A 144179-nucleotide genomic window follows, 5' to 3' on the forward strand; every position below is an offset into this window, starting at 1 on the left:
GACATGGATGCACTATTGGTGACTGAGCATTAATCACTAATTGTTTAATCCATGAAGCACCTGGCACATAGTTGGTGTTCAATTAATACTTGTTAATACAGTTACTGTTATTTTGAGGGGCAGAGCAGCATTCTATAGTAAAGAAGAAGCTGGGCAGAAGCATGCCTTTAATCCCAGCACTCCAGGGCTGTTATACAGAGAAACCTCAAAAAAAAAAACAAACCAAACCAAAAACAAAACAACAACCACAAAAAACAAAAACAAAAAACTGAGGCACTGAACCCAGGTTTTATTTGTGGTTCAAAACTTAGCTGTGAAATATTCTCCCTGAATCGAAGTTTCCCCAGTTGTAACACTGTGAACTTATATAAATATGTATTTATTATATATAACATATATGTTAAGCTTGTGGTGAAGTAAAATGACATGTCTAAATTATTGTTATGAGCCGTATGCATAACACTAAGTGTGTAAAAGTTTAGCAGAGTGCAGTGTGCAGTAAGTGCTCATTGTTAGATAAATACATGGATTGATTTACGGTTAGAGTTGGTTTTGATGCGCCTGTGATCAACTAAATGATGCAAACAATTTACAGTTTACTCTGGAGTTCCCACTAGGTGTTGTGAGCAGGTAACTCCATTTGAAGGAGAAATTTTCGGTTTCTCTCTCAGGCTACCATAACAAAAAACTATAAACTGTGTAGTGTAAGCAAGAGAAATTTACTTCTTCTGGTTTGTAGGTCAAGAAATACAAAATCGAGGTGCTGGCCTATGCAAGGTTCCTGGTTCCATTTCCTGGCTTACAGACACCCACTTCTCCCAACTTCCTTTATCCTCCTTTACCTGGTACAGGATGAGGGAAGGAAGGGCTCTCTTCCCTTTTCATGAAGCCATTAATGTTGCCATATGTTTTAATATAATAGTAATTATCCTCCCGGAGGTCCTATCTCCAAATATCAGGATACTTGAGCTTATAATTCCAACTCATTTTGAAGGGACACAAAAATTCAGCCCATAAACTTACTTTAATGTCAGAAAGTAACGCTGGAGAATACATCTAAGTCTTAACTTTATACATTGTACTCAAATTATCTTAAAATTGCAATTTAGTAAGGGTTAATAAGTAAATTTTCAGTTGAGGAAATCTTGCAGTTTTGTTTGCAAAACAAATCATCTTTTGCAGGCAGAATCGTCATTCCATTCTTCTGTTTGTATACTTAATTTTTCCCAACTGCGTCTAGAATTGCTGCCATGCTTTCTGTATAAGGCGTGGAAAGTCAGAATATACAAATTTTAAGCCTTGCTAATTTATAGAAACATATTTAAAACGACCTTTTATTTACATTGTATTTCAGTCGGAGCCTCACTAATATACTTAGTGGTTTTTATCTAGTCAACGTTTCTCCTAGGGGTAACAGCAGAGAGGAAAAAGTGAGGACACACGAGGAGCAGCCCCTGGAGGCGACCGGAGCCCCTTTAAGGCCAATGAGCCACAGGAAGAGTCCGTGGTTCAGCAGCTAAGCAGTCGAACATTTCCAGAAAACACTGCCCTTGGAGAGCCAGGAGACGACAGCTCCCTCCAAATGAGTCTTAGAAATAATCATCCCGTATCCAAAGGAAATCTGGGATTAAACACTAAAGACAAGACGGCAGAGTTGCTGCTGGATGGACCCGGAAGACACAGAACTTCCGTCAGCAGAGGAGAAGCAGCATCCAATCGGCCCCTGTTTCTTAGTGGCCAATCAGATCTCGCCTTACAACGGCGCGCTCGCTCGGCACGGCAAGGTTGGGCTACTCTGTAAGTGGTGCGGTTGTCACCTGCAGGATCCCGCTTCAGTTAGCGGCGCGCAGTGAGTGCCCTGTTTCTTTGTGCTTGCTGCGTTTCTTCCTCTGCTCATGTAATGCACTCCCTGAACCAAGAAATCAAAGCATTCTCCCGGAACAATCTTAGGAAGCAGTGCACCAGGGTGACCACGCTGACTGGAAAGAAAATGATAGAAACGTGGAAAGATGCCACAGTTCATGTTGTGGAAGCAGAGCCCAGCGGTGGGGGTGGTTGTGGCTATGTGCAGGACCTTAGCTTGGACCTGCAAGTTGGCGTTATTAAGCCCTGGTTGCTTCTGGGTGAGTAGAGTGACTTGCAACTGCGTTGTGGAGTCCCTTTAACTGGATTCCTTTGCCGTCAGCCTCCTCTATGCAAAATAATCCCCCTGTGCACAATAGTATTATCAACTATCTGATGAAAAGTTGAAATGTTTACGTTTTTAGGTTAGGAATAAAATAGGGACGTTTCTTCCACCACAGCATTTATCATTTTGACACCTGCTTATTGAATTTTAGAAGAAATGTTCTCCCTATTTTTCTAAGTTTCTCTCGAGGATAGTGGGATGCTGTGTTTTCTTGTATTATAAAAAGACGTATCCTTTAAAAATGCAAAAAAAAAAAAAAAAAAAGCAACTGATTCCTTGGCTGGTGAAAGGACGTTGAAAGCGTGCTTCCCAGAGCATCTGCTCATGGTGTCTGTCTTTGGTGTGTTGAGAGCAAAGCTTCAGTTTTACAGCTATGACTCTGATGATGGCCTCATATCTTGTGATATGGAAACACTGAATTTTTATACAAGCATGGCCCACAAATAGCAAAAGAAGAAAGCGTATAAAAAAAAACTCACTTGTTATCTTGTTGATCTGGTATGGTGTTCTTTAGTTTCCAGCCTTTCCCAAGGGTCTGCATTATTTTGCATATATGAATGAGAAATTAACACTTGGACACAGAACCAGGAGTTAGACATGCCCACAATATGAAGCTTACACAGCATATGATTCTTTTAAAGATCTCCAAGTAGGGATTATCTTCATGTTACAAGTGGGGACTGGGCTTTAGGATCCGGTAAGTAATTTGCATAGGTAACAGACTGAGTAAATATCAGAGTTGGGTATCAAGTCTGACTGACTCTTACCCTCTATCACTATACTATGTTATTTTCAGTTAGACTTACATTAGGTGGTGCAATTCATTTATTCTCTCTAGACCTCCAAAAGCTATCTGCTTAAAATATTTTTTAGTTTATTTATTTTATGTACATGTGTTGCATGCATGTGTACATGTCCACCATGTGCATGTGCATGCATGGTAATCTCAGAGATCAGAAGAGGTCAGCAGAGTCCCTCGAACTGGAGTTAAGAATGGTTGTGAACCACAGTGTGGGTGCTGAGAACTGAACCTTGGTCCTCTGCAAGAGCAACAAGTGCTCTCAACCACTGATCCATCTCTCTAGCCCCCACACCATCTTGGTTCAGATCTTGTTCACTGTACCCAAGAATGATAATATGTATATGAGTACTTTTCAGTTCTTTGACCTCCTAAAGCTTTTTCTGACCTCCACAGTCACTCACACACTCTATCTTTGTCTGTCCTTTGTCTCTGTTTCTTTCTCTCCCCTTCTCGCCCCCCCAATCTGTTTCTCTTACACACGTACAGTAGATAGAAAACATAAAAAGTAAATGAATAAATAAGTAAATACATTAAAAACAGAATCCTAATTAGCTGCAATGGTAGCTGTTCCAGAAGCCGAGGCAGGATAATAACTAGTTCAAGGCCTGCTTGGGCTACAGAGTGGGGGCAGCTTGAGCAGCAGAGTGAGACTCGGCAATCCAATATTTGCCTCAACACCACAAACACACAGAATGTTTATGTCAATGTTGTTATAATTTGGAAGTCACTTAGAACAGACACCAACCAACTCTGAAATAGAATCAACCTGACCTGCCTGTTTCAGGTTTAGAAGAGAGAGAGGAGAGAGAGAGAGGAGCCGCGGGGAGATTACCAAGGCAGTCACAGTGTGGGGTGAAAAGGGGAAGAATTTCATTTAAGCTATGTTGCAGTTTTTACTATTTTAAAATACAAACAGATCAGAATAATTAGTTAAAAGATGGTATGTTCACTAAACTATTAAAATAAAATTAATTTATCTGAACCTGTTCCCCAACCCCAACATGGTTATGACTTCCTATATTTGAAAACTGAGAATTACCTTTTAGTCAAGAAGTATTTCAAACTGGCAGAAAGTTACAGAAAGAGGAGAGAACAGACAATTTCTATACCCACCATCTATACTTACTAAATGTCCATATTTTGGAAGTTCAACTTCCAAGTAGAAAGAAGCAGAAGGTGTGGTTAGTAAGGAACCTCTCGGCTTGGACCCACTGTGTACTTGTGGCCCCTCAGTCACCAGAAATCATATAAGGGAAGCTGGCTGATTCCTCAGATATGGAAGGGGAGGAGGAGAGCTTTGATAATGGAAATAGAACCACAGGAAAGTAATATTCTTGGACTCCTTCATTGTAAATGTCCTATTTGATCATTTCTGAAGCATGCTCTATGTTAACTAGTCATTCTCAGATAAGAATTTGCTTATAAACATCTCCAAATGTGGGGTAGTACAGAGATGTCTTCAACAGAAAGAGACTGTGAAAGGCACAGCACTAGTGGTGTACATTGTGGGTGGGAGCCTGTGGACCTCAAAGCTACTGAGTGTTCCCTCACCAGCTGTACTGAAGTTACTCTGTGGGTGTCTGACTTTCTTAATACCTTTTTTTTTCTTTTATAAAAGAAAGAGGTGTTTATTGTAAACAATAAAATTCATATAAGAAAAAAATCACCTATAACCCTACATTTAATGTTCTGTTCCATGTACTTTTTATTTTTAAGCCTATACATATTTTTGTTTTTTATTGTATATTTCACACCATGCCTGGATTCCATGTGGGTATTAGAGATCTAACTCAGGTCCTGTGTTAGCAAGTACTCCACCCATTTATCCATCTTCCAAGCCCCTGTAGCGTATTTTTATTTCCTGACACACTGAGAATAGGTGTTCCATGCCTTACCTATTTTAATTTTTATTTCTAGTGGTACATATTGCTGTACAGATTTCACTATGTAATTGTACCATCTTTTTTTTTTATCTCAGCACCTATATTGGACTTGGAGTTTTTTGCTTGCTGGTTTTGTTTTTATTTGTTGTATGTTGAACATTCTCAGAAGTAATCACCTCAACATCTATAATTTTAGTATAGATTATTCAAAATGGGAAAGTCCATAGATATATAAAAGATAAATTTTCATGGTGAATATTACCAAATTTCCCTTCCAAAAATTGAACTGATGTCCTCCCACATTGAATTTTTCCCCCTTCTGTTTGGTTTTAAAGAGAATCCTTACACAAAATTCACATGAAAATTCAGAATGATTGTATTTGTATTCAAGATAGTATGATTTATTTCCTCAGGGTCACAGGATGCTGCTCATGATCTGGAGCTACTGAGAAAGCACAAGGTAAATGAAGTAAATGTACGTTTCAGGTCTAGCACCACATACAGCAATGTCCATTCTCCCATTACATGGGAAAAACTGTATTGCTCCAACCTTTGCATCATTCAGTTTAATCTGTATCATTTGGGCTATCATTTTAATAGCATTGCCAAAATCATTGTACCTGCTTTAAATATACAGCTCTGTACCCCAACTTTCTAGTTTCACGTCCTTCTCAGATTCCTTCACACAACCTCCTGAACTTACCCTGGAAGTGTTGCTGGAATGTTAAATGGTCTTATTATAAAAAAAAAAAAAACAAAAACAAAAAACCTGGAGCCTGATATTGGGGTGAATGCTGAAACATCAGAGAGATAAAGGAATGAACCACCTCTTACCTCTAGGATTCCTCAGCCTGAACAGTTTTGCTCAACTGAAAGACTTTAGTTCCTGTCTCCTCATGCCTTGTATACCTTTCTCCGCCCACCCATATAATTTCCTGTCTCAACTTTCCTAGTACTGGGATTAAAGGCATGTGACTCCCAAGTATTGGGATTAAAGGTATGTGCCACCACTGCTTGGCTCTGTTTCTCTCCTAGACTGAGTCAATCTCAAGTAGTCTAGGGTGACTTTGAACTCACAGAGATCCAGATGGATCGCTGCCTCCCAAGTGCTAGGATTAAATGTGTGTGCCACCACTGCCTGGCTTCTATGTTTTATCTGGTAGCTTGTTCTGTTCTCTGATCTTCAGGCAAATTTATTAGGGTACACAATATATCACGACATTTCCCCTTTTTTGTCTAAAATAATAGTTTATAACTAATATAAGAAAAAGTATATAAAATAAGTACAATAAGTATATACAATATATACAGTCAAGAATTACATTAACAATGTTTAGTCCATAAACATTTGACAAATACAGAGAGAATACTCCACGATCTATCCTATTTTGGTGAGTTCAAAATGTTGTATCTAATTCACTTCCTTTCCTAATTTATATTAACAACTGAATACTATCTTTTGATGTCTTTCAAATTTATACACTCTTTAGTGAGTTTCTTTTCTGAATTTGTTAACAAGGAAAACTATAACTATCTAGTCTTAAACTCCCTCAGAGACCCAAGAAAGAAATAATATTACCTAAGTAAGCAGGAAGTGCAAACAAGCGACTTCCAAAAAATGTGAGAAATGATAGAAACAACTGGCTACCTGAACAGTCACCCAAGGTTCCTCTGCAATGTTGGGACATCCATCTTTGGCCTACAAGCCTAGCATATCTGACAGATTCATCTGTGAAGCAGGATTTTCTAAAGGGCTTTCTTACCTTGTCTTGGCAAGGTTCAGCAGTCCTTTCTTTTGTGTCCTACTTGTCCATTTGGACAACATAATGTCAGCAGTTGATGCGAGGGCACTTTCTTACCCAGTGACTAACTTTTGCCACAAAGAAAGTAAACTCCATATGGAGTTTCTTTGATGCCCATCATCTTCTCTGAAGTAGATTGGTGCTGCCAGGAGCAGACATGTCTCATTGTCATTAAAAAAAAAAAAAAGAATCTATGTTATTAAAACATCTGAAATACCATATTCCATAGATCTCTGAAGTGTTTGAAGACGACCTGTCTATCATATATATATATATATTTGACCTTGAAAACATACCTAATCTGACTACAAGTTCAATTGTAATAACTAACTACTAACTTTCATTTCTTTATATCCAAATTAGTTGGTAATAACTTTTAAGGACTAGAAATTTGCATTACATTGTTAAATGAGCTATATAGGTACAATGCCTTGAACAAGATTAGAAATGTATGTATAGTATGTTGTAACAAAAATAATCTCAAATTTGTATCCATTTACAAAATTTGTATACAATATACAAAAATCCAATCCAATGCAAAATATTTAAAACTAATAGTTGCTTTTTAAACATAGATTCAATAATCTACCTTTATCTTATCATATCCACATTCTCCTTTTTTTCTTTTCAGAGTAGATTCAATAATCTACCCTTTTATCTTATCATTTCTATTTTTTTAGAGTAGATTCAATAATCTACCTCTACCTCTTATCTATATCTTCTTTTTTTTTTTTTTTAGAAAGAGACTAACTATGACCAATAACAATTTTTAACCAACCCCTAAACAAAGACAAACATCCATAATCCATTTATTTGGGAATGTGGGTGTAGTTTTCTTGGCTAGTTCCTGATGATTGGATGTGCTGGTAGTCTTATGGGGACACAAAGAAAATTTAAGATTATGGTCAAGTCCTGACTGGAGTAGTCTGTGAGGCTGTATCATCTCAGCTAGCCATCTCTATATTGTCTTAAGCAGTTTGTAGTCCAAAACCTGTCTTTTGATGGTAGTTGTTAGCTTGATGGCATTATCATAGTCCATGTGGAATCGTCATTGTGGGGTCCCATCATCTTTTTGGAGACTTCAAAAGTCGCTGTTAGGCATAGTCGAGGTTCACTGCAGAAAATCTTTTTCATGGAGCATTTTTTTTTCTGTATGATTTGTCCTTTTTCTTTGGATTTCTCATTTGTTCAGTGTTTTTCAGATTCCTTAGCTGGATCCCTTCATTTTCCAAGTTATATCTGGTCAAATGAAAAGCATGTGTTAGTGGTATAAGTTAGTTTAAATTGAGTGGTCATTCTGGTTGATGAACTATCACCTCTTCTAGTTAAGAGGACTCGCTTGTTCAAATTGAACCTTTATCAATTTCTTGCCTCTGCTTAAGCAGTTCTATAGGGGACAGACTTTCCCTCACCTCTGCTTGTCAAAGATCCACCCATTCTTGAGTCCTAGTTCATATACCAGTCTTCCCTAATACTGTTTCTTACCAACTACTTTCATACAACTGATAGGATTTGTTACTTGTTTTCAGTGTTTTCTCAAAGTAATTGTTAGCTGTTTGCTATCATATCAAGCACGGTTTCAGCTCATGTTGAGTGGTTTGAGGAGCATCAAGATTCCTGTTCACTTGAAGCTTATGCTCTGAGTGTGCCCAAAGATACTGAAAAACTATAGAATGGTGTATTGTATGGTTCAGTAGGAAAGTATAGAATGATGATACCCTTAACCCTGTTTGTTTGGTTTGAGACTGGGGGAACTAAGGACAAGCTTCTTGGTAGAGGTAATACTCAAATTTTGCTCCATGAGAGGATTCAGATAGAAGAGATGGTGTGTGTACAGATCCCAAAGCCAGAGGAAAGGAAGGTTGATGCTTTCAGGGACAGAAATGGAGTTCAGAAAATAGTGTGAGAACAAAGGGTGCCAAGCTACGAGCAAGAGAGGTAAGCATGAAACAGAGTGTGAAAGGCCATGTAAACCAGAGTAAACCATGTAAATCAGTTGTTTAGACATGATCCAAAACATAGTGGGAGCCAAGGACAGGTTTTGCCTAGTGAAATAACAGGACTAAATGTGTAGTTTTAAAAGATTTCTCATTAGAAGCAGTGTGGGAAATAGATCGGAGGATTGTTTGCGCTAGAGATGGGGAGACCAACTATGAAGTTTGGTACTCTGAGAGAAGTTGATAGTGGCTTAGTCTAGATTTCAGAGGGATAAAGAGAAGTGGCAAATCTGAGGTATTCTGAGAGCCCCAAATTCGCACAATTGGTTGCTTAGTTATAGGGAGAAGGGAGTTCCTAGTTGGTGGACTGTGTAGGAAGGATTAGGAGGTGTGGCCTTATGGGAGGAGGTGTCTCACTAGGGGTGGACTTTGAGGTTTCAAAAGCCCATGCCAGGCACAGTCTCACTCCTTCTTTCTTCCTGCAACTTGTGGATCAGATTGTGAGCTCTCAGCTACTGCTCCAGTGCCATGTCTGGCTGGCTGCTGCCATGCTTCCTGCCATGATGATCATGGACTAACCTTCTGAAACTGCAAGCAAGCCTCCAACTAAATGGTTTCTAAGAGGTGCTTTAGTCATGGTGTCTCTTCACAGCCATGGAACAGCAAGTAAGAGAAATTGATAAGCCAGATTTCAGAAGACTGAGAAGTAGAGGGAATGTGCTGGCAGGAGAGGAGGTAATGGGTGGGGCTTAGGAAGTGTTGAGAATGTTTTAAGGCTCATGTTAGAGGGGCAAATAGAAGATTGAGGAAAGTCACTAGAGAAATGTTTGGAAGTCATAGAGTGGTTCCAGGTGCACATACTGGGAAGGGCCCTCTAAAGGGTGTAGGAATGTATCATTTATTGAAATAGGGCAGAAAGAAAGGGCAGGTGCTGGTGTAGGTAAGATGGTGAGAGCTGATGGGGAGATGTGCAGGTTGCTATGTGAAGATTTCATATAAGATTATCTTCTCTGAATCAAACAAGGCAGCGAGAGGATTGGTAGGGCACCCTGGGTGGATTGGTAAGGCACCCTGGGTGAGCTGATTTCTCTGAGAGTGCAACACGTCACTGAAACCTCATGGCAACTAAGACTGGCACAGATGGGGTAGAGCATAGAGGCCAAGAGATTAGCTCTGTGTATGGCCACCCCCACACACGAGGTTGGGGAGTGGGGTCGAGGCAGGTGGTGCATTGAGTAATCTCTTCCTCCCGTTAGGGTCCACTTCATTATCCTCTTAGCTCTCACCACTTATATTATTACCACAAGGACTTTGAGAAGATAAAGACTTTATTCTTTTCTGTTTGTCATCCATCGCTCTGAGAAAAAAAATTGATTGAGTCAAGGATAAAAATGTTACGTGGTAAATACTTACAGTTATTTCCCAAAGGAAAATAACAAATAATGAATTCCTTAGCTAGTCTGACAGGGTTGCTTGTTAATTTACTGACCTGTGTTTAATCTGGCGTCTGTTTAATCCCGGATCTCATACCAGGAGCCCTCACACATCAACAGTTAACAAAGCTATTGAAAGTTCCAGTCTCATTTCCACTAACAAATTAGTGCTATTCAGGGTAATATGGCAAATGAAAAGCCTTTGCATAGGCAAGTGGTTTTTTGTTTTTGTTTTTGTTTTTTGTTTGTTTTTTTTTAATATCACCTCTCTTAATGGCACCCTTGTCCTCTTTCAGCTTCACTGTTTGGGGGATGAAACAAGGGCATCTCTATCAGATCCTGCTTCCTCTCTGCAGAGTCACCCTCTTAATAATGCGTAGGGGAGTGAAGCCAAAGCGAGTTGTGTGATGGAGAGTTTCTAGAAAAATATAAGGATGCTGTGAACCACATGATTAGTTTAAGTGGGTGGCATTTTCAAAGCCTTGCCTTAGAACTTTGGTCAAGTGTTGTAATTGGTGGAAATTCTCTTGTGGAGGACCATAAGGAAATTTCTGTATGGATTTAATTCTAATAAGTAAAACGTGTAATAGTGGTTGTATTATTAGTAAGATAGTCATTGAGTGCTAGATCAATAAATAAAATATTTTCATAAGGAAGCCCCAAAAGAATATGAAAGAAAAGCAGCAAACGTGATTGCTGAAGAGTAGAACAAATTTTCATCTTCCCTTTTTACAATGTTTTGATTTCAGAGCCAGTTAGAAAAAAAATTTGATTTGCAAGGGAAATAATAATGCCTAAGTAAGAGGCCTGAGACAACCTACGTGCCTGGTAAATATGAAGTCCTCAGTGAAGGTATTCTTAACTATTCCTATTACAAACGGCATCTCATCCCAAGGCCAGCATTGATAAACAGTTCCCTCACTGAGTGGTAGAGGTCAGCTTTTTAGAAAAAAAGCCTTCTTGGCTGTGTCCCTTATCAGCTCCACCACCTGTGGTTCATTGCAATTAAAAAAAACCAAACCAATCAAACAAACAAAAACCACTCTTTTGTCACTGAAATTTTTATATGGATATTCACTGAGTTGTTTTTTTTTTTTCCAGTAGATATTTTAAGTACTTTCTGCTAAGGTCATTTTTACTAAGTTCTTATGATAGTTAAGTTCAACCTGGTCTGTATTTTCATAGTGTTTCTAGTGCAGGGAGGGAGGCGATCTCCAAGGAGTAGAACAAGAGGGCCATGCATGCATTATAAAAGAGCATTGTTGTGGGATGAGGCAGAGAAGATGTATCATTCAGTGAGTCGTTACATTTTCATTATTCTCATTCCAGAAGTTAACATTACAGCCTGCTTTTAGATCATCTAACTCATAGAACTTAAAAATCATCCTTTTCTTTTCTTTCCTTTAAGGTGACTCATATTCTCAATGTTGCATATGGAGTTGAAAATGCTTTTCTCAGTGAATTTACATATAAGACCATTTCTATATTGGATGTCCCTGAAACCAATATCCTGTCTTATTTTCCAGAATGTTTTGAGTTTATTGAGCAAGCAAAACTGAAGGTGAGTTTTATTTTTATACAGTTCTTCAGGAGTAGAAATTCAAAAATGGGACCACCACCCAGTCTTTGTACATTTTAATGAATTTGTGAAGAGCCATTATGAAAATTTCCATCCAGTAATACTAATTAAATTCTTCAGGTTTTTGGTTCTCTAATTGTTTTTTTTTTCTTAATGAGAAGTTTACTTCTCATATTCATTTAGTTTTGTTTCTTCTGAGTTCTTACCAAGAAACACTGGGAGATAAACTCCCTCGATTACTGAGCTTTCCTGCGCAAATATGTAGTTAAATTCCTTCTGGGACTGTATTAGCACCTACATCCTGACTGATTTGTCAGAAACCAGATGGACCAAAGGGTACAGTCTGATCTCATCTTGTCAGTGCATTTGTGATGATGAATATTCATTCATTTCAATGACTAAGGCACAGAGATTGTGTAGCTGTGCATGTAAAAAAATATTTATTTATTATTTATGGAGGCAGGGTCTCATAGAGCCTAGGCGAAGCCTCAGACTTGCCGTGTAGCCAAGGATGATCCTGAACTTTTGATCTTCCGGCCTCTACCACCCTCCTACTGGATTTACAGGTGTGCATTACCATGCCTGTTTTTAATGTTTACTGGGGATGGAACCTGGGGCCTTGTTCATATCAGGCACGTACTCAACCAGCGGAGCTGTAGCTCTGGTCACTGTGCATTTTGAACCATAGAATTTTAAGGCAGAATGCATATTGCTGTCCTCAGATTATATAAAATCCTGATCAGAAACTATCTGCTGGTTTTGTGACTTGAGAGGACCAACACATGATATTATTTCAATATTAACTTTGACCTGTGTCAACATTCTGATAGGCAGGACTTCTAGGATGGCTATTACCTAAAGTTGTATCTTGAAATTATTTTTGTCAATAAGTAATTCTGTTTTACATTTTAATGGTAATTAAGTTTATAGTTTTCTAATTAATTCCTTTAGTTATTATATATAATGGAATGTATATACATTTTTGATAAAGAACAGTATCAGAGAATTCACACTCATAGACTTGTTTATAGTAGCGATATCAGATCCCCAGGCAGGATGGTGGGTGCAGCTTATATAATAATCTCTTCCCCCAAGAACTAATCGGGAGTCCCATGGAAACTCTTCAACTAGGAGTACATCCCTTCCAGGAGTATATCTCTGAGTCCCGCCATCTCCTAATCTTACAACATGATCCCAAGCTTCAAAACCATGAGCCTTTAGGGGACATGCTCAAAACGTATTCAAAGCACAGCACCATGACTGATCAGCCATGAGTGCTACCTAAGTGACCTGTGCTGCTGGAAGCTTGCTATGAGACCTCAGCATCATAAGGAAGTTACACCAGAATCTCACTTCACTGATTGTCAGAGGCTGACTACCAAAAAAATTGGAAGTATTTCATTATTTGATTTGATTTTTAATATATTTAAATTTTTTCTTTAAGAATTTTACACATGGATACAGTGTATTTTAGTCATACACCAATCCCCTTCTACGCTTTCCCTCCAACTCCTCCAAGATCCTCCCGCATCCCCCTCTCAGTTAGTTTAATTAATGCTGCCCATATACACGTAGACATGGACCACCCACTGGAGCATGGTCAACCTACCAGAGACCACACCTAGAAAGAAAACTGACTCCTCCCTACCCTAGCACCTGTTGACTGTCAGTAGCTCCTCAAGTAGGGTTAAGACTTCATGAGTCACTCCCCCACTCCATGTTGGAATGTTATGGGACTTAGCCATTAAGAGTACTTGTTCCGGGGCTGGAGAGATGGCTCAGAGGTTAAGAGCACTGACTGTTCTTCCAGAGGTCCTGAGTTCAATTCCCAGCAACCACATGGTGGCTCACAACCATCTGTAACAAGATCTGGTGCCCTCTTCTGGCCTGTAGTCATACATGCAGACAAAACACTGTATACATAATAAATAAATCTTTAAAAAAAAACAAAAACAAAAAAACAACAAAAAAAAAAAGAGTACTTGTTCCTGCAGAGGGCCCAGATTCGTTTCCTAGCACCCACATGGCAGCTCATAACCATCTGTCACTCCAGTTCCAGGGAATCTGTTTCTATTGCTGTGACAAAACACCATGACCAAAAAAAAAAAAAAGCAAATTGGGGAGGAAGGGTTTATTTGGCTTACACTTCCATATCTGTTCATCATCAAAGGAAGTCAGGACAGCAACTCAAACAGGATAGGAATATAGAGGCAGGAGCTGATGCAGGGGCCATGGAGGGGTGCTGCTTACTAGCTTGCTCATCATGGCTTGCTCAGCCTGCTTCTTATAGGATCCAGGACCACCAGCCCAGGGATAGCACAATCCACAATGGGCTGGGCTTCCCCCATCAATCATTAATTAAGAAAGTGACTTACAGCCAGATCTTATGGAGGCATTTTCTCAATTGAGGTTCCCTCCTTTCACATAACTCCAGCTTGTACCAAGTTGACATAAGACCAACCAACACAGAATCTAACATCTTCTTTTGCCCTCCGAGGGCACCCCATAGACAGGGTACACATACATACGCATAAAATAAGTAAATCTATAAAAAAAGAAAAGTAGTTATATACAATAGTGAAAGAAAATATTAACATTGTAAATCAGGTAAAACAGATTTGTTTTGAACTAAGTAATATATATTAATAATTTTCAAGTTGTTATAAAATTTTTAAACATTTTAAGTCATAAAAAATTAACTGTTAGGTGGTGAGTCATGTCTCTAATTCCAACACTTAGAGACAGAGGCAGATGGCTGTCTATGAGTTTGAGGTCAGCCTGGTCTACAGAGCAAGTTCCAGGACAGCCAAGGCTACACAGAGAAACCCTGTCTCTAAAAACAAAACAAGCTGTTGGTACAAAGTAGAAAAAAAAATAGGTTGAGGCAGGGAGACTGAGAAGTACCAGGTGAGTTTAGAACCATCCTGGGTTACTTAATGAGAACCTGTCTTAAAATTAAAAGTAAAAAAAAGACTGGAGATAGAGTGCTTGCCTAGTGTGTGTAGAGCTATAGATTTAATTATTAGTACTGCAAAATGCAGGGGAAAACCCTCAAAGAACAAAATGAGAGGGGCTGGAGAGATGGCCCAGCATTTAAGAGCACTTATTCCTGGAGGACCAAAATTTGTTCCCAGTATCCAGGCAGCTCACATCTGTAACTCCAGCTCCAGGGGAGCTGGCCTCCATGAGCACTCTACCCACGTGTGCATAAACCCACACATGCATCCCTCCCCATATATATAATTTTTAAAAATAAAAATAATTTTTTAAAGTAGGAAAAGTTCATGATGTATAGATGTATTGTAGCTAGAGTTTTCCTGCCTGGCCCACAGTCAGGACAAATCTCTGACACCCGCCAGTCCCACAGCCACTCAGACCCAACCAAATAAACAGAGACTTATATTGGTTACAAACTGTATGGCAGTGGCAGGCTTCTTGCTAACTGTTCTTACAGCTTAAATTAATCCATTTCTATAAATCTATACCTTGCCACGTGGCTTGTGGCTTACCGGTACTTTACATCTTCCTTGTCCTGATGGCGGCTGGCAGTGTCTCCCTGACTCAGCTTCCTGTTCTCTCAATTCTCCTCTCTGTTAGTCCTGCCTATACTTCCTGCCTGGCCACTGGCCAATCAGTGATTTATTTATTGACCAATCAGCAACACATTTGACATACAGACCATCCCACAGCAATGTATATAGTGAATATTATTTTACTTTCCTTGTGCAGAAACAAAGCTCAAAAATGAATCATAGACACCTGTAAGAAAACACTTGAAGCAGACTTGTTGATGTGAGAAATTTCAAAATATTAAAGTTGTTGCTAATCACTCTTGAAAAGAGATAAACTTGCAGATTGGATACGGTGGCTAAAGAAAGTAATTTTATCACAGATACACAGATGTGAGGAAGCTGCCTTGCCAACCTAAAATAGTCCAATGGCCCATAACAACAGTAGTGTAATGGGTGTGCCTGGGGGCTAGGGTTTCTAGTAATATGGTCCCCTCCTGTCCCTTTCCTGTGTTGTACCCGATGAAGATGGAGAAATGAAGTTACTGAAATGTTTAATTCTGTGGTGTGTGCTCCATTCACTACAGATCATTAACTTTTTAAAAGCCTGCAATAGGCCAGGCTGTATCACTGTTGATCTCTTGGATCTATGGCATTCATTATTAATGCAATATTGCCCAAACCAGCATCCATCCTCCATTGTGTCCATTTCACTGGTAAAGTATCATTTACGAGTTACCTGAGAAGTTTTTCATTTATTGATCTCACTGCTGGTATATAATTACCTTTTCCATTTCATGATGTTATAAGTTGTTCATGCCATCATTTACTAACCGATCAGTTCAGAATGTTTGTAATTTACTTCCTTACAGAATAATAGTCGCAACAGCATCATTTGTTTCCTTGCCAGTGATTTTGTACTTAGATTTCCAAGCCAGGGACACCAATTGTTTATATACATGTACTGGTAAGTTGCTAGGTTTTTCTGTGTACTTGGCTGGATCATTTGAGTCCTGTTAAAGATGCCGTTTGCGAACTCCAACCACATTTTCAGAGCATTTCAGTCCTGGGGAAGAGCAGGTATTGGATGATTGAGTTTCCTCAGTTTATGTGGTGAAATTTATTCTGTGAAATAATTAGACAAGATGAACTTTTTTCTTTATAGTTTTGAGTCTGCTAAGAATGTGTAATTGATTTAATAACCTTTCTCAGGAGAGTAACGTGGATTTTGTTTGATGTCATTTCAGGATGGCGTGGTTCTTGTTCACTGTAACGCAGGGGTTTCCAGGGCTGCTGCTATTGTCATAGGCTTCCTGATGAGTTCTGAAGAAATCGAATTCACCAGTGCTTACTCGTTGGTGAAAGATGCAAGGCCATCCGTATGTCCAAATCCCGGCTTCATAGAACAGCTTCGCACCTTCCAAGTGGGCAAAGAGAGCAATGGCAGTGACCACGTGCCCTCAGTGGACAGGGGCCGTGGCCCATGATCTGTACTCTAGCGGTGACCACGTGCCCTCAGTGACAGGGCCATGGCCCGTGATCTGTTCTTTAGCGGTGACCAAGTACCCTCAGTGGACAGGGGCCGTGGCCCGTGATCTGTACTCTAGCAGAGACAGACAAGCAACTTCTGCATCTGCCTCTGTTTTGGAGAGGAAACTTGTAAAACTTATCTTTCCTGTTGTCTTTTACCCATGAAAATGGGGGTTACTTTTATTGTCCTGAATTAATATATTAATACATTTTTAAGTTTTACCTTCTCTTTTTTATTGCATTATCTGGTTAAACATTTCTTTAACTTCCTAAGAGAAAATAGTGGATTATCAAATTGCTAAATCACTGATAAGTGTAGAAGAAATTTTAAACCTAAAAATCTTTGTTAGAGATAGGAAAGCAAACCAATGAAGCCTTTTAATTTATTCTTCTTTCACATACACTTTCATGAACAAAAACCTTTTGAAGTGATAGACCTAATAAGTGAAGATTTACCATTTCAAAGGGAAGTAAAGTTTTTGTAAGAATATTTTTAAAATTAAAAAATAATACCTTCAGCCTCCCCAAAAGAGTACCAGAATCAAAGGCTTATATAAACATCTATCTAATGGTTATAAATGCATGTGATTTTTAAATCCTATTATGAGAACCAAATTTCCATTTTGACTTTTAAATTCGGTCCTATTACAAGCATTTTTCTTTTATTCTTTAAGTAATTGCATAGATGCTCTATGCTTTAATTTTATGATTTTTTTTAATTAGCTGTTGCCACACTTTGCTCTTTTTAACTTGGGTGCTAAGTGTTTAGTTTATGGGTCACCTATCACATTTTTTTTCTCTTGGGATCCCTAAAAACTACCTTATAGTGAGAGATGATTTTTTAAGATGTAATCTTAAGATTGATCTCTTTTATATTTTAGTATTCTGCAGGAAAACGTATTTTTTAGAAAAGAAAATTTAATGAATCTATAAAAAATTTTAAATATTGTTAGGATGCTTAATATTACACATATTTTTTTCTTGGAAGAACACTTTGAACAGTTTTTTTTCTTTAATGCTTCCATGTTAACAAAACTGAATTATGTATATTATAAATTTGCTTTATGGCTTTGAGTTGGGGCAGGGGATTGCACATCAAGCAGTAGAGTCTATGTTCAGTTTGCAAAAAGACCCTGACTTCCATCACCAGCAACACACACACAAATAAAAATCTTTAAAATTTAATGTGAATACATACTGTAAATTTTAACTTTGTCTAGTTATGAGAGAATTCTTTTATGCCTTTTGAATGACATTTGTGATAGGTTCTAAAACATAAGTGGGAGTTGATTGAAGGTGAGTGGGTTGTAGCATTTTTTTCAGAATTGAGTCAGGAATATATGTAAAAGCCAAAGTCTGAGGAGGAGCATGAAATGTTGGAGTTCTGGAAGGAAGTGCTGAGATGTGGGAACGCTGAGGTGGAGGGCATAAGATGCTGTCTGTGAATGTGAACTGTGGGCCAGATCAAGTGAGACCTGGTAGAGAGCTTTGAGATGTTAGTCTTTCAGAGTAGTGAAGAGATTAAGAGGTGGTAATGAGATCTGCTTAGAATGCTTTGTTGTATTTTCATTTTTATTTTATGTGTACAGGTATTTTGCTTGCATGTTTATCTGTGTACCATGTGCATATGATGTCCATGGAGGCTGGAATAGGGCACTGGATCCCATGGGACTGGAATTTCAAACAACTGAACTGCCCCATGGGGGTGTTGAGAATTGAACCCAGGTCCTCTGCCATAGCAGCCAGGGCTTTTGACCACTGAACCATTTCTCCAGCCTCAAGAATGATCGTTCATTTATTTGAGACAGGGTCTCATATTTAGCAGGTGGCCTCCAACTTGCCATCGAACTGAGGATGGCCTTTAACTTCTGGTCCCCTTTCCATCAGCTCCCAAGTGCTGCAGTGACAAGCCGCCAGCCACCAAAGCTGGTTTATGTGGTTGGTGCTGGCTTTCGTGCATGCGAGGCAGGCATTCCAACAACGGAGCTAGATCCCTAATCTTCACAATGTCATTTTAAAGCGTCAGTCTGCTTGTATAGCAGAGAGTGAGTTGGGAGGAAAAGCAAGGCAAGTCAGAAGGTGAGGTCCAGGTTTCAGGTGGTGAAACTAGATGTAGTTGATGCAGTCAAGAGGGAAAGAAGTGGAAGCTAGAGAGATGGCTCAGTGGTTAAGGGCACTTACTGTTGTGTCAGAGGACCAGAGTTTGGTTCCCAGCACAAACATCAGGTAACTCACAAGAGTCTGTAACTGCAGCTCCAGCTCCAGGATATATGATACCTTTGGCTGCTGTAGATGCCTGCACCCACGCACATACCCACATGCAAACACATATACCTACACGTAATTAAAATAATAAAATGAATCTTATAAAAAGGAAACAGGTGGGTACTTTTTGAAAAATATTTAGAGACTAGGTCTTATAAACTTTGGCATTGAATTTTTTTGAAAAGAGTTTTCAAAAAAAGAAAAAAAGAAAAGAAAAGGAGTTATCAAAATCATTCCAAGGCTTCCAGCTTTAATAATTAGAGAGCTGGTGGTACCATTCTTTGTAATAAATATTCACTTCTAAGTTGGCCTTTTTTATTTGATTTGAGGTGTCCTTGAGATATCCAAGTCAATGGGTATGTCAGGAGGGGAACTTGATGGGGCATCTGGTTATTGGTATGAATCTGCAGGAGAAATGGATAGCACCACACAAAGAGCTTAGAGTAAAACTAAGGGTATAAAATTGGGTTTTAGAGAACAACCACATATAAAGGCTGGGTGGAGGGTGAGCCAAGAAACGAGATATGGCTAAAGAGAGAAGAGAGCAACCAGAGCACACTGTCAAAGGAACTAAGGAAAGCTTCAAAGTGCATGATAAATAAGATGCAGCAAATGATGCTGAGAAAATACATACAATAAACATGTACCTAAGGCATCTGGGCTTAGCATCATGGAGGTTATTGTTAACCTTGGAAAGATCAGTTTGGTAGACTAAGTGATGGGAGAAGCCAGATTTGTTTATTAAATGCTATATGATATGCCAAATTACTGATAAGGCAATAACATGTATCTACTTTGGGGTGAATAAACCAGTGTATAACATACAAGGCTGATGCTAAACTTTCTACAATTCAGATGAATCAACTAAATTCTAGAGTTACCAGTGCCCCATAATTATTAAGTATTCAAAGTCAAGAGCATTGCACCAGTCCTCAACAAAATTCTTGTTCATTAAATAAAAATAGTCATCAGACAAAGAATAATGGCTTCATTGATTTTTCACTAGTAGTTTTCACGTAAGTGGAGACCAAAACGTATGACTTTTGAATATCTTAGTATTTGGGCTTGTTTATCTTTGTTTGTTTGGTTGGTTGGCTGGTTTTTTGAGAGAAGGTTTCTCTGTGTAACATCCTTGGCTGTCCTGGAACTTGCTGTGTAGACCAGGCTGGCCTCGAACTCATATATACCCATCTGCCTGCCTCTGCCTCCCAAGTGCCGAGATGAAAGGGACCGCTGCCCAGCTAGGCTTGTTTGTTTGTTTCTTTCTTTCTTTCTTTTTCAAAGATTTATTTATTTACTATGTACAGTGTTCTGTCTGCATGTGTGCCTGCAGGCCAGAAGAGATTGCCATATCTCATTACAGATGGCTGTGAGCCACCATGTGGTTGCTGGGAATTGAACTCAGGACCTCTGGAAGAGCAGCCAGTACTTCTAACCTCTGAGCCATCTCTCCAGCCCCTAGGCTTGTTTCTGTTTAAAAAAAAAATGATTTAGAGAAAATCTCAAACAGAGTTATAGAAAACAGCATCCTTCTCAGCAACAGTCTTGTTTACTGTCAGTTCTCTCAATTCCCCCCTGAACATGTCATCTCAAGGTAAATTCCAGACATCATTCTTTCAGGAATCAAGACCAGCCCCCACCCCCGGAAGCTGTCTCTTCTGACGGCTGTAACTTCCCTGAACCTTTATAATATCTGATTAAACCTAACTGGTATTTGAGTACAGGACCAGGAAACAGATTTTCACATGAAAGTTGCTTAAGTTTGGAAATTACTGGATACATTTAGTTGGTTAAAAACGAACAGGCAAATTGGCCTAGTTCATGTTTCATTCGATGTCTGGCTGTGCCCTCTCTGTCAGCTGTTCCCTGTAATGAGTTCATCAGCAAACCCTCATGTTTCTGTGTATTATTATTTAAAGACATTTAGAGATACAGTTGCTGTTAGTGTTTATAGGGCTCAAAAAACACAGTACCAACTGTAGGTGTGTATTTTTGTTGAGAGGATACACTTTAAATCATGAAGCTGTTTTGGAGATCATTTGGCCTGGCCTGCTGTGAAGTCATGTGGATACTTTATGTGACATCACAGTCTAAATGAATGACAGCCTGGGATATATCATCTCAGCCAAAAGTCAGAGATGATAACACAGGCATGATGTTTCCTCCCTTGGCTCTCTGTCCAAAGAAGACAAATTCCATCTGTTTTCCAAAGTCTTACAAAAGGTGGATATCTTTTCTCTTCACTTTGATTTTTAATTTAAAAATTATTTTTAATTCTATGTATGTGCATGTCTGTGTGTGGGTAAGTGTGTGTGACTGCAAGTGCCTCTGGTCTCTGATTCCCCTGGAGCTGGAGTTATAGGTGGCTATGAGCTGGGTGTGGTATGGGTGCTGGGAATTGAACTCTGGTCCTTTGGAAGAGCAGTACATGTTCTTAACCACTAAACCATCTCTCTAGCCCCTCCTTGATTTTTAAAAACTACATTTTTACAGAATAGGCAAAGTTATCTTAAGAGCACAAGATTGATTTTATATTTGTATGTAACTGTGTTAATAGCGATTTAATTAAACCGATAAATTATTAGTATATATGATAGATACACAAAAGTTTGACTGTGGCTGTGTCAATTCATTAAAGGTAAATGAATTCCGAGGTGTATTTCTGAATTTTCACAATTTATTTTAGTTTAGAAGAAAGTTCAAATATGTCCAGCCTTGAATTAATTTTCAGGTTGAATTCTTCATAGATCAAAGTTCTGACCTGTGTTTCCTGTACTGTTAAGTGACAGGCAAGTGGGCCAGAGCCTTGGATTGGTCTAGCTTGAACTTTTTCCGTATTTTTCCATACCTAGATCAGGATTCTTGTGTTGCTCAGACATGTGCACCGTGCTTTAAAGAAAGAAGAGTTCTCCATCTAAGCTTGAAAAATCAACAGAATACAAAGCAGCACATTGATGAGATCTGAGTCCTGGGTAAATTAGAAATTCAGAATAAACATGGGGGAAGCCCACGTGACATTTTATTCAAAAGGTTCAGAGGAGAAAATAGAAAGACAGGCCTCCTGATTAAGATGCTAATGTAATAAACACAGGCTTGTGGCAAATACAAAACACCTCCAAAGAGTGACAAGAAGCATAAAATGAGCAAGTGTTTCTCACAGAAGATAATCCAAGTTTTGAAACTCATTATACAACAAAAGCAATAAACAGAACTAAAAACAAGTCTTTGTTTATGATAATAAGCACTTCCAATAGAACTAAGGTTCTTATGATTATGATTGAGAAAATCTTCAAACATGCAAAATTGCATCAAATAAGTTATGTCAGATAATTATTTTTGGTTCAATATTTATTTTAATTTGTAATTAATTTGTTCATCTATTTACTGATAAAATGAAAATAAGAAAGAAAAGACAATGGCCCTTGTTCTCAAGAAAATCCATGTTGTGACACTAAAAATAAAACCTTCAAAACAAGCATCTTCTGGCACATGAGTTGTAGTCCTCATGCACATTGGACGTTCTGAAATAGGGTGATCCATGCTGGAATGTTGGAGGTCTCAGATGAAGGCTTAGCTGAATGAAGGGCAGGATCACTGTAGATTGGGATAGAAAGTGAAGGTATGTTAGGCAGGCAGACTGTTGCAAGCAAGGCTCATAATGTGAAGACCTGTTCAGAAGAGGATGAAGGTGTGTAGACCATTGAAGAATATATTGGAAGCTGGGAGGTGGTGACACACGCCTTTAATCCCAGCACTCGAGGAAACAGGCAGGCAGATCTCTGTGAGTTCAAGGCCAGCTTGGTCTACAAAGACAGCCAGGACTGCTACACAGAGAAACTCTGCCTCGAGAAAAGAAAAAATTGGAAATTATGGCGAGAAGGTGAAGGATTTGTTTTTGAAGCTGGTATTTTTAACCTACTTAATCTCCAGGCTGAGCTTTTTGTTGTCCACCCAGGTATGCAGTAAATAGTGAACTTTGAGTTCATGATTTTGGGGCAGTAAGTTTGTGTGAGTATAGGTGTACATGCCATGGCACACATGTGGAGGTAAGAGAATAGTCTTGTGTCTTGGTTTCCACCTTATTTGAGATAAGAATCTCATATTTGTGGCTGCACATATAAGGTTAGCTGACCCAAGAACTTCTGGAGATTTTCCCATCTCACTGTAAGAGTGCTGGGGTTAAAGACACGTGCTACTATGTGCCAGGATTTATCTGGGTCTGAGGATCCAAACTCAGGTCCTCTGGCTTGCATGTCAGGTGCTTAACCCACAGAGACCATTCCCTATTCCCAGTTAAGTGCTTCCAAGGGTGCCTACTGAAATCTCTAAATTAAAGATGTGCTTCTATTCTCCCACTCTGAGATATTAAAAATTTCCTTCCCTTGCTACCCAGATGAGAATGTATACACAAAACAAAGGATATTGGGATATTCTTAGTTGTAATGTATGTTGCACGTATGTGGGGGTGTCTGTGGGAGGACCAGCCTGGACCTTTCAAAGGGTTCTTGGGTGGAGGAGAGAGGAATGAGAAAATATCAGAAAGATAGACCTAGACAATGAGGAGAAAGACGGGGACACAGGATAGCTTTGGGAGGGCCTTGGGTCAATACTCAGTCCCCTTCATTTATTCAAAATGGCTTTTTATAACAATGACAAGGGGAGAGGCAAAAGACCTCCCCCTTGCAAGATCAAAGCACATTGTACAGCCAAGTGTAGACCCTTCCAAATACCTGGTAACCATGCCCATGATCAATTCATCCCATTTTTGCAGCCCTGCTGGATAAAGGAAGCTCAGATTCTGACCTTGAGGAAGGCCTTAATCAAGAGCCTCTATGAGTCCCCACACACATGGGAACCAAAGCTGAAGCAAAGGAGGTTCCTATTAGTAAAGGAAGCCAGTGAGCTTTTATTTTCCTTGGGTGTTAGAGATGAAACCCAGACTTAACTACATTCCTATCCCCCAGAGAAGGTTTTTGAACACCCAGATAGTATGTATAAAGAGGGGAACTTTGGCTAGTGGTTTGCTGGCCTCAGTGGAAAAGACAGAAAGCGAAGGGGTAGAAAGACTTGGGTGCAATTGTCTAGAAGCTGAGGCAGAATGAAGAGGACTTGCTATCTTAACACATGATGGCAGAAAAGGTAGAAATCAACGGAAGCAAAGATGACCGGGCATGCATTAAGCATCATGGTATTGTTTCTATTTTACTAAAAATGAAATCTAGATATTAAATACAAATCCAATTTCCAAGGACTTTAAGTAGAAACACTGGGGCTGATGTACAGGTTGTCAAGCAAGCATCTGAAAAGTGGCACTTGCCTTTGTGGACAATGGGCACACATAGTACTGGAAATTATTTACGGAGTATGAAAACTGATAAAGACTTCAAGGGATATGACTGAGAGTTTGAAGGAGAGGAAAAAAGGCTTGACCAGGGAGCCTTTGTTGCTATTTCCAGACTATAATTGAATGGGATCAGCTACTGAAAAGAAAGGCAAAGGAGGCTGGGCGGTGGTGGCGCACGCCTTTAATCCCAGCACTCGGGAAGCAGAGCCAGGCGGATCTCTGTGAGTTCGAGGCCAGCCTGGGCTACCAAGTGAGTTCCAGGAAAAGGCGCAAAGCTACACAGAGAAACCCTGTCTCGAAAAACCAAAAAAAAAAAAGGCAAAGGATAGAAAGTTCTGAGACCTGGGAAATGTGGCATTAAAAGAACAAAAGGTTGTTGGAGACAGGCAGATAGAAGACCTGTTAAAGCAGGGAGACTTCTGATATGAGGAGAGATGAGGGTGCAGGGGCTGGAAGTAGCATCAGTTGAGAGACTTTTGAGACGAGGTACACCAGATCTTTATGTCTTGATCAGAAAAGAGCCAGTTGGAAGGGTAAAGATTAAAATCCAAGGAAAACAGGTTTAAAATGTAATGAAAACAGCAATTAAAATCTGTTACCAACATAAAAGTTATATGAACTATAATCTATAAGCCCTTCTTTTTTTTTGTTTTTGCTTTTGCTTTTGTTTTTGTTTTCGAGACATGGTTTCTTTGTGTAACAGCTCTGGCTGTCTTGGAACTTCCTCTGTAGAACAGGCTGGCCTTGACCTCACAGAGATCCGCCTGCCTCTGCCTTCTGCGTGCTAGGATTAAAGGTGTGCACCACCACCACCCCGCTTATAAACCCTTCTTAAATCCTTCAGTTTCCAACTCTCCTACTTTCTGCTGCTAAATTTTTTGAAAATCTTTGCCAGCTTTTGCCTTTAAGCCTCTCTCCTCTCCCCACCCTCTTTTTGTACATACAAAACAATGTCCAAGTGGATCAAAGACCTCAACATAAATCCGGTTACACTGAACTTGATAGAAGAGAAAGTGGGAAGTACTCTTGAATGCATTGGCACAGGAGATCACTTCCTAAATATAACACCAGTAGCACAGACACTGAGAACAACAATTAGTAAATGGGACCTCTTGAAACTGAGAAGCTTTTGTAGGGCAAAAGACACGATCAATAAGACAAAAAGACAGCATACAGAATGGGAAAAGACCTTCACCAACCCCACATCTGACAGAAGACTGATCTCCAAAGTATATAAAAAACTCAAGAAACTAGACATCAAAATACTGAGCAATCCAATTAAAAAATGGGCTAAAGAGCTAAACAGAGAATTCTCAAAAGAAGAATCTCAAATGGCTAAAAGACATTTAAAGAAATGCTTAGCATCCTTAGCATCCTTAGAAATGCAAATCAAAACGACTCCGAGATAACACCTTACACCAGTCAGAATGGCTAAGATCAAAAACACTAATGACAGTCTGTGTTGGAGAGGATGAGGAGCAAAGGGAACACTCCTCCACTGTTGGTGGGAGTGCAAACTTGTACAACCATTGTGGAAATCAGTATGGTGGTTTCTCAGAAAATTGGGAATTGATCTATCTCAAGACCCAGCCATACCACTCTTGGGCATATACCCAAGGAATGCTCAATCATCCCACAAAGATACATGCTCAACTATGTTCAGAATGTGGAAACAACCTAGATGCCCGTCAACTGAAGAATGGATTAAGAAAATGTGGTACATATACAATGGAGTACTACTCAGCAGAGAAAAACAATGATATCATGAAATTTGCAGGCAAATGGATGGAACTAGAAAATATCATCCTGAGTGAAGTTACCCAGACTCAGAAAGACATGGTATGCACTCACTCATAAGTGGATACTAGATATAAAGCAAAGAACAATCAGACTGCAACCCACAGAACCAGGGGGGCTATGTAGCAGGGGGACCCTAGGATGACTGTGGCTTATAAAAAGTTTTGGTTTTACTCAATCACTGGGCAAGCCTCAGTGAAACATTTCACTATTAGGATAAGAATTTGTACTGTATCAAGCTAATAATAGGAAAAAAAATAAAAAAGAAAAAAAAAAACAACCGAAAAAGAAGTTATTTTACTGAGAAATCTTTTGGTAATTTATTCTGAAAAGTGCATTGCTATGAGTAGTGCGGCTGCAGACTCTGTAAAGTGTGAATGTAACTTTGTGTGGTAACATTTGCAGATGCAATTATTGACAATTACTTCAAAGTTATCCTGGTCTGTACATAGTGAGTTCCAGGACAGCAAGGGCTACACAGATTCTCCCAAAACAAAGTTACTTGACTTGAGAATGAGCCCCAAGTGCAGTTAGAAAAGAGGCAGAGAGACGTGTTACTTCAGATGTGTTAGTCACATGATGATAGAAGCTTCAGGAAGAAGTGGCAGAGAGAGAGGAGAGAGAATGCTATGTGCTTGTCTTTGATCAGCCAGGAATGGTGCTTGCAGCCTAATGGCACGTCTAGTCTTTAGAAGATGGAAAGAAACGGAAGTTCCTCTTGTGTCTCCAGAAAACCAGCCCTGTTGACACTTTGATAGTTTTAAAAACACATTTTGGATTTCTGGCCTCAAATAAAAGAATCTGTGATGCTTTAAGTTACCAATTAGCTGGTGATCCAGCACAAACTTATGTGCTTTTGATTGTGTCTGCAAAGAACACCGTCAAGTAAACACTCATCCATATGTACAAGGTTAAGATGTGAACCCTTTGTTATGTACAGTTCAGCTCACACTAATTTTAAAAGTTAAAATTTGTATTATTTATTTCTTCTTCTCTTCTGCTCCTCCTTCTTTTTTTCAGGATCTATGTAGCCCTTGCTGTCCTGAAACTCACTAGGTACAGACCAGGATAGCTTTGAACTTACAGAGATCCACTTGCCTCTGCCTCCCAAGAACTGGGATTAAAGGCATAAACCATTACACTCAGCACATTAATCTTTTTTTAAAGTAAATCGAACCTGTAAGTGGTTTTTAAATTTGAATTCTAATGCTGGGCAGTGGTGGTCTTTATTCCCAGCACCTGGGAGGCAGAGGCATGTGGATCTCTGTGGGTTCAAGGCCAGCCTGCTCCAAAGAGCCAGTTCTAGAACTGTTACACAGAGAACCCGGTCTCGAAAACAAAAACAAAAACAACAAAATAGAATTCTGGAATTGCTATTGTGGAGATGTGATAGCTAGCCCTAACCTGATAGCACTGTGTTATTGCCTGCCCAGGAAGAAACCACTTTATCCCATTTATTAGTGACACTTTCCCCAGAGTGGTTGGACTTGTGTCATGATTTATACATGATTCCCCTGTGATGGCTAAGAAACTTAACACAGTAGCAGACGCCCCTCAAGGGCTGTTGACCTTTTCCCTGAAATGCCTGTGAGATCCTAGTAGCCTGGAGATGTTACTGCTATGAGATAATTAACTGTTTGCTCTCGATTTTGTAAATCCACTTGTCGCTGTGGGACTGGGATCAGCCAGTCTCTGAAAGAGAAACAACCGAGAGGAATAAAGCAGTTTTCTCACCAGCTGTGGATTCCATAAAACATAGATAATTGTAATGTCCACCTTTATAAATCCTTCCTTTAGCCCCCTTTGGCCCTGCCTGCTTTTTGGTTCTAAGGCTGTCATCCGTCTGCTAGCAGTAAGAATATATCCATTTAATCCAAATTTGAATTGAGTCTAAGTCTTTGGTCTTTCCCAGTGGATTTGAACACCACAACACTATTACTTCACTCCAGTAACAAAAGTCCTCCTGGATTTAGGATTTTAGAAAGCTTAGAAAGAACTAGCAAAAGACATGTCAATACTTTGGAAAGGTTGGGAAAGGCCCAGAGCACATTCCAGAATATAGAACATGAAGCACATTTTTAAATTAAGTTTGCAAACAGTGAAACTAAACGTATTTTAACATATACATCCTATGTAGATGTGTGTGATTAATACATGAATATACCCTAAGGGAAAAACAGCAGAGTGAAGAGGGGAGGAATATCACGAGCAGAATGACCTTTATTTACATATTTTTTTATCTAAATTCTTTTGTATGTATTAATACACAATAAATTGATTATGCTTTAATATGAACTTGTGCCTACATAACACAACATTTAAGAGAAATGATATAGATGGCGGAAAACTTTGAGAAATGAACGTCCTCTGTCAAGTGCAGAAATCAAGTTGCTGAGAAAAAGGAATATACAGTTTCATTAAGCCTATTTTCCCAGGTGTTAGCAAAGTCGATGGAAGACAGTGTACTGGGGAAACTCACACTAATAATCAAGTGAGCAAAGGAATCTGTTTCTATGAAGCACGAACACCAACATATCAGGAGGCTTGAGGCGTGAACCAATGCCATTCTCAGAACCAGAGGTCTCACACTGGTCCATGCATCCCCAGTAAAACCTTGCTTAGACTCGCAGACCGGGCAAAGAACTTTGCCCTCTTCCAAAATGGCCGAAGCACCCACAGCCTCCGCAGAGCGCATGGTCGGAAGTTACGCAACCCATAAGGCCGCGCGGCCTTAACCGTGGGGAGAGTTTCCGCCATTTTTGAAAACTGGGAAGGTCCTTGCCGGAGTAGTGGCGGCCGTTGCGATGGCAGCGTTTGCTGTGGATCCCCAGGCGTCCACGCTGGGTAAGTGAAGCGCAGCCTCCCCAGGGGCACAGCCAGCCCGCTGTGGACCGAGAGGCGGCCGTCGCACGCCACGGAGGGAGAGGGAAGCGCTGTGCTCGGTGACATCGGGGTACCCGGGAGCCCTGCGCTGCCCGGCCCCAGTGTGGGCACCTGCCCCGCACCCGGAAAGCATGCACGTGGGTGGGCGGTGACCCCCGGGGCGCCGTGTTAACCGGCTGCAGCCGAGCCACCTAGGTTTCTGTGTCCTTCCCTAAAGGAGTTTGTATATGAAAGCATGACCTAGACCCAACCTGGCTCCCCCCCTCCGCCCCCGCCCTTTGCTTGGGAATGTGGCTCTATTGGAGGACTATTTAGTCTGAAGATTCATTCCCATTGTTTGTCGGGGAAACTTTCCGAACGTGCCGTCTTTGGAAAAGAAAATCTAGCCAATTAATTAACGCCGATTTTTGTGAGTAATGACAACGGCCATATGTTACAATCCAAAACAAAACCAGCCAGTCTACAGTTGAATAAACTTACCAGAATATTAGTTTCTAACTTTCTGAGCTTCGAAAAGAGAGCAAGCATGGCATATTTTGTGCAGAATTAACTTTGTAGATTCAAATGGCTTGTAATGCTTGCCGTGTTTTGGGAAAAAGTTTCTTTTGAGACAAGGTTTCTCTGTGTTGTTTTGGTACCTGTCCTGGATCCTGCTCTGTAGACCAGGCTGGCCTCAAACTCACAGAGATCGTCCTGGCTCTGCCTCCCAAGTGCGGGGATTAAAGGCGTGAGCCACCACCGCCCGGCAGAAAAAGTTTCTTTTAAGAATAGCTAACTTGGCCGGGCGGTGGTGGCGAACGCCTTTTAATCCCAGCACTCGGAGGCAGAGGCAGGCGGATCTCTGTGAGGCCAGCCTGGTCTACAGAGAGAGTTACATACAGAAAAACCTTGTCTTGAAAAACAAATAACAACAAAGAGTAGCTAACTTGAATTGGATTTCTTTCAGCGTGTCATTAAAGCTAAACCTATAATGTTAATAATGTAGATACAGTGTTGCCTTAAACTTGTGCCCTGGTGTTGATCTAGGTTTTTTCATATTAATTTAGAGATCGGAAAACTTCATTATTAGGTCCAGGTTTTTCTGTTCAATGACATTTTGGAGTGCATGTTTGTTGGGTTAATAAATACTGTGATTAAGCACATCCTTGTATATTGCCTAGCCAAGACTGACATTCCCCAATATTAATTGTGCAGGTTCACATGTTGCACATTTTCGAGATATCTCCTGGTATGACGTTTTCCCAGCCCCTACTTATCACATACTGCTTGCTGAGTAAGACAGTGCAGTACTTAATTAGGGCCAGAGATTGAGAAGTGACACTTAAGACATTCAGGATGCAGTCACAAAGCTTTTAAATCTAGCCATCAAGGGATGGTTAGTGACAGTCTGGCTTCCCACTTTATCACTATGTATTCAGGGAACTGAACTTTTCTTGACCTAATTAGATTTTTCTTTATATAATGTGCAAGTGTATGTGTGTGTGTGTCTGTGCCCTGGAGACTGAGTTTAGGCTTAGTGGCAAGGCCTTTTACCCACATCACCAGCCCTTGACCTAATTCTTTCACTTGTCATAATTTCCCTTCCCCTTTATAGATGGTAGAATGAAGGTAGTTTGTGTTATTTCCAAAACCCTTTTATTTTGTTACTGTAGTTTTCTAAATATCTCTTCAGAATATGCCTTTTTTGACTGTTGAGTTTAATGTTCTTTTGAAATATGTGGTAGCACCATGTAATTAGTACTTCACAAAAGAATTACAATAAAGCTATTTTTCTTTACATCTTATTTTGATACTTATTTTACCCTTATGAATTACTTTGGTTTTTTTCCCTCTTTTTAAACTTATGTTATATCTAGGTCTGCAATAATGAAAAAAAAAAAGAGGGGGGAATAAGTAATTGAAAGCTTTTGAACAGCAGAAAACAAGGATTTAGGTTATTTAGAAGTTAAGCAATAGTTAGTAAGAACCACATAACTATTAATATCAAACGCCAGGCTTCTTCAATACAATAAATCATACAAAGGTTTACTACCTAAGCAAGAAAATGAAGTGTTCAGAAATGCAAATTCTACATCACCACTTCACTAAGGTTTTGGTATTATAAGATATTGGTAGGCCAGGCGGTGGTGGCACACGCCTTTAATCCCAGCACTCGGGAGGCAGAGCTAGGCTGATCTCTGTGAGTTCAAGGCCACCCTGGGCTACAGAGTGAGTTCCAGGAAAGGCTCCAAAGCTATACAGAGACACTCTGTCTCAAAAAAAAAAAAAAAAAAAAAAAAAAAAAGATATTGGTAGACTAATTAGTATTAAGTACTTATTGAATATTAACTATCAGGTCAAGTGTTATACTTGTTATTATTCTAATAAAAGCTGTGAATGGATTCTACCCTTACAATCATTTTGCTAAGAGAACCTGAACTCACATCTCTATGTAGCCTGTGCTTTTCCTACAGCTTAATTTTACTCTGAAATTGAGTTATAGTTTTCTTATTTTCATAATGGGAATAACCATAGCTGCCATTTGAAGAAGGTTAAGTTTTTAAAATATGTATTTGTTTTCATTTTATGTGCATGAGTGTTTTGCTTGCAATTGTGTCTATGTACCACATGTGTGCCTGGTGTCTGAAGAAGCCACAGAGGGCATCGAATTTTATGGAGCTGGAGTTTTGTGAACCACCATGTGGGTGTTGGGAATCAAACCTGGGTCCTCTGGAAGAGCAGCCAGTGCTTTTAACCACTGTGGCTGCTCTTCAACCCTAGAAGATTGATTTTGAGTTAATGATTATGAAATGTTCTCTCGTTAGATTGGTTTTATGTTAGGGAAACTTTTGTTGATTGTAGTTCTCCAAATGATTTTCCTAATGATAAATAATTTGAAAATAAATTTTACAATTCTTTTCAATGTATTTCTGAGTTAAAAGGCAGGTTATAACTTTATTAATGTCGTACTGTATGCATGGTTACATTTTAATACTGAAATAATTCACTGTTTTATGTATAGGGAAGAAGAAACAAAACCCATTGCTTCTGATTTGTCAAGATTTGTATAAATTTGGTGTATTCTCCTTGGTTTTGGTTGCACAGTAGAAACTGTAGAAAAAAATTATTTTGCTTGTATTAGAGATTTCTTTTAAAATAATAAGCTAAGGTTTTCAAATGATGCTTTAAATCAGTGGAGTAATGTAACCAGGAACATCTGCCAAAGATTAACATTGTGGGTGTAGCATGGGCAAAGCCCTGAGCTGGATCTCTAGTATCGTAAAAATGAAGGAAAGATTAGTATTGTGAATACAAGATTGCTTTACATTTTTGAAAGAATCTTTAGTAGCTTTTAAAATAAATTCAACTCTAGTTCAAAATATTTAAGATTTTTTTGTTAAATTATTCAACTTTTATCATAAATTGCTATATCTATTTGTTAGATATTATAACAGAAATGACTTTCTTTCTTTCTTTTTTTTTTTTTTTGATTAATTTAGGATCTGAACCAATGATGCTGGGTTCACCAACATCACCAAAGACAGGAGTTAATGCCCAGTTCTTACCTGGATTTTTAATGGGGGATTTACCAGCTCCAGTGACTCCACAACCTCGATCAATTAGTGGCCCTTCAGTAGGAGTAATGGAAATGAGATCACCTTTGCTTGCAGGTGGGTTAATGTTTATCAGTGTGCATAGTAGAATTTGAGATAAGGGATGGTTCAACATTCTTCCTCACCAGCACATTATTATTTTTTAAATACTTTTATTATAATGTTATACCTTAGCCCAGCCTGATGGTGAGCCCTTATAATCTCCACACCCAGGAGGCTGATGAAGGAGGATTGTGAGTTCAAGGCTAGTGTGGGCCACATAGGGTATTTCAGGCAAGCTGGGGCCTAAAAAGCATAAATATAGCCAGGCATGGTGGTGAAAGCCTATAATCCAGCACTTAGGAAATAGAAGCAGTAGGATTAGTTCGAGAACATCCTCTCCCACATAGTGATTTGGAGGTCAGCTTGAACCACAGACCACACGTCTAAAAACAATAAATTATAAACTAGTTAGCAACTACCATAAACCCCCACAAGAAATGAAGCTATATTTTTTTCCCCAGTGTCTTGACTAAGTAGTGAACTAGGCTGAATGCTAATCATTTTATATTTACCTCATTAAAATAATCAGTGTGAGCTGGATGGTGGTACACATCTTTAATCCCAGCACTTGGGAGGCAGAGGCAGGCTAACCTGATCTACAAAGCTAGTTCCACGACAGTCAAGGCTACAAACATGCATACTAAAAAAAAAAAAAAAAAAAAAAAAAAGTTTGAAAAAATAGGTAGTAATAGTTCCATTTTTCAAAAAATAATATTTCAGAAGAGAACTCTGAAGATAATGATAATTTGACAATGCTTGTTTTTTATTGTTCTTTAGTGACAATCTCTTTCCATAGTCTGGGCTCTGAGTAGCCAGACTACTGTTGAAGCTGTTGTATTTGTTTAAATAAAGGCCTGGCTGCTTCATTGGTTAGCATTGTTTATGCCACAAAAGTTGGCCCTTTCCTATGTTATTATTATTTTTTAAAATTTATTTGTTTATTATGTATACAGTAATCTGTCTGCATGTATATCTGCAGGCCGGAAGAGGGTGCCAGATCACATTACAGATGGTTGTGAGCTACCATGTGGTTGCTGGGATAGAACTCAGGACCTCTGGAAGAGCAGTCAGTGTTCTTAACCGCTGAGCCATCTCTTCAGCCCCTCCTATGTTATTATTAAAAATGTTTCTACTGTAAGAATTATGAGTAGGGTCAAATTCCATACTGAGGTGATTTTAATTTTTCAGATATATGTAGTTTTGTTTTTGTTTTTCGAGACAAAGTTTCTCCATGAAATGTCCTGGCTATCCTGGAACTAGCTCTGTAGACCAGGCTGGCCTTGAAATCACAGAGGTCCGCCAGCCTCTGCCTCCTGAGTGCTGGGATTAAATGTGTGCACACCACCGCCCAGCATATAATGGGGTTGTTTAATACATACTTTCAAGGAAGAAATGAAATTATATTTTATTTGTTTGGAAACAGGGTCTTAATATGTTGTCAGTGTTGGCCTTGATCTTGTAATCCAGGTGACCGGCCCAACCCAGCCTCCTGGTAGTTAGGACCAAGGGCATATATCACCATGTGTAGCTCTGGGATTGATCACATTGTGTGTTGAAATGTTAAGCATAGAGTAGAGGAAGCAACATTACATGTGTTTTTTAAAACTTAAAATTTCCAATAGCAATTTATTCTGAAACCCTTTCCAAGTGCAGTCTGCAGCTCACCAACAGTGTGATATCACTTGGGAGCTTGTTAGAGGTGTAGTCACTGGTTCTATCTGGATCTTTTGAATCAGTCTGACATCAAACAAGAGCCCCAGGTGACGGTTATACATAATAAAAGTTGAATAGCGCTAGGAAACAGAGTTTGTTATTTCAAAACCACAAATTAAACATACCTTAGAAGAAAGATGAATGCTTAGTTTGCTTTTTCACCTGACTTTTTTGTACATCATAGGGGGATCACCACCACAGCCAGTTGTACCTGCTCATAAAGATAAAAGTGGAGCTCCACCTGTTAGAAGTATATATGATGATATTTCCAGTCCAGGACTTGGATCAACACCTTTGACTTCAAGAAGACAGGTGATACATGAATTCTCATGCTCCATCATTAGTCATTTTGTGTTATTGTGTGCTTACACAGTGAGGTCAGTAATTAGAAAGTTTTCCCTGATATTTGTTCTGGAGTAAGCATGAGCATAGAATAAGCAAGTACATGTATGCACATGTTTATCATGAAATGTACTTAAAATGTTACAGAATTCTAAGGGAGCATGGTGGCATACACCTATAGGCCCTGCACTTGGGAGGCTGAGTCAAGACAGGAGGATTGTTGGCCTGTCCTATATAGCAAAATCCTGTTAGCAAAAAAGAGAAGGTAGCAGACTCTAGACTGTTTTCTCACTTTAGTAATCTGTGGTTTTTATAGATATCTCTTTTTTTTTCTTCCTTCTTTTTTTAAAAGTTTTTCAAGACAGGGTTTCTCAGTGTAGCTTTGGAGCCTGTCCTGGAACTTTAGCCCAGGCTGGCCTTGAACTCCCAGAGATCTGCTTGCCCCTGCCTCCTAAGTGCTGGGATTAAAGGTGTGCACCACCACCACCCAGCCTGCATTTTTTTTTTTTTTTTTTGGTTTTTCAAGATAGGGTTTCTCTATGTAGCTATGGTGCCTTTCCTGGATCTCGCTCTGTAGACCAGGCTGGCCTTGAACTCACAAAGATCCACCTGGCTCTGCCTCCCAAGTACTGGGATTAAAGGTGTGCACCACCACCACCACCACCCAGCCTGCATATGTAAGATTTTTAATGGACAGTGATCTTCTAGGTTTACCAAATCTAGAACTCCTGAATGGAGACCATTCTGAAGGTTTAGTAAACCTGATGTGCAGCTTGGTATGAGAACTACTGGCTTCTTCTGGATTCATGACCATTCTCATTTTTCTTCTGATACATGAGAAGAACTAGCATTAGTTACTGCCTTAGTTGAAATGTTTACAGAGTTGTAGATCATCGTATACAGAGATGTTTTTGATTTTGAAGTCAGTATGAATTTTAATAGATGAGACCAAGTTAGTTATCCCAGGGTACCGTGCTCAGCTCTGGTTTGCGTCAGATGGTTGGATAGTGGGTGGGTTTCTTGTTTTTTCTGTTTATAGGAGGATTTAAAAACATTTATTTTTGAGTATATGTGTATCTATGTGGATATATGCCACTGTGTTGGTGCCCTGAGAGGCCAAAAGAGGGCCCTGGATCTCTTCCAAGCTGTTGTTAGAAGCCTCTGCAAGCTGCCTGACATGGGCGATGGGAAATGAACTCAGGTCTTCTGGTGAACTCAGGTCTGAGCCATCTCCCAACCCCTATAAAAGGATTTTTAACTCCTTTAAAATATTCTCTTATTTAAGGATGCTTAATACTTTTTTCCTCTTTGTAATATTATACTGAGAGTGTCATTTGAATGTGTTCTGTTTTATAGTTTGTGTCTGTTTAAAATTGCGTTGTTTTTCTGTTTTTCTGTGTGATTTTGATGATTTGAAGAAATCACCATTATATCCATTAGTTTGAGTATTGTACATTGGGAAATAAAACCAAATAGCTACAATATTACCATTAATTCCTGTAAGATTTTTTCTTATCCAATGTAACTTCTTTTAAATTATGTTTTAATTAATTTACTTACTTTGTGTGTGTATGTATGTTGTGGGCAAATGAGTGTCAAGATATCCTGTAGGGACCACAGGATAGCCTGTAGGAGTAGGTTTTCTCTTCCCAGTGTGTGGATTCGGGCCGTGAGCTCAGGGGTTAGGCTTGGCAGCAAGAACACTTTACACCGAGCTGTCACCAGCCCCATGTTTCTTGTTTTATAATGTATACTAAAGGACCCAAAGGAAATTTGATCTTTGCATATTTTGGGTTAATACTGGTCAAGACAGAAGACAAAGTAAGTACCTTTTGGTGAGCTGATTAGAGACAACTCTAGTTAGTACATTATAGTACTTCAGTTATCCATTGAAGAAGGCTTTGTAGTAATGACTGTGTTTGTGCATGGCTAGAACTTTGTGCTTTTAACCCGTAGTTCTCTTGTTTTCATGTAGACGAACATTTCAGTGATGCAGAGTCCTCTTGTTGGAGTTACAACTCCTGTGACTGGTGAGTCCTCTTACTCAAACTCTGTTCTCTGCTATGATGATTGCCAGCAGTCTTCCTCTAGATTTGGAGACTTCCTGAATGTCAGTAACTTCCTTAAGGAAGGCAGTGTTTTGTATAGATTGCTTTCTGAATTTATAGATAGGATAGTCTACCAAAAGTATTAAGAATTTAAGAATGCATACTTAATAGACTTCAAGTATTTCCTGAGTTATTAAAAACTGTATAAAATAGAGTTGTTCCAACTGGAAAGAATACTCAGATCAAACAATACAGGTGTTTTGAGGGGTATTGATACAAAGCTGTAATCTAACAGCCACTGAGTAATCCCTAGTTTTTCTTTAGCAACATTTTAATTACTATAGGTATAATCCTTAGGACATAATACTTTATACATGTTTATTATTCCCATTGCGTGTGTATTCAGCTGCTCAGTAACAAGCTATGTGAAACAACACAGTAGATAATCCTCAAGTAGACAGCGTTGGTTGCAGGATTCATGTTTATAAACAATAAACAAATTATAAACGTTCTTTAGAAGCTAATACATCTTGTGTAGAGGAAAGGGTATAGGTGGGGTGGGGACTTAAAGTTTTGTTTTGTTTTGTTTTTTGGGGAGACGGGGGCCTTGCTTAGTAACTCAGGCTAGTCTCCTCCAGCCCTCCTGTCTTAGGCTCTTGGGTGTTAGGATTACAGCCGTGCTAGCTCATCTGGCTGGGCTTGGAGTTTTATAGAGTAATATGTTAGTTTTCTATTGCTATGTTATTACTTACCATAAACTGAATAATGACTTGAGCTGTATGTGTACTGTGGTGCAGTTATCAAGGGCAAGGTCGTGCCATAGATCTTAGTGGACTAAATGAAGGTACTGGAGGGGCTCTTTTTTTTTTTTTTTTTTTTTTTTTTTTTTTTTAATTTAAATGTTTAATGTTGTCAGCCATAGTGGTGCACACCTTTAATCCCAGCACTCTGGAGGCAGAGGCAGACAGATCTCTGAGTTCAAGGCCAGCCTGGTCTACAGTGGGAGTTCCAGGACAGCCAGGGCTACACAACAAAACCTTGTCTCTTTTTTTTTTGTTTGTTTTGGAAGGGCTCTTAATTTATATAGGTTTGAGGTAGAGTTGGAACAGAGAGACAGAACCTTTGGAGACTTCTAGAGTAATCCAAGAGCAAGATGGTTGTGGTCTAGATACATGAGGAAGAACATAGTAACAAAAGAAAATGGAATGTAAGAAGCAAGAATAATGATACTTACTATCAGCTGACTGCTGGGATACCCTGCTACTTCTGCTTTGAGTTTAAGGAATTTGTATATAAAGTCTGAATAAGGCACAAGTAAAAAGGAATAGTTTTTCGAAAGATCTAGGAGATATACTGACTTAGGCTTGGCTAAGTAAGATACAGAAAAGGGAATTGATGAGAACCTTGAAAAAACATAGACTTCACTTATAGCTATTTTCTTAGTTCCTGTATTTAGTGTTAAATGCTCCTTTCTTGCTTACCTCCTAAACTTGAGGTTTCTGAAATTGCAACTCTCGTGAAGTGATGTGATGTCTTGCGCTGTACTGGCGTGAGTTTTACTGTGTGCTTGCTTATGCTTCCTTATCGTATCATCTTGTGATGCTTTGAATGAGAGTGAACCCTAACAGCTCTCATGTTGAATACTGGTCCCTGTTAGAATTGTATAGGAAGGATTAGGAGCTGTGGCCTTGTCATAGGGGTAGGCGAGGTTTCAAAATACTGTTTCCATGTTGTAAGCTGAGAGTGTTCCTTTCCTGGCAGTTTGTTGTTTCAGAAGGTGAACAACTGTCATCCTAGGATTTGCCTTTTTTCTAGTTGTGTATCTGCCATTCTGCCATTTTCTTTCTTTTTTCTTTTTTTTTCCCCCGAGACAGGGTTTCTCTGTGTAGTTTTGGTGCCTGTCCTGGATCTCACTCTGTAGACCAGGCTGGCCTTGAACTCACAGAGATCTGCTTGCCTCCTGGCCTTTGTTTTCATTTTCTTCTTGGTGAAGCACATATTTGAGTAGCTTTATCATAAAGCTTGCAGAATAAGTAAGACACAAACTTAGGGTAGAAATGCTTCTTTGTAATCTTTATATTTGAGATTGGAATTTCCGAGACAGAGTCCCTTTGTCTTTTACCTTCCAGTGTTCTATGGAAGTTACCCACCATGGCGACTCATGGCTGTTGGGAGAAAACCTTTATGATCTCTACATGGTTTGTGTTCTCAGTTTCACAGTGTGCATTGCTGTGGGATTTTCTTCTGTTTTCTTTGGGAGTTGATGGATCCTTTAGTTAAGGTGCTTCCTTTGTTCTGAGGAACTTGCCATCTGGATCTTAGATGCTTGCTTTCTTTTGGGGAATTCCTTTGGTTTGCATTTGGATCCCTTGGAGATTTGTGATTCTTTTTTTCTTGTCTCCATTACCATCCACATTTGTATACCGCCTTTTCAGATTTCCTCAGTGAGTCTTTCTTCTCTGTGACATCTTAATTTCCATAGTCTTTTTTGTTTTTTGAATGAATTTAGAAATATAACATCCCGTTCTTTCTTTAAAGATGTCTTAGTGGCTGAGGTTAATAGTACTCTTTTTAATTCTGTTCTGTTTCTTTCTCTTTTTTGTACTTATTTTCTCTCTTTTGTCATTGTTGGTAAAAGCATGTTTATTGAACATGATATGAAAAAGCTAGCTATATGGAATCTTTTGCATAGGTAGGGGTCCACATTGGTTGGGATTGGGGGCAAGGTTAATAGAAGCTCTCTTGTTTCTTACTGGGCTGCACTGTAAGAGAATTGGATAATATGCTGAATATTGGGAAGGGCTAATTAGAGGCTAATTTCAGCATATGTAGTCTCCTCCCTTTTAATTTTTTTCTCAAAGAAAATCTTAACGGCATCAAAGTTACCTGGCTGGTGTTCTGAGTATAGACACATTTCCTTTTTCACTATACAGATTTTCACTGTACCCTCTCATTATTATCTTCTATGAGTGGGCTCATTGATTTTGGAGGTTTTTAGCTTCCTTTTCTTTGGTTTTTGAGACAGGGTTTCTCTGTGTAACATTCCTGGCTGTCCTGGAACTAGCTCTGTGGACATAGGTTGACCTCAAATTCATAGAGATCTGCCTGCCTCTGCCTCCTGAGTGCTGGGATTAAAGGTATGTGCCACTACTGCCAGGGCTTAGCTTCCTTTTCTTCAGAGACAAAATCTTTGGTCTCATAAAGTTGGGAGCCCAGGTATTTTGGAAAGAGGGAACTTCATTTGAGAAAATGCCTCCATCAGATTGGCCTGTAGGCAAGTCTGTGGGTTATTTTCTTGATTAATGATTGACATGGGAGGGTCCAATTCATAGTGGACGACTCCTGAGCAGTCCTGAGTTCTATAAGAAAGCAGCTGAACAAGCCATGGGGAGCAACGCAGGAAGTAGCACTCCTCCGGGGTCTTCTAAGCAGTGGCAGTGACAGTTTTCTGTCTAGCTAGGATGAGAAGGGCCCTAGCACCACATTCTGTTGTTGTTTGTTTATTGGCTCTTTTGAGGGGCCCGCCACCCAGCTCCCAAATAAATTCGCACACAGAGGCTTATTATTACTTATGAATGCCATGAATGCCCTGCCTTAGCTTGGCTTAGTTTCTAGCCAGCTTTTCTTAAATTAACCCACTTATCTTTTGCCTCTGGGCTTTTCCTGCAGGGCTTTTCCAGTTCTCTTGCTTCTGTAAATCGTACTCTTACTCCATGGCTTGCTGTATAGCTGGGTGGCTGGTCCCTGATGGCCTCCTCTTTCTCTGGCTCCTCCTTTCTCTCTCGTCCTAGCTCTCTCCTCCCAGATTTCTTTCTCCGTATATTCTCTCTGCCTTCCAGCCCCACCTATCCTTTCTCCTGCCTTGCTATTGGCTGTTCAGCTTTTTATTAGACCATCAGGTGTTTTAGACAGGCACAGTAACATAACTTCACAGAGCTAAACAAATGCAATATAAACAAAAGTAACACACTTTAAAATAATATTCTACTACATTTCCCTGTAGATGTAACCAACCGTCTTATTAAATAAGAAACACAGAACCAATGCAAAGAAGAAAGCCAAGAGGTCAGAGCTAAGAGCAAAAACCTTAACCTTCCTCCTGCGTTGGTCCTACCTCTCCGAAAAAGAGCTACTTCCTGTGTTAAAGTCTTTATAGACTTTCTGTTCTGCCTTCTCATTGGTTGTAAACCCAGCCACATGACCGCCTCGTCACTGCCTGTCTGTATAGACCTCCAGGTCTTCTATGGTTGGTATTGAGATTAAAGGCGTGTGTATCCAATGCTGGCTGTAGCTCTGCCTACCAAATGCTGGGATTACAAGCGTGCGCTAACACCGCCCGGCTTTCCTATGGCTTGCTAATAGCTCTGACCCCCAGGCAACTTTATTTATTAACATACAAATAACATTTTATTTTATTTTATTTATTTATTTTTTTTAAGATTTATTTATTTATTTATTATGTATACAATGTTCTGCCTGCACACATCCCTGCAGGCCAGAAGAGGGCACCAGATCTCATTACAGATGGTTGTAAGCCACCATGTGGTTGCTGGGAATTGAACTCAGAACCTTTGGAAGAGCAGCCAGTGCTCTTAACCTCTGAGCCATCTTTCCAGCCCACAAATAACATTTTAATACAAGTAAAATATCACCATATTTCCCCTTTTTTGTCTAAATAAAAAATAAAGGTTTTAACTTTAACATAGTATAACTACATACAACAAAAAGTTACCAAGTAAGAATTAATTTTCAATATTCAGTCCATTTGTAGTTAGAATATTCAAAGAAAATAATGCATTATCTATCCTATCTTAGTGAATCCAAAGTTTTATACCTAACTTACTTCCTATCATAATTAAGAAAAACCACAACTATAACTGCCTAGTCTTCAACTTCATCAAAGACCCAGAAGGATGTAATATTACCTAACAGTGGAGACATTTGACTGCCTGGACAGTCACCCAATGTTCCTCTGTGACATTGGGGCATCCATCTTCAGCCTACAGTTCCAGAATATCTGTAAACTTTTCTATGAAGCAGGAATTTTGGACTATCATGCCTTGTTTTGTTAAAGTTCATCAGTCGCTTTCCTCAGTGTCCTGCAGAATATCTGGTAGACTCGTCTGTGAAGCAGGAATTTTGAAGGACTGTCTAGCCCTGTTTTGGCAAAGTTCAGCCATCTGTTTCTTGTGTGTCCTGCACAGGACTGTCAACAGTCAAGGCAAGAGAAGTTTCTTTGCCCTGGGGCTAACTTTGCCACAATGAAAGCAAACTCCATAAGGAGTTTCTTCAATGCCCATCATCTCTGAATGCCAGGAGCAGATGTGTCTCATTGTCAGAAAAACCCTAAGTTAACAAAACATTTTAAATGCCATGTTCTGTAAGTCTTTGAAAGGTTTGAAGACATCTATCTATCTAAAATATATCTCTGTATGATCTGGAAAACATAACTAACATAGCTACGTTATTATTATGATTGTACATGATTATTATAAATGACTACTAATCTATGTTTCTTGGTTATCTGATATAGTTTATAATAACAGCTTTCAAAAACTAGAATTTTATCTTACATTTTTAAATGAACTTCATAGGTACAATACCTTAAACAAGAGTAGAAACATATGTGTGTGTGTATGTGTGTGTGTGTGTGTGTGTGTGTGTGTGTGTGTGTAATATGTGGTAACAAAAACAACGTTAAATTTGCATCAATATACAAAAACCTTTTAAAGAAGAAATATAGAGTGTAACAAAAATAACTTTAAATTTATATCAATATACTATAGTCCTCTAAATGATAACAAACATCCATAACCCACTAAATAACCAACAACCATCCACATCTCCCAACTCCTGGGAATGTGGGCATAGTTTTCTCCATACTTCTTCCTACTATCTGTGGACGAAGTATCTTTAGGGTCCCAAGGAGAAAATTTTGAAATAATGACCAAGTCCTGGGAAGACCAACAGTAACCTTTGCTGATACCTGTCAAGATTCAGGAGGTCTTGCCTGATCAAACCTGATCCATATTAACCCTGGAGGAATCTATAGCCTCTCATCTCCTGTGGGAACAAAACTACAAAGCATTTTTGACTGCCACTTGACAAATGTTTTTTTGACTTTTTAAAAGTTAAGACATTCCTAAAGTATATAGGTTGATTTATTTCAACAGTCCCCTTTTCAATTCCAGGTCTCTTTGCAGCTGTCCTTTGCTTTTCAACAATCACAAAATTCGCAATCAACACAATAACATACAGGATCCAGACTATCTGTGTATTTTCCATCTTACATGGCTTTTCTCTTTAAAGACTTTATAAACTATTCATTTTTTTTTCTATGACTATACCCTTTTTCTTTTCTTAAGCCTACGCACACTGGTTAAACACACTGTAACCTGCTTAGGGGTTTTTACTGTCTGGATCTCTTTTACTGCATATCTCTAGTCTTTTTTGACCGCATGAGCAAACTTTTAAACTGCTAAGATACATCTGGATTCTCTGTGTGGCTCTCTTGGCTGGCTCCACTTGCCTCTCAGGTTGGGAAAGCAAAGGGTGAAACGCTTGGCGGGTTGGTTGGAGGTTTGTCTGACCAAGAGCTGCATTCAACCTTCCTAGAGCTGTAGGATGCCAATGCTTATACTGTGGCAAGTGTTGTTACTTATTTTGTTCCTACTTAATGTACTGCTGCTCAAGGTCTCAGTGACCGGCAGAAACTGTCCGACCAAACCCTTAAGGGAACTGTACCCCTTGTGATTGTTGTTCAGCTTTCTCAGGCTTTATGGAAATATGGCCCTCATTTGAACACCAAATTTTTGTTGTTTGTTTTTTACTCTTTTGAGGGACCCACCACCCAGCTCCCAATAAATCACACATGGAGGCTTATTATTACTTATGTATGCCCAGTCTTAGCTTGGCTTACTTTCTAGCCAGCTTCCCTTTAATTTATCCTATCTACCTTTTGCCTCTGGGCTTTTCCCTTTCTCTTTCTTCTGTAAATCTTACTCTTACTCCATGGCTGGCTATGTAGCTGGGTGGCTGGCCCCTGGAGTCCTCCTCCTTCTCTGGCTCCTAGATCTTCCCTGCCTCCCTGATTTCTCCTTCTATATATTCTTTCTGCCTGCCAGCCATGCCTGTCCTTTCTCCCGCCTTGCTATTGGTCATTCAATTAGACCATCGGGTGTTTCAGACAGGCACAGTTACACAGCTGCACAGAGTTAAAAAATGCAACGTAAACAAAAGTAACACATTACAACAATACTCTGCTACAGCATTCCTTGTCATCTAAGCCTCACACGGTAGTTCTCCTTGGTTTTAACAAGGAGCCTTTTGCAGCTGAGCCATCTCTCCAGCGTCTGACATGCTTTATTTTAAATGTCTCATTTTAGAAGTAAATTTTACCTACTAAATTCATCTGTGATGAGGAAGAAAAGACTTAACGGTTTTAGTTTCTTCTGTGGCTGTGACAGAATACCCTGGTAAAAGCAAGTGAAGGGAGAAAAGTTTTATTTAATTCACAGTTCAGCTTATAGTCCCTCTTGTGGGGAAGTCAGGGCAGCAGGTCCCTGAAGCAGCTGTCCATCCACACTAAAGAGACTTCCCAGAAGGACTGTTAGTAGGTGTCGGAGGGGCTCCAGGGAATCGAGGTGTTCTGTTCACTTTGCTTCATTAGGCACTTTGTCTGCTGTCCAAGGCACATCTCGATACAGTGAGTGTGTCAGATCATACACTGTAAGGAAAGTACCTACCAGTTTATCCTACTTCAGACACAGGCTGTGCATTAGAGGATAGTCAGGGCTGTCATCTTCAGATGAATTGGATATAAATTTGGGGATTACCAAAGTAAGCCTAAGTTTTGATAATTTATGTGAAAGGCTCTCAGAAACCTCTGCAAGTGCTATTATGATCTGTCTGGAATGACCAAGACTCACCTTGGTAGTATATGCCATCACGTCAATCTGAGGCGCCTACCATGACAGTTGTATTGTTGGGGAAATCTCCAGGGTGTAGGCATTTCTTCCTAGGAACCAAACAGGTCCTACTATACAGTGAGCTGAAGCAAAATTCTTTCTTACACATCCTTGCTACTTTTTTCATCGTGAGAAGGTGTCATGCCAAAGAACTCCTTTCCCAATGTTCATTTATCGTGTCCTTTTGAAATTTCCCATAGTTCTTTTGTTTTCATTTCTTTTGAAATAATTGGATCTGTTCTTTAATTGAAGGGTAACAAGGGCTTTTGCCTGCTCTTTAATCTGATTTTATGAAGGATGTTTGGATAGTGATTTACCCAGGGAGATAAATTACAGTCCGATCTGATGTGTTTTGATAGGCACACTTTATTTTCATCTTACAAAGCATAGAGTATAGGTACCCGAAGTTTTATTTAAAGGAAGTGAAATCAGTGGAGCAATTAAATATTAACTTGGTAGGGAGCAATTCTACTAAACTTATGTAAATACTTTTTCAATTAATATAAGTAATTACATTTTTTAGATTAGTTGACAAGGCAAGAATTAGATTGCTTATTCATTTGAGACTTAATTTTGGTTTGTCTTTTTAAAGGTCATAATGGTTGTCTCAACTTGAGCTTTAATTTAATTTCTTGCTTGAAGGTTATTGCATGATACAGCATAACTAAACTGTATCTTAATGGTTTATACAAGGCATAAAAATTGAATTGGCTTTAGGTTTTATATTAATGTACCTTTTATTGTCTTTGGCTTATTAAAGGCATATCTTTATAGAAGAATTAATTAGATTTTAAAGGGATGGTTGATTAGGTTTATTTATTTATGTTTGAGACAGAGTATCATTGTATAGCCCTGGCTGGCCTGTAATTTGCTATTTAGACCAGACTGGCCTTGAACTCACAGAGATCCTCTTTTGCCTCCTAAGTGCTGGGATTAAAGATGTGCCACTATACATGGCAAGATTTATTTTTAATTATGTGTGTGTGTGTTTGTCTGTCTGCATGCCTGTGTGAATGTACATGTAACAACAGTGCCTATAGAGTCCTGAAGAGGCTATTGGATCCCCTGAAGTTGGAATTACAGTCAGTTGTGAGCTGTCTGACATGGGTGCTGGGAATTAAACTTAAGTCATCTGCAAGAGCATTATGTGCTCTTAACTGCTGAGACAATTCCCAAGTCCCTGGAATGTTCCATTTTAAATGTCTCAATTTAAAAATACATTTTACCTATTAAATCCATCTGTGATGACAAGGAAAAGAATAATTGTCCAGTGTGTTATAAGATGTTTTAGTTTCTCTTCCTGTTGCATTGATTTAAAAATACCCTAACAGAAGCAACGTAAGGGAGAAAGGGTTTATTTGGCTCACAGTTCCAGGCTGTAGCTTATTATTGTGGAGAAGTCAAGACAACAGGGACTTGAAGCATTTGGTCACATTATATCCACATAAAGAACTGTAAGTTAATAATGCATGCATATTTGTGCCCAGCCTAATTTCTCTGTTTTCACAATCCTTCATCCCAGCCAAGAGATGGTCCCACCCACAGAAGACAAGTCTTCCCACTTAAGTTATACAGTCAACAACATCCATTACAAGCATGCTTACAGGCTAGGCTGGTATAGCCAGTTCCTCATTGAGACTCTGCCTGATTCTACTTGGAGTAGACAATCAAAACTAAAGATGACAGCATATATGTAGTTAGCACTCTTAGTCTATTTATTTGTATTGTCTTTCCCCTCTTTTATTTTGTCCATGTATGTATGTACTCCTGCCATGGCATACATGTTGATTGAGGTCAGAGGACATATTGTAGAAGTTGACAAGTCTTTCACCACAAGGATCTCAGGGATAGAACTCTCTCTAGTCATCTGTCTTGGTTGAAAGTTTCTTTACCTCCTGCTGAGTCACCAAGCTGGCCCTTTTGAAGGGATTTTTAATAAGCTTAGTAGATCTAGTGTGATCTAACCTTTTTCCTGAAGGCTACATTAATAGGTTGGATTAGATGGCTTCCTAGGCCCAAGTTATGTAACATATTTAAGAGAATTGAGATGTTTGAAATTTTAGGTGACCATATTTTTTTTTGGTTAGAAATTCATTTACATTAGTGTTTTTATTTGATAACTTTAATTTGCTTTTTTGTTTTTAGACTTTTTAAAAAAAGATTGATTGATTGAATGACTGTATGAGTGCTCTGTCTGCATGTCTGCCTTTATGCCAGAAGAGGGCACCAGATCTCATTACAGATGGTTGTGAGCCACCATGTGGGTGCTGGGAATTGAGCTCAGGACCTCTGGAAGAGCAGTCAGTACTCTTAACCTCTGAGCCATCTCTCCAGCCCCTTATTAGAATCACTCTTGCTCATAATTTTTCGTTGATTTTTTTTCAGCTTCATCTGAGGTATAAGCAAAAGCCCCTTTTATCAGGGCTTCCTTATGAGCCTGCTGGTCTCAGTCTTCCTTGCTCAGTGTGGAAGTAGTGGATTTCTTGCTTGTACTCAACACCAGCCCCAGCCTTCTCCGGCCCTGCACTGGCCATTGTTTCCACCTGGTTACCACACTTGACATTGATGTGCTTTGCATTGTTTTCATGCTGCCCTCCCGTGTTCACAGCCCCTCTCTTGACTAATTGTTAGTTGCTATTGTCTAGGATAGTATGGGTTCTAACATTATGTATCTGTTTGTCTTTGTTCTAGAATGTAGGCTCCATTAGGGATGCTTGTGCTTGGTTTCATATTTTTAAGACTTGTGTTGCTATGCCGGAAACATCAAGAATGTTGTTCCATATATATGAAGAGATTTCCTGAATTAAATAAATCACTTCTGTTGTAAAAATTAAAGAAAATTAGTGTCTACTTCTCAGAAATAATGTAGTCTGAATTGACAAGATGTTTGAGATGAAATAAATTTATAGAAGGTTTGGTGGCAGCCGGGCAGTGGTGGTGCACGCCTTTAATCCCAGCACTTGGGAGGCAGAGGCAGGCGGATCTCTGTGAGCTTGTGGCTAGCCTGGTTCCAGGACACCAGAGATGTTAAACCGAGAAACCCTGTTTCAGAAAACCAAAGGAAAAAAAAAAAAGGGTTAGTGACATACCTCTTCAATCCTAGCAGATGCAGGGGGATCATGTGGCTTAAACAACCAAGGGTTGGAGTGTAGCTCAGTGACAGTGCAGTTGACTCACGTGTGTGTGACACTCTTGGATTTATCCCCAGCACTGGGTGTGGGGGAGCAGAGGGGGCTTCCATTATCTTCTGTTGGAATATACAAATGTTTACCATGTTCATGATGTGACATTAGTACTTAATTTCAAAATAACCAAATGCAGAATCATGTGTGATGTCATGTACGTGTAATCTGAGCACTGAAGGCTGATGCAGGAGGATTGCAAATTTGGAGCCAGCCTAGGCTATATATCGAAAGACAAAGACAAAATGATAAATTATCCCAGTTACTAATGACTGTCTCTCATGACAGTATGAAATGGCTATTGGCTACAGTTACATGTTTCAGATCATTTATATATAATGGTCAACTTTTAATACACTTTGCCCTTTGAACAAAGATCTTTGTTTTAAAATAAGCTCATGTGTTTATGTTGGTAACTAACTTCCTAAACTTACCAATATAGGACAAAGCATGTTTAGTCCAGCAAATATTGGCCAACCACGAAAGACAACACTCTCTCCTGCCCAATTGGATCCTTTTTATACTCAAGGAGATTCTCTGACTTCAGAAGATCACCTCGATGACACTTGGGTGACTGTGTTTGGGTAAGGATTATGGACCTTTTAAAAACATAGCCCCTGGGCCGGGCGGTGGTGGCACACGCCTTTAATCCTAGCACTCGGGAGGCAGAGCCAGGTGGATCTCTGTGAGTTCGAGGCCACCCTGGTCTCCAAAGTGAGTTCCAGGAAAGGCGCAAAGCTACACAGAAAAACCCTGTCTTGAAAAACAAACAAACAAAAACCAAAAAACATAGCCCCACCCAGTATTTGGTCATATTGTTGAACAGTGCAGAAGCTTTGAAAGACTTGGACAGCAAACACACGTACACCTACTACTAGATTCTACAACTATGAACCGTTGGCAACATTTACCTCATCTTTTTAGTTATTTTCTGTTGCTGACATGTTTCCTACTGAGTGGCAGACAGCAGTGTGCATACTGTCCGTATCCTGGATATTCTACATTTTCTAATGGCTCCTTCTGTGCTTAAGTAATCTTCTCAGCTGCTTGAACTGGCAGTGCTGAAATACGTTTATGTTCTGTGTCACCAAGGTGTCACACTCTAGTCAGTATTTAATAATAGAAATGTGGTGACACTCCTAGATGCGAAGAACAATTTTTATTGCTATAATAATGTAAGCACCTTAGAGATACCAGTAAATCTTTTACTTTACACAGATGAGGGAAATGGACTGTAGACAGAAAAGTGGTTTCTTCAGCCAATCACAACTCGTTAAATAGCAAGAACTTCAGAAACTGAGGTCTTTTGATATCAGTTTGGTCTTTACACTAAACCACATGTAGTTTATTTCTCAAAGTGTGATTGCCTCACTTATATTGGACCTTACTGTGTTTGTTTTGGGAGTAGAACATACAAGGATAACACATAGGCCTCCTTGAAGGAAGAATAAATAGTGGACAATAAATGTTTATTGGGTTTTATGCGTTTAACATTTTAACATTTAAAAATTCAAAATGTGTATAAGAGTGCATGGTGGAAAGTCTTACATCCTGTTTTTATTCCCAGTTGTAACTGACCTTTCTCTTAAAGGTGTGATGGCCACTGCTTTGAAGGGATTTTGCACGTTACTGACTGCTTTAGTGAGAAGCAGGGCAACCACATTCCTTTGCATTTTTTGGAAGCCTTGCAAAGCCCCATGCCCCTGGCATTTGAGTTGGCTACTTGATTCTACTTTTCAGTGTTTAAATATTCTATTTTTTTTTTCTCATAAAGTAGGAGCAGTGCTGAGTGTGCATGTCGATTTCTTAAGTCTGTTTTTTGAAAAAGTACTTGAATTAATTCTAGTGTTTTAAAAAATATTTAAGATTTTACAATGCTGTATCTTACTACTTTTATATTTTAACTATTTTATATGTGTTTACTGAAGCATTTTTTTTTTAAGGAATAAAACTTTATTTTGATCATTTAAGGGAAGTATTTCCGAGATACATTATATGTTCCTTTGCTTGTTTAACTTCCATCAACGTGGGGCCATAGTAATAAAAATAAACAAGACATCCATTGTCTTGGATGATCGCCTTAAGAATAGGGAGACTTTTAGATTTTACTGAAAGTGACCCTAGAGTCTACAAACTATGTCTTATTTCTCAAATGCCATCTTCACATGCAATCATTATTTTCCTTTTCCGTTTTGTACCCTATTTATTTGTTACTTTTTTTGTACCCTATTTATTTGTTACTTTTTTGGAACAAAAAAATCTCATATCCAGAGATCTATAAATAAATAAAAATGAATTTTCAGTTCTGAATTCAGTGTTTTATTCACATTGTTGGAGAGGTGGTTGAGACAGGATCTCACTCTATCCCTGGCTTTCTGGACTCTAGAACTCAGAGATCATTCTGCCTCTGTTTCCTGAGTGCTGGGATTAAAGGCATGTGCCATGGCCCCTGATTTACTTATATAGATTTTAATGTGTTTAATTTCACTTTTTTTGTCTGTGTGAGAGACCCCCCCCTTCCCCCTTGAACTGTTTAATTGAAGTTTCAGGTTAATGTATATTAGTAGTTTAAATTTTTTTAAAGCTATTTTTCTATACTGGTAATAGCTGTTACTATTTGCAGACAAAATCACTTCATTATTTGGACTACAAAAGTAATCATACCTTATTGCGAAATATTCAAACTGTGTAAAACTTAATAAAGTATTCTCTTAAAGATATGGCTATTAAAATTTTGAATATCACCTTCAAGTAATTTTGTAGTAATTTAATCATTTTCAAGTAATTAATATCATTGTTATTGATGCTAGATTTATTTTTGAGTGTCATCCTTTTAAGTAAATTTTTTAGCTTTGTTACTGATGCTGAGTTTTATTTTTAAGCACTAAATTCCAGAAATCTTAAGGTGATGCACAGTGCAGAGTGATACAGTTTTATAATGTTAAAAATTTCCCTTTCTAGTCACAATACACCTAATGCTTATAAAAATATACATTATGTGTATGTGCAGACCTGCATCTGGCTAACTGATGAAGGGCTGTGGTAATAAGCTATGGGAGTGGGAATTTCAAAGATTTCAGAGGTGGGCTCTGAAAATGGAGAATAGCTGAGTCAAAAGTCATTTTAAGGTATGGCCTTTGAGTGACTGATATACTATAGAGGAAGTATGGTATGGTAGTTTGCTTTTGTATTGATAATGGAAATTGACAGTTTGTCTGGGCAATTTTTCCCCCCAGGTTTCCACAAGCTTCTGCTTCTTATATATTATTACAGTTTGCACAATATGGGAATATCTTAAAGCATGTGGTAAGGTTTACTTAATATTTTTTTCTTCAATTAAGATTTTGATTATGGAAAAAAGTTATAAATTGAAGAACACTACTTCTGAATTTTGTCTTTTTTCTAAATTTAAATTTAGTTTTTATTTTTAAAGATCACATACTGTGGAGTCTAGAAGACTCAAACTTGCATAGTGTTTGCTGAGAAGGAATAAAGAGTTGAGTGAGATGTCGGGGTCCACCCTCCCTTTCTTAAATAGTTCACAGCCTCCTAGGATTAATAATATGTCTCATATTACGTTAATGTTTTCCTCTTAAGCTTTATTGGGAACAGAGGAAGGGGGGAGCCCAGAGCTGCTGGAGTCTCCTAAGAGCTCTTTATCCGACAGCGGCCTTCAGAGATGCTTGTACCATATGCAGGCCATAGCCAGACTGCATTTCTGTTACTTCAGTTCTTCTACACAAAGTCATGTTTATGAATATAGCCTTTTAGAATTTCATAATAGCTGCTAATAAAACTTTTCTGTAGGAGATAATTCTTCTGAGAGTTACTTTTACTTTTAGGGAATATTTGCCACATGTTCTATGTTAGAAAGTTGAGATCTGGATCGGGATTAGTGAAGCTGTTTCCATAGGATCTTTCTGAATTCTATTATGCAGCCTTTTACGGGGTACCAAATAATAAAATGAAAGTCCGTTTTGTCCCCATGTTTGTATGTCGGGTATGGGTTTCGTATCTTAAGAAATAACTTGGTTCTTTGCAGATGTCCAACACGGGCAACTGGATGCATATTCGTTACCAGTCTAAATTACAAGCCCGGAAGGCCTTAAGCAAAGATGGGAGAATATTTGGAGAATCCATCATGATTGGTGTCAAGCCATGTATAGATAAAGTAAGTTGTGGGTGACTTAAAGAAAAGAACTTCTTAGTCTGTATGAAGAGCACAGATAAGTATTGACATTAGTGTTTGCTCCTGAGCCTCACTATACTTCTTTCTGTTAGTTTATAAAATGGTATTTATGGTAGCATGGTTCTGCAGTGGGCCAAAAGTAATCACAGGACGTTAATCTGTCTTCACCCCTCCAGTTTTCAAAAAGAAAGATCTGGAGAGCCTAAGTAACTTGTGTAGAGTTGTTAAAGTGAGGCCTGGAGTTTAGACTCTGGACTACTAACCTACTCTGATCTTGCTCAGAACAGCATCAGGTTCTGTAAACTGTAATGACTCATGCTGTTTCCACATAGATGCTAACGAAAGCCAAGGCTTTCTGATACTCATTTCTGTGTCAAAGTCTTTACAGCTTATTTTATATGTACTTTTTCAATATTAGTGAGTAAAATTTAAACTTTTCATGTGGCTTAAAAAGTCAGTTTGAACATACTTGAAGAAAGTATATACAAACCTCTCCCTGAATGTTACATACTAGAAACGTTGCTTGTTGCCAGTACACACCGAAATCAAGCAAAGCAGATGGTGTTTCTGTCTTAGACTCCTTAAGGGAAACCGGAATAGGAAAGGATACTGAAAGTCTGAGGCTACTGAGAGGACTCTGAGAGTCCTTTCTTCCATAAGGCACAACAGTAATTGTACAATTACATGTAAAATAGTTACAGTTTTTCTTTTGTTTTTTCCTTGCTGGCTTACCATAGGGTCTGCCCTGAGATGCTTCTAAAAAAGATTTCTTACATGTATATCATATACTTTGATTCTGTTAATCCCCATTCTTCTCTCTTACCTCCTTCTCTGGAACCCTGTTTCTTCCCCAAACATCCATTTTGCTCAGAGATTCTTGTTCTTGTGGTTTTATAATTAGATTGAGGCTGTTTGATGTGGCTGAGAGTTAGGTCTCAAATTGTAGCTAAGAAACATACTGTCTTCTCAAAGTTAAATTTTTTTGAAAACTTTATACGATCAAATCCAATAGCCTTTTTTTTTTTTTAGTAAAGTTTTCTGTGAAATACTACATAGTATTAGATGATGTATCCTGTGTTTCTTTGTTTCTCCAGAGTGTCATGGAAAACAGTGACAGAGGAGCCTTGTCATCTCCATCTCTAGCCTTTACACCACCAATCAAGACCTTAGGCACTCCAACACAGCCCGGAAGCACTCCCAGGGTTTCTACCATGAGGCCTCTTGCTACAGCATACAAGGCCTCCACCAGTGACTACCAGGTATTTAGTATAATAATATATCAGAGAGAGAGAGAGAGAAAGAGAGAGGGAGGGAGGGAGGGAGGGAGGGAGAGAGAGAGAGAGAGAGAGAGAGAGAGATTACAGTTAATGTTTCCTGATGGAGAGAGAGAGAGAGAGAGAGAGAGAGAGAGAGAGAGAGAGAGAGAGAGAGAGAGAGAGAGAGAGAGATTACAGTTAATGTTTCCTGATGGAGAGAGAGAGAGAGAGAGAGAGAGAGAGAGAGAGAGAGAGAGAGAGAGAGAGAGAGAGGAGAGAGATTACAGTTAATTTTTCCTGATGGCTTTCCTTGGTGAAACCTTCAGACTTCTACATTTCCCATTTTAAAGGTAAGAACCTTTGCCAGTTTGAAAGTTGTCTAGAACATTGAAGCAGTTTGTTTGGGCTGGGGATATAGCTCAGTGGTAGTGCACGTATCCAACGTGCAACGTGTGCACAGTGTTCAGTGTTCGGTTTGATCTCCAGTACTGCACAGCAGAAGAAAACATTCCTTAAAATATCTTGAAAGGTTTTTTTTTTTTTTCCTCAGTTACAGTTGTATACCCACCAGAACATTAATACTATACATGCTGGCATGAGAAAATATTAAAGCTTATTTGATTATAAAAAGTTATAAACAAAAGCAAAGACAAAAAAATCCTTGTAATAGTAGTCGTTATCAAGAGGTGATCAGCTTTAAATATCAGAGATGAAAAAGCTGTCATTTAAAAAAAGTAGAGCAGTTCATCACACTCTCTGAAGAATGGTAGAAGGATTATGGTGCTTGCTTGGTGGCTAATTGTCCCTACCAGTTAACCAAGAGTCCTGAGTTCTGGCACAGGTCCTGATACCTGCACATGAGCGTGTGCGCTAGTCAGGTGGGCAGTCCAATTTTGTGTTGTGATCTCCTGATATTTGGAGATCATTACAGAATTGGAAGTTTTTGTTGTTATCTTTTTAAATCTGTATTTTAAATTCCTCATTTCTTGTAGGGTTTGATTTTTCTTAGTTTTTTAATTGGAAATGTTAATATTAGAAATCCATATTTTTGTGTCAAACTTATATATAGTTCAGTGCTCTTAAGTTCATTTTGTTGTTTCTATTTTAAATTAGACATTAACTGTGGAATTGACTAAAGAAACAGTAACCTAACACATTTTTTTTTCTCTCTTCTTTGTTGTGGTGTGTGTTTTAATAGGTTATTTCTGACAGACAAACACCAAAAAAAGATGAAAGTCTTGTGTCCAGAGCGATGGAGTACATGTTCGGCTGGTAGTCCATCCAGTACGAGCTGGACTGGGCCCCTTTGCGGAGGACTGCCGCTTCCTTGGGTTAGTTCTATAACCGTCTACGGCAGGGCTGGAGAGCTGCCTCAGCCATGTCTGTCTTTTACAGCCTTTGTTTAGGAAAGAGCCCGTTTGTAGCTTGCACTTTAAAAGATGGCTGAAATACATCTGAGGAAAAGATTGTTCGATAGCATCTTGTGCTTTCTGTGATACAGTGCATGCTTGGCGCCTGGACAGCGTTGACTGCAGGAAAGGAAATGATGGAGTTTGAAGTGAGTCTCGTTAGCTTTCCTGAGGAGATGGATGAATTTCATGGAGAGCAACCACTACTTCACCATACACAGTGATTACAATTAGCGATTTGAATTATGGTCTTTAATTTTAGATGGTATTTAATATCTTGATTTTTTTTTTGTATGTGTCTTGTGGATTGTCATCTTCTATGTTCTTTTTAAAAACTACCGACTACTAATGTTTCTTAATAAACTTTGTCAGTTTTTATGTGCTGAATATTTGTTTGAAGGTTGATTTATTGGCATAAAAAGTTTTAAGGGTTCACTGAAATAATAGAAAACATTTTATTAACTTATACCTAGAGTCTAGATTTTATCACCATTATGTTTTTTCCTACTTGATTTCTCTTTCCTTTTGTTTGAAGCACTTCTCAGATTTGAGTTATTTTTAATCCAAATACTTGGCTATATCAAAAAAAAAAAACATTTCTATAGAGTTAAGTTTGTTAATATGCAAAATACAGGCCATTTAAAAATTCTGTATTTTTCCCCAAATTAACTGTTTATTCTTGTGCTTATTCAAAACATGGTCTTAATGAGGTTGCCACGGTACTAATAGTGTCTTATTGACTAGAGTTAAACAGTTCTCCTCACCACCCCACACATCGGGCCTTGGTAAAGCAGCAGTGTGAGTGTGAGCTGCTTTCCTGGTCCAGTGCCAGTATTTGATCAGTTGCCGCTGGTGTTGTTGATCTTGGACCTCAGTTTGTCCACATCTTAGCCGTTAGGTCTAGAGAGAGTTAATCACATTCTGCTTTCCTCTTTTTCATAGCAATAGGTATACTTTCTACAAAGAGGTGTTGAGTTCTAGTTGTCACACTTTCAGTGGTGCTTACCTTGATCATTGGACACAGGTACAAGCCTTTGGACCATCCTTTGAATTCTTTAGTTAAATGTTGTATTGCTGATCCTCTCCTGCAGCAGTTGTTTGGAGACAGTAAGACTTCCCAGCTGGCACTGCTGTTGTCTTTACAGTTTGAAATTATTTTCTGTAGAAGAACTCCTCCACCAGGGTTTGGTTGCAATAGCATACATTGATACAAAAATGCCAATCCTTATTCTTTACACTTCCAGAATAATGGCTTCGTGCCTTGGTACATGCTAGTGACATTATCATTTGGTGTCTTAGGAACTCAAATACAAAATATGTACATAGATCTCTCTCTCATACACACACACACACACACACACACACACACACACACACACACACACACAGATAGGGTGGGAGGGAAGGAGAGAGAGAGAGAGAGAGAGAGGGAGGGAGAGAGAGAGGGGGGAGAGAGGAGAGAATCACTGTTTGCTCGTCCCTTTGAAAAAGCCAGTTTCACCTCAGTCCTGTCCCTTGTTCTTTTTTTTTCTTTTATTTATTTATTTATTACGTATATAGTGTTCTGCCTGCATGTGTGCCTGCATGACAGAAGAGGGCACCAGATCTCATTATAGATGGTTGTGAGCCACCATGTGGTTGCTGGGAATTGAACTCAGGACCTCTGGAAGAATAGCCAGTGCTCTTAACTGTTGAGCCATCTTTCCAGCTCCCCATGTCCCTTGTTCTTTTTGTTCACATTATCTCCTTTGGCTGGGAAGGTCTTTAGCACACCTTATAAGAAAAGTTTTTAATTAAAAAATACAGGGCATGTACCAAACTAATGTTTTTCTTTTAATACAATTTAACTTTACTTAAAAAAAAAAGCAAAATGAAAAACAAACATTTACTGCAAGTAATTGACAATTTCATGGACACTAGTAATGCATTCTGGTCACAGTCCTCTCTACTCTCTCTTATCCCCCTCTTCACCACAGTCCCCCACCCCCTGCAAGTCTCTTTCCCACCTGTTTTTAATATGTACTAAGTTTAACCAGGGCTTCCCATCTGAGCAAGAGTGTGGGCCTATCTGCTGGAACATCGGGGACTCAGCAGCGGCTGCACTACTGAAGACAAAAACACCCCCTTCTCCAGCAGCCATTGACAGTAGTATGCTGTGGAGGCACAGGACGCCATAGGCTCTTCTGCCACCTCTGACTTGAAGGTTGATAGGTCCAAGTGTGGGCTGCCTCAGTTGCTGCAAGTTTGTGATTCCCGGAGCATGCTTCCCCATTACCCAGCTCTACAGTCTTTCCACTCCCTCTTTTGGTACAGAAGTTCCTTTTAGGGCTGGACACAAATCAGTTACTCTGCATTCACTACTGCTGGCTGTAAAAAACGCTGTCGGGGCTTAGTGTAGCACTTGTCCCTGGGCCATCAGTCTGGGCCTCATACATTTTTATTTAAAACAATCCGTAGAAGGTTTTGGTAAGCTTCATTAAGTCTCTGCAAACTACAGTTGAAGATTTTAGTTTTCTGGGGTGAAGTTTTGCATCGAAGTATTTTATATCTTGTTTTGTTATACAAAGAACTCTATTCACAATTGAATTGGCTATGAAATGGGCACACACTTAAAAAGAGCTGCCTTGTTTTTATTGGATAGAGCCTTTTATTGCTTGTCTAGGCCTTTAGGAAATAAAGTTCAGAAATGGCGATTCACACAAGGATGGCAAAATTATTGTAGCACTCACTAACTTATGAAAGATAAAGGACAAAATAAAATTCCCATAGACCTGGAAGAATGCCCATGAAGTAGCTAAAAATTATAACTCCTTATATTGAATTTTAATGTGTTTAGAAAACAAACTAGAATAGCAAAAATCCAGAATTTTAAAATTTTAAGAAAATATTGGGACTAAAGGTGAAAAAGTCTCCAAGAAAACTAAATTAGAATAAGCAAAAGCAGATGTATTCCTTAAGGGGAATGTAAGAAAAATTGAGGCGGTGGGCTGGGAGTGAGCCGAGAGGTTTTTGTCCAGCGTGTGTAAGGCTGTGGACTTGATACCTGGTACAACAAAGGTAAGTTGAAGATGGCTTTTGAAGTCAAAGGAAAGCAGTTAATGAGATTAATAAATCCTATATGTAATACAGAAAACAGATCATGTTGAATAAAAGGAAAATCTGGCAAACATAAAAATATAAACACAAATATTTGGAAGTGTGCATTGCAAGAACACCCAACTTAGCTGAGGATTTTAACACAGAGAAAGCGACAGCAAGCTTTGGACTTGACCACCTGCGTGAAAACAGCGAGACTGGAAACAGGAACTTTCCACTGGGGGAAATAGATGAATGCCCCCGAGATGTTAGGGAAAGTGAATAAGCTTCTATATGCAGCTCAAACAGCTCCTCAAAACGATACCTTGATGGCTATTGCCATCCTGTGGTCAGCATTTCATTTGTCTGCATCACTAGGCCAAAAGCTGGTGAGACTGACTGTGAAAGTTCATCCAAGTGGGTAGATTCCCAAAGTCCTCTATGGCAGCAAAGTTTGGTGTGCCATAAAGTGGTATGTCAGTTCCTTCCTGGTTAATACCCGTGTTTTCTCTGCACTGTCAGCTGTTGGAGTGAAACGCACTAAAATTAGAAGTGGTAAGGCGAGGCAGAGGTTGAGGTGTTGGTACTTTGGAAGTAGAGGCGTTGGGGACTTGGCTACCTTTTCCTGAATTGGACCCTATCCTGACCATATTGTGAGCTGATACTCTGCTGATGTGATCTTAGGGCTTAGTATAGCTGATGATGCCCAGTTTTCAATGGGTAGCTCTGGTCACATGTTTACTGTTGTGTTATGTAATTGTTAAAATGCCAGCAGTTGCTTTATAATCAGTGAACAGTTACCTGTTACAGGAAGGTAAGGCTCTAGGAAAACTCCCTTAGCTCTGGAACAGTAGAGGTTTGTGTCGATGACTTCTATAATCAGCACTGCCAGAGACTGTGTGGAGGGGCCCCCAAACAGCTTGACCACACAGCCACCATGACAGGCTTAAGGGCTCAGACACAGCTTCTGTGACAGGCTTACTGGCAGGCAACACCCAGATCCAGGAAAAGCCTTAAACTGATACCACCCAGGGATCCACCCAGGGATGAGAAAGTACCTAACATCCCAAACATTCCAACCATTAGATAAGGTGGCCAAATGTCCCTGAGTCTAGCACACATTTGTTTTTGTTTTACAGATACCCCTAGTCAATTGTCAGCCAATCAGGGTTCTGAACCCTGGGAATCCCCTCACCCCAATCTCTGCTATGATAAAAACCCCACCCCACCTGAGCTTAGGGCTCTCTGCTCTCACCACTTCGTCAGACAGACCAAGCTCAGAGCTTGAGTATAATAACGGCTCTTTGCTTTTACATGTGGGATTTGGTCTCCATGGTGGTCTTTTGGGGGTCCCTGTAATCTGGACACAACAACTGTATCTCTAGAATGTTAAGATATACCATACTGGGGTTGGGGATTTAGCTCAGTGGTAGAGCGCTTGCCTAGCAAGCGCAAGGCCCTGGGTTCGGTCCTCAGCTCTGGGGGGGGGGTGGGGGGGGGAAGATATACCATACCATGTGGCCTAAATGGTGGGTTATTGTATTGTAGCCTTAATTTGCTCCAGGGCCCTCCTACTCTGCCCCATGGAAGTTTTCTGACACTCAAGAACTAGGTCTTTCAGTTTTCCAGCGATCCAGAATTCTATCCTTTTCGGCAGCGGGAAATGCTAAGTACATTGTTATTTAGGGAGGGGCTATTGCATGCCTTAGACCACTGTACCCCTCACAAATTCACAAGTGTAGTAAACCTGGTGGCTTTTCTTCTAGCCTTTGACAAGCACGTGACTTACCAAGGTGTCCACAATGTTTAATCAGCTATTTTTTTTTTTTAATTTTATGTATGTGGGTGTTTAGCCTGCTTGTATATTTGTTCAACATTTCCATACCCAGTGCCATGGAGGTCAGAAGAGGGTATCTGATCTCCTGGAAACAGTTACAGATGGTGTGAACTACCATATGCTGGGGGCCTGTGGAAGAGCAACCATTGCTCTTAACCACTGAAGCATCTCCTTTATATACTGCTGGAGAGGGGAGAGGGACTCTCAGCAACATTCTGGATTTCTCTCATGAGCCTTCCCCTCCCTTCTGGAGGAAGTGCTTCAACTGGAAGGAAACTGCTATACAAGAGTAAGGTATGTTTCAGCTTCATTATTTACTTCAGTATTTGGACAGTAGAGAGAGGTGGTTGGAAGCCCTCCAAAAGTAGAAAATACATTTTACTGTTTACAAGTTAAAAAGTAAGAAACGTCCTGGAGTTCTTGGAGTATCTAATCTGTGTACTTGGGTAGGAAGGAGAAAAAGAAACAGAATGTGAGGAGCAGAGTCACCACCTTGGCCTTAGTGGCCTTTGGGTATTTATTCAGTTGTCTTCTGTATTTGAAACAGTTCAGCTGGATTCTTTTCTGAGTTCTGTCTCATCTCCTCCTTATTCTGATTCTGAAGTAGGCCTGCACTGTTTGTTCATTGTCTCTCAGCTCCACTTGAAATAGATGTTTATGGTATATTGTTCTTTTCTGGGGTGTGTCTCTCCTGCTTTCATTGCTGAAACACAGGGGTCGGTCCCTCTTTTATCATGCTAATTTAGGAGGCTGGATTTCTTCTCTTCCCCTTTTTCTCTTCCCCTCTATCTTCTTCCTTCTCCTCCCCACCCCCACTCTTTTTTTGGGGGGTGGGTGGGTCTCACTATGCAGCTTTGGTGGGCCTGGAACTTCCTGTGTAGACCAGGCTGGTCTGGAACTCAGAGACCTGCCTGCCTCGGCCTTCCCAGTTGTGCCTCCAGGCTGGACTGAGATTTGATTTTGATACTTTGTTCTTGATTCTCTTTATGTAGATTTTTTTTTTTTTTAACTTTAAGAAAAGGTAAACTCGCCGGGCGGTGGTGGCGCACACCTTTAATCCCAGCACTCGGGAGGCAGAGCCAGGCGGATCTCTGTGAGTTCGAGGCCAGCCTGGGCTACCAAGTGAGCTCCAGGAAAGGCGCAAAGCTACACGGAGAAACCTTGTCTCGAAAAACCAAAAAAAAAGAAGGAAAAAAAAAAAAAAAAGAAAAGGTAAACTCCAGGGAAGCCTTTCTAACTGCCTATTGGCCTCTTTCCTGTGGTTTTCTTGTAATATTTAGATATTTGGCAGCTGGCTTTTGGTTTTCCTTGGCTCCGTTTCACCTGCCCTCATATACAGGGACCTTGTCTTTTCTACATTTCTGTTGTCATTATTCTCAGTTTCAATTCAGTTGAGCCACATTGAAAACAGACCTTTGAAAAGAAACAGCTCGTGTTCTGGTGCTGCCTGTGCACTTTCTGTACCCTCTCTTGGCAGAGTCCAGGATCCAGCTGGCTGAAGGGAAGAAAAGACTCTTTGGAACCAGTTCCACCTCACAATGCAGAGTAAAGAAAAGGGATTTGGAACTGAGGAAATACATAGTGCACACAAGGTTCTGCTTTGAGGAGGGTCTCATTTTTGCTCAGGTTCATTCAGTAATATGCGCTGTGCTGTTCTGTCTGTGCATACATTTCCACAAGCTGCTTTGGTGCTCATTGGTCCTTTGTCTTGTTACTATTGTTCTTGATTATTTTAGTACTTCCCATCATTATTTAGGATCAAGAAAGAGATTCCTATATTGCCTTGAACCTCTGTCTCAATTTTAGTAACACACCCATCTCCATTTCTGGCCTTCTCACAAAGTCTCACACCTAAGTTCATAAGGGGTATAATTTCAATGTGGATATAAATGACGGTATCAAATTATACTCATAATTGTCTTTGAAAAGACGTTTCTAATGCCCAGTACTGGGGCTCTTGGAGAGTATTATCATCTCTGTGGCTTTTTTTTTTTTAAAGGATTTATTTATTTATTATGTACACAGTGTTCTGTCTGCACGTATCCCTGCAGGCCAGAAGAGGGCATCAGATCTCATTACAGATGGTTGTGAGCCACCATGTGGTTGCTGGGAATTGAACTCAGGACCTTTGGAAGAGTAAGCAGTGCTCTTAACCTCTGAGCCATCTCTCCAGCGCCCCCTCTGTGGCTTTTTAAAACATCCCCAGTGTTATTGCTTTTTCCTTCCTCTCCTCTCCTTCTATAGTGTCTTCCCTGCCCTCTCTAAAGCTCCCCCCCACCCTGTTTTTCTCCCTTCATATTACCTTCATCTTGGTATTTCCCTCTAGAACTCCTTCTACCTCCATGGTCATTTTTTATTTTCCTGGTTTCTGCCACTGGGGGAGTCCAAGCAACTCCTAAAACAGTGTAGGCTATTGCTATTGCCTGTGTTTACTTCCTAGAAGTCCTGTTGCTGAAGATAGCACACACTTTGGAGACAGGATTTGGAGGAATTGAACTGAATCTGACCTGGGAATCTCCTCCCTGTGGGCTTCTTTCACAGTACTGGAAGGTGGTTTGCAAACTACCAAAGGATCAATAGTCCTACCCAGGTACAATGCCTATGAATCACAATGACCTCATGGCAAGATATCCCTAAAGGTGCAATGAAAGCACTTCTATCTTGGCGGCAGCCAACAGCTCTCTAATTGGACTTAAGGCCGACTCAACAGGATGGAAATCATGCTCTAACCTAGTTATCAGTGGCTAGTGAGGTGATGGATCTTAGTACTTCTGCTACTTTCCTAAACCAGTGTAATCTTTGCCTGCATCTAAGTGTGTATCGTTATGTGCACACATAAATGTGGCTCTTACCCTTCATCAAAGCAGCTTTTATTTGTCTTCTTTAACAGCAAGTGGAGAGCATTACAGAAAAAAACACAGCTGCTCACAATGCAGAGAATAACTGACTGGGGAACCCAGCCCCAACTGATGCATGTGTATCTACATGTTAGGATTCTGCCACTCCTCCAGCTGCATGACCGCACATGCGCAGTTCAGTAGCTAAGTAAGGGGTCTTATGTCATCCATGTGCTGCGTGATCATTCAATGTGCGCAGCGCAGTCACGCAATCGGCATAGCTCTGTAAGCCCACATGTGCATGTGCAGGGGGAATCTTTAAAAAGCCGGTCCCAGATTCCTCCCTCATCTCTCCCTTCTCCTCATGTGTCTTTCCAACAGGTCTGGTCACTCTCTTCTGTCCCTCCCTCCCCCCAACCAATAAAGCTCTGATACTGGGTTTTGTGCCTCGTGACCTTTATCTCACGGTAACAGCGCCACTTATTTAAAACCAACAAATCAGGCTGTGCAAATCAGGCTCTTCCAGCGCTTTGTGTCCAGGACCCCGTACCAAGGTTTCTTGGATCTACTACTGCCTACTTTTTCATTTGCCCAGCCGCTGGGATTGCTCTGCAAAACACACCAGCTGCCCAGATTGATGAGTTTTCCCTTTCTGTTCCCTCGCCATTTCCCACAACTGTAGAGTGAGATATATTTCTTGCATGGGACCCCTGGGGGGCATCCTTGGGCTGCGTACCGTGACTCATTCTCTCTTGATGAAACATTGAATGCTGTCTGGACTCCTGGGGGGTCCTCTGTTATGTATGCTCCCAGCCCTTACCCCTCCCTTGACGAAGGGTAGGGTAATTTGTGCTGCTAATTTATGCCGGTCCACAGACTACCTACTCTCGGGGATGTCTAAGATGGGAGTCTTGGATCCCGTTTGTTATTTTAATTTTATTTTTCTCTCGGCTGCAGTCATGGGACATAAAGGCTTCCTCCTCTTGGTCCCACTCCTCCTCTGAGAAATGCCTAAATATCCCTAGAAACATGGCCATGTAATAGCTGCTTGAACCCCGATATTTCATGGGAATTATCTAACTTCTGCCAGCGAACAGGCAAGTGAAAAGAGTAACCTTATCCCCACTTTTACCTAAGCGCTGAACCGTCTCTTTCTGATTCTTTCCTGCCCATGTGCATTCCTGAACCTGAGGAATCTCTGACTCCAAAGAACCTCAGCTTATCTGACCTCTGCTCTGTTCTCGAGTATCTCCAACTCTGGATCTCCCTTTCACACTGACACCCTTCTCAGCTGCCCTGAGAAGCACAGACAGGTCTGGAAGCAGGCTAGGATGCATGCAAATGAGTTTATGATCAGGACCCACATTGGGATCATAATAATCCAGATGGCTCTCTAGCCAGAGATCAGTTTACAGCCTGCCTCCTGGTGGGTCTTCCTAAAGCTGTGCTCAAGCCAACAAACTACCAAAAAAAAAAAAAAACAAAAAAAAACCCCAAAACAAAACACCCCCCCCAAAAAAAAAACAAAAAACAAAGAACAAAAACAAAAAAAACCCCTAATTCGAGATATGGAATAAAATCTGTCTCTTGTCTCCCAGAGATTCCCAACATCAGGGCTATGCTTTATCTGGAGAGCAAGGCTCCTGACCCTACAGGCAGAAGTTTCAGCTGTGGCATTTAAGGTACCATGGGAGAGATGAGAAAGCCCATGAACAGAATTGCCAAATGCTGGCACATGCTGTCTGAGAGGCTGCTGCATAATGGCTTCCAGATCCCTGTTTTAAATGTGTGCTAGAAAAGGCCATGTGGGCTAGTGCATGCCTTGCCCCTCGGTTCATAAAGCCATCTAGAGAGATAACTGGTCAGCTGACTGCCCTCATGCACCTGTGGCATGGGGACATCAAAGACCTCCAGCAGACCTTCTAGGCTTGGCCATGGCTCATAGGGAACCCAGGATGCAGCATGGGGCGATCCATTTCCTTCCTGTTGGACATCGAGCCACTAACTCAGTCCTGGGGGAGTTTTGGGGTCCCACTTCTCCTTCTCATTTCCCTATTGTCAGGGAAGGGGGACTGCCTTACCCATCTCACCAGACCCTACCACTTAGTTGTCCTTTCAGGGGTACCTAATGGGAAGAGATTTTCCAGCTAAGGTAGGAGCTTTCATTTCATTTGCTCCCTCCACATGTCTCACTCCAGACCGGTCAGCAGTGCTTCTCCTCCTCATGCACACTGACACAGACAGGGCCTTGCTCTTTCTCAGTTCCAGAGGACATCAGGATCCACTGCCTTGTCCCCAATTCCAGAAGAATGAGGTTTCACCCCACAAGCTTTTCTCTTCCTGGTTCCCTCTTCTAATTAACTACTCAGCTAATTGTTACAGGATCACCATAGAGCTGGAGTCCAAGGACCATCAAGTATATACCCAGGTGGTAAGGAACAGTAACAGCCCAAAGGTATTTACACCTCCAGACCCAAAAGTGTCTGGGCTCTACAAAAACAGACTTTAATATAACAATTTATTACTGTTAAATGCTCACCTGTGTCTCCTGGATGCTAAACTAATAAAGGAAATAGATGCCTTAAAATAATCTGTCTCTGATAAAGCTTATCTCAGGTAAAAATTAAAAACATGTTCCAAATCTCTCTCTCTCTCTCTCTCTCTCTCTCTCTCTCTCTCTCTCTCTCTCTCTCGCTCTCTCTCTCTCTCTCTCGCTCTCTCTCTCTCTCACTAAACTAACCAATATAAGCAGAGTACTAAACACTACAATGTATGGTTACCAGCCCAACATTTTAAATTTCCCATAGCTGCTTCTTAATATGTTTAAAAATTTTTTCCAAGCTCCAGAGAATCCACCTGGACAGGTCAGCGAGCTCGGAAACCACCTTGAATCCACCTGGACAGCACCTTGTTAGACAATTCTCAAAGCAGCAGATGACCCCAGGACAACTGGCTCCCCCAAAAGCCCCCTTCCCTACCCCTCCAAGAGTCAACCAACGCCCACCAAGTCAGCTGGAAGCAGCTTTTTGGGAGAAACAATACCCCTATTCTTGCTCACCTGCTTATTTATAATAAGCAAAAAGTCTGGAAGGTTAGGATTCTGCCACTCCAGCTAGATGACCGCACATGCACAGTTCAGTAGCTAAGTAAGGGGTCTTACGTCATCCGTGTGCTGCACAATCTGTGCATGCATGGCATAGCTCAATAAGCCCACATGCGCATGTGCAGGGGGAATCCTTAAAAAGCCAGTCACAGACTCCTCCCCTTTCTCTTCTGCTCTCTTCTCCTTCCCCCATCTCTCCCGGCATGTGTCTTTCACAGGCCTGGTCACTCTCTTCTGCCTCCCCCCTCTCCACAATAAAGCTCTGATGCTGGGTTTTGTTGTGCCTCGTGACCTTTCCTCACAGAGTAAAAGTGCTGCATTTACAACCAACAGCACAACCTCGGCACCGAAGGCTCAGGGACATCGCAGAAGAAGGGTAGAACGATTTTAAGAGCCAGAGGACCAGGAAGATTGTGTCTTCTAGCTGTTACAGAGAAGCTACTTAAACATGGCTGCTTAACCAATACTTTAACACTGACAACATTAGCTGACATGCCAATGTGGGTGGGTGAAATCTTACAAGGACCCACACCTAGATGGGGTGCTTCAGAGCTATAAGCAGTTAACAATTGCTGAGAGATAATTAGTGTTCCAGGATCAGCACCCTAATTGATTATATAATACCAACTAGTGATCCCTAAACACACATATCTGTGTAAAACTAAGTGGACTCATCAGGTATATTTATTTATATGTAACAATAATAACTAATAAGAGGCCATGAATTTGAGAGGGAGTAGGGGTCATGGGAGCATGGGAGTAGTTAGAAGGAGGAGGGAAAATTATGAAAATACATTTGATTTTTAAATTTGAGATGCACTAGAGAACTGTTGTGTTTTCTGGGCTCTAGTACAACTCTTGCTTTAAAATGTTTTAAGAAATTATTTAAAAGTAATAAAAAATATAAACAATTTAAAAACCACATGATTCTGTAAACCAAAACTTTGTGCAAAAGATTGAATATTGTCATTGGTTGTATTTGTTAGTTGTGAATATTTAAATGTTAAAATTTGTTTAATGCTTCATGTATCTTGGTGTTAGTGTATATGGTTGAGGCTGAGGTGTGCACACATTTTTGGTATAAAAAGTTTCGATTGCTCAGGGAGCATGAACAGCTTTTTAGTTCCAAATTTCAGCAAATGGGGAGGAACCAGATGGCAGAGTTCCTGGGCAGGGTCTCTGAACGCTTCTCTAAGAGATGGATCAGTGAAACAAATTTGTTAGGGACTTTTGTGTTATGCCTTGAATCACTAAGTTATTTGTGTGATTACTATGTGGAACAGATAGTCTCTCCTAGCTGCTGCTTAGAAGCTAACCCTTCCAGAGGTAGCTTTGAAATGCCTCCACGGGAAGTTAAAGTTCTTTTCTTAGAAATACTTCTCAAATGCAGGTGTGCCTCCACCTTGTGGTGACTAGCAAGAAGTGTCCAGATAGCAGCTGGAAAATGTGAGGTGAAAATGCCTAAGCTTTTGGAAATACTGAAATACTTTTTACATCTTTGTACCTTCTTGCCATGTGTGAGTCTTGATTTTAATTTTAAAATACGTATTTGGTTTTATTATAAAGGATCAAAAATATACTGGGGCAAAAATGAGCGGGTATAAATAGGGTTTTTTTTTTTTCCTTCAAAGTTTTCCTTTGAACACAATAAAAGAATTGAAGCCCCTATTTTAAAAAGCAGAACTAAGGAGAAGTTAGAATTTAGTGTCGCAGGAAGCTCTGCTGTCGGCCTGTACAGCTTCTTCAGTTGTTACAGTTCACGGTTTCAGCCCATGCTTAGCTGCTCCATTGCCTTAAGTTTGTGGTGAAGCAGTATACCATGGTGGAAAGGCGTGGAGAAGGAAAGGTGCTCGCATTATGATGGCTGGGTAGTGGAGGGCATGTGTGGTTGAGAGTAAGAGGTAACCTATTGTGCCAGGGATGCTATCAAATCATAAGATCAATTAATTCCCTGGAGAGGATAAAAACCCTCATAGTCTAAACTCTGTCCCCAAACCCTTCACGTGGCAACCAAGATTTTAACACATTGGCCTTTGGGGTCATAGACAGATCATGATGATGTCCATAGGAACCTGTACTTGGAGCAGGTAAGCATCATAGGTGTTCCTTTCGACGTCACATACTATACTTTGAAAAGTGAAGACCTATGCATGTTTTTCTTAGACGCACAGTATATGGAACAAAGTCATCAAGTAGGACCAGTCTTCTATATCTAGAGTGAATTAAGAGCATAGGAAAAAGTGAACGCTAACCTGTTCATGAAATTATCAAGACCTGGACAAAGGCAGTCAAAAGCATAATGGAACATGGTTGGTAGGTAGAAAACATTTCTGGATGAGAAGTAAAGGACTCTGTTTAGTCAATTCTATGGAATAAAGGCACCCCCTCCCCATTCCAGTGTCAGAACTGGAAGCATTAGGGTAACTTGGATGGATGGCTTAGTGGGTAAAGGAGTTTGCCGCTAAAGCTCGTGACCTGAGTTCATACTCCAGAACCCATATGATGAAAGGAGAGAACCAAATGTCATAAGTTGTCCTCTGATCTCCACATGCACACTGTGGCATGTCACATTCACACACATCCACACATACAATAAATAAAAATAAAAAACAAAACTAGAAGATACATGAGCAGAATGCAAGAGACTGGTTGACGATGCCAATGGGAAAGTAAAGCTGAGGGTTCTATTTCCAACATATGTCATGTAGTGTATCCCTGGGGCCAACCAGTGGATAGAGATGTTCATCGGTAGTACTAGAAATCTGTGAATATGGACTGAGAATATGTGACCAATAGTGAAAGATGTAAATGTCAACCACAAAAAGAAATGTCACTTGCCTCTGAGACTTTGTTCATAACAGCCTCATACAGAAAACCTACACCTTCCTTCCTCCACGTCTGAACTCCAAATTCCTCCTTTATGAGCTCATTAAAGCTATGTCACTGAGCACCTGTCATTGGGCAGTTTATAAAACAAAACAAAAAACTCATCACTCTGGAGAAACCTTAAATATAATTGTCCTCATTATACAGACAGGGACATTGAGTCAGTATAGATATGTAAGGTCATGGGAATAATGGAGAGTTTGATTTAAGCCTGGTTTGTCTAATGTTAAAGCCAGTTAGAAGAAATGGGAACTTAACAAATATGAACAGCTGTAATTGGCATACATTCATCACCAATTTGCAAATTGGTAAATGTTTTCCAAAGTTTATGTGTTAATTATGAAACAAAGTGCGAAATTCTAGTAGAAAAATCCAGCAATGGTAGTACAACATAGAAGCACAATGAGTTATAAACTTTTGAGATTTGATGGACTCATTAAATTACTCTTGGTATAGAATTAAAAACCTATGAACCTGTTATAAGATGTGAGTATCACTCATTGGCCATTTTATTTAACCTCCTATGTTTTTATAATTTATCCTCAAAGATCCAAACATGGCTCAAATGCATTGACTTCACAATCATGATTAAGGAGTTAATTTACTAAACACTGAAAGGGACAATCGATAAACATTTTTGTTCTAGTAAGTATGTCAACTTTAAAGCTTCTTAAGTGAAACTAATATTTTAACACACTTGACACATTCTTGGTAACATTGTAGCATTAATAAGCTTTGAAAATTTAACAGCCTTGAGTGTCAGACCTATGTATGCTAATATTAATTGATGAGGTTTTCTTTTCCCAAGAAAGGCTGCTACAGGTTAGACGACAATGAGCAAAACACAAGTAATGCCAGTCTGCCCTTCCATCCAGAGACGTGACCTTTCAGGGAGAATGCATAAAAGGCCTAAACATAGTCGGCTGGAAAATATTTTGGGTTTGCAGTTTAGGTAGCAGTAAAGCATGTTTATTGACTTGTCTATTTGTAAAATTTGTGCCTTTTAAACAATCACCTCAGTATAAAATTACAAAGATGGTAATGCTACCAAAACAAAGGGATGCTAAAACAATCGCAATGAAATGCTGGCTTGAAAAGTCACCGTTGTAATACCATAGCAATGAAAGAATATTTTCAACACAGTTCTAAGTACATGGGCAAATAGAAAGCACAGATGTCAGTCATTACTGTTTGTGTGGAGTGCATCTGATCTTAGGACTCTTGTAATTCCACTTTAAGTAATCCTCAGTTCTAACAATGCAAGTCTATTGTTATTTAGAATCATACCCAGTGTATCTATCATATATTTTCTTCTGCAATATAACAAAGACCCCTCTACCCATTCAGGTTAAGTAGGTGGGTTTAGTAGCAAGATGAAAAGTAGGATGCGATGCTCTGGAAGACCCCACCAGTAAACTGAAGCAGCCTGCTTCTTCTGGCTCCTAAATGTGTGGAAAGAAGTAGTCAGACATGGTCTCCTGGCTTCTCTGAGGTGGTAAGCAGCCCCAGATAGATGAGTTGTTGTCCCCATTTTCCATCTGGAATGTTCCTGTGAGGTGGTTACTTAGGGTATCTCTTGTAGGGGAGTTTTCCTGTCCCAACCGCCTGCTCCCAAATAACTAACACAGAGACCTAAGATTACTTATAAATGCTTAGAGCTCAGGCTTGTTACTAGCTAACTCTTACATTTAAATTAACCCATATTTCTTATCTACCCTCTGCCACGTGACTCATGGCTTGTTACCTCATTTTCTACATGTCCTGCTTCCTCTGTGTGTGCTGGTGTCTCTTCTCCACCCTTCCTCATTCCATCATTCTCAGTTTGTCTTTCCCACCTAACTTGTTCAGCTACTGGCCAGTCAGCTTGTTTATTAAACCAATCATAGTGACATATATTCACACAGTGTACAGAAGGATTATTCCACAGCAGTCTCTGTGTCAACGGGAGGTGATTTTGTGGCAAAGGTGGGTAAAGGTACTTAAAAAGATGAGCTTTTCTGGTTTTCAAAGTCCCCTTGTGTCAAGGAAGGGAGTGAGTGAGGCCGGATACTCACTGGGAGCCACCTTCAGACTCAGGATATTCACACAGTAGGTCTGTTAAAGAGTGGAAGCAGTGATGGTTGGAAGGGAGATGTGAAGTCTCAGGAGCAAGGGTGATGGACTGTGCCCCCAGAAAACAGGACTGTTTCTCAGACTAACAATTTGGTACACCCATAAGTCATACCCAGCACCCCACAATGAGAGTAGCACAGTGATGGCAGGCTACAAGGCAGGGATCAAACCAGCTCTTTAGTTCTTCTGGCTTCCCCTGGGCTCAGAGGCCAGCTTGAGAAGAGGAGGATGATAGGAACAGCTACATTTTTTGAGTTGGTTGAGTATCTCCCAGTTTAGAGGTTGTTCCAGCTGGACCTATTAATTGGCATTTTTATAGTATCCTTGTCCTCCTACATCTTTCCAAACAGAATGAAGTGTTAAAAAGAAATTAATTGACTTAATTATAAAAAGACTTTCTTTGCGTATTTCAGAAGTAATATAAATTTGAGAATTTGCCAAATTTGCCAGTTTTACTTTTCGCTCTCACTCAGCAGATCTGGGTTCGCTTTCCACTGAGGAAATTAAGGTAAGCAGAAGAGAACTTCCACAGGCCTCTAGTCTACATCTGCTCACCCACAGTCTTATGTGAGCTGTAATGATTCATCTCAGTTGTCAACTTGCTCGGGTCAAGAAACACTTGGGGCATTAATGTCTATGAGGGCTTTTTCGGGGAGGACTCACTGAATGGGGAAAGACACATTGTAGTGTGGTTAGCCTGAGCCTGTGATTTAGTGTCCCAGACTGAATAACAAGGGAAAAGAGAACCCCAACTGAGCACTGGAATTGCCCTCCCCTCTGGTTCCTACTCCGCCAGCCACCTGCCATCATGCCTTCCCCATCATGATGGTCTGTATCCCCTCAGACCGTGAACAAAGTTGTCTCTCTTCCCTCCTTGCTCTGTACAAGGCATTCTGTCACAATGAGAAGAATAACTAAAATACTGTTTTCACTCCTGTGACTGTATAGGGGTCACCTGCTCTCTCTTCTGGGGCAACTCTTGTACTATTTTTGCCCACTATAATAATTTCTATCTTTCTTTTGAGTCATTATTTTTTTTTTATTTTATGTGCATTGGTGTTTTGTCTGCATTCATCTCTGTGTGAGGGTGTCAGATTCCCTGGAACTGTAGTTACAGTTATAAGCTGCCATGTGGGAGTTGGGAATTGAACCCGGGTCCTCTGGAAGAGAGTCAGTGCTCTTAACCCCCTGAGCCATCTCTTCAGCCCCAAGTCATTATTCCCCCCCCCCCAAGAGTGGTCTATCATGAAACATATGGTGCTATATCTCATTGAAAACAAGAACAGTATATCCTCAACATAATTTATCTTTCTTTAGTTATATATATATATTGTATATAAAAATCTCACAACTACAGAAAATGTCTTTTCCAGTGCTTACAAAACTCATATGACAGTAAGCTTTCACCATGATCGGTCCACTGAAGGTGGTCTTATGAAGGCAAATGATATCTTCCATGTAAGTGAATGCAAGAGGTAATACTTCATCTTCTCTTGCTTAGCCCATCACCAGCATTTGTCACAGCAGATGCTCCCTTTCTCATACCTCCCTGCAACCTTATAAACTGATGGCTCTGGGAGTGAGGAGGCACACCTGTAGTCTCAGTACTCAGGAGCTTATGGCAGGAGATGCACTGTGATTGAAGACCAGCCTAGATGACATGGAAAGACCCTGTATCAAAACAGAGCAAAACTATATATAAAATTGAAATAAAAATCTTTAAATTATTTCTATTTCAGAAGACTGACATTTCTGTTTTCTTCCAATCAACTTTTTGAAATATAAAATATTCATGAAAATGAGACTACTGGATATTCAGATTTTGAGTTAACATTTAAGGAGAAGCTATACATTATTTAGATCCCTAGATTGTTGATTTCAAGTTTTCTGTTAGGTTTCTGAAAACCATTCTATTCTTTATGTTTCAATAAAAGTAAACTGAATGCATGTCTCTTTGCATGTAGACTTGAATATGCCAATAAACTGTATATAGATACATATTTCAGTAGATTAAGCTGAACTGAAACTATATCTCATGCTGAGCATCTAATAAGCTATTGATCTCAGATTGCATTTTCTTTATAATTGAATTTTGTTTCCAAATAAAAGATGTTCATTTTCAGTTTGCGTTTAGTGAAATAAAAATGGAGTGTGTCATCTGTTTATTGTGTGCTCAGCAGAGGATTAAGCCCTTCATAGAATTAAGTATGGAATATTAAAAAGGAAGTATATCATCTTGGAGGATATTTTTTCCTCAAAGTACTTAATTGTACATATCTACTGTTATAAAAATTCTGTATTATCATACCCAATAATTAGAATATATATGAAACTATAGAATTTTTCTTTGTGAGTAACAACTAATCAAAGCCATGATGCATTTACATAGATTAACCTATTTCTCAGGACAAAAATCAAGATTAAAGCAAATAGGTCAGAGGACTTAAAACCAACACAGAAAGGTCTTTAAACGGAAGCAGTCTGCTGAAACTGCTGTGCTTTTCCTTCTTATGTTAGAGGCCTTCCTTTCATTCTTTTCCTTACAGTGAGGTAGAAATTTTAGGATGCTAAGAGGAACAGATCATTTTTGCATGATCTTTATTATTGCTCAACTACAATGCTCCTGAGACTTCTTAGACATTAATCACAGGACTCTACCTGCAGGTGACAGCCTAACTCTTCAGAGGGTCTGGTTTTTATTCAGCAGTGTGTACTGGGTACGGAGTTTCCATTGCAGCAAAGCAATCTATTTCTGACCCTTTTACTATACTTTAGTAGAAGAAGAGATAGGGAAGTACCTCATGTTGCTTACCTTTGTATGGCTGTGCCTACAGTACCTCACAGAGACAACTGGAGGACAGGCTTGGTTTGGCTCAAGGTTTCAGAGGTCAGGTCCATGATTGCTTAGTTGTATGTGGACTGGGTAGAGTACCATAGTGATGGGAGCTTGTGGCAGAGGACAGCTGTGCATGTCACAGTAGACCATGAAGCAGAGAAAGCATGACAGTTGCTTACTTCTTCTGCCTGCTAAACCTCACCTCATAAAGGTTCTGCAATCTCCTGAAACAGTACCACCAGCCATTAGAACAGCCTGTGTGTGTTACGGGAGGCATGGGAAGCATTTTAGATTCAAAAATAGCATGCTACAGTGAAATTAAGTGTAATGCCCTGGCTCTTATTTTTCAGGCCTCTGGAAAATGTCCCCATGTTTCTTGTCCTAAGTCTTTGAAACAAAATACAATTGTATTTGCATGCTGTGAAGGCTGAGTGTCGTGATATTTACACAGTGAAGGACATTGCTTCAAAGTGTGGGTGAATGTAAGCACAGAAGCACCGAGCCTTTCAGTAAGATGACTGCAGTGGACACTACAGTGCCTGGTGCTGATTTCTTGTCTCTCTTTTGTTTGTCTCATACTTTTCATTGCTGTGACAGATACTTGATGGAAATGAGGAGGAAAGATTAGCTTTTGGCTGATGGTTTTAGAACTTTTCATCCTTTGTTTATATAAATAGAGTATATGTGTATATATGTATATGTACATATATGTATATAGTAAAGGCTTGATTCCTGGGTACACATACATATGTATATATACACACATCTGTATATATACATATATATGTATACACATACACACACACACACACACACACACACACACACACACGCATATATGAACCTCTTAAGGACACATTTCATATCTTCTTATCAATTTGCTATCATTTGCTTTAATTAAACTTTAATGCAAATATATACACATTTAAACACTTTGGAAGAAATTATCTTCCAATTCTTTAAATTACTGGGGGTGTGCACAAATAAAAGTTGTGATTAAACGTATTTAATTAAATTGGAAAACTATGGGCTCTCATTTTTTAAAGCAGTTGCTCCAAAAGTGAAGCTCAGAAAATGTGGAAAAACAGAAAAATTACAAAGACCTTCCTGGGGAATAGAATAAGGCAAAGTGATGCTTCTCCTTTGGAGTAGTGGCTTTTAGAGGGCATTGTGGCCATAGGCTTGTCTTCTTGAATTCCTTGCTCTGGAGAAACAGCCACACCATGAGGACAGTCATTCAGCCCTCTGGATACACCTACTTGTGTTAGCAAGGACCTGAGGCCTCTGGTAACAGCCCTGTGGCTCAGCCACCCTGGCTTGAGATGACCACAGCCCCAGCTGACAGCTCAGTTGTAGACTCCTGAGATGCCTTGAGTCACAGTGATCCAGCTTAGCTGCTTCCACATTTTTAGTCAACAGTCAAGAAGTAATCAATGTCTATTGTTCAAAGATGCCATGGTGTGGGGAACTTAGGTCATGTAAATATCCAGTACCACCTCCTTTATTCTAACAGCAGCCACACAGATGGTTTAAAAATATCTCACAACATGCCATTCCAGTTTGGACAGCTGTCCAGTGACCCTGCAATTGCTTCAGAGCAAGATGAAAGTCTTTAATGGACTTTATGATATGACTTCCTCTTTTATGTTTCCTTGCTGACCTTCTTGGTCCCCTTGATTCCTCACATACTCAGATCCAGCCACCCTCTTTGGTGTCCTTCACATATCCCAAGAACGCTCCCCGCTTTGTGTGGGTGGCTCCTGCCAGCTGAAAAGGCCAGGTACCTACTTACCAAACATCATAACTTTCTTAAGGACTATTCAGATATGTCTGCTCCTATGAAGTAAACTTTGATCACCCTCTTCATGTAAAATTGTACCCCTGTCCCTAGCTCTAGGACTCCTTATACCCTTTGTTCTGTTGTAGCACATTCATTGTATTATAAAATTCACTTTTTTTTTTTTCGGAGCTGAGGAGTGAACCCAGGGCCTTGTGCTTGCTAGGCAAGCACTCTACTACTGAGCTAAATCTCCAACCCCTATAATTCACTTTTTAATGATTCTATTATGTAATACTTATTGTTTACTGTTTTCCTCTCCAAAGTAGCAGAAATCTTTACCCAGTTTTTGTTAATGTATCACAAGTATCTAAAGTAGTACATGATCAGAGTAGATGTTTACTATATATCTGTTGTCTGTTTTTCTCACTTCTAAAATCTTTTTAAGTTTACCTCCTAATTGCAGACACTTACTCCATTCCAAGGATTGAATCCTAAGGCTTTCCATGATCAACCTCATGCTTTTGAAGAATGTATACAAACACCAAAAACATGGGCTTCACCATTCATTCAACAGATATCATTTTCTTTTTTAAAATATATATGTGTACATGCTTGCATATATGAGTGTTTGTGTGCGTGTGCCCATGAGTGTTATGTATGCACATGGAGGCCAGAGATCAGTGACATTGTGAGTCATCTTCAGGAATGCTGTCTTCCTTTTTTGAGACAGGGTTTCTCCTTAGCATGGAGCTTACTAATTTGCCTATGCTGGCCCCCATGGATCATCTTATCTCTGCCTCTCCAGCATTGGGTGCTAGTTTTATGCTAACTTGACATAAGTTAGAGTAATTTGAGAAACAGGAACCTCAATTGAGAAAGTGTGCCCAGCAGATTGGCCTCTGGGGCCTTTTTTTGGTTGTTATGGGAAGGCCCAGCTTACTGTGAATGGGGCCACTCCTGGGCTAGTAATTTAGGTGCTGTAAGAAATTAGGCTGAGCAAGCCATGGGGAGCAAGCCAATAAGCAGCACTTCTCCATGGCCTCTGTATTGGTTCTTACCTTCAGATTCCTGCCTTGCTGGAGTTCCTGTCCTGATTTCCATTCATGAAGAGCTGTTACCTGGAAGCATAAGATGAAATAATCCATTTCCTCTACAAATTGCATGTAGTCATGGTGTTTTTTCACAGTAACAGAAACCCTAAGACACTGCGATTATAAGCTAGTGCCACCATACTGTAGCTAGAGTTTTCCTGCCTGCCCCACAGTCAGGACAAATCTCTGTCACCGGCCAGTCCCACAGCCACTCAGACCCAACCAAGTAAACACAGAGACTTATATTGCTTACAAACTGTATGACCGTGGCAGGCTTCTTGCTAACTGTTCTTATATCTTAAATTAATCCATTTCTATAAATCTATACCTTGCCACGTGGCTCATGGCTTACCGGGATCTTCACATGCTGCTTGTCATGGTGGCGGCTGGCAGTGTCTCTCTTCCCTTCCTGTTTTCTCAATTCTCCTCTCTGTTAGTCCCGCCTATACTTCCTGCCTGGCCACTGGCCAATCAGTGCTTTATTTATTGACCAATCAGAGCAATTTGACATACAGACCATCCCACAGCACTTCCCCTTTTCTTTTCTTTTCTTTTTCTTTCTTTTTTTTTTTTTTTTCGAGACAGGGTTTCTCTGTGTAGCTTTGCACCTTTCCTGGGACTCACTTGGTAGCCCAGGCTGGCCTCGAATTCACAGAAATCTGCCTGCCTCTGCCTCCTGAGTGCTGGGATTAAAGGCGTGCGCCACCACCGCCCGGCTCTTTTCTTTTTTTAAAAAAAGAGGAAGGTTTTAACTTTTACACATCTCCAAAGCCAGCTTGGTATATTTGGGAATTTGGGCGTAGCTTCTCTTACTACTTCCTGCTGGAGGAGGGCGCTGTATCTCATGGGGACATAAAGAAAATTTTAGGATCATGGAGTAGTCCATGAGGGTGTATTGTCTGAGCCAGTTGCCTTGAATCAGATCTGGATGTTGGATTATCTGGGCCATGGTGTCATTGTGGCAAAAGTTAGCCACTGGACAACAAAGTATCCTCGAATCAACTGCTGACAAACAGGACAGATAGGACATGAAACAAAGGACTAACGATTCTTGCCAAAACAAGTGTGGTTATGGCTTTATCAAAAGGCATCTTCTAAGGCCAGGACAATATGGCACCATCCCTGAAGTGGCCTTCGCAATCCAGAAAAGGTACAGTGCCCTTTTCTTTGAAGGCAGCTGAACAGGCAGTGGGCCAATGGCTTCTGATGCGCAGTGGAACAACAGCTGAAACAGTTATTTTTAGAGTAACTAAACTCACACCTCTCAATAGTAGGATTTAATAGAAGGATATGGAGAAGAACAGGATGCTGAGATGAAGCCACACACACACATAGCCAAGAAAAATGGACAGCTGAATTAAAAAAACATCAACAATTTCCAGAATTTAAAATCCTGAATCATGACATGACACTAGTGGAATTCAGGTGTTTCTGGTACATGGACTGCTCTCACCCAATGTGCGGTCGAACTATTGACCTTGTGTACATCCTACTTCACAAATGAGTCTGTCAGATACGCTAAGCCTATAGGCTGAAGATGATGCCCCAACACTGCGGAGGAACCTCGGTGACTGTCCAGGCAGCTGGCTGTTTCTATCAACTCACACTTTTTTGGAGGCTGCTTGCATGCACTTCCTGTTTTTATTTTTTATTAGGTAATATTATTTCCTTCTTGGGTCTCTGAGGAAGTTGAAGATTAGTTAATTATAGTTGAAGATTAGTTAGGATAGAAAGTGAATTAGGTACATTTTGGACTTACCAAAATAGGATAGATAATGGAATTATTTTCTCTGAATTTGTCAAATACAAATGGACTAGACATTGTTTAGGTATTTATTACTTGTATATATTGTATATAGTTATTGTACTTTTGTATATAGTTTTTCTTATGTTATAAGCTTTTTCCTTTTTTCTTTTTATTAAAATAGAAAAGGGGAAATATGGTGATATTTTATTTGTACTGAAATGTGACTTGTATGTTAATAAATAAAGTTGCCCGGGGGTCAGAGCTATTAGCAAGCCATAGTGAAAGCTGGGCGGTGGTGGTGCACGCCTTTAATCCCAGCACTTGGTAGGCAGAGCTAGGTAGATCTCTGTGTGTTCAAGGATACAGCCAGCATTGGAGACACACACCTTTAATCTCAATACCAACCATAGAAGACCTGGAGGTCTGTACAGACAGGCAGTGACTAGGAGGACATGTGGTTGGGTTTACAACCAATGAGAAGGCAGAACAGAAACTCTATAAAAAAAAAAAGACAGACACAGGAAGTAGCTCTCTTTTTGGAGAGGTACAGCGACAGTGAAGGGTAAGGTTTTTTGGTTCTGAGGATCAAACCTAGATCTTAACACATGAGAGGCAGGTTCTTTGCCAACATAGCTGTCTCCCCTGCTCAATAGATAGCATTTTCTTTCTTTAAAAAAATCATTTATTTTATATGTATGGATATTTTGTCTGTATGTGTGTCTGTCTACCATGCATGTGCAGGGCCTGTGGAAGCCAGAAGAGGGCATTGGGTCCCTTGATGGCTCACTGGGTAAAATCCACTTGCTGCTCTAATCTGATGACCCGACTTCTATCCCTGGAACCCACATACAGGTGGGAGGAGAGAACTGATGCTACAAAGTTGTCCTCTGATTTTCATATGTGCATGTGCATTCACATACAGTAATAATAAATAAAATAAACTCTTGAAATGAAAGAAAACCATGTACAAGCTAAGGAGAAAGCTAACACTCATTTTTATGAAATATTTATAATAGCAGGAGGGGGTGTAGTCACAGAGGTCATACAACTATGATTCTCATTGAGTGTAGGGTAGGATCACATGACTGTAAACGTGTGTGTGTATAGTCTCCATTATTTTCAAAGGAAAGAGGAACAGGAGCATAGGTTGCAGCAAAGGCAGGCTCACTCTTGCCTTTCACTTGTTGCCTATATCTTAAATCCCAGCAACCTGGCTTCTGATTGCATAATTGTTTCAAAAAAGTCTTCTGTTTCTGAGTGCATTTGGAGGCCTCCCTGTACAGTCCACCACAGCTTCCTCCATTCTCTTTTAGCAGACTGTCTTCCGGAAGAAGCCAGTGTCTTCTATGTGCACATCTTCATGCTTACTCCCTCTTCAGCATACTGCAAATTGACTTCTGATCTCGACACTTTTCTGGACTGATTTGTGCTCAGATTGTTGAAAGAAAAAGCATATATGATTTGTTTTTAAATTTTCCACATACATATTTTTAATTTTTGGTTATTACAGAGTGCACAGCTTTTTTTTTTTTTTGCAGTTTTCATTTAGTATTAGCCAAAGAGAAAAATTGAGCCTGTCAGTCAAACTGGATGGAATAAGACATAATATTATTTATCAGGGAGTAGAAACTTGCAAAATGAAAATATTTTCATGTCAGTTGAAATATTACCACCAGTTGCAAGTTTTGAATGTATGCTTTTTTTTCTCTCTTTTGTTTCAGGAGAGGTTTTGATAGTGGGCAGCCTGCCTTTCCGTCTTTGGCTTTTGACTTAGTTCACTTGAGCACACGCTCAATGAAGCTTTGTTCAGCTGGAAACTTTCCTATAGAAAAGCATTTTCATGGACGCTTTCTCCTTTAGTCTTCAAATAGCTTTGGGGGCAGTATTCATCTTCCCTTCTTCCCATTATATACATAAAGAAACTGAAGCTCAGTGAAGAAGATAAATTACTATGTGCATATGCTCAGATCTAAGCTTCTTGACTCTAGTTTAGAGCTACCACTCAGTTACACATCAGTTATCTGGACACAATACTTGTTCATAACTAACAATGTGATAGAACAGTCCTTCTTTGTTGCAGCCATTTCCCCCTCATACATAATAAGATCATACACTTCCAATAATTTAAACTTATTCTGATGCCTGTCACAATGTTATCCAGTGAGTTTTGGTGTTGAGTTTATTCACTTCATACTGTAAAGTTTTCAAATTATTGTGACTACACAACAATAAAGAAGGGTTTATTTTGGTTTACAATTTCAGAAGGTTTAATCTACAGTTGCTTGGCTCCATACACTTGCTTAGAACATCCTGGAAGTGGAAGCCTGTGATAGAGGAGTGATTTTTTTCAATGGCCAAACAGGAAATAGAAAGCAAGACAGGAAGCAGTCAGAAGTAATGTGTCCCCAAGGACCCCAATGACTTACTTCCACCCGTTTAGCCTCATCTCCTAAAGTTTCCAGAATCTTCAGAAATAGTCTATCATCTGAGGGCCCAGATATATCACTCCTCAGCATATGCCCAAAGGACTTGACATCCTACTCCGCAGATACTTGCTCAGCCATTGTCATTGATGCCCTATTCACAATAGCTAGAAAATGGAAATAACCTAAATATTCTTCAGCTGGTGAATGACTAATGAAAATGTGGTACATATACACTATGGAATACTATTCTGCTGTAAAGAAAATAAGACCATGAAAATTTCAGGTAAGTGGATGAAAATATATTGAGTGAGGTAACCCAGACCTAGAAAGACATTCTTTCTCATCTATGGTTCCTAATTCCAAATCTTCAGATCTGAGAATATAACCTGGAGCAACTGTAAAAACCAGGAAAGTAAAAGGAACCATTGCTGGGTTTGAGGCAGAGGCAATTGGGGAATAGTAGGGTAGAAGTGATTAGAAGGGGGAATTGGAGAAAATGGGCAGGGAGGGACTTAAATTCAGGAGGTGGAAAGGAGAGCAATATAGAATGAGAGGAAGGAAGGAGGGTAAATAATAGGAAGGATGTCTGAAAAAGTCATTGGGACTCACACTATGATCTATTCACCTGAAATTACATGTACTACATATAAGCCTATGTGCATACATATATACTTTAAATGAAAAATTTCCACTTGGACTGACAATGTTCTCCTCAAGAGCCATAGATTATTTAACAACCCCCCAAGCACAAGTCATGAGAAACATCTTTTCAAATTGTTGGTTAGATTTGTCCAAGAGACTCCAAAAACATTATAGGTTATTGATATTGTCCTTAGTTATCTCCCAGAGGTGGAAGGTACATCCTTATTTCTGAAGACACCATGCATTTTTTTTCCTTGGTTTTTTGAGACAGGGTTTCTCTGTGTAGTTTTGGTGCCTGTCCTGGATCTCATTCTCTAGACCAGGCTGGCCTTGAACTCACAGAGATCCACCTGGCTCTGCCTCCAAAGTGCTGGGATTAAAGGCATGCACCACTGCTGTCCAGTGACACCGCACACTTCTGACAAATGGCCCTGAGGTCCCTGAGCTAGAACTGACCTGAATGCTTCCTCCCTGAGGACAAAGCTTTCATGAGATGAGTAGGCACAATGCAAGCATCCAAGGGAGGGGAGCAACCGAGAGTCCTACCCAGCTATGACACCTATAAGCCACAACAATGACCAGCACGACATGCTAACCCTAAGGGTGCAAAAGTGGCACTCAGGTCTTGGCAGTAACCAAAAGCTCTCTAGCTGGACTTAAGGCTCACTCAACAAGAGGGAAAACATGCCTAGTGCCAGAAACTTAGCTAACTGCTCAGGACTAATGATGTTGTGATTCTTACAAGAGAGCCTACAATTACTTTTCAAAACCAGTATAATTCTTAACTGCATTCTAATTATTTATCCTTATACCCACAGATAACTATAGGTCTCACCTCTCAACAAAGAGACTTCTTTTGGGAACAGAGACTATTACAGGAAACCACAACTGATCAAAATGGAGAGATCATGTGGTAACTAGTGTTGATCCTACTAAATGAGAATAAAGACCATTACCCAAACTCTTTGGTCAAATTAAGTAAGCTTTATTTTCTGTCAGACAGGGCTATCTCCCTAAAGTGGGGTTTGATGGACAAGGTCTTTTTTGTTCTTGGAAAACTGAAGTTTTTCGTTTTTCGTTTGTTTTTCAAGATAGGGTTTCTTTGTGTAGCTTTGAGCCTTTCTTAGAACTTACTCTGTAGCCCAGGCTGGCCTCGAACTCACAGAGATCAGCCTGCCTCTGCCTCTGGAGTGCTGGGATTAAAAAGACTGTAAGAACCAGAGGATCAGGAAGTTTGCTGTGAGATTTTTGTTTCAGAAGTGTCTGGGAAGCTATGCCCGTGAAGTCTTAACAACAGGGCTGCCTAAGCAAGACCTGAACAGGGACAACACTAACAGACATAATAACACGCAAAGGAGAATTCTCAGGAGGTCCCACCCCTAGACAAAGAACTGAAGACAACTAAGTAATTCTTAGTGGGAGTAATAGCCTTCTCCAGGGAAGAGATCCCCAATTGGTTATCCAATACTAAGTGGTCAGCCCTGAAATAATATACATACAATTAACATTATATGTTTTTATGTCATGAGCAAGTTGTATTTGTACATTTACATACAGATAGACACATAGACATACAGACCCACAGGCACACAGACACAGATACACACACACACATACACACACACACACACACACACACACACACACACACACACCCCCCAATTAAAGAAACAGAGGCCATGAATGTGAAAGAGAGCTAGGGAGGGAGTACATGGGATAGGCTGGAGGGAGGAAAAGGAAGGGTCAAAATGATATAATTATATTTTAATTAAAAAAAAAGAATTATTAAAAAATAAAATAAACAAAAACAAATTAGGAAATAAACTGAGTCTCCCCTCTGCTAAGTGTTAGCTAGTATTGTCTTTATTGCAAGACATTTAAAAGGACATTTTGAGGTATATTAAAAAACGTTGAGTTCATTTTGTACACAATAACTTGAAATGTGAATTTCAGAGAGAAGAAAAACTTCAGTAAATGACTATTAGGTATTTGGTGAAATTCATAAGCTAACAGTTACAAAAGGTTTTCAGCTCTGATCTCAAAGGAAATGAATCATTTAATTTTACCCTTACTATTGGTACACATTTTCTGTACCTAAGAAGTCTGTGAGTACTTAAATGACTTAATTATTAAAGGCAAGTTTGATGAAATGCATGGCATTTATGTAAAAATAGAGACTGTTCAAACTGCTAATTCTTTGAAATTTCTGTAAGAACAAATTCAAGTACAGAATAGAGTTTAAGATTTAGTAAGAATTAAGGACTTTTCAGTCCTGTAATCCCTCTGTAATAACTATATTCATCATTTAACCAGTTTAAAAAGAGTAATAAAATGTTAATGTTGATTCTTGCCAGAGTTTGTGACTACAAGCTTAATTACATATGGTAAATAATTATGGCTGCAAATAGCTATTTGATTTATAATTTAGGCATTGAAATGTAATGAAATGCTTTGACTGTGCTCATAATCACAAGGGAAGTAATATGAGTCACACTTCAAATACTAACACTTCCCTTTTGACCTTTTCCAAGTTATGGTTGTCTTCTCATCTTGAAGCAGATTATTTTTGGATTGATCCTACTTTTGCAAAGGAATTATACCTAGAGCCCTAAATATATTAACCTAGAAAATAAACTTTAAGCTGTTTGTACTGTTTTATAGAGGGCAAATATCTGAGTAAACTCAATAGGGAGCCACAAAGTGAATGAACAAGGTTTGTAAAGGAGGTAACTGAGTTTGTCTAACTAATAAAAATAAATTTAATATAATGGGATAGGTAAATCGTATGAGTCAACTAGATTTATGTTGAGAAGATATACATTAGTATAAGTAAGTTTTGTCTATGTTCTGAGTCAGCTGAGAATTTTGAGGTACCATTCCATGTGCTTCCAAATAACAGCTAAGTTAAGGTGGATGCTCTGTGATCCATTCCATTTATAGGGAAGTCTGACTGAGATCTGCAAATGAATGCACACTGCCTGGCAGCTGTGAGGTGCTGAGTCTGAGTCCCATCACTGTGTGAGAGTTACTCTTCATGAGTCCTGCTCCTTTCCTACCATCATCCTACCACCCCATGCGACCTTTCCATCATTTCCTGGTATTTTTTCCTTTCTTCTTTTGATTCTCTCTATATCTGAATGACTGTAAATTTCACACTCTTAGTGAATTGCAAGCATCAATTTGAGGTCTTGAGCTGATTTGTGACGAAATTTCAGCATCTATTTCTTAACTTTGTGCTGAAGTACTAGGTTTCAGTACATGGTTCGTATACAATGGGATTATTATAGACTGCCACAGGAACCAGGGCTCACAGCATTTATTAGCACTTTACAATATTCCTTCTAATTTCCTGAGTGATCTCCCTGTGTTCATGCCCACTCCCTCTGTTTTGTTCACAGAACCCCTACTTTGTAATGTAAATTGAATCATCACTCACTTCCTTTCCAAACAGTTTTGAAGCTTCCTACTGTACTTAGAATAAAATCCAAACAAGTCCATTTTGTTTGCCTCCTTAGCTGGTCCTTGTATGTGTCCCCCTTGTTCTCTTGGCATATGGGCGCAGCTACTCTCCTTCAGTCTGTTTTATCTTTAACTCCTTAGTTCCTCTGCAAACTTGCGTCCTCTCCAGAGAGGCATTCTTCACCCTCTTGGCTAACGCTCTTCTCCCTGCAATTCCTTCATGAGGCTCAATTCTTTTCTTGTATAGTTCCTAACTCCAGTTCACAACATGTGTTCACATCATTAATTTCTAAATCTTTTCAATCCATAAGCCTTTAAGTTCATTCAAAGTAATAATGCTTCCTGTGTTCTCCGAAAGATTCTCATCACTCAGAGATTGTCCTGTATCTTGTAGAGTTTCAGAAAATATTTCATTGAAGACAACTAATACATGAACCTAAAGAAAAGATTTACACAGGGCAAGAGGAGGCTCAGGGAATACAGGCCATTGCAAACCAATCATGTGATCCCAGTTTAGTTCCTGAGACACACACGATGGAAGCAGAGAATTGACTCCTGCAAGTTGTTCTCCGTCTGCTGTGCACATGTGCTCATACACATAAAAAAAAAAAAATAAACAGAATAAATATATTAAAAAAAGACTTCAAGGATCTAATTTTGAGGTGAGTTACAGAGAATGAAAATCTTAAAAAGGAAGAAGGACAGACTATATCCTTAAAGGCTGAACTTTATATTTATGTCATTGAAATGAAAATTGTTATAGTAGGCAAATGGTTTCTGCTTGTACAAAAATCACTAGTGATAGTGAAGGGAACTAAAATCTCTTATCTCAAAATATGCCACTCGGACTTAAGGATTGTTTGGTGCTGAAGGCAATGTAAGAAACAGCAAAAACAGAAAGCATGCTCTGTGTTTCCTTTTGTGAAAGTTTGTCCTCTTACTGCCACACTCGGGAGAGGGAGACAACCATTTTCACCACAGACCAAAGGTCAGCACTGAGATGGATGTGTGTGTGAACAAACCTAATTAAAATAAGTCAGCCTTTCACTAGTTCTCACATCTGTTTAACCCTACCCTATGCCATGCCCTTTCTGTCTATCATGGCACTTCCTCTATATATTATTGGCTTTGCTAACATGGCATGTAGTTCCTGGGTCTAACTACTTGTTCATTTTCTATGAAGTTTCATCTACACAAAATACTAAAATATTTGCATCAAATTAAACACCTTTCTCCTGTTACTCTCTTTTGTCATTTTAGTTCTGATATCTTAGCTACTGAACGTAAAAAGTCTTTTTCTGTCCCACCAGCCAGCTCTCAAATAATGGCATGGAGACTTTTCATTAATTATGAAAGGTCAGCCTATAGCTTGGGCTTGTTGCTAACTAGCTCTTGTAACTTAAATTAACCCATTTATAGTATTCTACATCATATCACATGGCGTTACGTCTCTTCCATCTTAAACCTCCTCTTTCCTCTCTGTGTTTCCTGGCGTCTCCGATGAGCCTAGATTCCTCTTTGCTTTCCTTTCTCTGCCTGGAAATCCTGCCTACACCTGCCTAGCTATTGGCTGTTCAACTTTTTATTTCACCAATCAGATCAATACATCTTTACAAAGTGTACAAATATCCCACAAAAACTGAACCTGAAAGGGTAGAAGAAATATTTTATTTTTCCTTGTTTTCATTCAAAGTCTTAGACAAGTACCTGTTTATGAACTATCAAAATTATGGTGTTTGCTTTCCCGATGGGCAGATAAAGACTTGTGAGAGTCAAAACTGAGCTTTTTGTCTGCATGGTGCTAAGAACCAATCATTTTATTTTTTCTATGTTACTTGGACTTATTTGCTAGGGTCTCTCAAATTTTCACTTTTCACCTTTGCCTAATGGACACATTTCTAACAATCTAAATTTAAATGAACAGAAATCGCCTAGTGACTAACACATTAAATAAGCCAGATTAGAACACATCTATTGTTACAGAAGGTCTATTGCATAGCACTGTCTTCAGTTGTTCTGAAAAGCTTTAAATCATGAATAGATAATTTTTCACATTTCAGTTCAGGGGCTCTATTGTCTTTTGGCTCTTAAATAAAATTTATAGTCACATGATATGAGTTAATGGAGCAAAACTTTGTATTTAATTCTCATATACTTTTGAAGATAATGAAAACAATAAACCACTAACTTTCTTATGAACCCTGAGGAGTGGGAGTTGCTTGGCCTAGACCAGAAGTTCTCAACCTGTGGGTTGGGTCACTTTTAGGGTGGTTGAATGGCTTTTTCACAGGAGTCACATATTGGATATCCTGCATATCAGATATTTATATTACGATTCATAACAGTAGCAGGATTACAGTTATGAAATAGCAACAAAATTTTATGACTGGGGACCACTACAACATGAGGAGCTGTATTAAAGGGTTGCAGCATTAGGAAGGTTGAGAACCACCAGGCTAACCACAGAAACAGGAGGAGACATTAACACAGTGTTCAGGTGGAAGGGCAGTCAGTGTTGTCGTCGTACCCGGGCTGAGTTGAAGGGTCCTTCTTTGATTAGAAGGTTGCCACTTTTTTTCCTCCATGCCATCCTTGGACCTCCAGAAAAAAAGTGGTCTCATCTATGAGACAGGAAAATTATTTTGGCAAGACTGTACAAATAATAATACTTTAATTTATGAGATTGACCTAGAAATTGTATGGGTGATGATGATCATTGCCACAGTACCGTTCTGAGCAATGTGGCTAAATTATACCAAAATAGCAAAGCTTTTGCTTTGCAAGGCTCTCATAAAGAAAAACTGTAGTTGAGGTTAAAGTCCTGAGTCCATGGCGTTTTGTCTATCAAAATCTCAATAAAAGACAGGCTAGCTAGTTGAGTAATCTCAAGAGTTAAATGACATAAGCAGTCTAATGCTTTAAGTAACATTTAAACAGTTCAAAATGCACTTTCCACTTGTAATTGCTGACTCTTAACTTCTAAATGACAATTTAAGGGAATGCACTTTTACCATAATGATTTTTGCAAAGTGGTGCCATTTTGGACACTGGCTTATTTTCTTTTTGTAAAACAACTTATTCACACAAAAAATGCTATTAAAAATGACATTTCAATGTTACACTTTCAGGCAATGTCAATGACACATTTGACAATTTTCTTGACATAACAATTCTAGGTCAGAGGCTCTCATGTGACCTGCATTTGACTAACTGTGTTATTTCAAAAGATTTGTCTTCAAATTTAAAAATTCTTTTTTTTGATTGATTTAGTATGTTACTGAATTTCTTAGTTAAATTTAACATTTTCATTTAATTCATTTTTTCAGGACACCAAAAAGTATTTCTTAAAAATATAACAATTTTATATAATACATTTAATTCTTTGAGAATTTCATGTATGCATTCAATGTAGTTTGATCATATTCATCTCCACTTCCCATTTTCAACTTCTCCTAGACAACTCTCACATCTTCCTTGCAACTTCATGTCCTCTTTTTTTTTTTTAAAAAAAAAACACACTGAGTCTAATTAGTGCTACAAGCAGCATTTCTATATATCAACAATGGACTATATAAAAGACAAATCAGGAAAATAATATCATCTACGATAGTCAAATTAAATATCCAAGAATATATCCAACCACAGAGGTGAAAAAGTTGCACTCAAAAACTGCAGAAGTCTGAGGAAAGAAATGAAAGAGGAGGAACCAGATAGGAACATATACCATTCTTGCAGACTAGAAGAACTCACATTATAAAAATGTTCACACCACCCAGTAAACCTAAAGTCTTACTGGAATAACTATCAAAACTTGAATGATGTTCTTCATGGAAACAAATAGAATCCCAAAATATCCATGCACCTACAAAAGGCTATGTATTTCAAGGCAAGGCAACCTTGAAATGAAGAGAAAATTCAAGAACATTACATCAGCTGACATTCAAATACATCACAAAGCCACATCACCCAAAAAACATGGCACTGGTATAAAAACAGACAAGAAAGGCCCCTGGAGATTCCAGAAAGAAACCCACCCATTCAGTCAAATGACTTTCAAACAAAGATGCCACGAAAACATAGGGAAAGAACAGTTGCTTCAAAAAATTCCACAACCAATCAAAATGCAGAGTTGTGAAGCCCAGTCCCAAAGGATACATCTACAAAGCACTCTCATACCTAAGGCTTAGAGAGCATTGCAGGAGAGGGGTAGAAAGATTCTAAGATGTAGTAGATCAGAGAGTTTGCTGTGATAGGGTGTCTCCTAGTAACAACAGAATATTTACCCAGAAAGTCTCAGCAACATGACTACCTAAACATGAGCTGAACAAGGGCAACAAAAGATGTTGTAATGTGGATGGGGAAAAGCTCAAGAGATCTCAGCCCTACACAAAGAACTCCAGGCAACTAACAAAAGCTTAGAGAGGGAGAAGTAGTCTTCTGTAAGGAAGAGCACATCAACCAGTTATCCAATACCAAATGGTCAGCCCTGAAAATATATACATGCAGGTAATATTATACAGACTGAGCAGGTAATATTATACAGACTGAGCAGGTTATATTAAGAAATGTGTGTGTGTGTGTGTGTGTGTGTGTGTGTGTGTGTGTGTGTGTGTATGCATGTAACAACGATTCATGAAAAAAGAGGCCACAAGTGTAGCATGAATCCTAATTGGCCTTAATAATAAAAAGCTGGAATCAGATATGGGGTAAATGCTGAAAGATCAGAGAGACCAAGGAGCAAGCCACAGCCACCTCTTACCTCACCAACTCCTCAGCCTGAAAGGGGGCCTGAGCTCCTGTCTCTGCCTGCCTTATATTTGTCTCTCCACCCAGCCATATCACTTCCTGTTTCCTCCTCCCTAGTGCTGAGATTAAAGGTGTGTGCCTCCCAAGTACTGGGATCAAAGACATGAGATCACAACTGCTGGGATTAAAGGTGTATGCCACCATTGCCTGGCCTCTATGGTTAACTAGTGGCTAGCTCTGCACTCTGATCTCCTGACAAGCTTTATTTGTTAGACCACAAACAAAATATCACCACACACAAGTTTGGAAGTGAGCAATGAGGGGGCTTGGAGGGAGAAAAGGGAAAGGGGAAAATGATGTAATTATATTACAACCTCAAAAAAAAATTAAAAATGTATTGAGAAAACAGTTCATTGACATGCAGAAGAGAGAAACTAGACCTTTATCTCTCACCATAGACAAAGACCAATTGAAAAGCAAAAGGTGAAATGTAGCAAGTTTCAGCTGAGTCTTGTGAGTCTCCAACTTGCCTTCTTCAAGATCGCCTTTAGTGTTCTAGTTCTCTCAGATTTCCATATATATATTTTTGGTTTTTCGAGACAGGGTTTCTCTGTGTAGCTTTGAGCCTTTCCTGGAACTCACTTGGTAGCCCAGGCTGGCCTCGAACTCACAGAGATCCGCCTGGCTCTGCCTCCCGAGTGCTGGGATTAAAGGCGTGCGCCACCACCGCCCGGCTCCATGTATATTTTAAAATCATTTTTCCAATTGCTATAAATAATCAAGCTGAGGAATTCTTTAATGCAGTTTTGGGGTAAAAAGTCATTTTTATTGAGAAGTCCAAGTTCACGGTTTTTCATAGGAAGTTGACTAAACTCTACAGTTGCCTTTTATATTAGATGCACTTCGATGCCATGACATCTCCACATAAGGCTGAGAAAACCAACTGATTCAAGTATGTGGAGGAGGAGGTTAGCTAAGGTGTAAAGAAAGAAGTTGTTTCATTTCCTTGATCTCATGACATCACTTACCCCCACAGCAGCTTGTGGGGACAATAATATCGAGTTCAATGGTGTTAGCTCCTGAGTTCCCTATCACTGGAGACATTCAAGCAATGAGTTAAATTCTTGTTTGGGTCCTCAAGAAAGGATGTGAATATATGTCAGGCTAGAAGATTCCTAAATGCTTTTCCTGACTCCGCATGTTATACAAATTTAAGTCTCAGTCTTTTGTATCATAAAGACACAAACATCATTGTATCCTATTATTTCCCACGATGCCACCAAGTTTAACTTGGTAGTGACTGAACCTTATAAATGCAGCAGAGTTAAGGAACATATACTTATTAAGAGTCAAAGGTCAAATTCTGGGGTTATGTGTTATTTAATTCTTCTACTTAAAAATCTTTATTATTTCAATGTGTGCTGATTTCTCATTTAGAATTATCCTCACGAACCAATGCTACTGAATTCTGTTACATTTCACCGAGTTTTCTTAGAATCATTGTTTCATTCCTTCACAAGCATTTCGTAGATTTTTGGTGGGGAGGTCTATTCTTGGACAAATTCAATTATTTTGTGGAGGTGTTATGCTTCCTTGATTTTTTTTTTCATGTTTTCAGAGTCCTTATCCTGACCTCTACATGTATGAGAGAATAGTAACCTCTTCCAGTTTTATGTCTAGCTTTTGTAGGGGGAATTTTCTGTAGGTAGATGGTAGGATGCTCTATGGTTCTGGGTTGTTTCACGGCAATGGTTCTGCATGGATTGGCAGGGCGGTGTCCATGTGATTTGGTCACTCATATCATCGGTGGTGTTTGCAAACGTCTCTGTGGACCAAACAGATGGTAGTTTGGGAGTCAATGTGGTGGTTTTGGTGAGGCTAGGATCACCAGATGAGCTGTTTCTCAGGCCTTGATGAGAGCACAGCAAATGTAGCACACCCACTCGGGACATGTCCCTAGCTGTTGGAGGCCAGGCAGCAAGTGTGGCAGGGCAATTGGAGCAGTACTTCTGGGAGGGATGTGCTGATTACCTCCGGCGTGGGCGAGCACAAAGCATCTCATTTGTGTGCATAGTCCAAGGAAGAAATAGGAATACGCAGTGTCCTCTGAGTCCTCAGTCTGTTCCACTCCCCTCACTATGCCTGTATCTTGCTGAGAAGGTGTTTTTCTGTGATACGATTTTTATTTTCAAGTGTAGTCTAATTGAAGAATAATCATGAGCCCCCAAATTTGAAATATTAGTAAAAGATTCCAGCAACAGTATGGGTGTTATTAAGTATGGGTGGTATTTGTTTGCTTTCCAAAATTTGCTGTTTATTGCTAATGCAAACTGGTACATTTTTTCCTGGCTGTGAAAATTGAGTATCTTGTATTGAGATGAAACATATCACAATTTTTCTATTAAATTTAATGGAAACTCTTTTTCTTTTCATTTAAAAGCTCTTTATTTAACAGCAGGGTTTTCAGGTACTAATGAAGCCATTAAACAAGGAAGACATATACTGTAAAAAAACAAACACTGACACTAAGAGGGACACACATGGATTGCCCCATGAAGGGAAAGGGTTAAGATCTGCTGAGTAAACTGGGAGGTGGGAATAGAGGGCAGGGGATGAGAGATGGGAACATGAGGGCTCCAGATGGCTGAGTTGGGGGAGAGACAGAGAAGGAGAGCAATGAAAGAGAGATCTTGACAGAAAGTACCATTAAGGGGATGGGGAGAAACCTGCAGATAGGGAAAACCCCAGGACCTCGCAAGATTGTCCCCAGCTAAGACTCATAGCAATGGTGGAAAGGGTTCTTGAACTAGCTTTCCTTGGCACTGAGATTGGTGTCCACCCTAACTGTCATCATGGAACTTACAACCAGTGACTGGCAGAAGCAGATGCAGAGACTCACAGCCAAGCACTTGGCCAAGATCCTGGAGTTCAGTTGAAGAGAGGGAGGGAGGAAGGATTATAGGAACAAGGTGGGGAGGTCAGGATCATGATGGGAAAAACCACAGAGATAGCCGACCCAAGCTATCATGGATTCTGGACTGACAGCTGGGGAGCCTGCGTGGGACCGAACTAGGCCCTCTGAATGGGGGTGAAAGTTGCGTGGCTTGATGTGTTTGTGGGTCCCCTGGCAATGGGAACAGGACTTATCCCAGGTACACAAACTGGCTTTTTAGAGTCCATTACCTGTGCTGAGATGCCTTACTCAGCCTTGATGCAGGGGGGAGGGGCTAGGCTGGGCCCCACTTGGCATGTCAGCCTGTGTTGACTATTCAAGGAAGGCCTTACCCCCTATGAGGAGGGGATGAGGATGGGATGTGGGGTTGTGGGCATGTGAGAGGTGGGGAGCTGGAGAAGGGGAGAGAGAGAGAACAGGGGTTGGTATGTAAAAGGAAAGAAAAAATTTTTAAATAAAAAAATTATAAAAAAAAATAAAACAAATACTGAGTCACATAATGACCTAGAAGATCCCACAGTTTCTGAGAAACTGCCATAAATTAAGAGTTTCGGGGCTGGAGAGATGGTTCAGAGGTTAAGAGTACTTACTGCTCTTCCAGAGGTCCTGATTTAAATTCCCAGCAACCACATGGTAGCTCACAGCCATTTGTAATGAGATCTGGTGCCCTCTTCTGGCCTGCAGAGATGGATGCAGACAGAACACTGTGTACGTAATAAATATATCAATCTTAAAAAGTTTAACAGTTTCAACAATTTTGCTGTTCTTTCTTGCCTAACATTCATGAAGATTGGCATTAACCCTTCCATTTCTGCTCTATCTGCCACTGCCCATGGGCTTCAACGAGAAGAACAAGGAAGGACTATAACTTAGGTGGTTGGGATTCTCTTCTTTCCCCATTGTAAACTAGTTGCCACACAGCTTTATTTTCTCCTGTAGAATGTGTATTTAGTTATTACCAAGGTTGACTTTGAAGCTATTTATTTTTATTTTTTATTATTTTGTGTTTAATATTTGTTATACTTATTTTATTATTTTGTGTGTATTGGTATTTTATATGCATGTATGCTTATGCACCATGAATGTTAAGTGCCCTTGGAGGTCAGAAGAGAGCACTGGATCTCCTGAGACTGGACTTACAGATGTTTGTGAGCCTTTATGTGGGTACTAGGATTGAACCTGTGTCCTCTGGAAGAGCAGCCAGACCTCTTAACTGTTAAAACATTGCTCCAACCCCTTGAAGCTATTTTTAAAGCCAACCTTTAATAATTTAATGAGACTCAAATTCTTTAGAAAAATTAAATGCTTTTTCTTAACTCATTTATTTCTTAACATTTTATATTTCTTAAGGAATATGGACAAATACTATAAAACACTATAACTATATAGATATATATCACTTCTAAAACACAAATATTTATAGTCATAACTATTCGCATGTGTATATACTTTTTCTTTCTAAAATTTTTTGGACATTAAATATTGCACTTAAAAATCCTATTTAATGCCTTTGATATATTCAGCCTACATCTGTATATCTGAGTTTCTTTGGGGACTGAATGATGTAGATGAACAAAGTGGATGAAACGTGGTTTGTTTCTCCATATACAACTGTCCTTGTATGTTCAAGAAAAACTTTTTTCTTTTTGATTATATTTGACAGTTGAGGTTAGCTCAAACTTATTACCTCTCCTGCCTCTACCTCCCTAGTACCGTGATTACAGGTGTACACTGCCATGTGCAACAAGGAATAGATTTTTATTAATTAGGACTAGTGGTCATTTATTGTGGTTATTCATTGCCACCTATAATGCAGTACTCAAGGAGAAGAGGAAAAATCAGATGATCTCATTCAGTTGTGTATACAAATATATATGTGTATATATATATATATATATATATATATATATATATATATATATATAAAATAAGATACACTATGGCTTCCTGGCCGAATTGCAGTTCCTTGGTAAAATGTGAGGCATCACTAATTTCATCCAAAGTGACTTTAATTAACAATCATATCTCACAATGCTATAGGAAATTGGCCTTCAATAAATATTGTCTGCTAGTTTAGAGAGTTACAGCATCTACCTTCTACCTTGATAATAATCACACACACACATACGCGCATGTGCACACACACACACACACACACACACACACATACCTGTACAGTGTCTTTATATGGTGATATAATGGGCATTAATGACATTAAATAATTAAGGCACATTAAAATATGAATGAGATTATTTGAGCATTTAGTGATTTGTGAATAAGGTGGCAAAATGTTTACCAAATCATATTATAAATGTATGTGCCACCAACCAGGCTCAGTCTTATCTATGGAATATTGGAAAAGTGGATTTACTATAATTCTAAACAACTTGAGGGTCTTTTGACTGGCAAACAAGCAATGACTTTCAGTTAGAGTCACCTTAATTAAAGAGTCCTTTAAAGTTTTGAATCCAGTCATTGACTTATCCACCTTAGCTATGAAGATCCTAACTGGCATCCTTTCTTCATAAGAGGTTGCTTCATCTACACTATGGTGCAGTGTGGTCACCACCAGTCACCATAGCTAAATCCCTTAGGTAACTTGCTGCAGCATTTATATGGGCACATGGTGTTTCATCTTGCACTTGTGTGTTGTGAAGATGCCTCTTTTACTAAACCTCACCAACAACCTCTGCCAGCATTGCCTATTTTTCTTACTTTTCTCAGCCTCCACAGAACTGAAGAAAGTTAGAGCCTTGCTCCGGATTAGGTTTTGGTTGGACTGAATGCTGTGTCTGGTTTTATTTTCTACCCAGAGCACTAAAGTTTTCTCTGTGTTAGCACAAGGTTGTTATCTGCTCTTCTCATTCATGTGTTTACTGGACTAGCACTCTTAATTCCCTTCAAGAACTTTCCCTTCGCATTCATAATTTGGCTAACTTGTATGGAGGCCAAGCTTTTAGCCTATTACAGCTTTCCACATGCTTTCCTCACTATGCTCAAACATTTTTAGCTTTAGAGTTTAATTAAGAAATGAGCTATTCTTCTTTTCACTCGAACACTTAGAGGTTGTTGTAGTGTTATTAATTGGCCTAATTTCAATGTTGTTCTGTCTTCAAGAATAGAGAGGCCCAAGGGGAGGGACAGATATGGAGAAATGATCCCTTGGAGGCGTGGTCAGATCACACACATTTACCAATTGAAGGTACAGAATTATATATGTGCAGTTCATGGTTCCCCAAAATAATTATAATATTAACATAAAAGATCACTAATCACAAACCACCAAAAAGATATAATAGAGGAATGAGTCAAAATATTGCAAGTGTTAGAAAAATGTGACATAAAATCATTAGTTTGGGAAAAATGGTGCCAATACACTTCCTCAACACAGGGTTGCCACAAACCTTTAATCTCAAAAAAAAAAACAAAAACCCAAAAAACAAAAAACAAAAAACAACAAAACAAAACAAAATACCTTACACTACTCATGAGGTGTAATACAGCGTAACACAGCAGAATTCTGTATGCCTGCAATTATTATTTCCATTTTACACATCAGAAAACCAAAGTTCAGTGTGTTACTGACTTGCTTCAGGTCACAGTGTAAATCGCAGAGTCAGATGTAAACACATATCTGTCTGACACAATATTTTTTATTTTAATATTTTCCATTTATTTTTCAAAAATTTCATGCATGCATGCAATGTATATCTGATGTTTTAAAAAACACCTTACCATTTTTATTTTTATAGATTATTGAAAATGAATCTTTTAAAGAAGATTTCTCTTTATTTTATGTATATGTAATATGTACTTTTTTGTACATGCACTACATCTATGCATGTGCCTATGGGGGCCAAAAGAGGGCGTTGAAGCCCCTGGAGCTGAGTTACAGGTGATTATGAACCCCATTTTGAGCCACTGTGGGTGCTGGAGCCTCTGCTTGAGTAGATATTGTCTTTAACTACTGAGCCATTTCTCCAGCTCCTGAAAAGGAATCTTAAAATCAGCTTTTAATGCATCATATAATTTTGTTTGACTCAGTAAATAGTTCACCTTATAAAGCACTAATCTAAAACTGCAGCCTGGAAAGGCTTGTCCTAGTTTTCATGGTAGCTTGGGTCTGCTAATTCACCTAAACGATCTTCCATGCCAGTTTCAGAATGAGTTGTGCTTCCTTCTTAGAAGCTGAAGAACATGTGGAAAGAAAAAAAAAAATGCTTCCCCAGAGACATGTGATTAGGACTCTGAGTTTGTTGTCCTTGCTTCCAAAGATTTTCTTTCCTTGCAAGACAGTCCTGGAGATGCTCAATAATTGCAAAAGCTGCTAGAAGTTCTAGACAGTTTAGTAGAGCCCACCAATATACCTGTTGGATAATAATATGAATTACTGAGCTTTTCATTCTACTATGTACCTTTCTCATTATCTTTCACTTAGGCTTGACAACCATCTACAGCAATTATCTATTGCTGTTTTAGAAGCACAGACATTTAATGATGTAAAGATTAATTTTCTCAGGTCACACAACTGATAGAAATAAATTATAAATACAAAGTATTGTGACTGAAGTTTTATGGGTAACCACAAGGCATATGCTGCTACCTGCCTCTTGCACTCAGTCTTCATGGATTTTCTTGGACACTCCATCAAGCTTTCCTAATGGTGCAGTCCCTTGAAACTTACATGAATAATGCTAGGTTTGTATTTTCTTAACAGCTCTCCTCTTAAAAAATAATTATTCATGTAGTCTGTTTTCCATGGTAGACACTAAACTTGTAAGGAATCTGAGCCAGAGAAGTCTTTTTGGACTTAATCACATCTCAATGAGACACCCAGTGACTTCTGTGTAATTTTCAAATGTGCAGGAGTTCACTCATCCTCTTTGAGGAAGTGAGGATTTTTAACAGAATATGACTGGATTGAGGAAATAAAAAAGGCTTGGCAGAGGCTTAAAGAGATTCTTTTTAAAATACTATTGCATTTGTTCTGACAGTCCTGCTAATTGAAAAATCTAAAGCAGCGATAAGGAAAGCCCTCTAAATGCTTTTTGATTCAGGCAAAGTCAGTGAGGGGAACCTTTTGTAAAAACTTCTGAGAAAGTTAAAACAAGATGGATGGCTAAAGCAAAGGACAATCTAAAACCACTTTAATTTGACGCTGGCAATGCTTTAAGTCATGTTTAATGGCTTTTGGTTGCTCACTGGGTGATGAACAAGGTCCTTATCAGGATAGCAGGTCTATGCATTGCGCAGCCTCCTCTTGAATACTCACCATTTTCTGCTTTTGCAAGACCCATTTACTCTTCTACCATGAACTTAGGTACATTCTATTCCCTCTGTCTGAATGCAACCTGATATTCTTTGTGAATGAAAAGCCACATTTCAAGCAGTTACAAATATTGCTGGATGACTGCTTTGGTTCAGTGAAATAGAGGGCACTGCATGGTAGACCTTGTCTCAAGTTAATTAAAATGTGCTTGTGGAAATACATCTTAAAAACGAATGAAAGAGTAAAAATTACAATTAGAGAACTAGTAAAAAAGGCATCACAAGGCACTGTGTGAGAGACATCAGATGAAGGGTACAAGGCATGCCATCTTATGTGGTACTCTCAACTTTCTTGAACTCGCTCAATGATGTAAAATGTCTCTTGTAGCCTGTCCTATGGTAATGCACATTTGGATAAAATGCAATCGACGACTGACCCTCATTCTTGTTATCTGCAGGTAGGAGCTGGGGAGATGGGGTAGGAAAGGTTAGTGGGCAATTTTGTGTACAGGGGTGTCCCCATGTCTCCTGCTTTCTCCTTATCTGACTTTCTTATGTTTAGCTACTGACATGAACATAAATCACCCAAAAAAAGCAGACTAGAACTTGCTGTCACTGGCCTGGAAGTTCAAGATAGAATTATTTGCTTCAATATTTATAGTGTATTTTGTACCTACCTCTGAGCTGGTATAAAGCTTGTGAGGACTAGATTTTAAAAGCAGACTAATACAATACCTGGTTAGCTTCTTTTATCAGCTTGCACATTCTAACCCTAGTTGTTTCACTCTAGTGAGGTTTTACACTGTCTTTCTTATAAGACAGTAGCACACCAGAGATATGACTTCTCTGCTTTGCCGTTTTTCACTTAATATATATTGGGAACCATTCATAGAAGTTTGCACAGGTCTTCTTTCATCTGTTTTATAGCTGCATAGTATTTTATTGCGTGGGTGTGGCATAGCTTATTGCATTATTATCTTATGTGTGGGAATTACATAGCTTCTAATATCTTGCATTAGGAAGCAATTCTAGAAAAAAAATAACATTTGAACTTTTTCAACCTGTAGAATTTTCTTATGTTCTTATATTGTCATATAAAGATACATAAACATGAATTCAGGCGGACTTTTCATTAGGTGGCTCTAACATAACCATGACACTATAACAAATTTACACACTAAACATCTAACATTAAAGCAAATAAAATTGACATTAGTGATATTTATATAATAGAGGATGATATTTTTCTGAAATGAAACCATGTTTCATGACAAGAGTTTAGGTAGCAATGGCTGTAGTGTGACATCACCTGATAGTTCACTTTTCTTTTTGCATGTATCTGTCAGCTTTGGTTAGAGAAGATTTTTTTTTCTGCAGTGGGCAATATAACTACAGAGACCTGTTAGCTGGTCAAAATACTGGGAATAAGCAACCATTGAGTGCTCAGCCTTAAATGGGACATCTAGATTATACCTCGCAAGGTTCATAGAGCATTGTTGAAGAGATGTCAGAAAAAAAGTAAGATCTGGAAGATGGGATGGAATGTGGTGAAATGCTGTCTTCCAGGCATGGCCATTGCCCTCTTAAGGTCACAGTGAGTATGGCTACCTGCAAAAAACCTGCACAAGACAGGGCCTGTCAACACCTTGTCCCAAAACAGGGAAGAACTCAAAGGGCTGCATATTGGTGAAATTATTAAGGCCACTCCATGTAGTTAAAAGGGAGGTTTATTTTGTGGGGTAACTCACAAATGAAGGGATAGGCTACAGGGTCTGGGGAAGACGCAGTGGTGTTCTCTGGAGAACTCTGTTCGGTCTACCTCTAGCGTCCAGGGTCTGGGAACCAAGAGAAGGTGGCGCATTCAGATCTCGGGTATTCAGGGCCCTCTCTTGGCCCTGCCTTGTAGGCGTTATCATGTTACTGAAGCCTCAATGGGGGTTGGAACTTCCAGACCAAAGCTGGAATGGCTACCCACTACATCTCCCCCTTTTGTCTAAATAAGAAGGTTCTAACAATACAAGATTATACACAAAGGAATGGTTATCAAATATTGTCCAGGAGTAATGAGGGATAATGACCTAGATAAGATGGAACTACAATCAATGTGAACAATATCAAGCAAGAAACACATACTAAAATCCAGAAAATTCTAGAGCGTAGGTAAGTGGTATGTTACAAAGATCATTCCAAAAGGTGTCCTATCCTAAAGAACCTGAATCTAATATCTAATACTTAATATGTTTTATCTAAGAATATATATATATATATATATATATATATATATATATATATATATATATTAAGTTGTAACTATAACTGCTAGTCTTCAATCCCATCAAAGACCTGAGAAGGAATAAAATGGTACCTGAGAAATGGTAGATGGATGCAAGCAACTTTCGAGAATCTTGCAAGAGTAGACCGAGACAGCTGGCAACCTGGACCCCACCCTGTGCATCTCTAGGCAGTTAACCATTGCTGAGGTTGAGAAAGACATTTTTTTTTTCAGAGGTATAAGCCTATGCCCAGGTTCCCAGTTCTTGTACATAGTTTCTCATGCAAGCACCTCAAGGAATCGTTAATGAAACTCACTGGATCACTCCCCCCTCCACTCCTAAAGATGTAAAATAGAGGGGGGAATGGCTGGGAAGATTAAAGGGATGAGCAGGAGAGGGAAGGGATCAGTGAGGATAATGGCTGAATATGATCATATTACCCATGTATGAAAATGTCATGATGAAGCCTAGTGATACATATAACTAACATAAGTAATAAACACATTCCATGTGAGGGTGAAGTAAAAGTTGGCCTTAAGGATGAACTTATACCTTAACAACATGTAATAGAAAATGAGAAAGTGATAAATAAGCAGGTGCCCAACTTGAGAAGTTAGAGAAAGACAGTGGAGCCAGCCTCCAGAGACAAGGAAGCAGATGAAGCTACTGCACTGATGGTCATGTCTGAGGTCACACCACTCTGAATGCAAATCATAACAAGAAAATGCAGGGAATGCAAAAAGCCAGAACTGACTGTGTCACAAAATGAATCATAGACAACCCTAACTAGACTGAGTAAAGAGAGAGCAGGTGGATGTAATAAGAACAGAATTGGAGCATAACTCCAGATACAACAGGGCTTACTTTTCTAGCATGTAGAAATAGATATTGATGAATTAGAAATTTTGAATAGACTTATTTTCTAGAAAACTAGTTTGTAAAGATACAGCAACCTTGAATATCATGCCTACATACACTACAACTGTACAGTTACAATCTATATAAGGAATTTGAAAGGCTGGCATGGTAGTACACACCTTTAATCCCAGTACTTGGGAGCAAGAAGCAGGCAGATTTTTGTGGATTTGAGGCCAGCCTGGTCTATATATTTACATAGTGAGTTCCAGGACAGTGAGTTCCAGGGCTATGTAGAGAGACACTGTTTCAAGAAACAAAACAAACAACAAAACAAATGGAATAAGTAGCTAAAAATCTTAATTGTTGTTTGTTTTTGTTCTTTTGGAGGGCCTGCCACCCAGCTCCCAAAGAAATCACATGGAGCCTTATTATTACTTATAAATGCCTGGCCTTAGCTTGGCTTATTTCTTGCCAGCTCTTTCTTTCTTTCTTTTTTATTTTTTGAGACATGTTTCTCTGTGTAACAGTTCTAGCTCTCCTGCAACTCCCTTTGTAGACCAGGCTTGCCTTGAACTCACAGAGATCTGCCTGCCTCTGTCTCCCAAGTGCTGGGACTAAAGGCAGGCACCACCACCTCCCAGCTTGCCAGCTTTTCTTAACTTTAAATTACCCTGTCTGTCTTTTGCCTCTGGGCTTTTTACCTTTCTCTATTTTTGTATACCTTTCTTTCTTACTCCATTGCTGGTTGTGTAGCTGGGTGGCTGGCCTCTGGAGTCCTCTTCTTTCTCTGGCTACTTCCCTTTCCCCCCCACATCTCTCCTTCTATATATCCTCTCTGCCTGGCAGTCCCACCTATCCTTTCTCCTGCCTTGCTATTGGCCTCTCAGTTCTTTATTAGACCATCAGGTGTTTTAGACAGGCACAGTATCACAGCTTCACAGAGTTAAACAAACGCAACATAGACAAAAGTAACACACCCTAAAATGATATTCTACAACACTTAACACAACATTGTGATACACACAAACATACACTCATCCAGAATAAGATGGTTTTATAAGGTTATAAAAACAATTCCTAGAGAGGGACTTCTATTTAACATGGAAGATTAGAAAATGTTTCTATGTGACAGAGTTGAAGAAAGAATACAGAATAAGAAAAAAAAAAGACTCTTTTTCAAATAAAGAGAAAATTTTTTTTAAAAGTTAAAAAAGGTAGTTACATGATACCCGAAAAGGGCCTAGCAAAAAGCAGGTGGTGCATGGAAAGAAGCCAGGCTGGACACAGCCCCAGCTGCATGGCTTTGTGTCAGAAGCCTCATACAAAGAGATGAGAGAAAAGATCCAGTACTGGCAATCCTTCCCTACTGGCCAAGCCAGGAGCCCTCATAAGCCTCAAAACGAGCTGAAAGTTTTGGTGAGACATTGATTTCTCCAGCAGGTGGGTCAATAGTTGAGAGAGATCTTATTTTGTCACTCTGCATAATGCAAAGACAGAGATCAGACCCCATTAGGAGTGAGGAGGCTCTCTGAAACTGAGCTACCCTGGGGCGGGGCCTGAGAATGAGGAACAGTTAGAAGAATGAGAGACCGAATTTAACCTGCCTCAGCCCAGCTGTGAGAGACAGCCCTGGGAGGCAGTTGTGGCGAGTAAGAAGGCCAGATGCTGACAAACTCAAGTACAGATGGCCGGAAGTTTGACTCAGGCTGTGAAGTGTTGAAGGGAACATCCTGCCTTGTACGGCCGAAAGCCAATATGATCAATGGAAGCTAACACTGGAGTCTGGTGACTGAACCCGAGTTCAGACACCTACCTGGAGACACTTACCTGACCTTCATTGACATAGGGTCCAAACCTCAGAACCTCCAGAGGCCTGGGACACTGTGGCTACATCGCCGCAGCAGGTGGGTAAATCTCTAGGAGGCCTTAAAACAGGAAGGCAGGCTCTCCACCCATACAGATCTCAGTTCTGGGATTGCTTTGACTCCCAACACGGTTTGGAGACAGCCTCTCCCTGGTTAGAACGTGAACCCTCCCAGTCTACTGCAAAGCTAAAGGTGGCCAGCAGAAGTCCCTGGCACGCGAAGAGAAGAAACTGCCCAGTGAATACAGCTCTGCTGGACACTGGGCTCTTGGGACTACTTACAGGCTGAATACCATGAGAAAGTCAGGTGCCCACAGGTCCAACTGAACCCTCTCCTCACCAACTGTCTGGGACCCAGAAAGAAAAAGACGCAGCTACAACATTTCCCCCCTTGTTTCTCCCTTTTCTCTTTTTAAAAATAGTGTTTTTACTTCATCACGTTTTAAAAAAATTTCCCTCTACGCATCCACTTAACATTTTCATTAATAGGCAATCTTTGAATTTTCCTCCTGTGTTTTTTTGTCCCTCACGTCTTCCCCCTCCCCCTCCTCCATCTGTACTGTTTCTAATAATATTTTGATTTTATCTTATCCATTAAAAAACCTCTTATTTTTTAATGGGAACTCATGAAATTTAGACCAACACCCGTGGAGCCCCCATGGCAATTGACTAGGTAGGCCCTCTGCTCAAGCGGGCCAGTTGTGTAGGTTGGTCTGTTTAAGGCGCCCTGTGGCAGTAGGTTCGGAATCCATGCCCGGTGCCTTTTTGGAGCCCACTGCCTATGGTGGACACCTCGCAGAGCCCAGAGGGAGTAGAAGAGGCTTGGACCTGCTTCTACCGAATGTACCAGGCTCTGCAGACTCCCCACGGGAAGCCTTATCTTCCTGTAGGAGGAAATGGGGGTGAGTTAGGAGAGGGGAGGCTGAAGGGGCCGGAAGAGGGGGATTTGTGATTGGTATGAAAAATGTACAAAAAAATTTTCTTAATTAAAAAAAGTTAAAAAAAACCTCTTGTTTTAATTTTTGTTCCTTTCTTACATTTGTTTAAATAAAAAAAAAAACCTCATTCTTTTTTTGATTCTTTTGGAATTTCACATCATGCACCCTATTCCACTCATTTCCCAGTCCCTCCATGTCCACCCTCCACCCTTGTAGCCTCCCCAAATGGAAAGAAAAAAAAATAAGAATGATGATTAAACAATAACCACAAAACCCACTTTGCTCCTCCATCTTGCCCGCCTCTCCATGACATATTTGTTAGTCATAGTGGCATTGGGAGCTGCGGTGTGTTGCATAGTCCTCCCTTTCGTTTAAACAGCTTTACTTGTAAAAGTTCATTACAATGAGTTGGTTGTTCTGGTTCAAGGCCTTGGGCTTCTGCTACACCATCAATGCTGGACCCTCACTGAAACTCCTCTCAGATATCCTGCTGTTGCCCAGAGTCATGGAGATGCTGTGACTATGGTTCCTCAGGACCTGTCCCGTCATGTGCTCTAGGAGATGGGATCGATGTTGGAGTGGGCTGACTCAAAATCCTGGATGTGGGCCTGGGTGGTAACTGAGTTGGTTAGCCCCGGCCTCCTCCAGGACATCCCCTCTCCCTTTCAGGCAACGGGCAGAGCTAGCTCTCCCTCCCATGCCCATGCCCCTGTGGCAGCTGGTGAGGGGTGGAGCCAGCTCTTCCATGCCCTCTCCATCAAAGCCAACTCTCCCGTGCCCATGCCACCACTGGTGCAGTCATGTTGCCACCAGCAAGGGACAGGGTCAGCTTCCCTGCCTGCAGCAGCCAGCGATGAGTGAGGCCAGCTCTCTCAGGGTCAGTGAGGGGTAGGGCCTGCTCAGCATGGCCCTTGTGGCTTTAGGCAGTAGTCCAGAACGTGAACATCTGCATGGCCTTTGGTGGTAACATGGGCCAGGACATCAACACCGACCCTGGCTGTGGTAGGGTCATAGACCCAGACACAGCCCTCTGAAGGAGCACAGGCCCACACATCACATGGTGTCAGGTTGTGGCACAGACCACGGACATCAGCCTGTTCCTCACCCTATTACATCATCAGTTCCACCTCTCTCTATAGCACATGAACGACTCCGCTTCTTTTTCTCTCCCATTTCTCCATCACACATTCACTCATTGTAGTGTTGCCCTGTTGCCCATGCTGCTGTCTGGTCGTATCCCACGCCCCTCTGGCCACTGCCTGTACCTGTGGCCCTCTCACATTTATTTAATTTTGTAATCAAATTATCTTATCACTGGAAAAAATTTGTGTGTTTCTTTTCATTTTTTTTCTAATTTTTAAATTTTTCTTGCTCTTATTTCTTTCTTGCCCAACATTCTTTTGTGTCTTCTCTTCTCTTTTTCATTTAACCTTGCTTTTCCTCCACTTTCCTATTGCCTCATGTAATATTTCCACACACATGCAAAATTTCATAGCATCTTCTACATTGGTTTTCCTATTTTCTGGATTATGGCCTTTGGTAATGTAGTAGTAGATTTCAGTAGACTTATATAGTAGGTATATTTCCCCATCTTGAAATGTTTTCTTTTGTCTCTACTATATTATTTTGCCTTCTACTCATGGAGTGGTATTGGAGATTGAGCCTTTAATAATGGGCTGCCCAACATGATTATCCTTCCAAAGTGGAAGTGATATCCAGCAGATGCACAAATTGTATCACTGTTTTGGAATATTTAGCTATATAAATATGTGTTACATTTATGCCGTGAAATATTACTTTAACTATGTGAAGGTGTGTTACTTTTTTTTGTGCTGAATGTGTTTAATTATGTAAAGGTGTGTTGTATTTGTTTCAACTTGCCTGCCTAAGGCACTTGATTGGTTTAATAAAGGGCTGAATGGCTAATAGCTAGACAGAGAGAGGGATAGGTGGGGTTGGCAGGCAGAGAAAATAAGTAGGAAGAGAAATCTAGGTTCAGGAGAAAAGAAGAATAAAAAGGAGAGAACAAGGGAGAAAGAGAGGGAGACACTGGGGACAGCCAGTCCAAAAAAAAAATCCAAGGGAAACAATAAAAGAAGTGATAACAATGATAAATAGATAAATATAGCTATATCTACCTATATTATCTGTCTATCATTTGTCTCTCTGTCTATCATCTACAATGTCAGGGCTCCCATTTTCATAACACCAACACCAATAGGAATTAAAAGTCTGATAGGTTGTGATAAAGAAAGAATGGATGATTTCAAAATTCCTCTCTCATCTTTAGCTAGGTCAGCCAACCTACAAATTGACAAAAAAATTACAATTAAATTACACTAATAGATGATCGAAATTTATAAAATATTCCATTCAATGGAAACATATATAAATTCTTCTCACCACCCCATGGAATTGTCTCTAAAATAAACCAAGTTCTAGTTTAAAAAGCAAGTCTTAACAAAAACAAAATAATTGTCAGATCATAGAAAAATAAAATTAGAAAAAAAGTAGCAAGAGAATCTACAGTAACTACACAAATATGTAGAAACTGAACAATATATTTTTGAATGACCAGTGGGTGATTAAAGAAATCAGGGAAGAAAATTTAAAATTCTCAGACTCAAATTAAAATTAAAGCACAGTTTAACAGATCCTTTGGGATATAGCTAAGGAAAATTTTAAAGGAAAACTTAGATCAAGCAAATAACTTAATGATGCAACTCAAGGTGTCAGGAAATAAATAAACCTAATGCAAAAGGTGACAAAAAATAATAAATATCTGGACAGAAAGTAAATAGATGAAGACCAAAGCAACAATATGTAAATCAATCAAACAAAAAGCTGGTTCTTTGAAAAGACAAAACAAGATTGACAAACCTCTAGCCAAGCTAACAAAATGAGAAGACTCAAATTGATAAAATTAGAGATAAAGAGAAGTTACAACAGATGCCAATAAAATGCAGAGGACTAGTAAGGAACACTTTGAAAACTTATACTTCAAAAAAAATTGGAAAAATTTTAAGAAATGGACAAATTCCTAGACAAATATGACCTGCCCAAGTCAAATAAAGATGATATAAACAATATAAATAGATCTGTATCAAGAAACAAAATTGAAATGAAAATTAAATCTCTTCACAATGAAATGCTTATGACTGAACAGATTCCTGCTGAATTATATCCAATCTTTAGAGAAGAGAAAGGACCAAAACTCCCCAAATTGTTTCATAAAACAGGAAGGAAAAGAGTACATTATTTTGTGAAGTCAGTATTACCCAGATACTAAAACAACAACAAGAAAACTATGTACTAATTTTCCTGATTAATATAGACATAAAGATTCTTGCAAATCATATAAAACAAGACCATACGTCAAAACCAAATTGGTTTCCAACCTGGTATATAAGACTGGTTTATAATATGCAGATGAATATAATACAATACATAGACCACATGGTCATTGAAATGACTCAGAAAAGACCTGTAAGGAATTCCAGCATCCTTTTCTAGTAAAAGTCCTAAAGAAACAAATGGTACCCACAACCCTATAGACTAAATGGAGGAAAATTGAAAGCATTTTCTCTAAAAATAGGAGTCAAATGAGGATGCTCACTCTCACTGCTGCCACTCAATATGTGCTTAACATCTTAGAGTAACAAGGCAAGAGAAAGAAGTAAAAAGGATACAAATAGGAAAGGAAGAAGAAAAAAAGTATTCTTGTTTGCAGATGATGCAAACTATACTTAAAAAACTCCAAGGATACCATAGAACTCCCGACTCTGTTAAACAATTTCTTTAAAGTAGCTGAATAGAAAATCAACATACAGAAATCTAGCCTTTTTACAAGAGAGAAATCAGAGAGAAAACTCCATTTTGTAATTGCAGAGAAAAAAAAAATCACTCTAGGAATGAAGCCAAAAAAGGAGGCAGAAGATGTCAGAAATGACAACTATAAGATGCTGAAGAAAGACATTGAAAAAAAAAGAACATTACAAGATAGAAAGATCTCCCATGCCAATAGACTGCCAGAGCCAATATAAAAATTTCTGCATTACCTAAAATAAATAAATTTATGGACTAGAGCACAATTCCAATCAAAATTCCAATGACATTCTTCCCAGAACTAGAAAAACATTCATAAAATTAATATGAACGAAGGTCTTGAATACTGGAGCAACATTAAACAGAAATTCCAACTCTGGAGGCACTTTATTACCCGATCTTAAACTGTATCACATAGCCATAGTTACAACAAAACAAAACAAAAACAACGAACCCCCCCCCCCAAAGTAAAATAAAATAACTAAGACAACTGTGTAGTACACAAAACCAGACCTGTAGTGTAAGGAAATAGAATTGAAGACCCAGAAATAAACCCACATAGCTCTAGACACCTGTTTTTTTCTTGGTGTCTATGGATGAGGAGTGCATGTGTATGTACTAACACGAGTGAGTCTCTCTCTCTCTCTCTCTCTCTCTCTCTCTCTCTCTCTCTCTCTCTCTCTCTCTCTGTGTGTGTGTGTGTATGTGTGTGTGTGTATGAGTGTGGAATCTAGAAGTCAGTCTTGGTTCTTGGGCATTGTCAGTTAGGCTAGGGAGCTGCTTGTGGTTTGCCTCTCCAGTACTCGATTCCAAGCGTGTGCCACCATGCCTCAGTTTACTCTTTTTAAACCCAGCTTCTGGAGCTTAAACTCAGATCCCTATGCTTGCATAGCAAGCATTTTACCAACAGGTGTCTTCTCAGGTCCAGCCACCTAATTTCTGACAAAGGCATCAAAAATATACATTGAAAATATGGCGATATTTTCAATAAATGACACTGTGGTAATAGGATACCCACCCTTACATGCAGAAAACAAGATTCATATCTCTCACCTTGCACAAAATCTATTCAAAGCAGATCAAAGACCTTATATATAAGGCCCGAACTTTTGAAAAATCTAGAAAAAACCCCAGGTAAAAACAATTCTAGATGTAGACATCCACAAGGACTTCTATGTATGTCTATAAACCACATGTGTGTTTGGTGACCACAGAGACCAGAAGAGTGTATCAGATTCCCTGGAACTGGAGTTACAGACAGTTGTGAGCTACCATTTGGGCACTGGGATTCAAATCTGAATCCTCTGGAAGAGCAGCCAGTGTTCTTAACCACTAAGCCGTCTCTCCAGCCCCACAAGGACTTTCTAAAAGAAACGTAATAGCATAAGAAACAATCTCAGGAATTAACAAGTAGGATTACATGAAGTTACAAAAGCTACTGCATAATAAAGAATGAAGAAAGCCTACAGAATGAGAAAATAATCTTTTCCAACTATATCTCAGATGAGATATCTAAAATGTATAAAAAGTGCAAAAGTTACAAACCAAAATCTTACAATTAACAAATGGCTAATGAATTGAATAGTTTTAAAAAGAAATACAGATGTCCAATAAATATTTATAAACTTGTTAACAATCATTATTAGGGAAATACAAATGAAATCTGCTTTTAGATTCCATCTCACTCTAATCAGAATGGCTATGTTCAAGAAAATAAAAATAACAAATTCTGGCATGGGTGTTGGGAAAGAGGAACACTTACGTACAACTTAGGAACATATATGCAGTCACTATGAAAGTCAGTGTAGAGGTTCCTCTAAAACCTACAGATAGAACTTCCATATGCCGCCCATCAATGGCTGAGGCAGGTGGGAGAGCTGACCCTGTGTTCATAAGAGTGGGAGAGCTATCCCTGATCCCCACCAACTGCAACACGGGAGAGCAGGCCCTGACTCTTGTCTGGGCAACACAATGAAGCCAACCCTGTTGGTGGAGGTGTGGCTGAGCCAGCCCAAAGTTATAAGCATGGGAGGGTTGTCCCCACTACTTGTCTGTCATATGGTGATGTGAGAGGGTGAGAAATGGAGAAATACCCCCTCCCCATCACCCATTTCCCCTTGCTGCCTCAATAGATGAGAGAGCTGACCCTTCCCTTACCAGCTGCAGCACTTAGGAAAAGGGCCCTGCCACTCACCTAGGCAGCACAGTAGAGCTGCCAGTGGTCAGAGGTGAGGGTGACCCAGCCCTGATATTATGAGCAAAGGAGAGCTTTCCCCATTATTCATCTGACGTGTGGTAATATGGGCAGAGGAGAGATGTCCTCCCTCCCACCTCCAGACCATCAACATCTGAGACAGGTAGAAAGGCTGCCCCTGGGGTCATAAGAGCAGGAGGGCTGTCCCTACTCCTCACCAGCTGTAGCACTCCGGAGAGTGGCCCTTGTACCTCACCTGGGCAACACAACAGAGCTTGTCCTGAAGATGTAGGTGTGAGAGAGCTGACTCTGAGGGCATGAAAACAAGAGAACTGGCCCCAACCCTCATTCATTGCTGCAAGAGGTGAATTAGCCAGGGCAGCGCTGGAGAACTCACCCTGGTGATGAGGACAGGGGAGAGCTGGCAGGCAGACCAACCCTACAGCTGCCTAGGCCCAGAACCAGGGTTGTGACTTGGCCCGCCCCAACATTGACCTCATCTGTGATCTGCCGGAGCACATGAAGGGGCCTGACTCACAGACCCAAAGCAGCAGGATCTCCACAACACAGGACAACAACCAGCATTGATAGTGTAGTAGAAACCAGAGGCCTCAAACCAGACCAATGACTCTTTGCAATGAACATTTATTTGCAAGTAAAGATATATGGACAAAGGGGTTTACTATGTGACTCATTGTGTCACACTGCAGCTTCCTTCCATGATGAGATTTTAAAAAATTTCCCCTTTTTCTCTTTAATTTTGTTTTATTTGGGGGAGGGTGCAGGGGCAGAGGACAGATGTGAAGGGACAGGGAAATGAATGGGATCAAGATAGGTGATGTAAAAGACACATAGAATAAATAGTAAAGAAAAACTCCCATATGATGTTACTGTATTATTCCTGAATATATGGTTGCATATCCAGTGGACTTGAAGTCAATACCCCATAGAAATGCTTGTATATCTATCATTTTTCATGCTCTTTGATTATTCTTTAAAAAAAATGACAGCAGTGATTCACAATGGTCCTTTACAAGCATATGGAATTTCAGAGTTGTTAAAAAATTTACAGGCGCTTAATTTTGTGTGAATCCATATGTGGTTGGACGCATGGTTCTGCTAAAAATCCTAAATTGAAGAAACGTATCTGTGTGTGTAGCTAGTGTATGACATGAACCGAGATACGTTTTAGAGAGTTCTTTAATTTTCTCATATTTTATTTCTTTTATTAATCAGGCACTGATAGCGCATCCATTTCATAAATAGTTAATGAAGGTTGTCATAGATAAATACGTGGTGTTTTATACCTGTGGTGAATCGTGAATATATGACAGCCGGTTTCTATCATTGCATTTTTCAATAGCCGTATATTTTCCTTTTAATTGCCTTTTGCTAATATCATTTGTCCTAGAAAGGACGTTTTCATAAAAATTGCCTAATGAAGTTCTGATCAATGAGTATTAAAAGTATTATGGAAACTTCCAAATATGGAAAATTAGTTCATCAGGCTCATTGGGGTTTCACTATGTTTGCTCCTCCCCTTTCCATTGTTGATAAAGTTTAGGATGAATTGCACACAATACTGATTTTCAGTCCAAGTGTGTAAAGCCTAATTATTGTCTCTTGATGATTACTTTCTCAATCAATAGTTAAATTATTATTTGGTGTCATCTAATACATATTTCATAATTTCCTGAAATTTTTAATCTCTTGTCAGAGGATTGCTACAGTACAAGGTTTCAATAGGTTTTCACATTTGGTGATTGTCCTGGTCAGTTTTTTGTCAACTTGACACAAGCTAGAGTCATTTGAAAAGAGGGAATCTCAGCTAAGGAATGCCCCATCTGGTTGGTTTCTGGGTAAGCCTGTGGGGCATTTTCTTGATTTATGGTTGATGAAGGAGGACCCAACCCACTGTGGGTGGTCCATCCCTGGGTTGGTGTTTGTGGGTTCTATAAGAAAGCAGGATGAGCAAGTAAGCTTGCCCCGAGGGGCAAGCCAGTAAGAAGCACCCCTCCATGGCCACTGCATCAGCGCCTGCCTCCAGGTTCTTGCCTTGAGTTTCTACCCTGTCTTCACGATGGATTGTGATGTGGACATGTAGGCTGAAATAAACCCTTTGGTCCCCAAGCTGCGTTTGTTCATGGTGTTTATTACCCCAAAAGGAACCCTAACAAAGACAGTGGTTGTACTTTTTGTCTCTTTTTTGATAGAATGGTCTCCTCGTTAGCTTTTTACCCATGCTACCAAATTGTTTTGTCTCACAGAATGACCACACTCTGGATTTGTCTTTTTGATTTGTTTTGATGTTTTTTTTTTCTCTCTCTCTCATGTATTCTCTCATATATTATATCCCAATCACAGTCTCCCCTCCCTCCTCACCTGTCAGTCATACTCCCCCCCACCTCCCCACCTACTCTCTTCCACCATCCACTCCTCCTCTGTTTCCTTTCAGAAAAGGGAAGGCCTCCCAGGAATATCAACCAAGCACGGCATATCAAGTCACAATAAGATTAGGCAACTCACCTAGTATTAAGGCTGGACAAGGCAACCCAGTAGGAGGAAAACGGGCCCAAAAGTAGGCCAAAAAGTAAGAGACTTCTCCCACTGCTAGGAGTCCCATAAAAAGATCAAGCTACACAGCCATAACATATATGCAGAGGACCTAGGTCAGCCCCATGCAGGCTCCCTGATTGTCACCTCAGTCTCTGTGAGCCCCCATGAGCCCAGGTTAGTTGATTCTGAGGTTTTTTTGTTTGTTTGTTTGTTCTTGTGATGTCCTTGACCTCTCTGGCTCCTACAATCTTTTCTCTCCCTCTCCCACAGGATTCCCTGAGCTCCACCTAATGTTTGACTGTGGGTCTCTGCATCTGTTTCCATCAACTGCTGGATGAAACCTCTCTGATGACAATTGGGCTAGGCTCCTGTCTATGAATATAGTAGAATATCACTAGGAATCATTTCACTGACTTTTTTTTTTTTTTTTGCCAGTCATGTTTGGTTCTATCATAGGTCTCTAGGCTCTCCAGCCTCTGGTTCTTGGCCATCCAGGCAGTGCCAGGGGTGGGTTCCCTCCTGTGGCATGGGACTCAAGTTAGATCAGTCATTGGTTGGTCATTCTCAGAACTTTTGTGCCACCTTTATCCCAGCGTATCTTGCAGGCAGGACAAATTGTAGGTCAGAGGTTTTGTGGCTGGGCTGGTGTCCCAATCCCTCCACCGGAAGTGCCTGGTTACAGAAGATGGCCGGTTCGGGCTCCATATCCTCTCTTACTAGGACTCTTTTTTTTTTTTTGGTTTTTCGAGACAGGGTTTCTCTGTGTAGCTTTGCGCCTTTTCCTGGAACTCACTTGGTAACCCAGGCTGGCCTCGAACTCACAGAGATCCGCCTGGCTCTGCGTCCCGAGTGATGGGATTAAAGGCGTGCGCCACCACCGCCCGGCCTTACTAGGACTCTTAGCTAGGGTCACCCTTGAAGGTTCCTGGGCGTTTCTACCTTGCTTCTGAAATGCCCCCCAATTCCAGTTGTCTCTCCCAGTACTCTCTCCCTCCATCTTACTCCACTGGATCCCTTTTGTTCCCTATCTCCACCGACCCCCAGTCCACTCACAATTTCTATTCTATTTCCCCTTCCCAGAGGGATTCATGCTTCCCCCTTTGAACCCTCTTTGTTACTTAGCCTCTTCAGGTCTGTGGATGATTATACTTTACTTTAAAGCTAATATACATTTATAAGTGAGTACATGCCATGTTAGTCTTTCTGGGTCTGGGTTACCTCACTCAGGATGATTTTTTTTTTCTAGTTTCACCTATTTGACAGCAAATTTCATGATGTTATTTCTTTTAACAGCTGAGTAATACTCCATTGCGTAAATATACCACATTTTTTTTTTAAACCATTCTTCAGCTGAGGAACATCTAGATTGTTTCCAGTTTCTGGCTATTACAAATAAAGCTGCTATGAATATAGTTGAGCAAGTGTTCTTTGGTAGGATGAGTATATGCTCAGGGGTGGTATAACTGGGTCTTGAAGTAGATTGATTCCCAATTTTCTGAGAAACCACCACATTGATTTACAAAGTGGCTGTACAAGTTTGTACTCCCACCAGCAGTGGAGGAGTTTTTCCCCTTACTCCACATCCTCTCTAGCATGAGCTGTCACTGTTGTTTTTGATCTTAGCCATTCTGACAGGTATAAGATGGAGTCTCAGAGTAGTTTTGATTTGCATTTCCCTGATGGCTAAGGATGGTGAACATTTTTTAAAGTGCTTCTTGGCCATTTGAGATTCCTCTGTGGAGAATTCTGTGTTTAGATCAGTACTCCATTTTTTAAATTTGATTATTTGGTCTTTTGCTGTCTAGTTTCTTGAGTCTTTATATGTTTTAGAAATTAGCCCTCTGTCAGATATGCGGTTGGTAAAAATCTTTCCCCATTTTGTAGGCTGTCTTTTTGTCCTATTGACTGTGTCCTTGCCTTACAGAAGTTCTTCAGTTTCATGAGGTCCCATTTGTTAATTGTTGATCTTAGTGCCTGCACTATTGGTGTTCTGTGCAGGAAGTTGTCTCCTGTGCTAATGCGTTCAAGGCTATTCCTCACTTTCTCTTCTATCAGGCTCAGTGTATCTGGTTTTATGTTGAAGTCTTTGATCCACTTGGACTTGGGTTTTATGCAGGGTGATAGACAAGGGTCTATTGAAATCTTCTACATGCTGATATCAAGTTTGATCAACACCATTTGTTGAAGATGCTTTCTTTTTCCCAGTGTATACTTCTGGCTTCTTTATCAAAAATCTGGTGTCCATAGGTATATGGATTTACATCTGTGTCTTTGATTTGATTCCATTGATCCATCTGTCTGTTTTTATGCCAATACCATGCTGTTTTTATTACTGTAGCTCCATAGTAGAGCTTAAAATCAGGGATGATGATACCTCTGGATGATCTTTTATTGTATAGGATTGTTTTAGCTATTTTGGGTATTTTGTTTTTCCATAATAAGTTGAATATTGTTCTTTCAAGGTCTGTAAAGAATTTTTTTTTTGAATTTTGATGGGGATTGCATTGAATCTGTAGATTGATTTTGGTAAGGTGGCCATTTTTACTTTACTCTTACTGATCCATGAGCACGGGAGATCTTTCTATTTTCTGATATCTTCTTTAATTTCTTTCTTCAAAGACTTGAAGTTCTTGTCATACAGGTCTTTCACTTGCTTTGTTAGCGTTACCCCAAGATATTTTATATTATTTGTGGCTATTGTGAAGGGTGTTGATTCTCTGATTTCTTTCTCAGCCTGTTTGTTGTTTGTTTCAGCCACTTTGCTGAAGGTGTTTATCAGCTGTAGGAGTTCCTTGGTAGAATTTTTTGGGTCACTTGTGTGTAGTAGCATATCATCGGCAAATAATGATAGTTTGACTTCTTCCTTTCCAATTTGTATCTCCTGATCTCCTTTAGTTGTCTTATTGCTCTAGCTAGAACTTTAAGCACTATGCTGAATAGATATGAAGAGAGTAGATAGCCTTGTCTTGTTCCTGATTTTAGTGGAATTGCTTTGAGTTTCTCTCCATTTAATTTGATGCTATTGGCTTGCTGTAACTTACCTTTACTTCGTTTAAGTATGTCCCTTGTATACTTGATCTCTCCAAGACTTTTATCATGAAGGGATGTTGGGTTTTGTCAAAGGCTTTTTCAGCATCGAATGAGATGATCATATGTTTTTTTTTAGTTTGTTTATATTGTGGATTACATTGTCAGATTTTTGTATGTTGAACCATCCCTGTATCTCTGAAACGAAGTCTACTTGATCATGGTGGATGATCTTTTTGATGTGTTCTTGGATTCAGTTTGTGAGTATTTTTGCATCAATATTCATGAGAGAAATTGGTCTGTTATTCTTTTTCTTTGTTGAGTCTTTGTGTGGTTTGAGTATCAGGGGAATTGTAGCCTCACAGAAAGAATTTGGTAGTGTTTCTTCCATTTCTATTTTGTGGAATAATTTGATGAGTATTGGTAATAGGCCTCCTTTGAAAGTCTGGTAGAATTCTGTGCTGAAATCATCTGGCCCTGGGCTTTTTTGGTTGGGAGATTTTTAATGACTGTTTCTATTTCCTTAGGGGTTATAGGTCTATTTAAATAGTTTATCCGATCTTGATTTAACTTTGGTAAGTAGTATCTACCAATAAATTTGTCCATTTCTTTTAGATTTTTCCAGTTTTGTGGAGTACAGGTTTTTAAGTGTGATCTAATGATTCTCTGTATTTCCTCAGTGTCTATTGTTATGGCTCCCTTTTCATTTCAGATTGTGTTAATTTGGATATCCTCTCTGCCTTTTAGCTAGTTTGAATAAGGATTTGTTTAGCTTGTTGATTTTCTCAAAGAACAGATTCTTAGTTTCATTGATTCTTTGTATTGTTCCCTTTGTTTCTATTTTACTGACTTAAGTCCTTGGTTTGATTATTTCCTGCCATCTACCCCTCTTGGGTGTGTTTGTTTCTTTTGTTCTAGAGCTTTCAGGTGTGCTGATAAGTTGCTAGTATGTATTCTTTCTAATTTCTTTATGAATTCGCTTAGTGCTATAAACTTTCCTCTTGGCACCACTTCCATGGTATCCCATAAAATTGGGTACGTTGTACACTCATTTTCATTGTTTTCCTTTAGTTTCTTCTGTAGGGCTGGGTTTGTAGAGAGATACTGTTTAAATTTGACTTTGTTATGGAATATCTTGTTTTCTCCATTTATACTGATTGAAAGTTTTGCTGGGTATAGTAGTCAGGGGTTGCATCTGTGGTCTCCTAGAATCTGCAAGACATCTGTCCAGGCCTTTCTAGGTTTTAGAGTCTCTGTTGAGAGTAGGGTGTAATTCTAATAGCTCTGCCTTTATATGTTACTGGCCTTTTCCCCTTGCAGCTTTTTTTATTTTTATTTTTTAAATTTTTTTTAGTTTTTTGAGACAGGGTTTCTCTGTGTAGCTTTGCGCCTTTCCTGGAACTCACTCTGTAGACCAGGCTGGCCTCGAACTCACAAAGATCCACCTGCCTCTGCCTCCCGAGTGCTGGGATTAAAGGCGTGCGCCACCACCGCCCGGCCCGCTTGCAGCTTTTAATATTCTTTCTTTGTTCTGTATGTTTAGTGTCTTGGTTATTATGTGGCAGGGGACTTTCTTTTCTGGTCCAATCTATTTGGTGTTTTGTAAGCTTCTTGTACTTTTATAGGTATCTCCTTCTTTAGTTTAGGAAAATTTTGTTCTATGATTTTGTTGAAAATATTTTCTGGGCCTTTGTGTTGGTATTCTTCTCTTTCTATTCCTATCATTCTTAGGTTTGGTCTTTTCATAGTGTCCCAGATTTCCTGCATGTTTTATGTCAAGAACTTTTTATATTTAACACTTTCTTTGACTATATCAGGATATATCAATTTCTTCTATTGTATTCCTGAGATTCTTTCTTCCATCTCTTATATTCTGTTGGTGATGCTTGTGTCTGTAGTTGCTGCTCGATTATCTAGGTTTTCCATTTGCAGGATTCCTTCAGTTTGTGTTTTTTTTTTTCTCACTTCTATTTCTGTTTTCAGGTCTTGAACAGTTTTATTCATCTCCTTTACCTGTTTGTTTGTTTGTTTTTTCTTGAGGTTCTTTAAGGGGTTTATTCATGTCCTCTTTAAGGACCTCTATCATCTTCATAAAGTTGGTTTTTAGGTAATTTTCTTGTGTTTCAGCTGTGCTGGAATATCCCAGGATTGCTGTAGTAGGATGCTGGGCTATGGTGGTGCTATATTGCCCTGGCTGTTGTTGATTTTGTTCTTACACTGGTATCTAGGCATCTCGGTTTGGGGTAAATATAGGTGTAGGAGCTGATTTCTGAGTTTGTTTTTGTTGAATGGGTGTTTTATTCCCTTTGTTTCTGTTTCCTCATTGGTGTTCTGTGGTCTGTGTTTCTGGAGGCTGGCATGACCTCTGGTCCAGCAGAGAGTCTGTCAGCACTGAGGCTTGGACTTCTGGTAGTTAATGTGGCCTTTGGTTCAGCATGGCATCTCTGTTCTTCTGACTGGCCTGGCCTCCACCAGAGCAGGGGATGTCCTCTTGTGTATGGGCAGGGTCATGGCAGTGGGGGCAGTGATGGTGGTGTCAGCAGCTTGGGTCACTGGGCTCCTAACCCAGGGAGTGGGCGGGTTCAGATGGCAGGTAGGGCTCTTACCTGTTCTGACTGGCGTGGCCTGCACCTGGACAGCAGATATCTGCCCAAGGTGGGTGTGAGGGCACAGCAACAGAGGCAGATGGTGGTACATGGAAAAGGGTATCTGCAGGGTGGGTCTCTGGGATGACAAAAGTCATGGGAAGGTTTCAAGTGCAGGTGGAGCTCTTAGCTGTTCTGACTGATGTGGGTTGTACTTGAGCAGGGCATGTCTGCCTGTTGATGTTTTAACTATTCCCTTTTACCACCTATTTGTAAATAAAAATTCTAGAAGTTTTGAATAGATGCACCTTCAGGTTTTAGGGTCAGAATATTTCATAAGTGGTCCTGTGTGCATTTTACCTTATTACATCGGGAGGTACAATGTTAGGGTGTCCCATTTGTGTGATGCTAAGCTTCATCAGTAGTTTGTGGTGATTACAGTCTGATGTTTCCCACTGAAAAGTTGTACATCAATTACCTATATTTTATTTACTGATAATAATCTAGATAGATAACTTTATTTGGGCTGCAAAAATGAAATATTTTCCTACCTATTTAATATTTAATATTTTAACTGCAATTTCATTTTTTTTATTTTTATTTTTATTTATTCTTCTCTCATACAATACACCCCAACTGAAGCCTCCCCCCTCCACTCGTCTCAGTCCCCTCAACATCTCCTCTCCCTTAGATCTGCTCCTCCTCTGTTTCCTTTCAGAAAAGAGCAGGCCTCCCAGGTATATCAACTAAACATGACATAACAAGATGCAGTAGGACTATGCACAGACTTTCATATCAAAGGCTGGATGAGTCAACCCAGTAGGAGGAAAAGGGTCTCAAGAGCAGGCAAACGTGTTAGAGACACCTCTGCTGGGAGGTACCTACACCACTGCCACTGCTAGGAGTTCCACAAAAACCTTAAGCTAAACAGCTGTAGTATATATGTAGAGGACCTAGTGCTAACCACAATTTTATAATGAAAATGTTTTTTTTTGTGATCAAATAGACTTTTGTACATATTTAAATCCAAAGGAAAATAATATATTTGTTATTTTTATGACTGTGTCTATGTTTATATTATGATCCAATCTTTAGACTCATGATTATTTTCATCTACACACTGATATTATAATTAAATAAAACGTAGAAAGTGAATCCAGTCTTTCCACTTTTATATTATTGTCTTCTGATTTTATTTTTAGAACTCTGCAAATCTATCACACATTCCCTCTTAGATGCAAGGTGAAAGCAGTCATGCTTAGCTTAATTGCCCTGATGCTTATACAAAAGGGTATGGAAACGAGATTAGCTGGTGATATTAGCATCTATCATTCTCCTGTCTCACCCACCAGCTGTTTCTTCATGGAGGGAAGTATCCAACATTTTTTGCACCACTGTTCCTAAAGCTGCCTGTTAACAGATGGTGACTTGAAGGAATTCCATAGTTCATCATTAAATGTGGGTGTCAAAATTTCTGAACATGTTGTGAGGAAATTGTTTAATTTTTTCCCATTCTTTGGTGCTAACTCAGTTAAAAGAGAAAATGCTGTAGGCTCATGTTGAGAATATTTTAGGAAAAAGCGTGAAAAATATGCCAAACCTCTGTTCAGAGAGCTAAATTGAACAGCCTAACCCCAGAAAACTCTATAGTTTATCCCTTCTCTCTCTACAGTCAATCTTTGCAGAGACCCCATTGCTCTTCGTGCCGTCCTTGTCTTTAGGATACAAGAGAGTGCGTATTTGTTTGAAATCAGTTCAAGCTTGTCATGGATAAATTATATTCGAGACAGAATAATGTCCTAAAATGTTTTAGTGAAAGGCAGCAAATTGCCCAAAGTCAAGCATATAGCTTTCAAGAAGTCAAATGGTGCTGACTAAATAAAAAGTTATAAAATCAAACACAGGGATGTTAACTGAGTTGTTTACTTTCCTGGCAATGTATTGCTCTTAATTCACTGGGCTTTGGCCATATTGATCATCTGAGCACTTTTGAGTACATATGACATTTTCCTTTCCCCTAGCTCTTGTGCATTGTATTTACTTAACTTGCAGGTTTTTTTTCCTCCAAAGGATGATTTTTATCTCACATTTATTTGAGCCAAAGATCATTTCATAGAGAATTTTTCCTTGAAAAGGGTGTCTCTCATGAGTGGTAGGTGACGTGGCTGCTGTTCCTGTAGATGACATGGAGAAGCTTTTTCTAGATTTGGCTTTCACTCTATAGTTCTCTGCTCTGCTTTATTCTTTTTTTTTTTTATAGCTCTGGAAAATCTTTACTTTTGGTTGTGGAATGTCTTTCTCTGAGGATATGAACTTCACAAGAATGTTTGTCACATTCTTTGAAACACAGCATCCACACACACAAGTTAGAGTTGATGTTTTGTTTCTGGGATATAGAAAACTTAGCTAAGAGAGCTTGTAGCAACAGGACATTTACTGACACTTTACAAGAATCCTAAGTGTCAAATATAATAGAGGTGGAAAGGCATTGCAAGACTCCTCTGTCTAAGCTGACAACTTTGGCGTATTCTTCTTTTGTCTTTGGTGTTTTGCCTCAAGGATAATAAGATGGATGCTAGATATATATATATATATGATCTAAGCAGAAAGAGGAGGAAAAAGTAGTATTAGTATGCTAGTACTATATGTCATTTTTGTCATCAGGCAACAGATATGTTTTGACTAACTCTCCAGGAGACTTATACTTACATATCTCATTGAATAGACTTGAGTCATATAATTACTCCTAGATAAAGAATCTCAAAGGTTAGTACTAAAAATATTCGAACTCTAAAGCAGAAATGAGGAAAGGGGAAGGGGTGTAGTGGTGGCTATAGTGACTGCAAACTAATAAAAGCTATCATAGCAAATAAAAAATCTACCAATTGAGTAAATGAATGTCTTCAAACAATATTTATTTTAACTCTTTGAGAATTTTATGCAACGTGTTTTGGTTATATTTACCTCCATACAACTCTTCTCAGATCCACTCCTCCACCCCCATCTCTTTACCCATCCAACTTCCAGTCTTCTTCCTCTTTGTCTATCTACCTTTTTATTCTTCTCTATAAACCCACGGAGTACAATTTGTGTTGCCCAACTACTTTTGAGGGTGGGGCCTGCTTGGAGTGTTTTCAGCTTACCAGGGATCATACCATTAAAGAAAATCGACTCTCCTCCCAGCAGCTATCAAATATTAATAGCTCCTCAGTTTCTGGTGGGATTTTATGCTCACTTTGGTTCCTCCCTCTTGGGATTTTCTCTGCCTTGAGCTTGTGCAGTACTTGTGTATGTGTCACAATTGTTGTGAGTTCCTATATGCAACTGTCTTGCTGCATTCAGAAAGCAGTTTCCTTGAAGTCCTCCATCACCTCTGGCTCTTAGAATCTTTCTGTCTCCTCTTTTGTTATGATCTCTGAGCCTCTCAAGGAGGGGCATGCTATGTATGTTCTATTTGAGTTTGAACATTCCACAGTTTCTTATTCTCTGCTCATCAACCAGTTGAGGGTATCTGTGTTAATTGCCATCTCCTGAAAGAAAAAGCTTCTCTGAAGAGGGTGAGAGATATACTGATCTATGAGCACAGCAGTAAGTCATTAGGAGTCAATTTAATACTATATACTTTAAGCTAAATACCATTAGATTACCTCCTAGGGCCTATGACCTATCTAGTCACAGGTTATTGGCCCTATTATCAGTGCCAGGTATTGATTCCATCTCATGGGGTATGCCTTAGGTCCAAGTAGAAAGTGGTTGGTTATTCCTACAACATTTATACCACTATTGCACACAGTGGACATATCTTGTCAAGCCAGTCAGTATTGTTGCTTGGAGGGGTCACAGCTGGATGAGACTGATAATTACTTTTATGCTTTCATAGCAAGAATTGCTAATTTTTGCTTTCATTATTCCAGAGCTAAGCTAGTTAGCTGAAAAGGATGGAAGTCCTAGGTCAGTACCACCTTGATTTTTCCATATTCTATGACTCAGGTATACAGTGTTTTCAGTAATAGGGTCTTACCATCAAGTTCTGGAAGGTAACCAAGAGCGTGGACAATAGCCTGTAATGTTTGGGGGTCTCTGGGACTACAAGCTGTGAATTTTATCCAAAAGAGAATACTGTTATATTCTATTACTAGAAAGCAGTTTAACCCAGTAAGAAGATCTTAGAAACACTAGCAGCCTAGTTATTGGGTACATGTAAAAATCTGATGAGTAAAGCTGTGGGATGCAGACAGAAGCTGGCTGTAGCTTCTAGTGGCAATCCATTGGCCAATAATTCAGAAAGGGAACCCATTCCTGGGTTTAACACATGGTGTCTAGTTGGGATATTGTCCCCTTGTTGTAGAATAATTCCATTTAAACTCCTTTTATGTATGTATATGCATATATCTTAGAAAACTTCTACAGTAGCAGATTTTTACATGACTTTTCCAAAAGGCTTTTACTGTTCATTATCCTTCTCCATGCTTCCCCTCTACCTTGTCCTCACATCCCCTGCCTTATTTAATCCTTTGTGCTCCATTATTCCTTCTACCTCCTTTATATCACTGTATTCTATGTTTCTTCCTTAGAAAGATTCTCCTTCCCCCTGACCCCTTACTTGCTTCCTAATCTCTATGGATATTCCAGATGAAACACATATATCTAAAGATTCAAAGCTAATATCTACATGTGAGAGAAAAACACAATGTTTTTTTCTTTCTGGGTCTGGGCTACAGGTGAATGGATCAAGAACTATAATACAAATAATGAAATTTTAATCAGGTATAAATAAGAATGAAATGACATTTGCAGAAAAATATATGGAAATAGAGATCATTATACTAAGCAAAATAATACAAACTCAGAACAACAAACATCATGTGTTCTCTGGCACATGTGGAGAAAATTATACGTAGTGTGAAAGTCCAAAGGGGTTGATGAGAAGGAATGAAAGATGTAAAGGGATGGGGAAAAGAGAGCAAAAGAAGGTCCTGGGATATATATGACATGAAAGCAGGAGAACTGTTTGGTGAGAGAAAAGAGGGCAGCAAGGAGTGGATGGATGAAATTACAGGGGAGGACAGTGAGAGGGTAAATAAAGGCTAAATATATATATATATATATATATTATTAGCTAAATATATATATATATTTATACACACACATCATAGTTGAGCCCATTATTTTGTATGCTAGCTAAGAAATTAATAAAAATGAGGATAATGAAATGCATACTTTATTTATGGCCAAAAGACTCAAACTAGAAGATCTATGTAAAATAAAAGCTGAAGAGGTGGCTCAGCCGTTGAAGACTAAGGCTCATAAATGAAAAAGATACACAAATGTATGTAAAATAGTATAGTCTAGTACACATCCCTTTATTAAACAAAAAACTAAAATGAACAGATGTGTAAATAAAAAACAGTGACCTAGATTTACATCTTATAATTCTGTCTTAAAGAATAGTGTTCCGATGAATGTGATATTTAACCTTTTAAGTGCCCAAATAAAAGCTAACCGGTACCTGGGTGTTGAGGCAGAGGCAGGCAGATCTCTGTGAATTTGAGGCCATCCAGGTTTATGTAGTGAGTTCCACGGCAGCAAGGGCTGTGTAGAAAGACCCTGTCTCAAAAAACCCAAACCAGAAACAAACCAAAATAAAATCTAACCATATTTCCATGTTTCTTTAATATTTATTTTTAAGACTAAAAAATACTTGAGTATATTGTCAGAAAGTCTTAAGGTAACACTGCTTAAGGGAACGAATGGATTTTAAGTAGAACAAATGGATTGAGTATTTTAAATTATAAAATTTTATGAGACTAATATAAAACTGTAGTCCATCATTAGTTTTCTGTGGTTCATTAGCCATGGTACTTCGAAGCCAAATGCCACCTGGGTAAGGCTGCACGAGATTATTTTCTGCAGGCTTGTCTATCTTGATAGAGTGCTGACTCTGTTATTCTTGTATCTAATGTATTCAAGCTGGCATGGACGTGAAAGACATAATTCTCATTACATGTGCTAAGCCAGGCAGCAAGGGAAACAAGCCTGACTAAATGCTTGGATTTCACCCAATGGTGCAGCAAACTAATGTTGTTTCGGAAAATGAAAACTGGGTCTGTATTCATCAGCTCAAATACCCAGAGCTTTGGAAAAAGTCAGCAATAAATGGAGGGCACTGTTCACTGACTTGACCCCTTTTCTTTACAAAGCACAGAGACTAAGTTCCATGCAGATAAAAAGGTGCCTGTTGTTAATAACACTGAGCACTGGTGGCTTCTGCTGAAGGACACATTGCACAACATTTTCATTTTAACTTGATGCATTCCTTGGCAATGTCAGCTAATAAAATTAGATTTGAAAAAGTATCAGAACATTTCCAATAGCTCTAGCAGTTCAATCATATCATCCAGAGTTATAAAAATTGGCACTTTCCAGAACTTTACTTATCTTTCATTATTTTCTCTAAACTTTGAATTTGATCTGTTTTTCTGTGATTACAAAATTATTCCACTGTATTTATGGTTGGAATGACTCATTTTGAAGTCTAAACTGGTATTGAAATAATCACTGCACAATTGCAAATTTCTATTACTTCATCTCCTTAAAACTTTCTCATCTTTGATGGGGGGCAAGATCGATACTTATCTGTGGTATAAGAATAAATATTTAAGGTAGTTAGGGATTACTCTGGTTTAGTAAACCAGTGGCTGTAAGTTCTTCTCCATCACCCATGATTTCACCAGCCCCTGATACTTGGCTAGGTTTCCAGTACCAGGCATGATGTCCCTCTTGTTAAGTGGGTCTTAAGTCCAATTAGAGAGCTGTTGGTCACTACCAAGATATGAGTGCCACTATCACACCCTTAGGTATATCATGTCATGTTGGTCATTGTTTTCGTCCGTAGGCATAACAGACATGCTATAATTAAAAGGCTAAATCTCAACCCAAGACAAAGAACTACAGACAACTAAGGAATTATGAGAGTGGAAGAAGTAATTTTCCTTAGGGAAGAGCCCCCAAATTGGTTATCCAATAGAGCTTTGAAATCATATACATACAGGTAACAGTATATGGACAGAATAGGCTGTATTTATGTATTTGTTGTGGGAGTCTTTCTGGAGTAAGCACTCCGACACCACTGAGAGTGTGAGAGAGGAGATGTATTCACCAGTGGCTGAACCAGCCTAGCTCCTGCAAGGCCTCTGATAATAGGTTGTTTCTACTCTCATTTTATGCTCTAAAACCACAAGGTGGGGTAAGCAAGCAAGAGAGATTGGTCAGATTGTTGAGAACAGCAATCTATTGTTTTGGCTATTTCTCCATGTCATTCTTTTCCAGGTAGCAAGTGAACTCATGCTGGGCAATAGGCAGTACAGGCAGTGCTGTAAGTGAATGGCTAATTCACTTAATTAAACCAGTATCTAATAATTGATCTTTTCTATCTTATTCTACTATATATTTAGAAATACACACACACACACACACACACACACACATACACACACACACACACACACACACACACATATGAAAAATGTTACATGGGAAGGGCTGAAGGGGAAAAAGTAAGTAGAAACATTATATAATTATATTTTAATGTAAATAAAAAACATGTTTCCATCTTCTCATTATCTTGGCCACAATTTACTTCAAGCTTGTGGAGTTCATGGTCATTTTTTCAGTGATTATGAAATTCAAATGCCTTTTAACTCTGGATGTCCACATGTAGAAGAATGAAATTAGACCTATATTTATAAGCCTGAACAAAAATTAGATCCAAGTGGATAAAATACCTCAATTTGAAGTCTGAAACACTAAATCTTCTAGAAGAAAACATAAGCAGTACTCTATAACATACAGATATAGGAGGGGGGTTTCTGAATAGAACTCCATTTGCCCAGGAGTTAAGGCCAACAAGTGACAAGTGGAACCTCATAAAAAACTAAAAAGTTTTTTATGGCTGAGGAAACAATCCATCCAATGAAAAAGAAGCTCACAGAATGGGATCTCTCAAAAACAAAAACAAAAAACAAATAAACAAACCTAGAAACAAACCTACCATATAAGCCAGCTATACCACTCTTTGGCATATGCCCAAAGGACTGGACATCCTTCTCCACGTACACTTGCTCAGCAATGTTCATAGCTTCCCTATGTACAATAGCCAGGAAATGGAAACAACTTAAGTGTCCTTTAACAAATGAATGGATAATGGAAATAAATGGTGCATGTACACAATGGAATACTACTCAGCAGTAAAGAAAAATGAAATCAGGAACTTCACAGGTAAATACAACTTCAGTAATTGAAATATGTTGGGGTTTACAATAGGATTTTACCTTCTCTCATTCTCTGATAGTTTGAAGAACTTAAAGGAGCAACCAAGGGCAATGGAAATATTTTATACTGAGAAGTCCCTTCCCACTGACCAACAACTCAAAGGGAAACTTCTCATGTCTAGTCCTGGGCTTTTTTGTTAGGTAGTCTACGACTCTTGTGGGGAGCATTATTACCCAATAATGAATATGTCATTTAGTCTGTCTGTGTCTATATGAACACATATGTATTATGTGATTATATGAGTATTTTAACTAATCTTATAATGTTTTCCTATGACTTGTTCAGCCATTCTGCATTACCTTCCTCATAAGTCAAGTGATCCTCCCACTTCCATTTTTCCTCTGTCCCTCTTCAGAGCTTCTGGTCCTACTCTCTCCCTTCCTACAGTTCCTTTTTTCCACCCCTTGATTCTGATTTCTTTGGCTTCTGGAGCTACTTGAGATTATTTATTCGAATCTAGAGATTCCAAGCTAGGATCAACAAGTAAGAGAGAATATGCTGTTAGTCTTTCTGGGTCTAGGTCACCTCACTCAGTACATTTTCTGGTTCCACTCATTTACCTGCAAATTTGATCTCTCTCTCTCTCTCTCTCTCTCTCTCTCTCTCTCTCTCTCTCTCTCTCTCTCTCTCTCCTTCCCTCCCTCCTTCCCTTCTTTCTTTCTTCTTTTCTCTTCTCTTTCTTTCTTTCTTTCTTTCTTTCTTTCTTTCTTTCTTTCTTTCTTTCCTTCCTTCCTTCCTTCCTTCCTTCCTTCCTTTTTTTTTTACAGTTGAATAGAACCCTATCATGTGTATGTACCACATTTTCATTATTAATTTGTCAGTAGAAGGGCTATTGGGTTGTTTCCATTTCCTAGCTGTTGTGAATAGAGCAGCAAAGAACATGGTTGAGTAAGTATTTCTGTAGAAGGAGATAAAATCATTTGGGCATATGCCAAGGGGTAATATAACTAGTTTAGTTTTTTTTTTTTTTTTTTTTTTGAGAATTCTTCACATCGATTTTCACAGTAGTTTCGTGGTTTGCAATTCTATCAACAGTGAATGAAGGCTCCTTCCCCACAACCTCACCAACATGGGTTGTCAGCTATTTTACTACTGTTAGCCATTCTGGCTAGGGTGAGACGAAATCTCAAAGTAGTTTCAATTTAGATTTCCCTCATTTCTAAGTATGATGACTACTTTAAAGGAGATTTCTTAGCCATTTCTATTTCTTCTTTTGAGAGCTCTCTGTCCAGACCCTGTAGCCCATGTTTAAGTTGGGTTATTTGTTGTTGCAATTCTTTGTTTTTTGAGTTCTTTGTGTACTCTGGATATTAATCCTTTATCAGATCTAAGGCACTGCTGAGTACACTATACACTTAAGACACAGGACTTGGAGGAATGAGCTGGGGAACTGACTATGAAGCCTCCTTTCAGAGGACCAGCCCTCACAGCAGTGCTGGGTAAACTGTGGAAACTACCAAGGGAGAAAAACAATAAATATTCCCATTCAGCTGTAAAACCTATGAACCACAACAATCACTGGCCTGGTGCTTTTATCTTTGGGGTAACCGACAGCTGTCTAATTGAACTTTAGGCCCACCCAATAGGAGGAAACTCATGTATAGTACTTTAAATCTAGCCTACTGCTTGTGGCTGAAGAGGTCACAGGCCCCAGAGAATCTACTATTGCCATTTTCCTAAACCAACACAATTTAAACTGTAGTCTAGATACTTATGCCCATAGATAAGTGTAGCTCTCATCCCCATCAAAGAGAGATGGAGAGTGTTACAGTGATCCACAAGTGGTCAAAATGCAGATACCAAGTGGGATGATCAACATCTGCACTGTAATCCCTATACACAAGGCTCAGAAACAATCATGAAAAAGGGGGCAAAGGATTTTAGGAGCCAGAAGGCCAGAACTCCTGCTTCATGATTGTATCTTCTAGACATGAAAGGAGAGTGACACAAATGAAATCTCAATCTCAATATGGCCGCCTAAAGACCTTTACAAGGACAATATCAGTTGACTTCTCAACACAAAAGGAGGAGATCTCACAAGGTCCCGCCCCTACATGAAGAGCTATAGGAAATCAATGGATGCTGAGAGAAAGATAATCTTTCTTCCCCAAGGCTGATCGGTTATCCAGCCCCAAGCGGTCATTCTTAAGCACATGTACATAAAAGCCACACTAAATAGATGTAGTAGATTATATGTGATAATAATATAATGGCAACAATAATATTATAGAAAAAGAGGTCTTAAATTTGAGAGGGAATGAGAGATACATAGGAGAAATTGGATAGGTGAGAAGTGGAACTGGTGTAAATATAGTACTTGTGTAGAAATTTTCAAAAAGAAAAATTTAAATAAATGAAAAGAATAAAAAGGCAAAGAAGGAAAAAATAGCTTAAAATTTAATCATTAAAAGTTCTGAGATTTTACTATAGCTACCAATTCTGTAACCAGTAATCTTTGAGGAAATGATCTACCTGTGGTTTGCCTGTGTGTGCCAAAGTCCATTAAAATTGTATTAGGAAGACACCTGAAGAGCCAAGCTTCCAAGGGCTAGTTGTTGTGTACTATGAGCCAAAACACAGGTTTTTAAAGTGAAACAGATTTATTTAATAATAGAATGAACAGAACAATAGGAGTCACAGCAAGGGATAAGTGGAGAACAGGTGGCAGTACTCTATAATCGTTGTGCCAAGTGGAGGTTGTTGATGTGAGTAATTCACAAATATCAATCAATACAGGGGCCTCATAGTGTCATCTTCTTGGCAATAAAAATACTTACACACTACATTTCTGTAAGGACTGTTGCTTACTTACTGCATATAATCTGACCACAAAATATTGACTGTAGCTATTAGCAGGAAATGCTGGATGCAAGTACATGTTTGTTTTTGTTTGTTTGTAGTGGTGGTAAGTCCAGAGACTCATGCGTGCTAGACAAGGATGATCTCCCTTGTCCTATTTGTTTGTTTTATGACAGATTTATTCAGAAATAATTTAAGTAGCATTGAGTTTATCTACTTGGCTTTGCATATATTTGCAGAATCATGCAACCCTCAGCATAATACATTTTTGTATGTTTCATCACCCCATAATCAAAACTCTGTGTCCATTTAGCAAATACTTTTTATGGAATCCCTGTCAATTTTCCCAGCCCTAGGCAACCGCTCTTCTGCTTTCTAATTTTGCAGATTTGTCTATTCTGGATGTTGCATATAAATGGAATTATGCAACATGCTGCCTTCTGGGGCTAGTTTTTAAGCCTTCACAATGTAATGTTCTAGTAAATTTAAGTGCTTATTCATTCTATTACAGAAAAACATTTTCTTATATGGTTACATCACATTTTATTATTTATCAGTTGATGAAATTGAAAGTATTCACAGAGATTTGTTATTTTCTGTAGTAAAATGAAAGCAAAAATTTAAAGTTGCACTGTGAGTTGTACAGACGGGGGAGGGAGGGAGGAATGGGGGGAAATAGAAGAGGGAGAGAGAGGGGGGGTACCAAGTGGAAAACTGGAATTTCAGTTATTCAGAGTGAACGATTCTTTTAAGAAAAAGATGTTTAGTATCTAACTTAAAAGTTTCTACAATGTTAAGTCTTTTGCTTACCCTTACCTTCAAAATCTGTATTGCAGCCAACCACTGACAACAGCATTGAAAGCAAGGAAATCGAAGAGATGGGGCTTGGGTTGACATGTTTGTGTTGATGACTATAAACAAGACTCACAGAAATAGCAAAAACAAAGACAGAACAATATTCCAGAAGAAACAGAACATAAGGCAGAGTCACCCTAAAGAAGAGGCTAGAGACAAGTGGCAGATGTAGTGGACCTCTAGTTTGGATGGAAGGGTCACCACAATATAGTAACAACTACTCTGAAGTATGACTGAAGTTTTAAAAACATTTCCAAATAAATGGGTCATTAAAAATCTTTTCCTTTGAGTACATGACTTCAGTTGTAGCTGAGCATACACTGGTGTAGGTTTGGCTTTGGAAGAACAGGAATAAACGCAAGAGGAACAAAGACAATATGCAACTTCCCGTGTCCCAAATAAGAGTTTGTAGCTTAAGTGTTTTCAGAAGAGACTCTCTAGGCAGCTTTGTATTTCAGCTTTCAGGAGTGGTGGTCTGTTCTAGACGATACCATGTGTATAGGCAGGAGAGACAGCTCAGCTGGTAAAGCAGTTGCTTTGCAGGCAGGAGAACCTGAGACAGATCACCAGCATTTACACAAAAACTGGGGTGTGGCACTTGTGTCTGTAATCACAGCACTAAGGATGCAGAGACAGGACAATCTTTGGGGCTCTTTCTTCACCTAGTCTAGCTTCCTTGGTAATGTGAACCCCTTTCTTCCTCTCAGCCAGTCTGGCCTACTTTCACATCTTTTGTTTTGTTTTGTTTGGCTCAAGTCTCCTGCAAGGAGCCACCTCAGCTTCGTATTCATGTTACAGGGGCCATTTCTACAAGATTGCACATTCCAACATGGAGCATTAGGAAATATTCATCTCTATCTTTCTAGCTGTCTTTCATCTATTTATTAGTCAGCCAATCAACCTACTTATCTTCTTACCTACTTATTTGTTATCATCCATCTAATATTGTTTTGTCTTTCAGTAAGTTGGAATGTAACCCACTCATCATAGGTAAGATGTTTCTGTGCCTGTCAGTTGTGGGATTTAGAGTTTGTGACCCATCTACACATATCATCTGTTATCAGAATATAATACCGTTCTGGTACTAAGTCTTCCTCCATGTTTTAAGGTGCTATGGAATGTAGCCAAGAAAAACCTGTTTACTTTATTGTTTTATGTCGCATTATTTTCCTTTTCATCCACTAATTATTATCCACAACTTTCTATGAACAGGTGGTTGACAGTGTGGGTAGACTTGTGGGGATACAAAATTCCACAGGAGACCTCTCTGCTCTGAGATGCCTTCATTCCATGGTAGATTGAAATCCTCTGAGGATATTTAGTTAAACGTTCAAAACATATCGCATCTTTGCCATGCATTCTTTTTAACCCACCAGGGTCAGTTTTTCCATTTTACCTTGTTTGTTGGGTGCTTTGTGACTTAGCTTTGTTGTTCTTGAACAAACACATTTTGGAAACATGGCATTGACTCTTCTTTGTTAAGGGCCTATCATGAGGAGGATAGTGGACTATAGGGGTGATATTTTGGTTGACTCTTCCTAATTTTCTGGTGCTCCCATCACAAAGTGCTAGAGTCCGAGGGACTTAAGTAACGTCAAAGAATGACAACAACATGTTTTCCCCTCACAATTTGGGAAGCCAGAAATCACTGATCAGTGTACTGGTGGTTGGTTCCTTCCAAAACCTCTCCTTTGTTGGTGGAAGGCTCTCTTCTTTCTTAGCCTTGTGATGACCATTCTGCGTGTGTCTGTACCCTCATCTCCTCTTTAGGAGAGGAAGAGGTGCACTTTCTATGGCATACCAAATCAGAAACTAGCCACAAAGTCTTACAGTATTATATTTACATTTATACATTGTTTGTCCCAATAAGAACATTTCACGTGTTGTTTTTTATTCCTCTGGACAGTCTTGAGATACATGTATGATTTGAACTCCACAAATCCTGGGCTTTTGTTTATACACAAGGCCGGCCCGGCTGCTTACTTCACAGAGCTTGTAGGATAAACAGAGATCAGAGATGTAGTATGGCTGTATAGCACCTGGATCAGAGGAGACTGTGAAGAATACTTGTTTATCCGACAGTGCTAAGTCTTATGCGCTTTTAAGTCTATGGCAACCATGCCCTTATCATAGTGGTACCATCGGAGTGAAGCACAGAAGTACTCCATCTTGAGTATTTCTGTATGCAGCTTCCTATGCTGCTGGCTTGTTTTCAGGTCACTGTTTTGTATCCTCCACCTCCCAAGGATTCACTTTCATTAAAAAAAAAAACAAAACTTAATGAAATTTCTGCCTTTATTTCCTAAATGACACTTTAATAATGTGGTGTGTTCAAAGGGGCTTTATATACAAATATATCCCATTTTAATCAATGTGTTATTTATGTCTATTTAATATAAGTGATGGTACTCTGCCTTATGGGCTAGTCAGATTAATTGATATTGCCTTAATGTGCAAGGAATTTACAGGAAGGAATTGTTGACTTGGGAGTGTAATAAACTCTGTGCTCTGGGCCATTTCTGCTTCACTGGCCTCCTTTGCTGCCTTCTTACCCACCCTTCTCATATGTCCCTTGGGCTTGGATTACAAGTCTGAACACACACTGTGGATTTGGAGCATCAGCTCTGTTTATGTTTCCTGAGCCACTGATCTGCTGTGAAATGTGACTAGTGTTTCCAGGCCGGTTCATAATCCGAGGTGAGGGAGAGCCCATCTCTGCTCAGGGTCATTGAATTTGAAAGCTCAAAGCACATCATCTGTTGGGTTTTAAAACCCTGAGAATTTCAAGGGAGACGTAATCCACATGTATCTCATCTGTTTATAGCTTTTCTTATCAAAATGTTACGCTGTTAAACTCAGAGCTTCCCAGGATGTCAGTTAAACCTTTAAAGGCCCCTCATTTGATTGTGTGACAAGCCACCAGACTTTACAAGTGAAAGAGGCCCTGTCCCTATTTTTTAAAATCCTTTATTCCTCAAATTTAATTGTTTGTGTTTCCCCAAACTATGTGATTTAAGATGTGGATTCATTTTCATATTAAAGGTTGCCTAGTGCTATGGGGGATATAAATAGGAGATAACACAAGGAGTATTGATACTACCATTTTCACTTAGAAATCTTAAGCGGAAAGAAGAAGGACATAGGAAGATAATTTTGTATTATTTTTTAAAATGAAGGGCCTAATTCCTTGATTTGTAGGGATGCAGTTCTCACTGAAAGTGAAAGGGCTTATTTAATGAGGGGAACCCATGCTGGGAAGACCTTATGAAATTCAGTAAAATCAACCACAATATGTCTATTTTATGCTTTAGGACAGATTTTTGGTATTTTGAATGGTCATCCTCCCTTTGTGATGTTAGATGAGAAGTGAGTTATAGGTGAAAGGTCCCTGAATGTTGGGATTGCACCAAAAGCATCTTTACATCTGCAGCATCTTCTCGTCACCGTCAGTAAAGACAGATTCTAAATCAGAGGCAATTAGCAGCCAATGCGCACCTTCCTGCTGTAAGTTCGGGGCACTTTTGGTGTTTGGTTGTGAGCTGAGCCTTTGACAGCTGAGCCATCTCTCCAGCTGGTTAGTGCATGATGCCTTTGTCTGTGTACCTATATACATGAAATCACACAATACCACCACAACCGTGTGAAACGTGTGGTAAGAAACATGAATGAGCTAAAGAGAATAGAATTACTCACGTGGATCAAGTTATGGTAAAACATATAAATGTTTTCAAATACAAAGTTTTTGTAATGGCATTGATAATTTTCAAATAACTCATGAAATCTCTAACTTTTATTCACTTACCCTTTAGAATAATGTTTGGGAGTGAGGCAGTGTTCACGATTAGCAAAAAAGAGCTTTGTGTAATATTTCACCTGCTGCGCTGTATTACAAGGTACAGGCTCAGGAAGTACACCAGGAAGAATAACTTGATTCTCATGAGATCTTCATTCTCACTTTTTTTTATTTTTTTCAAAAGTCTCAGAGATTGAAAATGCACAGATTCAAATATAGAGTTAATTTGTCTGATGTTTTTCTTGCATCCTGGCCTTCCCATTACACATGAACATAAATTTCGGCTCTGCTATGTGGCATTGGGTATTAGGCAACCTCTCCGAGGTGGTCTGATAGCATATAGAATGACTACTACTGTGTTGCTAAGTGAACACATGGTCAAAGAGCCTTCTAAGTGTGTGTGTTTGTACCCATAAAGTAGTAGTTAGAGGAGCTTCTTTTTGCAGAGGGCAAAGGTTATTGCAGAGACTCATAACTAGTCAAAGGGCTAAAGAGTTAGGGACTGTTGAATTCTCAGCTCTGAATGGGACAGCTATAGCAACCCCCTTCATGGCTTAGGAAACATCATGGAAGAAGGGTTGGAATGAGCGTAAGAGTTGGAGGATGGGGAGGGGTGTTGTGAAATGCTGTCTTCAGAATATAACATGGCCACTGTAACACGAATACAAAGTCATGGTGGTTCCTTGCAGGAGACTTGAACAACAACAACAACAACAACAACAACAATAAAACCAAACAAAAGATGTAAAAGTAGGACAGATTCTGGTTGAGAGGAAGAAGGGGGTTCAGTCAGTGGGAGAGTAAAGGGGATGAGAGACAATGTGGTATGATTATAATGCATAACGTATATGTATGAAACCGACACAATGTTTTGTTTTAATAAGAGGGGATAAAAGAACTATATGCCTCATAGAGTGCTTTGCATATTAAATATGACCTCCAATATATACTGTGTAGATGAGGGAAAGCTATCAACAATCAGTAGCTGTCATTTTGTTGCTGCATGACTAAGAACATGCATTTCTCCTCTCAGAAAGACTTCCAGACTGTGTGGTCTGTCACTGAATATAAGTTGTTCCTTGAAAGCTGCACCATTTCTTTGAGATCAAAGTTTCGTCTTTGCTTTCCTTTCCAGACTTTTTAAAGGACTGTTTATCCTCCTTGCTTTGAAGGTGTTATAGAAGGTGGGTCGTTCTATGATGGAATTACATTGACTTTTGTCCTGGTGAAGATGTCCCAATGTAGACTGGGAAGCAACACCATTTTAACAGTATCGTTTCCACATCCCTGAGTAATAACAAAAAGAAATGAGCAACTGTTCACCAGCAAGATGGCTCGAGTTCCTAGAAAGTAAGCCCCTTCCCTCCTCTCCTAATCAAAGGACAATTTGACAGGAAGTGTTGAAGTGAGAAGTTTTCTTTTTATAAAACTAAAGGAAAGGAAAAATCAAATAGAAATTGCTGCCAAGGGAGAGAGAGGTTTGGAGAACTGTGACAAATCCCTCTGGGGTCCAGATCGTGGGCACAATGGGCAAGGGCAACTTTAGTCGAACAATGGGAAATCAGCTGCTAGCCTGAAGTGAACCATTTGGCTTCTTGACAAAGGGGAAAAGAGCCACTATTTTAGAAAGAGAGGTGAGCCTGGGGGACTGGTGCACACGAAGTTCTTTCATCTGAGAACAAAATGTCGAAGCATTAATAGACAGTTTACTGGAACCCGACTGGCATCTGAGAAAGACTGGCATGCTTCAGCAAGGTTCTGTTCCCAGGTAGTTGAAGCAATGCCAAAAAAAAATTGTCTTTAAGGAAACACTTGATAGTATATTCTAGCCTTTTGAACACAGTAATTTTCTTCTTTTCCTTCACAATTATAAGTATAGGGATCTTTTTAAGCCCAAGGATCAGAATGAGGCTAAAGATGCATTGTTTTGAGGGTATGTCAAGTTCTCATTTCCACCTCAATTGCATTAATAACATTATGTGTTCATTTTTACTTTTCCATTTCCCATACTGCACAGAGGTAGATCTAAATCAAATCTTTATGTGACTGAATGATTATGAAGAAACAGAAATGCTGTTTGAAAAGGTTGCACTGCTGCTCACGATCTTGAAGTGGTCATGTGAACACTGCTAAAAACCTGGTTTAGATGTGTGAAGGAATATTGTGTGGGAAAATGCTGTAAGAAGTGTGGGTTGAACAGAAGCTGAGGAGTCTTAAGTGGATCCCTAATGTGCCAGGTGAGTCTCTTCCTACAAAGGACTTTGCTTGAATTGTTTGTGAATTCCTCGCTGGATTTGGAAATCAGCACACTTCAGTTGCCCGTAAAGTGGAGTATTTTCCATTATACAAACATTTGCCATTTAAGTGAAGAATCCAGGAGTAGAGACAGGATTTAAGTAAGTACCTTCCTAGGAAACTCCAGGAAAAGGCAATGCTGTAAGTCGTATTTAAAGTTAGTTCTTGCTGCCCTGGATGGAGTGTCCATCTGTGTCTCGGACACTGGTTTACGCCAACAGCTTTTGGGACTTTCTCTTTTGCAGGGGTTCAAGCTAGAACAGGGGACATATGAAAACAAGAAATCATCATCAATGCATGGCTGCCTCTTGTGTCAGATGTAATCAGCAGACAGTTGCGTAACTCACTGGGAGGGAAGACATGTCAGGCTCTTAGCTGATAAAATTTGCCATTCAACTAGCAATCGCTGGATCTACAAGGACTCAGTTTACTCTACGAAAGGGGACTAGGAACAGAGCTATCTTGCATGGAGCCTGTAGCCCGTTTTTAATGCTTCATCGGGAGGGGTTCAGCCTCAGGAACCTTATTTGCCAACTGAGTTTATGATTTCCTTGAGTTTCGAATTCTGTGATTCTGTTTTCCATGTTCAAAATGCTAGAAAATGATTGTCACAAGCAAAGGTCAAATAAAGTGCTGAAAAATTTCAGAAGAATCTGTTTTCAGTTAAAACTTCATGGAATATCTCATGGCCATGGGTGTCACATGTGACAATGCGCAAAAGTGAACTTGGGTCAGAGGGCTGTGCGAAAGCGTGAAGATGTGGAGCGAGGCTGTGATGAGGAACAGGTGGTTAGATATCTTCAAAGCGGTGCCCTTTTCCTTTTTGGATAGAGTGTTTATAAAAAAATATTTGTATAAAAAATGTCTTAAGTAAATAGGAACCTAAGATTAAAGTGAAGAGATCTTATTTCAGATATTTAAAAAGCCCACCAATGAAAAAATCATAAGAAAATAAACTCACTTGTAATTCTAATATGCAGAGATAATTGTAGTTAACATTTTGATATTTTGGCATACTTTTTTACCTTTATTTTATGCATTAATATGCATATATTTGTATAATTGCGCTCTGGTCACATACATGATCTCATTACCTACCTTAAACCTTATTCAAGATGGATCCATCTTAAGTCCTTCAGTGTTTCGTCCTGTGCTCCTCAGTATGCTTTGCTGGAGGTCAGGTTTGTTTCTGATGATATATCAATGGTGGGAGTTTCTTTTTCAGAGAATAGTTTCACTTGGTGTCCCATTACAGGTTCCTGGAGGGGAAAAATGAGTCTTTGGCACCCAGGGCTTAGTATTTACCTGGAATTGATACTCGTGCTTTTTGAAGAGTACTTCAGGAAAAATGACTTTTTAGAAGTAGGACCAAATGCAGATCACATTGTATGGGTGAATGACAATGTCATAATGAAGCCCATGATTTCGCACAATTAATGTACACTAATAAAAGTGGAGACATTTGTGCCTCTAATCAGGTAAAAACTGGATTTTTCTTTGGCTTCCGAGATATTTATATCCTTTCCCCCTTTCCACTTTAAAATCTTTTTAACTTAATGAGATTTGAAGGTATAAAATGTCTTTTTCAAATATATTGAAAGATGTTTAAACCTGATGAAAGTTTTGAATCTCCATTTTTCTAAATTTTATCTCCCTACAAATTTAAAAATGGTATCTGGTAGACACCGGTTATATTTATTATGCTTTAGAAAAAAACAAAAGGGTGGTGAAATAACAAGCAATTTTACATGTTGCACAAGTCTTTTTTTGGTGCTTAGAGATGATGAGTGACATCTCCCAGCTCTGATTTGCTCTACCAATAATCAGCTGTTATTTATACACTGAGATATTGCTTCATGGCCTTGGCCAGGGTTAAGTTTAATTATTTTTTGATAAGAGCATTGTGGGAAAATGAGCCAAGAACTGACTCACTGAGGATGACATCCAGTCTTGGCCATCTTAGCAACTGAGGCTTGCACAGTTTGATTCTGTAATTCAACCTACCTAAACCATTAAAAGAGAAATGCCTGTCCAAATTGATCTTCTTCCTCTTTTTAATTTTTTTCTATTTTTAATGTACATTTCTTGCATAGGTTAGCAATATGTAATCGTCAGAAGTGAACTTGAAAAAAGTGCATCTATTCTAATTTGAAACTCATCCCATACCTTTAGAAGAAAATATTTGGTGATTTTGATGTCTTTGACTGGCATTTCATACACACAGAAAAAATGAGTCTAATGAGAGCCTAACTGCAACGTATGCATTTTTAGTTTTCTCCCGCAGTGGATAACTTTTCACTCCAGTAAAGGTAAGCCTTCACTTCAAGGGCATTCTGTGGAGGATGAAGATTCTTGGACTCCTCTGTGTTTTATTTTTGTTGTTGTTTTTTTTTTGTTTGTTTTTTTTTGTTTTTGAAACTTATTATGTGTCTGAAAAAAGAAAAGGGAGCATGGCTGTTTTTATATCTCCATTGGATGTCAGTTGTGATCATGTTCAAGCCGCACACAAAGCTCAGTGTGAGTGAGCACAAGGGTGTCATCTATCAGCGGCATCTCCATATTGGAGCAGTTGTGCCATTCACAATAAAGGCAACAGACATTCTGTTTCCGGTGAAACACTCAAACTCAGCTTAGTTTGTGCGGATTATTGTCGATGTGTTGTTAACATAGGAGTGACCTGGAAGGGAGCCAGTTTCTCTGTTCTGTGTCTAAAAATGGATCATTGTACTGCTGTGAGCACCATGAAATCAATACAGAGAATCATTTGTTGTGGAAGTTATAGTCTGAAATCCTGAAAATTCTCAATCTAGACATCAGACTGTAATGATTGAGGGCTTGTTTACATAGCTTTCTGGGCTAAAGGACTAGTTTTCTTCTCTTATTCTCTTTAAGCAAATGCTATCTTTATTATTATTTTTTGATAGATCATCATTGACATTAATAAGAAGCAAGACGGTGATGGACTTTATACAATGTCTGAGGAAGAATCATGTATAAGAAAATCAGCTTTTTTAATTAGCTTAAATAAAGGACAGGACATGCTAAGGAAACATTATAGATTCCAAGAAAAACACGTCAAATGGTTAGGCTTCTGTCCGTGAAGTCACAATTTGAGCTTCTGTTTGAATCATCTGTCTCTTCTGGAAACAAGAGGTAAATGTTAATTCCCACTGTGAGGGCGCTTAGGCTGTGTTGTCTAGAAACAGGCCTTTGGCACGTGGGCAAGATGAGACAAACTCTCAAAGGAAGAGACCCTGTGACTGAACACTGGTGGCTTTATAAGAAGAGGGACAGAGACCAACATTCTTGTGTGTGCATGCACACATGTGACCACACATGCAAACATGCCCTGCATCATTTTAGATTATTCTGGAAAGACTACACCAGATGTGGTCCACCTTAGACCAGAACTGTGAGCCAAAAATAAACTTCTCTATTTTAAATTTTAAAAATGTAAACCTTTTCTCTTGTGTATGATGTGTTTGTATGAGGGCATGCATGTGCTTGTGTATGAGAGTGTGGGCGTTAGTATGCCATAGTGTGCGTGTGGATGTCAGAGGACAACCTTGGGTGTTGGTCTTTACCTTCCAATTTGTTTAAGACAGATTCTCTTGTCTTCATCACTGCATGTAGCAGGCCAGCTGGCCCTTGAGCTTTTTGGGATTTTCTTTTTCATTTTTTTAGTTTTTCGAGACAGGGTTTCTCTGTGTAGTTTTGGTGCCTGTCCTGGATCTCACTCTGTAGACCAGGCTGGCCTTGAACTCACAGAGATCCGCTTGGCTCTGACTCCTGAGTGCTGGGATTAAAGGCGTGTGCCACCACTGCCCGGCTGCTTTTGGGGATTTTCTTGTCTCCCGTCTCACTGTTTGAGTGCTGAGATGCCAAATGTGCACTACCATGTCTGGCTTTACATGGATCCTTGGAATCTGAACTCAAGTCTCCGTATTTGTACGACAAACACTTCATGTGCTGACTCATTTCCCCAGCCTACAATCCTCTTTTCTTTATTACTTACTATTGTATGACACTTTTTATAAGGAGACATGAACAAATGTCTACTCACCCTAGAGAGGGAACCAAAAACAGAGCAAAGTAATGATAACACCTAAGTCTGACTTGTAAGCCACTGAGTTTACTGGGGTTACTTATAGATGTACGGATGAGGGGTTATACATAGGAACACGAGTCAAAGGAAGCTGCAATACCAAAAGCCCACACCAGCATGGGTAACAACTTATGAAAAGTACAATTCTGGAGCTCTTTGCACAACTTGCAGGAAGTTTGGCATGTCAGAGAGTCTATTGCTCTTATATACTTATTACTTCTTATATAGCCTTGGTGAGGGAGGGCTCTAGTGAATCCTGTAAATATTAGGGACTTCCTGAGTCTTATGAGTTGTTTACTTCCTAAGTCTTGAGAAGCCTCCATCTTCAACCTTATGAATCTTAAGGAGCTTCACTCCAGGATGGGGTGTTTCAATTTGGAAGAAATTGGTACACAACACTTAGCTAGTCTGTTATTTGTTACCAGCAGTAGAAAGTGGACCAATTCAGCTGATCAGGCCTTTTTTTTTTTTCCTTTTTTTTTTTTTTTTCTTTTTTTCTTTTTTGGTTTTTCGAGACAGGGTTTCTCTGTGTAGCTTTGCGCCTTTCCTGGAACTCACTTGGTAGTCCAGGCTGGCCTCGAACTCACAGAGATCCGCCTGGCTCTGCCTCCCGAGTGTTGGGATTAAAGGCGTGCGCCACCACCGCCCGGCTGATCAGGCCTTTTATCTTTGGATGCTTTCTTTCCTGTTAGTCTCAAGCTTATTCATCTTGCACCAGGACTTATGTAGTTACTGAACATCACTTTCACATGATCACTTACATCAAATGCCTGTATCTACAGCTGGCAGGCTCAGACTTTCAGTGCCCCAATTCTAAAATCTTTATATATTAATTTAATTTTGAGTGATACACTGGTGGACTTAGCTCACGGCCAATTCCTGACCAGTCAGATATGTTCATGAACTGTGTAGTAGACATGGCTGTGGTAGGTGCTATGGAAGTAGCTATTTTTGGAGCAAGTATTGATAAGCATGCCTATTTATGTACTCTATGTTATGTGTCTGAATCAATAGCCATAACATTTTTCTTCCAAACCATCAAGAATAATGTTTATACCACCTCGGCATCCTTGTATGTGTAAACCATTGAAGCCATGCTTTTTCTATTATATGTAATATGCTCTGGTGTTTTCCTTTAGATCTAAAGGATTCCATTAAATAAAAGTATATAGTCTCTCCTTGCCAAATTGATTTCATGGTCACTAATGACTTAGAACTGTCCCTTCCAAAGCTCTGGCCTATGCAGTTCATTATATTGCTTTCCTTTGTAGCCTTCATAATTGTAACTGATTCTCTTGTAGTTTGCGATTTCCTTTGCAGCAGATATAACAATTGCAGCTGCCTCCCTTGTAAAACCACAAACCACATTAAAGCAGTCTGTGTCTATCTTGTTTACTGCTGCACTCCCAGCACCTGACGGAGCTCTTGGCGCATAGTAGATGCTCAATTGAGTAAATATTGATGAATGAGTAAGTGAAGGCCGGAGCAGATGGTGCCCTTAATGGGCTCACTTGGCTCTTTGCAGGGAGGAAATTCAGATAGGTATAACACACCTCACCTCAGTATGGCCCTGTGGAAGGGAAAACAGACAAAAAGCCCAGTAGGCTTCTTGATGGAGCCAGGAGGGCAGGCCAAAGAGCTACGTTTCCAATGAGTCACAGATAACTGACTGCTATTCTCTGAGCCGGGAAAACTGAATAAGATGGGGAAGGGTCGATATCTGGTCTGAGCTCAGGTCCTTTGATTCTTCATTTAAAATTGATTCCTCCAAATTGCAATACCTTTTTAGCTGGATTTTCTAAATCTTCATTTTTATGCATAGCTCATCACAGAGATGGAAAGAGGAGGGAAAATCCCATACAGCTTCTTTAAAAATATTTACATGTTATTTGTGTGTGTGTGTGTGTGTGTGTGTGTGTGTGTGTGTGTGTGTGTGTATGAGGCTGTATGTGTTTATGTACGTCAAGTGCATGCAGGTGTTCACAGAGGCCAGAGGGCTTCAGATCCCCTGGCACTGGAGTTACAGGTGTTTGTGATGTGGATGTTGGTAACTGAACCTAGGTCCTGTGCAAGAGCAGTAAGCTCTCCTAATCACCGAGCCATCTCTCCAACCCCCTCCCTCTATACATGTTCATACCTCTCCCCTGATGGAGCAGAGACATCTATCTGGGAGACTCACAGCACAGAGCTCTGCTGAAGCTCTTGCTTCTTCTCACCCTCCCTCCAGGTCACTGACTCCCCTCCCATTGGAATCCATCTCACTCACTGCTGCAGTAGTTCTCACCAGTCTCTAAGCATTGGCTCAGAAACACCTCCTAGAGGCGTTTAAATTACCCATTTGTACAGATTTGTGATCTTTAGGACAATTTAATAATTATAATGGTTTCATCTCTCGACCTACCAAACAGTCAGTGGATACAATGTCGAATTTATATAAAGCATGCACAGAATGACAGACTTTTGATCGTGACTCCTTAGCACCCTCCGAGCAGGACAGAGATGACTATTGGCTACACTCAAGAACTTTCATATGTTTCAAATGTTACCTTACAGGGTGGAGATGCCCACTTCTTAAAATTAATATTCATCGTACTGAATTAAAATTGTCAAATAAAACTCAATTCATTATATATAGGATATGTATGATTTTAGAATTTTGGGGGGATAATTTTGTCTAAAGCTAATGTGTTTTAATTCTTTATTAGGCTGTATGAGATTGTGGGTACTGAACACTAAAGCCTCTTAGCTTCTCCCAAGCAACTCTTTTCACTTTAATAAAAAAAAAAAATGCTATGAGAGCATTTGTAGCTGTAGGAATGGTGTCCGCAGCACATCAGCTGATGCCATCCATAGCTTGTGGGCAACAGTCTCTTGTTCTTCAGGTCAACCTACTTTGGTTCCTTAAGGGAGTAGCTATGTAACACTGTACTAAAGTCAGGGTGATGCTTTTTTGATGGGGCTGGGACAAAGGTCTCTGGTGTTCCCCCTTCACAGAGATGTAATAAACCACTTTCATCACTGGTCTTGTCAGTTCTTCTGCGCCTTAGGAGTGCAGTTCTGGGTTTCTAATCCGTGAGTAACCTACACAGCTCTGCTAAAAATTCTACGGCCTGTTGGGAAGATACATGTTGCGATTTCTCATTTCCAGTATGTTGTAAATGAAGAGTTAATGACCATGTGTATACATACATAATACATAATACACACACATATATATGTATATATATACATAACATATATATATCTTATATATACTTGCAATAGGTTACTGTTGATCCCACTGAATAGGAGTAAAGACCATTACCCAAATTCTTTGGTCAAATTATATAAGCTTTATTTTCTGTCAGACAGGGCTATCTCCCTAAAGCAGGCTTTGAGAAAATAGCCTCCAACACAGGAGAAAGTGAAGTTTATAGAGCTCCCCCAAAAACTGCAAGACTAAGGGATTTTCAAGGTTGGGGGATTTCCAGAAGAATTTTGATTATGTAGGAACTTGGTCCAACATTTCAAAATTATTTGGCTGAACATCATATATTGTCAAGGTGGAGGTCAGGGTATAGAGTGTGGAACATGTTACATCCCAGAAAATGTCAAGACCTGGTCATACTCAAGTTTTACCAAAAACAGGAATGAATTTGACTTATTTTGACTTTGTAATTAGATCGCTTTTAATCTTAAAATGGAGTCAGGCTGTTCCATCACTACCTACAAATACTTTCCCATTAAAATATATGTGTTCTGCTAATAAAACTTAGTTTTCTTTCATGATAAAAGAGACATGTTCCTGGAAATTATTTAGTAACCATATAACACAAATTAGAAATAATCCTTAATATTTTAAAAATATCAATAGATAGTAGTGTGGATTTGACTGTATTTTAGAGATATGCATTATTACATTTATTCAGGTTTGATTTGTGTGTGTGTGTGTGTGTGTGTGTGTGTGTGTGTTCACGTGTGTGTGCATGTGCCAACAGTGTACATGTGGGAGTCAGAGGACAGCTTTCATGAGTTCATTTTTTCTATAATGTGGGTAATGGGGACTGAATGCAGGTTTTTAGACTTGGAACCAAGTGCTTTTACCCCACAGAGCTATTTTGCTGGCCCAAGATACGTAACTTAAACTTACAGAGCTGGATGTGGTGCTACATGACTTTATCCCAGAACTTGAGAGGCATGGCAAGCAGATCTCTGCGAGTTCAAGGCCAGCATGGTTTAAACAGTGAGTTCCAGGACAGCCACGGCTGTGTAGAGAGATCCTGTCTTGAAAAGAATATATCAAGCTTCCAGAAAAAAATGATCTGGTGTATTGGATTTGCCACAAAAACAATTTGAGGAAGGAGTAGTGAGTTGGATTATAAGTAAAAGAAGCTTGGTCATATTGATAATA

The 144179-nt window shown here is 39.5% G+C and overlaps 2 protein-coding genes across 5 annotated transcripts; both read left to right on the top strand.

Annotated features, from left to right (window-relative positions):
* Positions 1 to 1778: 1778 nt before the first annotated feature.
* On the top strand, positions 1779 to 16648 carry Dusp19 (dual specificity phosphatase 19). Its single transcript, XM_059260793.1, has 4 exons — positions 1779 to 2123; positions 5287 to 5333; positions 11454 to 11606; positions 16381 to 16648. The coding sequence occupies exons 1-4, from the start codon at positions 1901 to 1903 to the stop codon at positions 16618 to 16620; spliced, it is 663 nt and encodes a 220-aa protein (XP_059116776.1). The 5' UTR covers positions 1779 to 1900; the 3' UTR covers positions 16621 to 16648.
* A 4371-nt stretch (positions 16649 to 21019) lies between these two features.
* On the top strand, positions 21020 to 55080 carry Nup35 (nucleoporin 35). 4 transcript variants are annotated; one of them, XM_059260795.1, is made up of 10 exons: positions 21020 to 21151; positions 21781 to 21900; positions 32432 to 32602; positions 34485 to 34612; positions 36618 to 36672; positions 48282 to 48423; positions 51076 to 51145; positions 51882 to 52010; positions 53123 to 53287; positions 54483 to 55080. In XM_059260795.1, exons 3-10 carry the CDS (start codon positions 32443 to 32445, stop codon positions 54558 to 54560), a joined length of 927 nt encoding a protein of 308 aa, XP_059116778.1. In that variant the 5' UTR covers positions 21020 to 21151; positions 21781 to 21900; positions 32432 to 32442; the 3' UTR covers positions 54561 to 55080. The 4 variants fall into 4 exon arrangements, 3 of the variants coding, with proteins under 3 accessions (XP_059116778.1, XP_059116779.1, XP_059116777.1); XR_009378819.1 differs by lacking the exons at positions 21020 to 21151; positions 21781 to 21900 and adding an exon at positions 28805 to 28913 and having other exon boundaries at positions 54483 to 54615; positions 54786 to 55080; XM_059260796.1 differs by lacking the exon at positions 21781 to 21900 and having other exon boundaries at positions 21025 to 21151.
* Positions 55081 to 144179: the final 89099 nt, after the last annotated feature.

The sequence above is a fragment of the Peromyscus eremicus genome, chromosome 4 (genome assembly GCF_949786415.1).
Source record: "Peromyscus eremicus chromosome 4, PerEre_H2_v1, whole genome shotgun sequence".
NCBI lineage: Eukaryota > Metazoa > Chordata > Mammalia > Rodentia > Cricetidae > Peromyscus > Peromyscus eremicus.

Excerpts from the sequence above, each read along its gene's own strand:
- Dusp19 (XM_059260793.1), top strand. The coding sequence starts at position 1,901 with ATGCACTCCCTGAACCAAGAAATCAAAGCATTCTCCCGGAACAATCTT. Across the intron at positions 2,124-5,286 it reads TAAGCCCTGGTTGCTTCTGG|GGTCACAGGATGCTGCTCAT; the intron begins GTGAGTAGAGTG and ends TTATTTCCTCAG. Across the intron at positions 5,334-11,453 it reads AGCTACTGAGAAAGCACAAG|GTGACTCATATTCTCAATGT; the intron begins GTAAATGAAGTA and ends CTTTCCTTTAAG.
- Nup35 (XM_059260794.1), top strand. The coding sequence starts at position 28,874 with ATGGCAGCGTTTGCTGTGGATCCCCAGGCGTCCACGCTGG. Across the intron at positions 48,424-51,075 it reads ACTTGGGTGACTGTGTTTGG|GTTTCCACAAGCTTCTGCTT; the intron begins GTAAGGATTATG and ends TTTTCCCCCCAG. Across the intron at positions 53,288-54,482 it reads CCTCCACCAGTGACTACCAG|GTTATTTCTGACAGACAAAC; the intron begins GTATTTAGTATA and ends GTGTTTTAATAG.